The 144,179-nt window shown below is 38.6% G+C and overlaps 1 protein-coding gene across 1 annotated transcript; it reads left to right on the top strand.

The window, feature by feature from the left end:
* The first annotated feature begins 27,993 nt into the window (after positions 1–27,993).
* On the top strand, positions 27,994–143,252 carry PRTG (protogenin). Its single transcript, XM_059372069.1, has 20 exons — positions 27,994–28,197; positions 30,414–30,716; positions 84,518–84,662; positions 85,614–85,747; positions 87,294–87,431; positions 87,685–87,843; positions 88,461–88,620; positions 89,377–89,624; positions 91,798–91,962; positions 95,023–95,328; positions 96,270–96,458; positions 128,068–128,163; positions 128,815–129,001; positions 129,689–129,816; positions 131,166–131,336; positions 136,956–137,138; positions 138,464–138,584; positions 139,861–140,026; positions 142,266–142,370; positions 142,845–143,252. The coding sequence occupies exons 1-20, from the start codon at positions 28,110–28,112 to the stop codon at positions 143,250–143,252; spliced, it is 3,600 nt and encodes a 1,199-aa protein (XP_059228052.1). The 5' UTR covers positions 27,994–28,109.
* Positions 143,253–144,179: the final 927 nt, after the last annotated feature.

Raw genomic sequence — 144,179 nt, 5'->3', positions numbered from 1 at the left:
CTGGAAGCAGAGGCGAGCCTTGAAATCAGATGTATTCCAGACCTGCACAGGTCCCCCTGCCTCCCCCTTGGAAAAACCTTTGCTGGGTCCTGCTGTGCCCTCCAGCTACGATCCTGTTCTCTCTCCCCTTTCCCTGCCAAACTCTCTGAATGAAAAATGGAGCCACTCATCATCCCAGTTCCTCCCCCTCACCCCCTGCACTCCGGCTTCCTCTCACTGCTCTCCAGAAAGCTCTGAAAGCTCGAAGAGGTTACCTGGGAACGACTCACTTCCAAATTCAATGACATTTTCTCCAACTTCATCCTCTCGACCTGCCCCCGGCATTTGATGCTGTTCCTTGCCTCCTCATTCTCCCTCGATTCTGTGATTCTACCCTGTCTGATCTGTTGTTCCTTTGATGGCGTCCACCGTGGCTTTGCCCCACTTCTCTTTCTTCTCTGTGCTGTGCTCTCTCCCAGCGACGTCTCCCGCTTCTCTCGCTGCTTCAGCTACCGTCTCGGTGGAGAAGATATCTAAGGGGATTCAGTGAAAAGAGAACACGATAGAACCCTGGCCGTTCCTCTCCATACCCGCTGGGGGGTCCCAGGGAAGCCATGTAATTACTTCCCTGAGCCTGCCTTCCCTTGTCAGTAAATTAAGGACAGCCACAGGTGCTGCTCAGGGTGCATGCCCTACATACGCCATAAAGCGCTGTGGAAGACTTCGCTCTTGCTATTGTCATTACCTTTATTTTCTGACCTTCTGCTCTCAAAATAGGGCTCCTGTGCTTTTCCTCAAAATTTGGAGCAGGATTTCTGAAATTCTAGTACTATCATCCTATCCTAACGTGCATAAGTTCTGTGAGTTAGTAAAATATATCAATTGACATCCAACTGTGCAGACCCACCATGACAATTTTATGTCCTCTGCTCAATTGAACTCTGGCCGTCTGCCAGTAACCCTCCTGCGAGTTCTCAAGCTCAGTTCCAACAGGGACTGCTGCTAACCTCCTCTCTCTCTCTCTCTCTCTCCCTCCCCAACTTCCCATGTTCTGTTCACCAAAACAGAGAAGAGAGCATTTAAGTCTTGCTGTGAGAGAGACATGGTTCAAATCCCGACTCTGACTCTCAGTAGCTAGATGACCATGAGCAATGCATTTAGCCTCTCAGAGCCTCAGTTATTGGTTGAATTGTACCCCCCGCCCCACCACACACACACACCAAAAACAAACACATTGACTCGGAATACAACCCATAACTCAGAATGCAACCTTCTGTGGAAATAGGATAGTCGCAAATGTAATGATTTAAAATGATGTCACACTAGAGTAGGACGGACCCCTAATCTAATATGATCAGTGTTCTTGTAAAAAGATGGGCCATGTGAAGGCACAGGGAAAACACCACATGAAGAGGAGGGCCGAGACAGGAATGGTGCATCGACCAGCTGGGGACACCAAAGACTGTTAGCACACCACCAGAAGCGAGGGGAAAGGCCTGGAACAGATTCTCCCTCACAGCCTCAGAAGGAACCAAGCCTGCCAACACCTGGATTCAGACTTCTAGCCTCTACGACTGTAGGACAGAAATTTCTATTGTTTCAGACATCCGGTTCACGACATGTTATTGCAGCAGCCGTGGAAAGCTAATTCAGGAAGATACTCACCTGGAAAGAAATAAGATAATGGATCAAATTGTCAGGTGGCTGCTAGCTATGCGTTCAGTCCCACGCCACCCTCCTGGTTCCCACACTGCCTGCCTTTACAGCTAAACTCTATCTTCCCTGTGGTCTAAGAGGGAGAGAGATGGCTTTCCCGTGTTTGAACCGAGGATCACCACCACCACCTGAGCTCTGGCCCTGATGTCTTCCCTACTCTGAAATCCTGCCGGCTGCAAATCTGCTTTTAGAAACTGCCGTGACAGCCAGAGACAAGCCCCACCCCCAAGACCACGCCCCCCATCCTCACCTCCGGTACCCTGACCCCTCCTCTCACCCTCCAGCCTACTGACTCAATTTCTATCACACCCTCCTGTTTCCACCAACATGAAAAGAGAACAATCCTTGGAATTTACAGCCTCCTTCCAACTCTCTCCCTGTTTTCTCTTTCCCAAAAAGCTGATTCTTCAAAAGTATGATCCAAATCAGTGAGTTTAAGGTCCGTTTCTTTGTTATGGACACGTTTGCCCACTCTAGCCTTTACCTCTCCAGTTTCCAAAACACTGTCCTACGGACAATAACATTCAAAAACAAAAACAAAAAAAGTGGTCTTGTATTCATTTTCCAACTTTTGGGAATGGGACAGTAATAGCTCTTCTTCTTAACCAACATTTGGCTCCTCCAGAGGTTAATTTGTTCTTTCCCCTGTCCTGTTCTCTCTTTGGTGAACTTTTCAGACAGGGACTTCTGACTGTGGGGTAGATGCTTCTTGTGATTCTGTAAGGCTCACAAAGACCCCTCTGAGGAGTGGCTCTGGTGATCTTGGCCACAGCTGGTGGATCCAGGGGTATAATTCCGCCCAGGGTCCCTTCCTGGAAGCTTTGGTATCGAGGGGAGAGGGGACGAGCCTGGATGTTGCTGACACTAAGTCACATCTGTGGCAGGACTCTTGAGACATCAACTTCCACCACTCAAGTACCCAGAGTGTCCCTATGTTCTCTTCTTCTCAAACTAGAGTCATCTGATTCTTTCTTAACCCAAAGGAGACCTGACAGGAACTTCCAGATTCTGGGCCCACATTGGAGGAACTTAGAGGTCATCACTCCCATCCACACACATACAAAAAAAGCTGAGTAAACTGAGAATCAATAATTCTTCTTAAATCCGTCACAGAACTGAGGTCACTGGACAAATCCCTCCCCCCAAAGCTGAAGAGGTAGAAGGATACAGACAAACATGACGTACCAGAGTGGAAGGCCAGGAGCAGAAAACTCCATGGGAACCACTAACAGGTTCCCTTTATCTGGCATATTATATCTGGCTTTCAGCAAAATAGGACTACACATTCGCTTTCTTAGGTTAAGGTAGACAGGATTGGCTCAGGATGCTCAACCCCATTAGACACATTCTGGTTTCTACATGCTATCCACCGTTGGGCATTTCTACATTCTTTCATGTGTTCGATAGCTGCCAAGTGCCCACTAACTGAAGATTGCATAGTGGCCTCTGTGAGAAATATGAAACATGGGATCCCTACTTTCATGGGCCTTACAACTTGTTGGGAGCAGATTGACAAAAATAATGCATTATTCATGTTTGGCTATAATTTTATGCTAAAGCAGAGGCACCAAAACCATGCTATGGACAATTAAGTTTGTGGATATTTGAGAAAGCGTTATAAAAGTCATGACATTTGCACTAGGTCTGAGAGGGTTCCAACAGACACAGATGGGGTAGGGTGGTGGCCCTGGGTGCAGTAGGAAATGAGAGTACAGAGGATTTGGGAGCAGAACATGAAGGACAAAGAATGGGAAAGGTCTGAAGGTTCAGCCTCTGGTGCTGTTGGGCCAAACTGGTGATTAAAATTAATCGGACAGATTGGTGTGAGATGACCTGGAAAGAGAAGAGACTGTTAGGGCGATCACCATACCAGATCACGGAAGTACTTAACACCCAAACTAGACAGAGGTAGAAGGAAAGAGGGGAGAGAGATACAAGCTCTGTGGGAGGTAGAAAGGCTGGGATTCATGGACTGAATCTGTGGGCCCTCAGGGGACAAAAGGAGCCAGAGATTCATTTGTTCACCCTACAACCTGCTCACCTGTGGTCACCTGCCACCCTTTGCCATGTCAGAGGGGCCCCCACAATTTCTCAGAGCCCCTGTGACAGGCCTGGGCTGCATCTAGAGAATGAGGTGCCCAATACCATCTTAGGGGAGGCATCCTTGACAGATACTCCCCAGCATCCATCCTACTGCCTGGGGAAGGCAGTGCAAGTGAGTAGCATGAAGCACAGCTGTTAAAAAGGAGAAGAAACTGTGGAAGCTCGAGAAAGGGCTTTTCTGAAGGAACTGTGTGGAAGGTGTGTGGTGGGGAGAAGAGGGGCAATTCAGCCCCTTGGTCTGTGAGAAGGGAACATAGTGGCTGATTTTGGATCTTCCCCTTAGCAACTCCTTTCAGAATACCTCTCTCTCCCCTCCAAGCCCTGGTTTGTCACTCCCACCGTTGACCCACATTGCATTTTTGTCACATCCCTCACTGTTAAATCACAGGTTTTCCAAACTGTAGGTGATCCTGTAGATCATAGGGTCTGATGTCCTTGCTTTAAACATGAAGAAGCTGGAGTCCAGACGTCTTAAGAAGCCATCCCCAGGCTGGGCAACTGGTCATAGGATTGAGCAAGTAACCCAAGAACATACCTTGACCTCTCCAGTTCTCAGTGTCATCATCTGAAAATGGAAATAAAAGCCGTACTTATCTCATAGGTTTATGGCTGGGGCTCAACAAAACTAGGGAGGTAAAGTGCTTGGAACCGTATTTAGAACATACAAGTGTTTGCTCTTGTTTACTGCTCAGATGTCTTTTGTTTTGAATAAATGTATTTTTTTAATTATTAAATTTTTTATTAACATATAATGTATACTTACCCTCAGGGGTGCAGGTCTCTGAAATGCCAGGTTTACACACTTCACACATTCACCATAGCACATACCCTCCCCAATGTCCATAACCCCACCACCCTCTCCATATCCCCCTCCCCCCAGCAACCCTCAGTTTGTTTTGTGAGATTAAGAGTCTCTTATGGTTTGTCTCCCTCCCAATCCCATCTTGTTCCATTTATTCTTTTGCTACCCCCAAACCCCTGATGTTGCATCTCCACTTCCTCATATCAGGGAGATCATATGATAGTTGTCTTTCTCCAATTGACTCATTTCGCTCAGCGTAATACCCTCTAGTTCCACCCACATCATCGCAAATGGCAAGATTTCATTTCTTTTGATGGCTGCATAGTATTCCATTGTATATATACCACTTCTTCTTTATCCATTCATCTGTTGATGGACATCTAGGTTTTTTCCATAGTTTGGCTATTGTAGACATTGCTGCTATAAACATTCGGGTGCACGTGCCCCTTCAGATCACTACATTTGTGTCTTTAGGGTAAATACCCAGTAGTGCAATTGCTGGGTCATAAGGTAACCCTATTTTCAACTTGAATAAACATATTTGAATGTATATGTAATTCCTATGAGTGTATATATAATCCTTCTATTCAGATGAGAAATATTTGCTAAGTTACTACCATGTGCCTAGTTGCTGGGGATAGACTCTGTCCCTGCCCTCAGCCATTCCCAGGTCAGTGGTTGCTGGTGTAAGTGGGTCTGGAGAGACAGCTACAGGAGAACACTGCTGCAGGCATCCGGAAAGCTTTCAAGAGAAGATATTTGATCTTCTTTAAGGATGAGTTTGATCTTCTTTAAGGATGAGTTTGCCAGCTGGGGAAGAGAAGGGGGAGAGCCCCACAGACATTCCAGCCCCAGGGAACAGCCTGGCAAAGGGTGGAGCTGAGAAGCAGCGGTCAAGGAAGGCAGTTGTGGGAAAAGGCTACAGAGGGACCCTGGGGCCACATGGCAAAAGGTTCTTACAAGTAAATTGCAAGCTTCCTGTCTGTCCCTTAGGGGTTATTAGCATAGTGCTTAATTCAAAAAATGACTTGATTGATTTCTCTTTCCCCTGAAGACACACTGAGAAAATGGATTCACTCTGTTTCCTTTACCAACGTTCTATGTTTTTGATTCCCAAATCTACCTTGATGGTTCTCTTCTCTCTACCATGGGCTCTACATTGCCAGATGCCTGTGTGGTTGAAATACCAAAGATTCCCCCATCCCAGTATTTCCTGTCACAACCTCCAATCTTCTGCAGCTAGAGCAGAGGATATCCAGTGCCTTACTAAGTGGAGGGAAAACTTTTGACATTAGAGCAAACTTTCCCACTATTAAGCCAAGGTGAAGTTTTTCTGCTTTGGAAGGAGGCAAGTCCAGTTTGCACTGGAAGAAGACAGTGATAAAAATCATAGCAGGTAGCTCCCTGAAAAAGCACAGATTTTGCCCCGCCCAGCTCTTCCAAATGTGCCTGTGTGTGTGTGTGGGGGGGGGGGGGCAGGGAAAATTGACAACAGAAACCACAGATGGGTGTGGGAAAGCTGAAAGCAGAGGACACTCATTCCCCAGTCCTCTGGTAGACCCAACAGGTAGCATAGCCCAGAATGGATCTGAGCAGTTGGCCCCACAGAACACCAGGGTAGTAGAATCAAGGAACGAAGGTAGAAGGTAGAAGAATCAAGGAACATGACAAAACCAGGATGGTTCTCTTTGAGTCCTCCAGGAATTCTATCCAGTCCCAGGCAAAAGCAGGAGAGACCCCCTAAATTTCTGTTGAATAGAATTTACAGAAATGTAACTTTCCTTTTTTCAAAATACATCTGGGGTTTGGGGTTATCCACAATACCTACATTAAAAATTCAACTACAGTAAACTTTAAATTCACTGTGTGCCACATTTTATTTCAGTAAATGCTTCTTGGGCACCTACTAATTGCAAGGCATCCAGTAGAGTCCAGTGAAGGGAGGCAGACAGGCTAATATGTGCATATTCAAGGGGCAAGCAATATGTTGGGTCCCCAATATTGGGTCCCCCAATAATGGGTCCGTGATTAAAGGAGCAAGACTGATACAAAGCGAAAGTCAAGCAAAGCTTTAACTCGCACCAAGCATCAAGAATCACACTGACTGTCAAACACACCAGTCGGGGCCACCCCTTACTGAGAGGATGACCCCTCTCTGTTTCACAGACTAACTTTTATAGAGCAAAGGCCATGTGGTTGGGCCTGGCCACGCACAGGTGGCCAATGAAATTGTAACACACAGAGAAAGCTGCACAGTCATGCTAGGTGACCAACTGAATTAGTTTACCCTAATAGACATTTGAACCAGCCTATCACCTTGGTCAGAATTGGCACCCAAAATGTGCCCAAAGGGCGGGGCCCATACTCCTTGGTAGCTAGGAGACAGTATGTGCCCCCACTGATTGAATACCTCCATCTGGCCTGACCCACCCTTGTACTTGGACTTTGTTACTTGGGACTGGTTTCCCGGACTTGTTTTTAAGTAAGTTCCCCTGGTGGTGGGGGAGGCAGAGTCAATTTAAGTTTTACAACAAAATGGCAGTTCAACCAGGGTGGGGCTACTCTGGCTGAATAGGCCCTTACAAACATAGGAGTGCCTGGGTGGCTCAGTCTGTTAAGCTTCTGCCTTTGGTTCAAGTCATGATCTCAGGGTTCTGGGATGGAGCCTTGCATCAGGCTCTCTGCCTGCTTCTCCCTCTGCCCCTCACCAACTCATGTGTGGGTGAGCACTCTCTCTCTCTCTCTCTCTCTCTCTCAAATAAATAAATAAATAAAACCATAAAGTACAAGAAACACAGAGGGGCATTCTGACTGACAGGAGGGAATAGTCTTAAGGGGTTGACATTGGCCTGGGCTTAGGGAAATGGGTAGAAAATCAATAGGGAAATGACAGGGAAAGAACTTCTGAGTGTTGAAGAAGTTGGCCAAGCAAAGAGCACAGGCTGGAGGGAAGGGTCCACAGGGGACTAAATGTCCCAAATCCTCATCTCACTCTTGATGCACTGGCACCTCCATTTTCTAAATCCCTAAGGTAATGTTTGATGCTTTCCTCCTCTCTCTTCTCCAGGCCAAACACTTTCAAGTCTCATTTTTCCTATAACAATAGCAATGAATATCATAAAAAAAAAAAAAAGTTAAATGAGTAATAGCAACTACCATTTAGGGATTTAGCCTAATATGAAACTTTTAATCTAAACTATCTTCTTTACCCCTACAATAATTCTAAGAAGTGTTACCCCGTGCAAGAGATGATCTTTTCTTTTCCAATCCCTACCCTAACCCCAATAAGTGACTAAATAACTACTTAGATTCTTTTTCCAAGATGTTCTGTATGATCCAAAGTGTTTTTTGCCATGTACAGATGTTATTTTTTCTTGACAAAAATAATTTTAAATTAAGCTTCCAGAGTGATCTTGCCTTTAAATTTTCTTCTCCATCCAGTGATGATAATTTCTCATTTTTCTTCCTCAAGATGATTTCACACTAATATTTAATAAAGAAGCTACTCACTAATTCTTACCTGTATACCTCTTGACATTTGCTGCCTCCTCTGGGATTTATTTCAAGCCGTTTTCTCTTCCTCTTCCCTGGAATATCTTCCCTGACCTGTGCCCCCACCCGTGAAATCTGTTCATTAAATTATACCCATTCTTCAAGACCAGGCTAAATTAACTACCTCCTACATGAAGCCTTTCGGAAGTCTTCCCATCAGAATGACCCCCTTCCTCCCTTCCAGTCCCATGAGTGTTAACTCCTATAACTCGACAGTGGTTGTATGTGAGTTCTGTATATTTTTTTTCTCTTCCACTGAATGTGGGTGCCCCCTCCAATCTTACATTTCTTCACTGTCTTATGCATCCTCATTGCTCACATTACAGAATTTTACTCATAAATATTTGTTTAATTGAATCAGATGTAAAGGAATCCAAATTTCTCACTCAGGTGCTCAGGGCCTTTCCTTCCCATGTTCTGTTCCTCCAGCATATACGCTAGATTTTTGTGAGGCCATGATCATTAACACAATCATTTCCTCTTCTTCCCCTGGTTATTTTCTCCTAAAATGGAGGCGGAAGGAACTAGATGAGCATCTGGCAGCCAGAACCGCCAGTATGCTTGCCGAAGTCCTCAACAGACAAACACCACGGGGTGTGTGTGTGTAGGGGGGGTGGATAGAGATGGGGGGAGGCTCTGATTTCCAACCTTTGGGTCAGCCTCATCTGGGGGCACCCTGATGCTATAGCCAACTGTGCTTTTAGGGACCTGAGATCACTCTGGCTGAAAGCCTAGAAAATATTCAAGTCAGACCCAGATCCCAGCAGACTTCCCAAAGAAAGATTAAGAGGAAATGAAGAGTTAAAGAAAATTCATGGTGAGGTCTTGCTGATTTCCTTTTCAAATTGATGGAGAGAGGTTAATGAAGAGGAAATATCCTTGAGTCAGTTAAGGTATAGGCGAGCAAATCACTGAATTTCTCTCTTTAGTAGATGTTTGTCCAAATGTGCTTTAAAATGTTCAGAAGGGGAAAAGATAGTATCTCTTTAATAAAAAATCATTGACCAAAGTATTACATAACTAATATACAAGCAAAATGCTCAACACAACCATATGCTGAGCATACACCAAGTGCAAAGTCTTAGGAGTTTAATCTAAAGTTCTTAAGTAGTTTGGGGCTGAAAGCAGAGTTAGTACTTAGGATAGGTGCCCAAAATGTTTTACTTACACACAGTGTGAGGGATAAGAGACATCCCATGTCCATTGGCCACCTTGCCAAACAGAAAGAGGCTTGAAACCCAGCATCTGGTTGTCCATGTGCCCCTAGGCTGGAAAGGTCAGCCAGTGAGTCAGTTTTCAAATCATGCTGGCTTTTAGAAAACAGCCATGCAGGGAGGGGCCAGAAAGAAGAGAAGGAGGGACAGAAAGCTGAAGCCTTTTAAAAGCTCTCCACAAAAGGCAAAGAGTTCTCCTCAACCAATCCTGACCTCTACTGACCTCCTAACCTTGTTACCTAAGGTCAGCTTAACACTTTAGAAATGGTCCTGGCTGGCTCTGTAACCTCTGTCACTCACAACTAACAAATATGTCTTTACAGGGGTCACCTTTTGGCCAGAAACTGGCAGATCCTTTCCTTTCAATTCATATTAACCAAAAGTCTCTTTGGCTTTTATTAAGAAATTCAAGCTGTCTAATTTGAAACAATTTCACTAACACAGGATGCTACAATAATTTTCAGTAAGAAAATTCTCTAAAGAGTCTAGATTAATATACATACAGTTTGGAAAACTGAGTACATTTCACATGGACACTCAAAAAATACACACAGTGTGTGTTTATGAAGGTATACTTTCATGCTGCTATTTAATAAGAGAACACAGGATGGCTGGAAACATAAATTTTAGGGGTTCAAATGAGTCTTGTCTTTGGAGGAATTGTCAACAGTTTGTATAGAGATACTTGGAGAGTAAGAAAAGGAGACCTAAATAAAGCAAACAATCATCCTTAATGATTCTCATCACACAGTCAAATGTTGAAAGACCAGCTTGTTTAGAGGGAGGAGTCTCCATGTCCAAATAGACAATGAAAAAGACTGTAGGTATTCAGCATAGTCATCAAGTTTCAATTTTATTCAAGGCAGGAGAGCAGTCAAAAGAAGTTATGCTTAATCCCCAGTCCTCAGGTTTCTCACATTTACTGTAAAGATATCTTATTACTCAAGAGATTTACTATTCCAAGATTCTCTCCAGTTAGTCTTCAAATTCAAATAAGATCCAAATTCAGCAAGTTTCCCTTATAAGAGTAGAGTTTGGTTCCAAGTTCTGGTCCTCAGACCGTCTTTCCTCAACTAAATTTATTCAACCATACTATGCTGGATGAGGAATTCAGAACCAAAAAAGCATAACCTCTGACTTTGATGAGTTCAAAATGAGGGAAAAGAGAACTGACCTGCAAATAAATTACTAAAATGAAGGACAGTGAGAGTCCAAGGAGTCCAGAAGAAGCCCAGAGGAGTGTGGGGGCAGCAGGGGTATGGTCAGAAAGGATTTCAAATGAACGGTGTGGCTCCAATATGGTCCCAATTAGCCTCACGTTCTGTATTCACATCCTATGTAGTTCTTCTGACATGGTCTCAGAGTTCATCTTTGTGATCTATAGAATATGGAGGAAGTATTGGTGTGTGACTTCTGAAGCTCGCTCATGAAAGACATTGCCATTTCTCCTTGGCTTTCTTGGATCAGTCAGTCTGGAGGAAGTCATTAGTCATAGTTTGAGGATTTGCAAGCAGTAGAAGAGAGCCTCATGTAGGGAGGAACTGAGGCCTTTCACCAAGAACCAACATCAACTTGATGAGCTACCCAGGAAATACATCCACCAAGCCCAGCTGACATCTCAATGGTAACCTCACAAGAGACCCTCAGTTAAGATGCACCTAAACTTCTAATGACTGCAGCAGAATAAGGACCCCCTCTCCAAGATGCCCCGGCCCTGTGACTATGTCATATTACATAGCAAATGGGAATCAAGGTAGCAGATGGAATTAAGGTTCTGACCTTAAAATAGGGATTTTATCCTGGATTACACCTGTAGACCCACTGTAATCACTCATCTTAAATGTGGAAGAGGAAGGCAGGAGAGACCAGAGCGATGCAGTGTGAGAATTTGACGGCTATGCTGGATCGAAAGGTGGAGAAAGGGACATGAGAAAAGGATGGGTTGGCCTCTAGAACCTGGAAAGTGCAAGGAAACAGATTCTCCCCTGGTGTTAGCCCAGGGAGACCAGTTTTAAAATTCATAACTACAGAGGTGGAAGATAATAAATCTGTTATTTCAAGTCACTGTGCTTGTGGTGATGTGTTGCAGCAGCCATAGAAAAGTAACACATTGACAGAAACTGTAAAAAGACAAAACATGTTTACTGTTGTTGTAGGACACTAAGTTGGGGGTAATGTATTGTGCATCAATAGATGCATAGAGAGAGAAATATATATATATATATGTATATATATATATATACACTTTTAGAGAACAATAGAAGTATGATTTTCTTTGATATATATACACTCCACAAATAGGTGTGTAAACTTATTTGGGAGGGCAGGTGGATGTGAAGCTTCTTGGTCATCACAGACATGGAACTGAATACCTTTGCACTGATTCTGATAGTTCATTTGGAGGAAAGATTACATCAGATATCTTTCTGACCCTTTGGAAGCCAAGAAGCCTCTTTATATTCACAGAGAAAAAAAACCTGAACTCTTTTGAAGTATGAAATGTTTAACTGAACATGGAGCTTAGTTGCATATTATATATGCAAATATATTACTATTTACATTTATTGAGCATTTATTTACCACGTACCAGGTGCTCTGCCAAGCTGCTAATAAGTATCATTTCATTTAGTCCTCATAACAACTCCATCATGTAGATACTAATTATCATCCACATATTACAGGTGGCAACACTCAAGTTCAGGGGACTAAGCAACTTGCTTAATATCCTGAAACTAGGTAAATTATGGGAATAATTGAAACCAAGTAATCAGACCTAAGATTAAAGAATTCACTCTTAATCACTACAAGGACCATGGAGATAAAAGTAGAAGTTTGGAAAGAGAACTTCAAGTATATATTTAGTTCTTGTATATATTTAGTTCCAAATTAAGTGTAGTTTAATAGTTGAAATGACTATTTATTTTAGTCTAAGACTTGCGCTTCTGCTGAACTTAAAAAAAAAAAAACCCTATTAGACAAAAAAAAAAAAAAATAGTGAAAGAAACATGGTTTTAACAACATTGTGAATTTTTGTTCTATCTTTGTGAGCATTCACATAACTTAGAAAGCCAGGGAAGCTAGTCAGAGACAGAAGACCAAAGCAAGTGATATATTTCTATCCTTAGACTAGGTGGGAAGCCAAAAGATACTTATTTGGTAAAACAAGTAAAGCGAAAAGATACTTAACTTGGTAAAATCAGAGACGGAGGAAAAGATTTATCATAGAAACCCTCCCTGTTTTCCGGCATCCAAACTGAAGAGTTTGTTGCATACCCCGCTCTCAACAATTGAGCCCTTACTTACCCTTGAAGTTAGACCTGTTTGTCAGCTTTGTATGCAGAGTATAACATTTTGTTTCAGTTTCTACGTCTTCTAATACACTAGCCTGGTTCCTCTCACTTGTCATTAGTTGTTTGTGTTTTTTGTCTTTTTTTTTTTCCTGTGGATTTTCCATTTCTACACTCAGACTATCTCACTCCTTACATTCTTCACCAGAGAGCCTTTTTTCATTAACCTGTTCTTTTATCTAGAACAAAGGAAATGACAAATTGATCCCTAATCAAAGAAAATCACACATTTTGGGGTGTTTGGGTGGCTCAGTTAAGTGTCTGCCTTTAGCTCAGGTCATGATCCCAGGGTCCTGGGATCAAGCCCCACTTTGGGTTCCCTGCTCAGCAGGAAGCCTGTTTCTCCTTCTCCCTCAGCCTCCCGCTCCCCCTGCTTATACTCTCTTTCTCTCATTCAAATAAATAAATAAACTATTTTTTTAAAAATTAAAAAAAAGAAAATCACACTTCTATCAATTTTTTCTTTAAAAGATAGAAAAAGAAAACCACCAAATGAGTTTTTGTTCACTGTTTTCGTGATGTATCTTTTTCCTTTTTTAAGATTTTGTTTATTTATTTGACATCGAGATAGAGAGCACAAGTAGGCAGAGCAGGACAGGCAGACGAGAGGGAGAAACAGGCTCTCCACTGCTGAGAAGGGAGCCTGATCTGGGACTCGATCCCAAGACCTGGGGATCATGACCTGAGCCGAAGGTAGACGCTTAACCGACTGAGCCACCCAGGTGCCCCTGGGATGTATCTTTTAAACATTTTTACAGAATAGCTGATAAAATATTGTATGAGATTAATTTTCTGAAAACACCTAATAAACTATAAAAATTATATTACTGGAAGGCTTTAGTATATAGTATTTGGTTTACTTCCTAGAAAATAACACTGCTTTCGAAATTTGTTTCATATTACAAAAAGTTTAAATTGGGATAAGTTAGGCAAACAACTGAAAACAACTATTCAAAGTACAATTTTCTAATTTTTCTGAAGTCATGATCAGACAAACTTGCAGGCTAATAAAATATAGTAAATTGTTGCTTTCAAAAAAGTTTATAACTTAGAAAGACCCCACTGGTTGTGGGAATGATGAATGAAAAATAACCCATATCAAGGCACATGATGATGAAATTTCAGAGCACCTTTGATAAACAGATAATCCTTAAAACATTCAGAGAGTGGGGGGAAAAGCCCACATTCAAAGAAGAGAAGTCAGAATGTTTCATAGGACTCCTTAATGCAATATGATGCCAGAAGACAGTGGCTGCCTTTAAAGTTTTGAAGGACGATGCTTTTCTTTTTCTGTTTTTAAGATTTTATTTTATATTGAGAGAGAGAGTGGAGGAGGAGGGGCAGAGGAAGAAGAAGAGAGAATTTTTTTTTAAAGACTTTATTTATTTGACAGAGATCACAAGTAGGCAAAAAAGCAAGCAGAGAGAGAGAGGAGGAAGCAGGCTCCCTGCGGGGCAGAGAGTCTGATGCGGGACTCGATCCCAGGACCCGGGGATCATGACCTGAGTCAAAGGTAGAGACTTAACCCACTGAGCCACCCAGGCACCCCAAGAAGAGAGAATCTTAAGCAGGCTCCACACCTAACGCAGAGCCCAACACAGGGCTCAATCTCATAACCCTGAGATGAGGACCAAAGCTGAAATCAAGAGTTGGACGCTTAACTGACTGAGCCACCCTGGCACCCCTTAAAGATTTTATTTTTAAGTAATCTTTATATGCAATATGGGGCTTGAACTCACAACCCCTGGATCAAGAGTCACATGCTCTACTGACTGAGCCAGCTAGACACCTTGGGATGATGATTTTCATTCAAGAATTGTTTCTTGCTGGGCGCCTGGGTGGCTCAGTTGGTTGGGCAACTGCCTTCGGCTCAGGTCACGATCCCGGAGTCCTGGGATCGAGTCCCGCATCAGGCTCCCAGCTCCACGGAAGTCTGCTTCTCCCTCTGACCTTCGCCTCTCATGCTCTCTCTCACAAATAAATAAATAAAATCTTAAAAAAAAAAAAAAAAGGAATTGATTCTTGCTGTACCATCAATCAAGCACAAAGAGTGAAACAAATATTTTGAACTATTCAAGGATTCAAATAACACCTACCAAGTACCCTTTTCTGGAGATCTACTACAGGATATGTTTCCGCAAAATAAAAGAATATGTGAGAAAGAAGATGATGTGGGATCCAGGAAACATGGTTCCATCTCTGATGAGCTGAGAAGGAGAGTCCTAAGACAAAAGCTAGGCAGCAGGCTGCTAGAGTAAGCAGCCCAGACTGGAAGAGGGAGGTGGATGTTCTGGCCAGGAGGGGCAAGGTACACTGACCATTCATTGGCATTATGACTTTTAACTCTGTGCACATGTGTTACTTTAATAGCATTTAAATTAATATTTTAAATTATATCCTGTCTTGAATTGTTCTCTCCCCTACATAAACACATTCCTACCCAGCCAAGTCCCTCCAGCCCAGTGTTCATATTGCTGTTAACAGCCTATTTCACAGAACTTTGCAGCATCCGTTTATATGTCTGTCTCCACAGCTACGATGTGAGCTTTATGAGGGTTGGGGCTGCATCATTTCATCTGATTTTTCTCACCATCCAGCGGAGTGCCTGAGTAGATAGTATGTGTTTGCCTGGTTGAACCGGATACTGCTTAAGATAGCACTGGAAAGAAATTTCTCAAAAAGAGCATTTTGTATTGACATAATAGAGTTTCAAATCAGAGCAAAAGTCTATTTCAAACAACTAGCATTTCAAAAATATCCTCTCGACGTTAGTATTAAACTACCAACAGGCGAATTGTTTATATATCCAAAAGGTACTAATTCGTTCATTTAAATAGATATTGAGGGGCGCCTGGGTGGCTCAGTGGGTTAAGCCGCTGCCTTCGGCTCAGGTCATGATCTCAGAGTCCTGGGATCGAGTCCCGCATCGGGCTCTCTGCTCAGCAGAGAGCCTGCTTCCCTCTCTTTCTCTGCCTGCCTCTCCATCTACTTGTGATTTCTCCCTGTCAAATAAATAAATAAAATCTTAAAAAAAAAAAAAGATATTGAATGTCCACTTTGTGCCAGAAAATCTTCTACTATAAACCAGATAAAGTCTTATAGTGGGAGAAAAGAAATCAATCACCAAAAAAAAAAAAAAAAAAAAAAAAAAACCCCACCAGATGCATAATGCTGGTCTGGGTAAGGGAACAGAGAAGAGCAGGGACAGGGCTGGTGGGACGAAGGCATGCTCTCTTAGATGGGGTGGCCAGCGAGGGCCTCCTCCACATCTCTGTGTCCCCGTTCTTCCTCTGCTGCCCTCCATCTTGTTAGGAAATAGGGCTGCCTTAGAAAACACCTTGTGAGTTTTTAGTCAGGATGACCCTGCACTAAATAAGATTCTTTAATCTTAGAGGTGGAGGAAGAGGAAGAAGAGAGGGCAGCTCCTCCTCCCTCCCTACACTTAAGGTGATTAAACAGAACCTCTATGGGACTCAGGAAAGGATTCCTTGCACCTCAAAAGCAGCACCTGTGAAGGAGCTGCTATGAAGCCTTAAAATTAACACTCCTTCACTAGTGCAAGAACTTTAAACTAAAAACAAGTATGCAGGGCTCTATTCCAACTTGGGTGCTACCATTCACTGAGTAATTCAGTAATGTGAATGGTTTACATGGGAATATGATTGCGTAGCGGCCATCAAACTAAGGGAAACTGTAAGACCCAAGCTCGAAAATGAAAAATTCTCCCAATTCTTAAAACATACATCATTAAGGAGGATTGATTTTTGTCCAGGAGTAAGTCATACCTACCCCTCCCAAAATACAGAGACATACGTTTTCATCTTGGAGAGTGAAGACATACCTAACTCCTCAGTCTTTGTTCACAGTTGTGTTGTCACTAAAAATGCTGCCTAAGAAAGTTGCTTTGTTATAAAATGAGTACTTACTGATAGACAGTATTTTTTTAAGATTTTATTTATTTATTTGTGACACAGTGAGAGAGGGAGAGAGAGAGCATGAGAGGGAGGAGGGTCAGAGGGAGAAGCAGACTCCACACTGAGTGGGGAACCCAGTGCAGGACTCAATCCTGGGACTCCAGGATCATGACCTGAGCCGAAGGCAGTCCCTTAACTGACTGAGCCTCTGGGTGTCCCAGATAGACAGTTATTTAAAAAAAAAAAAGGGGGGGGGCAACTAGTAGCTTATTAAGTCATCAGTCTTAGTTATTTTAATTATCTTAATTAGAATTTGAACTTGCAGAATATAAATAAAAATGCTAGTCAAAGCAAAAGAATTAAAATCTACTGGTATGATGATGTATATCCCTACATTATTTACCTTTTCTTCTCTAATAGCCAAGAGGAAAAAAAAAAAAAAACTACTTTGCAGTGATCCAAAAACCTCTGGAAAACTTAGACAAACTTTAAAAAATTCTATATCTGTAATTATAGTCATTAAAACTCTTCTCCTTTAATCACCTTCACGTAGTATATTATCCTTTGGCAATGAGAGCCATACAATTTGTAAACTAGAGAAATTTGAATGTATGTTTGTTAGCTGGAAACGTGTGACTTAATCAAGGATCTACCGGTTTATGAGCTCCTAGACACAGATGGTGGACCACGTGGGTGTGGCCACCCAGGAGACGGTAAACAGCAATTACGAAACACTAAGTATTACTAAATACTACATAGTATCATTTATGATAGGAATAGAAAAACTAGCACGCTAATAGATAGTGACAGACTTCCCCAGACTTGAAAGTGACAGACTTCAAATTTCCGAAGTGATACAAAATACATTTTCAATGAAATATTTAATTATTCACCAACTTAGGTCCTTCAGGAGTTGGTCAAGAAGATTATTGGTTTAGGGGCACCTGGCTGGCTCAGTCGGTGTAGTGTGCAGTTCTTGGTCTCAGGGTTGTGGGTTCAAGTGCCACACTGGGTATAGAACTTACCTGAAAAAAACAAAATAAAATCTTTAAAAAAATTGTTGGTTCCTAAAACCTGACTCAGTAAATTATAGGCAAGAAATTGCTACTATATCTCTGTGTGTGTGTGTGTGTGTGTGTGTGTGTGTGTGTGTGTGTGATATCAACATTTCCCATGGCAGGGAGTGGAGAGAACTTGGTGCTCCTTGAAGCTCGGGCCTTGGAACCCAGGCCAGGTGAGCTGGAAGTGGGCAGACACGACTCAGAGCTTCTAACTGTGAACTTTCTCTACTTCCCCATCAGCCCCATTGCAGGCATCCCGACCACGCACTCTAGACACCACTCCATTCATCAGGAGACAAACGTAATTGTTCCTCCTTTTGAAAATTTGGGGTCCCCCTGGCCCACTGTGTGCAAAGCACTTTGCTAGGTGCTATGTAAAGGTGTTGAGGCATGGTGCGCTAGTTGAGGACAGTCATAAAAGATTTATGACTGTACTAAATAAAAGCTTAGCATGGGTGTGTCTAGGCATGGAGTGCTGAAGTCCCTTTAGACCCCTGGAGTGCCTCTAATGAAGCATGAAGGTGTTGGGGCCAATATCTAAGTACACAGTGTTCCCTTCCTCGCCACCATTTTCCTTTTTTTCTCACCCCCCAAGCAGAACGTGAGTAAGAACACGCACCTCTCCGGGGGCTGGGAGATCAGCAGCTAGGCAGTTTAGGAGATGCGGAACTTCTAATCTCACAGTCATGCTGTGAATTTATTCCACAGCTTGCACTTCTTTGGCCTAAATGTTTTCCCACCTCTTCTTATTGCTTTTGCTTTATAGATCGTCACTGCACTCTTCTTCAGATCCTCAAATCTCCCATTTCCTATTTTTTTTTTCCCCTTCAGCTGCATCAAGTGGCACTAGAAATAGAACTCTTTTTTTTTTTTTAAGATTTTATTTATTTGACACAAGGAGAGTAGAAGAGAGGGAACACAAGCTGGGGGGTGGGGTTGGGGAGAGAAGGAGAAGCAGCCTTCCCAATGAGCAGGGAGCCTGATGTGGGGTTCGATCCAAGGACCCCAGGATCATGACTGCAGCCCAGGGCAGACGCTGAACAACCGAGCCACCCAAGTGCTCCGAAATAGAACTTTTTAAAATGATAGATTGTTTGTTTGTTTGTTTGTTTATTACAGAGAGAGAGTGTGTGTGTGAGGAGGAGGGAAGGGACAGGGAGAGAGGAGAGACAAACCCAAGCAGACTCCTGGCTGAACGCAGAGCCCAGCAGGGGGCTGGATCTCACGACCCTGAGATTACAACCCAAGCCCAAACCAAGTCAGATGCCTAACTGACTGCACCACCCAGGCACCCCCAGAAATAGAGCCTTTATTTGAAGATAAGCTAAAGAGGACGGAATAATTAAGTTTAGATGCCAGAAGTTCTCTTTAGGCTTCCCATTGCCATGTTTTCATACATGCATTTTGCTTGTTATTTCTTCAATGCTTTGGAGTAGAACTCCTGAAACGAGAATTCAATTGGTCTTAAATCCAGTCTCTTATAGACTTTAGAACAGGATCAAAGACAATGAACCCAATGATATGTTGTTCTTGGTGTGGTTTAAAAAACAAATACACACGAAGCAATAAAGCATGGATCAAACAAGCCCAAACCTGAGTTCTGCATGATCCCTTACTGGTTGTATGACCCTACGCAAATTTCTTAACCTCTCCAAGATTGTGTCCTTCTCTGTAGAATAGGATTAGCTATTGCTTTTGCTAATATTATCATTTTGCCTCCTAAACATTTCACCCTCTTGGTTATTCTCTGCCTGCATGCTAGACTTTGTCTCTTAAAATGTAGTTTTCAGGGACACCTGGGTGGCTCAGTCATTAAGCATCTGCCTTTGGCTCAGGTCATGATCCCAGCATCCTGGGATGGAGTCCTGCAACGGGCTCCCTGTTCAGAGAGGAGCTGCTTCTTCCTCTCCAGCTCCTCCTGCTTGTGTTCCCTCTCTCTGTCTCTGTCTGTCAAATAAATAAATGAAATCTTTTTTTTTTAAGGTACTATTCAGGGGTGCCTGGGTGACTCAGTGGGTTGAAGCCTCTGCCTTTGGCTCAGGTCATGATCCCAGGGTCCTGGGATCGAGCCCTGTATCGGGCTCTCTGCTCAGTAGGGAGCCTGCTTCCTCCTCTTTCTCTGCCTGCCTCTCTGCCTACCTGTGATCTATCAAATAAATAAATAAATATTTATAAATAAATAAATTGGTAGTATTCAGAGATGAATATAATTTGACCAAAGTGGCACATAGTAAATCTAACCCTTCCTCGTCCTGGACAATATGTGTATCTATGAACACAGCACAGGTTTGCATTAGCATGACTGCAACCACACACATTGTTGGCTCAGTTGTGATTGACACCTACAAGTCTTTTTCCAGAAACTGCAGGTAAGTCAGGTTTCCTCATGCCCAACTCTGACTCCTGTCCATCAAATACAATTAAACTGGCCAAAAAATAGAAGTTTGTATTTGTCTCAGTTCAATTCCATTCTGTTTTCTTTTTTTAAATATTTTATTTATTTATTTGACAGATCACAAGTAGGCAGAGAGGCAGGCAGAATTCCATTCTGTTTTAAAAACAAGGGAGCTCTCGTCCATCACACAGCCCAGCTATACCAGTTGTCTGTGGTTTACTGGTCAGTGCCAAAGAGACAAACAGGCGGTAGTCTCAGGTAGACTGTGATAGAAGCATGGAGAGTATGCCAGTAAGAACCAGTGAATAGCGTTATTTCAGAGCATAAAATATAGAAGCTATATTCTATATAGAATATAGAACTCTTGGCTAATAAAAATGATCTTGTTAGAATCTGTTAGTCATTCTGCCTACCTCCGGCTACCACTTCCCCCTCTCTTCAACTTTTCACAGTACACTCAGGGTTCTACGAAGAAGGACTCTGAGTCCAGTAGACTTGGGGGAACACCATGCTTGCTTGTGTTAGGTACCTGCTGTGTGAAACAGATTAAGCTACTTAGCCTCCTGGAGCCTCTGCTCATCGGCAAAATGAGGACAGCAATAAGCCAGCCTATCGAGTTGTGAAGACGGAGATAAAGTTCTGAAGTGCCGGCATAGGGCAGATAGCAAAGAGTGCTCTAGAGGCAGCTGACCCCAGGGAGGCTTTTGGAAAATCATGGCCTGCAGGACAAAGTTCAAGCTCCTTAGCATGGCGTGAGGCCTCTTGGGACATGGTCCCCCTCTCCTCCCTCCACTCTTCACTGTGGTCTGGATCAAGCTATACCGACCTAGCCCTGGTTTCCTGAGTATATCGTGAACTTTCATACTTCAGGGCCCTACCCATACTTGACTCTCCGGAAGTCTAGCCACTATCCAGTCCAGCTAGAAAACTTTGACTCAGCTGCAAAATTCACCTCAGATATCAGCCACTCCGTGATCCATGTGTTAGGAGACCTTTCTTCGTGGTTCTCTAGAATTTCTGCCCAACAGAGAATAGCTTGCAAGAGAGATAGCAACTGCACTTTGTTCTGGTCTGTGTCTTCAAGGATGTTGGTATAGTGAATAGCTGAGGAAGACACAAAGAGTGTCTCTCTCTGGGACAGAGGGAAGCTGTGCTTGCTGCCCGTTATAAGTTTTGGGCAGCTCCTCCTCCTTTTCCTTCCCCCTCCAGCTATCCCCTCCCCCCTCCTCTCCTCCTCCTCCTCCTCCTCCTCCTCCTCCTCCTTCTTTTCTTACTAAAGATTTGGGTTTCTTAAGTTTAGGATTCCTCTCCTGTAACACAATCTACTGTCTCTGTGAGGGACATTCGGCCCTCTTTATATGGCCCTGTGGGATCTGTGTGTGCTTAGGGAACTGATACAAAATTGCCGGTACTTTGGCTACTGCTATTGCCAGGAGCACTAAACACTCCTTCATCTCCGACCCAGGAGTTTTGTGTCTTTAATCAGTATCCACAAAATGGTGGTAGGCTAACTTTGCTCACTTGTAAGCAGGGTAAAATCTAAGACCTTTCATACCCCTTGGTAGCATGCTTCCTCCCTTCCTATCTCATCTCACTGTAGGGGTATACATTTCCTTCCTTCCTTCCTTTCTTTCTTTCTTTCTTTCTTTCTTTCTTCCTTCCTTCCTTCCTTTCTTTCTTTTTAAGATTTTATTTATTTCTCAGAGAGAGAGAAAGAGAGAGAGCGCAAAAGAGCACAAGCAGGGGAAGCAGCAGGCAGAGGGAGAAGTATGCTCCCCACTGAGCAGGGACACTGGGCTTAATCCCAGGACCCCGAGATCATGACCTGAGCCAAAGGCAGATACTTAATGGACTGAGCCACCCAGGCATCCCTACATAATTTTCTTATAATTGTATCTGTAACATCTGTCGATGCCTGGAACACACAGGACTTCGTTGAATGAGTGGATATTGTCAGCCCTCAGCAATTCCTTTAAGACTCGTCCCATTGCTAGTATATTTCCATGGGGATGCCCAGTGCTCTTGGCCCCAGTTCTAAATGTCTTGTGCTCTTTTCTGCCACAAACCCTTGATCACCTCTTCTTTCCTGCCCTGAAATGACCAATTCAGTTCTAATGGCTTATGAGTTACTCCTGGCTCCTGTTTCCTCTTTTCTGTTCTAGTAGCAAATCTTCACCAAAAGAGCCCCTCAGGACCTCTTTTTAGTTTCTACCATCCTAGACAACAATCAGGAATAGAAAAGATTTTTATTCTATCATGCAACTTATTGGTTACGCATTGTTTTACATGCAAATTCAGATAACTGTGTCCTCTGTCTTTTAATTCAAGCCAATGACATAAATGTAGACTAGGTAAGTTCATCTCCAAGGACACGATTTTGTACTACTCTCCCCAAGAAATTTCTCCCAATTGTTTTCTACCTATTTAAACAATATTTCACTACAATAATTTCTTCAGTAAGCAAGTATCTATTCAGTTCCTCTTAATTGCAAGGCCAGGGTCTTTCTCACTTTAAGGAAACAAAAGAGAAATCAGATATGATTTGTGCCCTCAAAATGCTAGTGATAGGGACGCCTGGGTGGCTCAGTTGGTTGGACGACTGCCTTGGGCTCAGGTCATGATCCTGGAGTCCCGGGATCGAGTCCCACATCAGGCTCCCAGCTCCATGGGGAGTCTGCTTCTCCCTCTGACCTCCTCGCTCATGCTCTCTCTCACTATCTCTCTCTCTCAAATAAATAAATAAAATCTTTAAAAAAATAAAAAAAATCTTTAAAAAAAATGCTAGTGATAAAATATGTATGTTATATGCCACAAAAATACTGTAAGGTTTTAAACAAAATAACATCTGTGCTGAGTCTGAAAATACAGATAAAATTTAAAGGGCTCTCAACACAGTGTGGAGATGAGGGTAAAAATAGTTTTCTAGGCTCGGGGAAGAGCTTCTGCAAAGGCTCAAGGTCAGGGCAATTCAAGTACTATCGGGCAATCATCAGAAGGTTCACTTTGGCCTGAGTGTCAGATACATTTAGGAAAAGATTGACTGTAAAGTGGTAATGGGAGATTGGGACTGAGCAGGGGGCCATTAGGATTAAGGCATTTGTTATATAATGAACACTTTGATATTTTACAGGCAATGAGGGGGCAGTGAAAGTTTTTTGATAAGAAGAAAAACTCGATCACAAGAAAGTTAACCTGGTAGTCACTATAGAAATGGATTGGAGCGTGGAAAGATGAGATTTAGGAGAAGTCGATTGAGAGCTGAACAATACCAGTGGCAGGAGGTACTGAGTGGAGAACAGATTTTAAAAGGTATCAGAGAAAGTTGACAACATGGAGCTCTTGAATGGCAGTGGATGCTTCAACAGAGTGTGATTTTGCATAATCCCTTTAACAACCAATCAGTATTTTTCCATAAGAATATCAAGAGATGTGGGTGGTCAGATGTCTTGTTGAAATATCAAGATGTGTTTTGCTTATCCATTATCCTTGACTTACATTGGTACATGTATTCCTAGCAAACACGGGCTTCTGACTTGTCATCAACACTCACTTTCTTATGCGTTTACAACCCCTCATTTTTTTTTTTATTGTAAAAACAACCCACATTATATAAATTTCTTCTTAACAATTTTAAGTGAACAGTATTGTTAACTATATGTATGTTACTTTACAACAGATATCTAGAAATTTTTCATCTTGTATAAATTTCATACTCATTGAAGCATAACTCTGTCTCCTTCTCCCATACCCCCTGGCAACCACCATTCCACTTTCTGTTTCTATGAGTTTGATTACTTTAGATACCTTAGATTAGCAGAATCATACGTTGTCTTTTTGTGATGGGCTTATTTCACTTAGCATAATGTCCTCAAGATTCTTTCATGTTGTGGCATATGACAGGACCTCCTTATTTAGCGCTGAATAATATTATATATATTTATATTTTATATATAGATATTTATTAGATATATATATATTTAGTGCTGAATAATATTAGAGATATATATATATCAAAAGATAAATGGATAAAGTGAGATATATATATAAGATATATATATATGTATATATATATATTTAGCGCTGAATAATATTAGAGATATCTCTTATATATATATCTCACTTTATCCATTTATCTTTTGATGCACATTTAGGTTGGTTCCACATCTTGGCTTCCACATTAACAACACTACTGTGAATAGTGTTGCAATGAACATGGGTATACAAATACTTCCTCAAGATCCTATTTTCAATTCTTCTGATACACATCTGAAAGTAGGATTGCTAGATCATATTATAGTTCTATTTTTAATTTTTTTTGAGGAATCTCAATACCATTTTCCATAGCAGCTGCTATGGAATTTTATAATTCCACAAATAGTTACCACCCTCCTATGAAAAAAAATCCATTTCGGAATGCTTCTGATGGCAAAAATTAAGTTCATGGATGAGCGATTTCTGAAGTCATGAGACAATCATAGCATGTGATCCTTATCTGGGGCCAGGTCTTCTAACCAACATCGTAGGAGCTCAATAAATATTTGTTAAATGAAAAGTTGAACAACTCTAGACTTTTTGTTGTCTTTTCTCAATCTCTTGCTTCACAAACATATACAAATGGCCTAGGATTTCATGGAACCAGATTGATGTTCAGAGATCAAAGAGCTCAAAGATCATTTGATATAGCTCCATAATTTGATGGGTAAATTTATGTGATTTTCCACCCCCCAAACTTGGGACAGGTGACTTGAATATTTATTTAAGGAAACAGCATTCCTTTTTTTTTTTTTTTTTTTTTAACTTACCCTCAGATTTCAGTTCTCAACTATCTGGGCTCTACTCATTTTAGCTTGAAAATAATTGTTCCTGTTTTAGAATGTGAAAGCAAAATAGAAATAGAGCTTAGGTAGTTGTTTATCTCAATGAGCTTGATCTTTTAAGGGGATAACTTCGGGAGATTAAACAACTAGACACTTCCTATCTCTTTCCAGACCAACATAGAAGCTTTTGAAAGAAGTCATCAGAGTCACCATCAATGTAATCACCAAACAAATTAATCAGATTCAACTCTTAAAAACTTAAATATTTAAAAATTAAACCCACTCTGAAAGGACAAAGATTTATCACTATAGGGAATATTTACTTACTATGTAATCATTATAATTATTTACAGAGCTATACACAGGCACTTTCCATGCATTATATCACAGCAGCCTACTGGTATTATATTGATGCCCATTAAAGAGATGAGATCTGAGACAATAAACAATTTGTCTGTGAAATGCTGAAATTTGGACCCTTATCTGTGAGAACGCAAAACACATGATTTTCATCACTGCAGTACTACCTACCAAATGCACGCTACTGTGCTGGAATCTACGGAGCATTTGAGGACTGTGTAACAAGGCCTTAAGTAGTTTATGCAACCTGGCACATGATATAAGACAAGTACTACAGATGAAAGAAAATGTACCTGGCCAAGAAGACATATACTGTGTTAAAGAAGTATGCTATAAATTCTGAAGCCAATAGGAATAGATGATTAAGGAAAAAAAAAAAAAAAAAGGAAAGTAAGAAAGGAAGGAAGAGGGGCTATTGGGTGGTTCAGTCAGTTAAGTGGCCAATTCTTGATTCTGGCTCAGGTTATGATCCCGGAGGGTGGGGAGGATCAAGCCCCATGTTGGGCTCCACGCTCAGTGGGGAGTCTGCTTGAGGATTCTCTCTCCCTCTCCTTAACTCAAATAAATATTTAAGAAAAAAAGAAGTTTAAATTGAAGGCAGAAAGGATTATATAGTAGAAAGGGCAACAAACAAATCAAAACACATGAATTCTGGTTCCCAACTACTACTCACTAATGAGTGACCTTGGATATTCTGCAAGTTCTGCATAATATTGTATAATTACATCATCAGAGTAATTTTATTGACACCTAACATGAGACAGTAAATATATCAGAAAAGTTCCATAGGGCTGTTTAATCTCACTACATTATATATATTATACATACATATATAAATATCACATTTTTATTTCACATTAGAGCAATACTAGGTCCTTCTCCAATGCAACTCAAGGTGCAAAGCCATCCTGTAAGAATCAGAGGCTTCTATGATCAATTAAAATGTTAAAGGAAAGGCAAAGTGGCAATTTAGAAAAAAGTTCTTCCCCTGCTTTTTAGCTTATCCGTCCCCTCCCCCAGCCTTTATTTTTCTGATTTATTCAAGAAAGAGAGTATAAAAGCATCTTATTAGCAATTCTCACGCAGGAAATATGAGCACTTAGGGTCAATTGAAAAGAAACTGGGATAAGGGGGAGTCAAGAGGAAGAAGAATGTCATACAATTAGAGAATTTAGTTTAGCTTGCACACAGTCAAGAATGTCACGTAAATTTGTGTAAATTTATTAGATATTTAAAACATTCTTTATTTCATTTTATTACCTCAACATTTTCCCCTTTCCATGAACCTTTATACTGATGCTTAGAAATCCTTTTAATTCATCTAAATTTTAAGTAAAGTATTGGAGGCACTATAGCCAAGGGTTTTTCTGCTTCACGCGGGTTAAGATTGTTAAACAGGCTGATCCTTATTACAGAAAGCTTCCGGGGAAGGTAGTGCTGCCCTCCGAGCAGATGTTCTAAAACTGTTGACCACCCCCCACACACACACATTTTTCTCATAAGGAGGGTTTTGGGAAAATGCTAAAGGCAGTGTGTTGATGACTCAGTGACAAAAGCTAGATTTCTGTCAGCAGCTTTCATTAAGGTTTGCATTTAGCCTGTGCCCTCATCATGTGCCATAGATTTAGTTTTGGATTAGCAAGTGCTAATCCACATGGAAATGATCTCTAAGATCCACATATGTTTAGCAATCTGATTACATTTTCAAATGTACCTTTTAACTCCTCTCGTTGTCCTTAATTTTAAGAGATGTGAACAAATTAATAACATTTGTGTCTTTCCTGGTCAGTTTAACTCACGTAGTCTAAGAACGCTTAGTTCCCCAAGGCAAGCTCAGAGAATTTAGAAATCTCCTGATCTCCCCTCAACTCTTAGGACAGGGCCCTTTGTGTGCACAGTTCTTAGGAATTCGAGAACTTGACTAACTTGAGCAACAGAATAAAACGTCTCCCCAAAAGGTGATTGTTGATTTCAGGGCACTTTTGGAAGCTGTTTTTAAGCCAGTGCTGCATCTGATGGGGGGGCAGGGAGGGCAAGAGCCGTCCCCAAATGTGGCACTTAGCACCCGGACATGCCTCCAGTCAGGCTGACAAATCTCCGAAGTGGGAATCGTCAGTTTTCCCTCCACAGGGCCTCGGCGTGTGAGGGAAGGAGGGGGATGGGCAGGGGCCATCAGGGGAAAAGTCTCCGGCCTTTCCACGTCTCTCAACACCATCCCTCCCCCACCCCGCCTCCTCCTTCCCCGAATCCTAAACAAGCCGGCGGGAGAGGGGCCCCGGGGGCAGCCTGGGCCGCGAAGCTCGGCCTTTGTGGCTCTGTCCTCGACGGTGGCGGGCAGGCAGAGGGGGCGGGGCCGCGGGCCGAAGACCCTCAGCCGGGGCTTGACCCCCAGGTGCATTGTCCGGCGGGGCCCGCCCCCTCCCCGCGGGGCAGCGCCAGGGCCGCCACGGGGCCCCCTCCTGGCGTCTCCCTCCGCCGGCCGCACCGACCTCGCGGTCCCCAGACCAGGGGCCAGATGTAGAAAGTAGTCCCCAGGCCGGCAGCGGCGGCGCTGTCCACTCCGCCGCCCCCGCCCCCTCCAGCCGCCGCCTCACTCCGCCCCCAGGCCGGACTCTCCGGCCCCCCGCCTCTTGCGAGCGGGTGTCCGTGCGCCGGCCTCGCCGCGACACAGAGACCCGCCGCCGGCCGCGCCGAGCCACGCCACGCCACGCCACGCCACGCCGGAGCCCGAAAGGGAAGCCCAGGCTGCGCGCGTCCAGTAGCGGCGTGGGGAGCGCCCGGAGGAGAGGGCAGGCAGGCGGACAGCGGCTACAGGGCGGCCGGGGAGCATGCCCGCGCAGCCCCGCTGAATGGCGCCTTCTCTGCGACCCCTCGCCCGGCTGCGGCGGCCAGGGATGCTGCTCCGCGCGCTCCTGCTGCTGCTCGGCTCCGGTCCAGGTGGGCGCGCTTTCTTCTGCGTCTGTGGCGTTTGAGCAGGCGCGAGTGGGCTGGGGAGAGAGGAAACCGCAGGGCGGGGGGGATGCTGGGGGGACGGCGAGGTCCGCCGCGGTGCGCTGACCACCGGACCTGCCCCCTCCCTGCTGCCAGTCGGGAGCGGCTGCCGGAGGCGCGGGCGGCCCGCGGGCTCTGCGGGGGCGCGGGCAGAGCGGTGGGCGCCTCTCCCGGCACACGCCCCTCCTCGCTGCGCTCCGTGAGCCGCAGCCTGCAGGGCCGTGGCGCCCGCTGTCCACTCTTCCCCCTTTCTCCTCGCGCCATTGTCCGGGCTCCGGCCGAGTCCTCGCCTCCGCGGCCAGCCTCAGCTCCAGCTCCGCGCCGCCCGCCCGCTCGCTAGCCCGCCGGAGCCGCCGCGGCGCACGTGGCTTTATTTATATTGTTTCCTTAGTGGCAGCCTGGCCACGCAGGGGGCGCCGCGGTTTCCCTCTGCTTCCCCTTTTTGCAGTGGGGGTTTCCCACGCGTTTTAGGCCAGGGGAGAGAATAGGTGAACTCAGCCTTGGGGGCAGCACCCCTAGGGCCCCCATTTCCCCAGATCCGGATCTAGAGAGGAGAAGGACAGGGGAGGGGTGGAACTAGAGACAAGATGGGTTGGAAGGTGCGTGGCTGATTTGTGTTGGGGGGAGGGCGGGGAGTATCGGGAACGGAGGAGGCAGGTATAATCTTATGAATAGGAGCCCTCCTCCCCCGTACCTAGGTATTTTGGGGGCAGGGCCTGAGGTGTGTGCCACTGTGAAGATTTCTCCAAACTCCAGTTTAGCCTTGTGCAAAGTTGAATGAACTAATTTCTCTAGTTTGCATCTGCGCTGGTTTATCCTCAAAGAGATAAAAAAGTATAAAGTGGATGTGATGATTGTGAGGGGCGAGGAGGAAGAGTGTTCAGGAGAATGGGTTATTTTATTTATTTACAGGTTACAAACCCCGGACTTTCATCTTCTCTGGAGGAGTTAGTTTTCTGTTAACATGAGAAAAGGATCAAAGTCAGATGTGACTCGGAAACACAATGGGCGCCTTCCGGAGTGGTCCTCGCAGCGCGGGGCTGTTAGGGTCGCTCTCGTCGCCCTGGGCGTATATTAGAAGTCCGCAGCCCGAGCATGGGAGCATGCCTAGTGTGTGAGTTTTCCGAGGACCTGCCTTGATGAGAAACAGATCAGTCCCGGGAATTTGTAATCATGTATTCAGAACATCATAAGGAAAATGAAATATTCCCAAACTCCTAACACTCCCCAATCAGTATGCCAGACTTTACCTGACCTTTGCGCAGAATGCAGGACGTGACAGGGTATTAAGAGGTCATCAGATGTTTTCTCCAGGCAGGGACCGGGGCGATGGGCATGCTTAGATTAAAACGTTTCCTCTACTCTGATAAAAATGTGTATTGGTTGATTAAGCAATCTTCTATCCTTATTAGACAGTAAGGACCAATTAGTCACACTTTCTTCCAGCAGTTGGTAATTCGAAAGAAAAGAAAGAAAAAATAAAAGTTTTCTAATCTGATCACCCACTGAGTACAATCAGCAAAAGTTACCAGCGTTTCAAACTCTACAGTTTGCCCATTAAATACCCACCTTACTCTGCAGAAACTAAGTAAATGGATCTATTTCAAGGAGAGGAGACAGTCTTTGCTGTAAAAGGACAGATGGAAAAATGCAAACTTGTAATTTGTCACAAAAGATAAACGCACTTCCCAGAGGAGTAGGTGCCAAGGGGTCCAAAACACTTCAAGGGACAAGGAAATAAACTTGCTTGTTCACAGGGTTGGAGTTTTGCTAATGATTTCTTGTAAAATTAGACTTTTACGACTTACTCTGTTCAAGATCTTTTTGACAAGCTTGTAAAAGTAGCAAACAGCTTGTGCTCTTGAGTTTTCCTGATGATTTTGATACTCTAGCAAGGAGCTTGAGAACAGGATTCTTACAAGGGATAGATGATTATGAAATCTTCCCTATGCTTTTAGAGTAGATGTTGTAAAAGGTGATTTTTCTGATTTGCTGAAAAGGTTTGCTGAACTTAGATTGCTTTATTAAGGTGTTTATCAGTTAACTAATATGTTTGTTAAACTTTGTCGTGTTACATCCTGAATATGTTTTACAATTATGTGTTAAGAAATGATTTTATACTTGTAATTCTGGATATGCCTCCCCTCTCTTTTTCCTTATAGGAGTGTGGTGCTTTAATGAACTGTTTTTTATAAAAGAACCACAGGATGTAACTGTCACAAGAAAGGACCCAGTCATTTTAGATTGCCAGGCTCATGGCGAAGTTCCTATTAAGGTCACATGGTTGAAAAATGGAGCAAAAGTGTCTGAAAATAAACGGATCCAGGTTCTGTCTAACGGCTCTTTATACATCAGTGAAGTGGAAGGCAAGCGAGGAGAGCTGTCTGATGAAGGATTTTATCAGTGCTTGGCAATGAACAAATATGGAGCTATTCTTAGTCAAAAAGCGCATCTTACCTTGTCAAGTAAGTGTTTAAATTCTTCATTGTCTGACAGTTTTCATTGCTACATTTTGATGATTTTGTGATTCACTATGTACTAACCCTGAAAGTCACACAAACTTGAAGAGTTTTCCTGGAGACAGTAGCTGATCCTAAGGGCAAGCAAAAGACTGAGAAAGGGGCACCTGGGTGGCTCAGTGGGTTAAAGCCTCTGCCTTTGGCTCAGGTCAAGATCCCAAGGTCCTGGGATTGAGCCCCGTGTTGGGCTCTCTGCTGGGCAGAGAGCCTGCTTCCCTTCCCTCTCTCTCTGCCTGCCTCTCTGCCTACTTGTGATCTCTGTCTGTCAAATAAATAAAATATTTTTTAAAAAGACTGAGGAAAAAATTAATGAGAATGAAAGTCAAGTTAAATTTAGAACACCTAAACCTGTAGAAGTAGCTTTATATAAATTTATAAGTGTTTCACGCTGTGAAAAGAGTTGGGTGCAAAAGTTTTAGCTAACACAACAAAAGTTTTAAAATCTCATCTTTCATAAATTAATAATCAAAATTTAAACACAAGTAGATCTTTCTGCTTTGTAGATGGCCCCTGATTGCTTAATCTTTCTTATAACCCAGCCTTCCATTTCTCAGAGTGCTTTAAGATCACTCATGTTGCTTTTTAATTGTAGAGAGGGCATTGGTCAGTAACTCTCAAGCCTTTGAAGTATTCCTAGTCTTTTTCTGCTGGGAGAGAAAGAGGTTAAGGCCATTTCCATATTATGTCTAATGGATTTAAACCAGATCTGCCCCCTTTATTCCAGTTGTCATAAAGTTTGCTGTCTAATGATTTCCTTTGTATTAACAGCCCCATCAGATCAGCCATTTGTCCAAGTGATCCAGTGCTTGGTGGTTGACCTGATAACTGTTGAGTGTAAAGATGGGCCTAGGACGGATGGGGAACTCCTTGTTCCCACTGAGGCTTTCCCGCGTCTTTGAGGGATCAAACATGTGACACTCCAGATGGCAATAGACAATGTAAACCTTTAAACAGTATCTTAAAAATAGTTTTTTAAAAAAGATTTTTATTTATTTATTTGACAGAGAGATCACAAGTAGGCAGAGAGGCAGGCAGAGAGAGGAGGAAGCAGGCTTCCCACTGAGCAGAGAGCTGGATCCCAGAACCCTGGGATCATGACCTGAGCAGAAGGCAGAGGCTTTAAACCACTGAGCCCCTTAAAAATAGTTTTTACAAGTCTCGTAGCTACATTCTTCTGTTAATCCACAAAAGATAGATTTTGTGCAATACTGACAAATTGATCATTTACAGAATGAACAATAGGAAGAGGGAGCTCATAAGATAAAGACATGATCTTTAAGAAGTAGTTTCTTCACCGTCTACACAACTGAAATTTAGAAAGCTATTGGCAGGGATTTTCTAGATGACTTTATTATAACAGTGTATGGCCATATTTATGTCACCATCATAATAGTAATTTACTTGTGCAGTAATGATTAATTGTAGAAAATAAGTTCCAAGCAAAGATACTTATATACTGAAATATTTCAGAAAGGGAGAAAAGCTTCCAGTTCTAACCTCCCCCACCCCCAAATAACAAAAACCTGAGAAATTTTTTGATAAACTTTTTTGTTTGGCATAAATCACTAGCCAATAATCTTTTTGTTTTTGGTTTTTCTTTGCTGTTTTCAGAATAGTGTGCTGTGGTGTGTGTGTGTGTGTGTAACATAACATTGTTGCGTAGAGTTGTAACTTTTTCACCTTTTCAGCATTGTGGGAAGCTTTTCATACCAGGAACTGTTGTTTGTATTTCTTTGCTGGAGAGGAGCAGAACAGAAAAGTGGAGGAGGGCGGATGGGCCTTGAAAGGATGAAGCATTTATCATGACCACACATTGTTTCCAGGACCTCCTTAGTAGCCTGACAAAATTCTAAGGCACTCAGAAATGCCTTGAAAACACACAGAGCTTTAAAGTCTGTGTAGGATAATAAGTGTTATTAACAGTGAAACAAATGTTAGTGTTGGCTTTTTGAGTATCTTTAGATTTTTCTAACTGTAAAAATTATGGATAATAAATATTAGATGTGAATAGTTTTGAAAGCTCTTGTGGTGAAGTTTTCATGTAATGAGTATCAAAAACTTTCTAGTGAGACTAGAACATTGGTGGCAAATGTCAATTGTATTCAGTTATAGGGACCACACTTTTCATAGGAACTCTGTAGAGATAACTTTGCTAGGAAATTACATTTAGTATTATAGATTTGAAATGAATACATAGTGGTTTTAGATTTTCCTTTAGAAACATGAGACTTCTTAGGGATTCTGAATTTACAAAGTTAGTTTGGGTATTTAAAAAGCAATGTCCGACAGTGATGTAGGCTCAAATGACTTTATCCTAAGTTCAGGGTAAAGATGTTATACATATTAAACAGGAAGAGAATAGGCATTAAGTGGACATTCTGTTTCGCTTAAAAAAAAAAAAAAAAAAAAAGCTTGTTCTCTTTCAGTTATTGATAGCAGCAGGGTGCAAGTATGTTCTTTTTATTTTTCTGATCAAAGATTTGCCAGCAAGCATATCTTTTGATTCAGAAGTGTAAGAGTATAGCATCTGAAAATCTTAAACTTTAATCTGTGCAAGTTTTAGATTTTTAACACGTAGGCAATCAAGTCTTGGTTTCTAAACTTAGGAACTAGAAGCTGAAAGTTGCACTCTAGGCAAGAATTCCATTATTCATGTGTAAATTAGGAATTCACAGGGTTAAAAGGTTAGAAACTGGCCAGGATGAGGTTTACCCTTGTGATAAAGAGCAGATGACCCTCATTCATTGGCCAAAGCTTTCATGTAGCTCTTCTGCAAAGTTAGTTATTGCCATGAATTGTTCTTGAGGAATGCAGAAATTCAAATGTGAACCGGCCTTTCCTTAAGTGTCACTTTGGAGCCTTATCTCCCAAGCACATCAGAGCCCCGCTGCAGGGACAAGGTTCCTCCCCAAAGGCCTGGAGGCTTGGCTTTCCTGTTGTTCATCCAAGCACAAAAGAATTTGTCTAACTTAGTTTTTCTAAGGCATCCCATTTTTAAAGGAAAGTATAGGGTTAAAGTAATATTTAGTTGTGTTTTTTTTTATTGATAGGCATTTTAGCCATTTTACATTTTCATGAAGTTAGTAGAGAAAGGAGAGTATGTGTGAGGCCCTTTTTCTAGTTGTATAGGATAGTAAGAATGGAAGATTAAGCTGTTTCCTATAAATTTCAGCATTTTTAGCTTTTGGGAAATCGAATTTCCACTTTCACGTACATGCTAAGTCTTCACTATGTAAATTATTTAATTTAAATATTTTAGGAGTAAGAAATAATCCCTGGACATTTTGATGTTCCTTGCATTCTTAGCATTAAAGTAAGATAAATTTCATAGGAAAGCACTAGTGTGGTAAAATGGTCTCATATTTCAACAAGTTTAAATTAAGATAAGAGACATTTGAGAGAAGTAGAGGAGGAGGCGGGGTGTGTTCTGTGATGTGTAAGAGACTGGCTGTAAGCTAGTGATTGAACAGGAAGCTAGTTTATTTCCTTTCCATAAAAGGTGGAAATTGAAGTTTTAGGATGGAGGGAAAGAGAACATAAAGCCAGCTTATATTTCTTAGGTATTTCAGGGTGCTTCATTTGGGTGAAAAGTAATTTTTTAAGTGAGCGTTAGCTGGAAGATCATAGTATTGTAACTATGATTTCCACCCCCCCCCCCCCAATTTTGAGGTTAGGTTTTGCATGTGTAAAGTTGGGGCGGGGGTGTGGGGGGTGGGGAGGGGGAGGAGGTAGTCTGTATCTATACCTTTACATAGCAGTAGTAATTCCCTTTAAAAGGATGTAGTTTGTTTTCCCTGAATAAATTTTTATCACTGCAATTTAAATGGAGATGAGACTTCAAGGCTTTTGTTGTTGTTGTAGTTAGATTAATGAAAAACTGTTCTATGAGTGTGGTTTGTATTTTAAAGAGTAAAACAGAAATTATAGTCCAAAATGAGTTAAAATATATTGAGAATATTTAATGACTCATGCTAAAAAAAAAAAAAAAAAAGGTGGGTGGTTGAAAAGAGAAAGATAAGAACTATGAGGCTATTAGCCTAAATTTTGAATTGTATTAGTGACCTAGGACCCAAGATGGGCAAGATTTTGCTACAGTGTCACTTTTTATTGAGATTTGTAGATGCTGTAAAGGGGAACATCTCTTACATCTGTGCCTGTTCACTTCAAGCTGTTAACAGTTACCTGCCCTAACTAAACAGTTGTAACACAAAAGTAAAAGTCGTCTGATTTCAGAAAAATAAGACAGAACTGAGGTATTTAGAGAGACTATAGATAAGGTTCAGATGATGCTTTCTGGGATCACAAAAAATCATCTTCAAAGAGAAGGGGTTATGTATGGTTCAAGAGTACATGTTTAACTTAAAAATTGACCATCTTAAAATTGCTTAAGTCAGGGAAGTAAAAGCACAAAGAGTTCTACAGGCTTATATACAATTATACTTGGTTCTTTAATTCTGTTTTCTTAAAAGGTTTATCAGGTACCTGATAATCTCTGGGTGATGGAACCAGTTTTTCCCACTTTACACTTGATTAGTGAGGAACATTTCTCATCTTCAGAAACCCATAACACTATCTCACTGTTTTTCATAGTTGTTGGATCTTTAATTTTATAACCAAGCAGGATCCACTGAGGGGTAGAATTATAATTTGCTTTAAGATGTATATAAATGTGTTTATTTCTGTTCAGCTCCTTAATGGAATATTGAAAGAGCATTTGGTATGGTCCTCTTTGTCAACTATCTCTGATTATTCTAAAGAAGGGGTCTTGCTTTCAGCACTTGTTTGTGGAGGGATTTGTTGTCACTGCTCCTGAATTTAACAGCTGGGCCTATTGATGGAGTCCAGAGCAATTTAAGAGAATAGCAAAAACAAAAAACAAAAAACAAACAAAAAAAAAACAACCAACCAACCAAACAAAAAAAAAATCCCCAAACCAAAACCAAAACCAAACCAAACCAAAACAAAATCCAAAAACAAAAAACTCCCTTAGCCCCCCACCAAAATACCAAATCTTTTAAGCAGGACTTTAAGTTTGAAGGAGTATTTCAATTAATAAATAAATACATTTGAGGTTACTCTTTGGAAAACCCTAATAGCCCTGACTACAATATTGAGAGAGAATTTTTATCTCTCACAGGCAGATTTGCTCTATAAGGATGGATTACTTTCAGCTTTTAAATTGGCAATGACTATATGAAAAATAATAATGTTTGGCATTTTGTTGATCATACTTGAATTTTTTAAAAAGATTTTATTTATTTTTTTGAGTGAGAGAGAGCATGAGAGGGGAGAAGGTCATAGGGAGAAGCAGACTCCCCATGGAGCTTGAGCCTGATGTGGGACTTGATCCCAGGACTCCGGGATCATGACCTGAGCCGAAGGCAGTGGCTCAACCAATTGAGCCAGCCGGGTGCCCGGATCATACTTGAATTTTTAAGAACAGCTGTGGTTATTGAGATGTTTTAAGAGAAGACCTAAAAATTGTACCCCAAATTTTCACTTACAGTCAGGACTATTTTAATACTTACGTGTGTCCAAACTCTTCAGTAAAGCATTTTTTAAGCTCATCATTTAAATTTGGTAAATAAGAGAGGAAGTAGTTGTAATGATACATTACAGTTGTAATGATACATAGTTGTAATCACTGAAGTAATGTTGGCAGTTGCCTTAACATGGGAATCTGCACAGAGCCAGCTCACAGTCAGCAACTGACAATGGTGATGGGCAAAAAGGGTAAAAATGTACTAAATTACCTTCAGTGTCTGTAGTTCTGAAGCCAAGTGAATCCCTCTAGGGATATGTATTGCAGAGGATGAAGGTGTCATCCTCACAAAGGTCTCTGACACTAATCTGACAAATACTTTCCTGACTTATACATTCCTTTTTTTTTTTCTTTTTTCAACCTCTGGTTCTCAGAGACTGCTTTTGATGCACGTTAAAAGCCAAATTCTTATAGGCTGAATGGAAGGCATGAATTAAAAATGTTTATTTTTTCAGTTTCTGGAGGGTTTGCCCTTTTCTCATGTTTATGTATATGCATTTTTTTTCTTAATAGCTTTAGCATTTGTGGCTAGTTTAATCAAGTGACTGTTGGAGAATGCAATCACTGTTCAGGGTTTATTGTTCAGGTCCTTACTGGGCTTATTTCTTAGGACTGATGGAAAGGAAATTTTCTTTCTCTCTTTCTCTGTCTTTCTCTCTCTCTTTCTAGTAGACTCCATCCCCAGTCTAATGGGAGCTTGAACTCACCATCCTGAGATCAAGACCGGAGCTGAGATCAAGAGTCCAATGCTTAACCAACTGAGCCACCCAAGCGCCTGAGGGAAATTTTCTTTTAACAATTTACTTTATGATGATGAGCACTGGGGGTTATATGCAACTAATGAATCATTGAACACTACATCAAAAACTAATGATGTGCTATATGTTGGCTAAATTAAATTTAAAAATGGAAAAAATTTTACTTAATGAAACAATAGTAAATCAGTGATAGTTTGTTTTTTTATGCTGCTACTTAACATAGACTACTTTTTCTAAATCATATTCTTTGGGAGTAATCCTCCAGAATGGTCTTTTTATTGTTACGGTTTTGTAGTCTTTTTAGTAATACTCAAAATGGGTCTCTTTGACTCCACCAACTTAAAAAAAATGTAGGTTACATTTCTCAGGGTTTCTCAGCCTTGGTGCAATCAACATTTGGGGCTAGATAATTCTTCATTGTGGAAGCTGTCTTACGCAGTCTAGAATTTACATCAGCATCCCTGGCTTCTACATACCAGATCCCAGTCCCATAGCATGCCCTTCCCCAGTTGTGACAACCAAAAATGTGTTTTGGGAGGCAAAATGATACCTGGTTCAAAACTGTTGATGTTTCTGAAAGAGGTAGAAGTCCAAGTCCAAGAAGTCCAAGTGATCATGGGCCAAGAGTTATTTTAACTGTCTCTGTCTTATGCTTAGTAATCTGATTTTTTCATATTCATAGTGCTAAATGTATTGATTGTAGAACTATAACTATTTTTAAGTATTGGGAAGGAAACTTGATTTAAAAAATGCGTCTGGGTCAGTATTTGTCTAATTGGAAATGATTTGCCTCTCCATTCCTTCTTCATACATGTGATACACTGAAACCTACTAAGAGCTCACCATTCTATAGGTCCCTTCATTTTGATCTCAGTATTTTAGATATTTTCTTGAGGATATCTAGTCAAAGAGTGAATGCAAATTTTATTTAACCCTGTTTAGTTAGTTAATTTTATTTTCTGGATGTCATTGACTCCAATGTTGAAAAAGATAGGAGAAATCTCCATGTGTGGTAAGTGGTAAAGAACATCTTTTGTGATGCTCTTCATGGAGACAAGTAAACCTGTATGAGATTAACAGCCCAGAGAATTCCATTTGGTGTGTGGTAGGTGGTTCTTTGGGTGAATGGTTAACAGAAATCTTTTCAGCTAATTCAATGGTACCATGGACTTATTTTGGTCAGAAACAACTTAACTTCCTCTAGATAATGATGTAAATAAAGAAGGTGGTGTCTTGAGAGGGCATCAAGAGGTAAGTGAAGGGAAAAGAATTAGACACTGCAGTATGCTAACTAGCACACAGAAAGTGACAGACAAGTTTATTATGAAATGCTCGTTTTAGATTACTTGGATTACTTAGGAGCAGTGGGCAGGGATTTCAGTCTTCATCTTTTTCAAGGTATCATTCTTTGTGTTTGCTTTCATTTTGGTTAGGTTTTTGAGCTACTGAAAGTTAAAAGATTTTTCCTATAGGTAGTTTGGTCACCTTTTGAGGGCAGTAAGCCACTGGTAGCCCAAGTGGCAGTTGAGATGGATGAAGGAGAAAGCCAGATCTTTTAATGGGTGACTAGCACTGAGCATGGATGGTGGAACATTTGGCACCATGTGTTCTACTCCATAAAAGTGCCTTGAGTAGAAAAAATCAGTTCAAACTAGAAGAGAAAAATTGCACATTTCTTTATTTTGAGGTAAATAGTAGTTGTGTCAAAACAGAAAATTTAGGGCGCCTGGGTGGCTCAGTGGGTTAAGCCGCTGCCTTCGGCTCGGGTCATGATCTCGGGGTCCTGGGATCGAGTCCCGCATCGGGCTCTCTGCTCAGCAGGAGCCTGCTTCCTCCTCTCTCTCGCTCTGCCTGCCTCTCTGCCTACTCGTGGTCTCTCTCTGTCAAATAAATAAATAAAATCTTAAAAAAAAAAAAAAAACAGAAAATTTAGTGTTCTTGTTTTCTTACTATAGTCCTTTCATAAAGAAATTATGAAATATTACCAGGTAACAATATCTGGTAAATATTCTTCCTTGCTGCTTTTTTTCCCCCTTATCGAGTTGCTGGGAGCTACAGTGGAAAAGCAGAATGACGAAAGGCAGGAGAACCACAAATCCATTACTTGTGATTTATATGACTATAGACAAATCACTTAATCATTCTGATTTCTACCTTGTGTTATCTGTAAAAAGGACAAAAAGGAGGGGGAATGGGTGTTGAGCAACACAGTGCCCTTATTTTTGTAATTCTATTATTGTAATTCTACATAAATGGCCAATAAATTATATTTTTTATAAGACTGAATCTAATCACACATTATAAGAGAGCCATTTAAGTCACTGGGAAAAAAATTAAAATGGCTTGACCATTATTTAACTTGGTACTTTTAAGAATTCATACTCCTGCCATGAATCATAGGAGAATCAACTTCGGTGGGGGGAGTCTTAAACTAATACTGATAATTTGAGCTAGTATTATTTTTAAGAGTCAGAAAAATAAGTTACTTTAACTGGCACTGGGCAGTTCATAATTGTTGTGCTCTTTGAAGGTTAACATAGTACATGAGAGGTATAACTTTACAAATGTGTCTAGTTTTGCTAATTAATAGTGTATTCTGATGTTTATTGACTCAGTGTTTAAATGAAATAGTGCCAGTTTCATCTTAACAGTGTTTAGCTAATGTATTAGTATCTTAATAGAAATAGATTATACTGCCTTCATCCACCCACCCACCACAAATTAAAGTTTAATTTTCCCCCCAGCTTTCAAACTTAGTTAGCTTGAGTCCCTCTGATTGGATTTAAAGTAACTCCAATTAAAATATTGACCTCAATGTGAACACATAATAGGAAAAAAATGCTTTGATGTTGGTATTACCATTTTGGTATTTCTTTTTAAAAGAGTGATCACAGCTTTTCTTAAACAATTTTCATAGTTAAATGTATTTACTGTTTTTTTAAAAAATAAAAACAATTCACTTTTAATGTGTTTAAGAAAGTCACATTTCCATGCTCTCTTAATTAATACTTTTAATATTTTAACTGAGGGACCAATCTCAGTAAAGCAGTAAGATTTTAAAATAAAAAATTTTACCAAAAGCATTACTGAAGTTACCCCAGTGATAGAATGATTTCTTCAAAGCCTGTGAGTATCTTTACCTGGATGATTTACTACGTTTTAGAAGTCTGTGATAGATAGTATACAGGCAGAAGAAACTTTGGGAAATGTGTTTAATTTTCAGTCCACCAGATGTCAACTTGGAAGCTATAATATTTGGGAGAGAATTTTATTGCTTAGCAAATGGTACATTGAGAAATTACAAGTTGGTCAATAGAGAAGTGACTGGTTTCTTATAGTAGAATTGACTCTTCTCAGGACAGAAAGAAGCTGACAATCAGAAGTTTTGCCCTGTTAAACAATTTTTGGAAGGGGATAATGTTAAAAAAAAAAAAAAGAAGGAATAAGAGATAAAGAAAAATACATTATTATTTTTCTGCTTATCTGTAAACTTTTTAGACTGTTAAGATACTGGCAAAGAACATTTTGAAGAGAAACCTTTAAAATTTTCTGAAACCCACAGTCAGTAGAGTCCTTGCTCCCTAATTTGACTTGCAGTATCATTTTGGCTCCTTCTAACATGAGTTAAGATAATAACTTGTAGTCTTAGAAATTTCTATTTGTAAATAAGGAATATGAAGCTGAAGGGAGATAACTGCCTTGCCCAAGGGCATAGCTACCAGGTCTGGGATTAGAGCTCAGGTTTGCTGATTCTAGTCATGAATTTGCAATGTTCAAGTAAAGTTTTTCTCCCATGTATTGTGTGGAAATGTGTCTTTCTAAATTCAAAATATCTCATCTAATCCAGAATTCAGGAAAAGAATTGTAGTGGGACTGATCCTGAGATTAAAGACACTTCTTTAATTTCTTAATATTTATTTAAAAAGTATTACTTTATCATTGTGGAACTCACCCTTTACTGTTGTATTTGTGTAAGACTTTGTTGTTGTTGTAGAAAATAGGCAGTTTTGAAACAAAAGCACTAATGTGTTTCTATTTTATCTGTCCTGTAACACTTCATGGAGTTTCTTTTCCTGTGTATGACCTCAATGCAGGGGGAGAGAGCTGTAGCCAGTCCTTTTAGAGGCTGCATTTGTTGATACATCTGTACAAATGGAAGTTTGAGCTCAAGCAGTGATTTTCAAATGTTTCTTTAAATAACCTCCAAGGAATGAGGCTCTTTCTAATCAAAAGGTTGAGGGGCACTTGGGTGGCTCAGTTGGTTAAAATTCTGCCTCTAGCTCAAGTCATGATCCCAGAGCCCTGGGATTGAAGGCGGGGAGAGGGTACATCCGCTCTCCATTCAGTGGGGATTCTGCTGCTTCTCCCTCTGCCATTCCACCTCCTCTGCTCACAGGCTCTCTCTCTCTGCACTCTCTCTCAAATAAATAAAATCTTAAAAAGTTGAGATTTAAATAAATGGTTGACTATGTGTCATTATTATTACTATTCCTTGGAAGGAGGGACATAGTGATATCCTGTGTCTCTTGTGGATATATTTTTTTAAGTAGCAGTTTTATTGAGGTAGAATTCACATATCACAAAGTTCCCCTTTTGAAAGTTTATATTTCTGTGGGTTTTATTCCTTTATCACCATTATGTAATTGCAGAATATATCCACCACCTCAAAAAGAAACCCCACACCGCCCAGTTCTCTCTCCACCTATACCTTGCAACCACTAAGCTGATTACTGTCTCTATAGATTTGCTTATTCTGGACATGACATAAAAATAGAATTCTACAATATGTCGAGTTTTGTGTCTGGCTTCTTTCGCTTAGCATAATTTCAAGTTTCATACATGTTGTAGCATTAATTAGTACCTCATTTTCATGGTTGAATAAGATTCCATTATGTGATAAACCACATTACATTTATCTAATCATCTGTTGATGGATAATTTGATTGTTCCTTTTTATGGCTACTGTGAATAATTTTGCAGTGAACATTGACATTCAAGTTTCTCAGTCCCTGTTTTCACTTCTTTGGGCATATATCTAGGAGTGGAATTGCTAGATCATATGGTAATTCTGCATTTAGCCTTTTGGGGAGCCACCCAACTGTTTTCCATAGTTGCTGCACCCATTTTACATTCCCATTAGCAATGTGCAGGAGATTCAGTTTTTCCGTGCCCACACCAATGCTTATTATTTTCCTTATTAATATACTACCATAAGTGTGAAATGTTACCTCATTGTGGTATTGATTTGCATTTCCCTAATGGCTAATGATCTTTTCATGTCTTTATTGGCCATCTGTATATTTTCTTTGGAGAAATATCTACTGCCCATTTTTTGAAATTAGATCATTGAATTTTTTATTGTTGGTGGGTTGTAGGAGGTTTTTTTTTTAAATATTCTGGATATTCATCTTATCAGTTATATGATCTGCAAATGTTTTCTGCAGTTCTGTATTTTGTCTCTTCACTTTTTGGATAATGTCCTTTGATGCATAAAGTTTTTAATTTTGATTAAATTTGATTTATTTTTTCTTTTGTTACTTGTAGTTTTGTTGTTGGATTTGATAACCCTTCAGCAAATCCAATGGTAGGAGTCTAGCTTTACACTTTTACATATGGTGAACCAGTTGTCCCAGCACCATTCACTGAAGACACTCTTTGTTTGTGATTGAATGGATTTGGCACCCTTGTTGGCATCAGTTAGCCATGGGTATATAGGATTTATTTCTGGACTCTCGATTCTATTCTGTTAGTCTATATCCCTACATTTTAGGTCAGTACCATACTATTTTGATTATTGTAACTTTGCAGTAAGTTTAAAATCAGGAAATGTGAGTATTCCAACTTTGTTCTTTCTTTTGACTTTTTTTTTTTTTTTTGACTATTCATGGCCCCTTGCAATTCCATACATATCTCAGGATTGGCTTTTCCATTTCTGGATAAAAGAATCTTGGAATTTTTATATGGATTGCATTGAATGTGCAGTTACTTTGGGTAATATTGATATCTTAATGATATGAAGTCTTCCAATCCAAAAACAATACATCTTACTGTGTATTTAGGTCTTTGTTTTCTTTCAGCAGTGTTTTGTAGTTTTCAGTCCACAGTTCTTTTTAATAAAATTTACTCTTAGATATTTTATTCTTTAAGATGCTATTGTAAATGAAATAATTTATTGCTGGTGTGTATAAACACAATGGCTTTATGTGTGTTGATCTTGTACCGTGAAATTTGAATCCATTTATTAGCTTTAGTACATTTCTTATAGATTCTTTGGGATTTTCTATGTATAGAGTCATATTATCTGTGAATGATTATTGTTTTACTTCTTTTCCCCCACAATTTGGATGCCTTTTATGTCTTTTTCTTTTCTAATTCCTCTGGCTTGAACTTCTAGTAGAATGTTGAATAGTGTTCATTTCCTGTCCCTAAATTAGAAATATGACTGTTAACACTACAAAGACTGCATAACTGATGGGAAAGTGCTTAGGTGTGGTACATACAGGGTAAACAAGGATTACCTCAAGCAGTTTTGCAGAACTTGTCAAAAGTCTTACAACTCTTACCACGTGAAGAATATCACCTCTCCAGTAAATAAAATGTTTGCATTTTGTACCTGAATTGGGTGGTGGTAGAGTTGTTGTATATGTATTTTTCTAAAAGAGGCTAAGTTTCTAGCGATGTCAGGTTTTCATTGCTTTTTGGTAGGAGTTGTAGAAATAATACTCAACTGTGAAATGGGTTCTTAGTGTAAGTTTCCTTGTGCTCTTGAAAATCTTGGTCATGTTCACCTTTTTTGAGACTATTACCTCACTTGCACTGTGGAGGAATATTTGCTTTACCTGCTACGCAGAATATAATGTAAGAGGAGCCAAACTGAAAAGTAGAATACTCTTCTTAAAAATTATAGGAGAAAAGCTTTTTGTCTTTTCACCATTGAATATGGTGTTAGCTGTGGACTTTTCATAAATGTTATTTATCATATTGAGGAAGTTCCGTTGTATTTCTAGTTCTCTAGGTGTTTTATCATGAAAATGCATTGGCTTTTTAACTGCTTTTTTTCTATCAGTTGTGATGTCATATAGTTTCTTGCCTTGTTCTGTTAATGTTGTATATTAATTTTTTTTCTTTGAATTCCTGGGACAGATCTCATTTGGTAAATACAGTCTTTTTAATGTAATATTAGATCAAGTTTGCTAGTAGTTTGTTGAGATTTTCCATCTATATTGATAAAGATGGTCTGTTGCTTTCTATTTTCTCGGTCTGTAATTTTCTTGTGATATATATCTGCCTTTGGTATTAGAGTTGGGCTTATAGAATGGTTTAGGAGGTTTTCTCTCCTCTTCTGTTTGTTGGGAGAGTTTGAGAAGATTGATGTTAATTCTAATTTAAAAGTTTTGTAGAATTCATCAATGAAGCCATCTGGTCCTGGACTTTTCTTATTTGGAAGGTTTTGATTAGTGATTCAGTCTGTTTACTCATTATAAAGCTATTGTGATTTTTTTTTAAAAGATTTTATTTATTTATTTGACAGAGAGAGAGAGAGCACAAGTAGGCAGAGAGGCAGAGAGAGGGGGAAGCAGGCTCCCTGCTGAGCAGAGAGCCCGATGTGGGGCTCAATCCCAGGACCCTGGGATCATGACCGGAGCTGAAGGCAGAGACTTAACCCACTGAGCCATCCAGGCGCCCCAAGGCTATTGTGATTTTCAATTGCTTTTTGAGTCATTTAGATAATTTGTGTGATTTTAGAATTTGTATATTTCATATAAATTATCCAAATTGTAGGTATACAGTTCATAATATTGTCTTACAATCTTTTTTATTTTTGTAAAGTTGGTAGTAATATCCCCATTTTCATTTCTTTGTTTATGTCTTTTTTTTTTTTTTGGTCAGTCTAGCTTTCTAATTACCAATTTTGTTCATCTTTTCAAAGAACCAGTTTTGGGTTCTGTTGTCTTTGTTGTTTTTCTAGCCTGTTTCATTTATCTTCATTCTAATACTTATTCTTTTTTTTCCTTCTATTAGCTTTCAATTTAGTTTTTACTACTTTTTCTAGTTTTCCAAGATGTAGTAAAGGTTATTGACTTGAGATAGTTTTTCTTATTTAATGTAGGCATTTACTGCTACAGATCTTCTGAGCACTGCTTCCACCAAAACTCTGTAAGTTTTGGTATGTTGCATTGTCATTTTCATTTATCTCAGAGTATTTTTTTTTCTTCTCCCCCTCCTCCTTCTCCGCCTCCTTCTTCCTCTCTTCCTGCTCCCCTCTTCCTTCCTTCTTTGACCCATTAATTCAGTTTGTTGTTTAATTTCCACATGTGTGTGCGTTTTCCACTTTTCCTTCTGTGCTTCTAGCTTCATTCCACCGTACTTGGAGAATATACCTTTTATGCATTTAATCTTTAAAAATGTTTGAGACTTGTTTTGCAGCTGAACATGTGGTCTGTCCTGGAGAATGTTCAATGTGTACTTGAGAATGTGTGTTCTGCTCTTATTGGGTATAATATCTTATATGTGTGTTAAGTCTAGTTAGCATACCGTGTTCTGTTCGAAACAGAAAACCCATATCGTTTTTCTGTATAGATGTTTTCTACCCATGGTTGAATGTTTTCCAACTATTATTATAGAACTCTCTATTTCTCACTTAAATTCTGTCTATATTTACTTCATATATATATTGGGACTCTATTTGGTGAACATATGTTTACAAATGTTATTTGCTCTTGATGAATTGACCCTTTTATTAGTATATAATGTCTTCCTTTGTCTCTTGTAACAGTTTTTGACTTAATGTCACTCTTGTCTGCTACTACTACAGCCACCCAGCTATCTTTTGGTTACCATTTGCATGGAATACCTTATCCAGTGCTTTCACTTCGACCTACTTATGTCATTGGATATAAAGTGAATCTCTTGTAGACAGCATGTTGTTAGATCCCGTTTATCTTAATCCATTCTGCCAGTCTCTGTGTTTTAATGGAGAATTTAATTTATTTACATTTAATATAGTCACTGAGAAAGAAGGATTTCTGACATTTTGCTATTTATTTTCTGAATGTCCTGAATGTTTTTTTTTTTTTTTTGTCTCTCTTTTCTTCCACTACTGCATTCTTTTTGTGTTTAGTTGATTTGGGGTAGTGAACCATAGAGACTCCCTTCTTGTTTCATTTGGTGTTTATTTTTTAGATATTTCTTTGTGGTTACCATAGAGATTACATTTAATATACTGAATTTTAACTATCTAGTTTGAGTTGATGCTGTCTTATTTTCATTCTGCTCCTATGCAGTTCAGTCTCCTTTTATGTTACTATGATACATTACATCTTCATACATGTGTATCCAGTAAGATAGATTTATATTTATATAAGTCTATTTATCTTTTAAACTGAAAAATAAAAAGTGGTTGTGTAGAGGCACTTGGGTGGCTCAGTTGGTTAAGCATCTGCCTTCAGCTCAGGTCATGATCCCAGGTTCCTGGGATCGAGCCCCATGTCCAGCACCCTGCTCAGTGGGGAGCCTGCTTCTCCCTCTTTCTCTGCCCTCACCCCCCACGTGAGCTTTCTCATGCTCTCTCTGTCAAATAAATGATTAAAAACAAAAAAAACAACCCTAGAGGTAAGGACACTTGGGTGGCTCAGTTGGTTAAGTGACTGTCTTCAGCACAGGCCATGATCCTGGAGTCCCAGTATTGAGTCCCACATGGGCTCCCTGCTTCTCCCTCTTACCCCTCTCGTGCTTTCTCTCTCTCTCACACATAAAAAAATAAAATCTTAAAAAAAATTGGAGGCATAAACCAAAAAATAGAATAATATTAACTTTAATATTTGCCAATTTAGATACATTTACTGGAGATCTTTATTTCTTTATATGGCTTTTAATTACTATCTACTGTCCCTTCTTTTCAACCTGAAGGACTCACTTTAACATTCTTGTAGGGCAGATCTAATGGAATAAGCTGCCTTAGCCTTTGTTTATCTGGGAAGTCTTAATTTCTCTCTCATTTTTGAAGGACAGTTTTACTGGATATGGAATTCTTGTTTTACAGTTCTTTATGTCATTTTAAATATGTCATCGCACTGTCTTCTGGCCTCTGGTCTCTGATGAGGAATCAGCTCTTAATCCTGTTGGAGGAATAATAAGTTTGTGATGAGTTTCTTCTTTCTTCCTGTTTTCCTGGGTCTTTTTTTGTTTTACAGCAGTTTGATTATAAATGTTTTTCCTTGTGGATCTCTTTTAATTTATCCTACTTGAAGTTCATTGAACTTCTCTGGTACATGGATTCTCTTCCTTCATCAAATTGGGAAAGTTTTTGGCCATTATTTGTTCAAATACTCTTTGTGCCCATTACTTCTCTCTATTCCTTTTAGAACTCTCGTAATGTATATGTTGGTCTGCTCAGTGGTATTCCATATGTCTCCTGGGTTCTGTTCACCTATCCATCCCTTTTTTGCACATCTGTATGTTATTTTCTCTTGCATTTATTTATTTATCCATTTATTTATTTATTTATTTTTAAGTTTTTACTTAAATTCCAGTAAGTTAACGTACAATTTAGTGACTCAGTGCTTACATATAACACCCGGTGCTTATCACAGTAAGTGCTCTGCTTTTTCCCCCACCACCTATTTAACCCACCCCCCCTACTCACCTCTCCTCTGGTAACCATCAGTTTGTTCTCTATAGTTCAGAGTCGCTTTCTTGGTTTTCCTCTCTCTTTTTTCATGTGTGATCATTTGTTTTTTAAATTACACATATGAATTAAATAATATGGTGCCTGATATTTACTGGCAGGTAATAATAGATAATACCAACTGAGTAGGGGGAGGGACATTATCTATGCACTTTACATGTATTTAGTTTTTTTAATCCTTATAATCTTATGAAACACATACTATTATTTTCATTTTAAAGATTGAGTAACTGAGAAACTAGATTATTCATTGCCTGTGGCTATTATTTCTGTCTTTTCTTCCATGATTTTAAATGTTTTATTATCTTTTAATTTCCTTCAACTGTACCATTATCTCAGGTTCTCGAGGTGTCATCCTCCTTCTTTTCTGTGTCTGGTAATTTTTCCTTATGGCAGATTGTTTCCTTATGTGATTTTTAATTTTTTTATTATGATCTCATCTTTGGTTAAACTTAGTATATACTATATTATGAAAGTGTTTATTTCTCTTTGGTGCTCTAAGGTTTCACTGGTCATGAACCAATTTTGGGGCTAGTTCTTGGCTGCTCTGCATTAGTTGTATACATTTAGATTCTACACAAGTGTGTGATATAGGTCAGGGTTTATATTTGTTATAAGAAACATTTCTTACTGAGAATAAAACCCCCTTATTCCTAATCTGGATGGTGAGTGAGTTTCTCCACTGATCCTTTCTACAAGTGCTTTCAGGTTCAGGTCTCAGTTAACTATGTTGTGATGGAACAAAACCGCTTCTACTTCCAGAAGCCTTTAGAGCCCATAGCCACATCTAGAGCATCATGGCATCAGGCCAAAGTTTACTGCTCTGATCTTGACCTTGAAATTTTGTTAGTCAGTGATGTTGTTTTGAATATGTACAGTGCAGCATTTCTATATATTTTTAGTGGGAGAGATCATCTTTGTTTTTTCTCTACTATTTTGTAGGAATTGAAATAAGGATGGGGTCCTGAAGAATTTCTTTGTACCTTAGACGCTATATGCCTCATCTTTGAGGACTTAGTTCCTAACTTCATGTCTCCGTATAATCCCGGTTCTCTTCATTTTAGTTTTCATCATCCCTCCCAACTGCATTTCTGTCTTTCCTCATTGTCTCATGTTACTAATGTCGCATTGTCTCATGTAATTAACATGTCCCTATGTTAGTTAATGGGATTTTTCAGTGACCTTGTGTGATACTCCCTTCTACTGCTAGAGCACCTAAGATACTTTGCACGTTGTAGACACTAAAATACTTGCTGATTGAGAATTTTGTGTTCAGGTTTATTTCTGACTTAGGACAAACATTTATTTCTTCGATAAATATTTACTGAAACCTACTTTTCTAGGTCCTGAGAATGCCACAGTTTATAAGGAACAGTCTCTGACTTGATTTGTTAGATGGAAAAAGGAATTCATAAATAGGTAATAACTAAAATGGTATGGTTGTGCAATAACAGAGTGTACTCCTAACAGAGTTGCATATGAGGTGTTTTTTTCTCTAACTTTTTATACTGAATTTTCAGATCTACAGACAAGTGGAAGGATAGAATAATGAACACCTGACTACCTTTCACCTAGATTCCTAGCTGTTAATTAACATTTGCTATGTTTACTTCATCTTTCTTTCTAAAAAAGTTGCAGACATCTTGACACTTTACCTCTAAATACTTCTCCATGCATCTCTGAGTTTGGAGTATGGGCTGAAGGGCACTTAAGGACAGGTTCTTATGGAAGTGATGCTTAAGCTAAACTTAAAAGGAAAACTAGGGGTGCCTGGGTGGCTCAGTGGGTTAAGCCACTGCCTTTGGCTCAGGTCATGATCTCAGGGTCCTGGGATCAAGTCCCGCATCAGGCTCTCTGCTCAGCAGGGAGCCTGCTTCCCTATCTCTCTCTCTCTCTGGCTGCCTCTCCCTCTACTTGTGATTTCTCCCTGTCAAATAAATAAATAATTTAAAAAAAGCTTTAATAATAAAAAAAATTTTTAAAAAGGAAAACTAGATTTTAGGTAAACGAGAGGGATGGATAGTCCAATTAAGTTATAGTAGTGAGAAACAACATGGTATATGTGGAATAATAAGCTTTTTGGCGTTGCTAGAGAGTAAATTTCAAGGAAGCGGTGGCCAGATATGCAGTTGGAGACGTAGAAAGGATCCACTCATAGAAAGACATTATATACTGTATACCATGTTAAGGAACCTGGAATTTAATTTGTGAGTGATGAGCTGCAGGGGATTGGATTGGCCAGTTTTTGTTTTAGATTGATCCTACTGGAGACTGGGAGGAAAACAGAAGTCCCGTGAGCAGGGCGAGAGGCAAGGTGGAGGCTGTAACTGCAGCACAGTGAGAGTGTTTAAGGGACTGGACTGGAGCAGTAAGGAGATGCAGGAAGAAGGACTTGAGTTATAATTAGGATTAAAAATTGTCAGTACTTGGTAGATGTAGGGAATAAGGGAGGTGAAAGTAGTTCAGGATGATGTCAGTATTTCTAGTTTGGGTGACTTGGTGAATGGCGGTGCCACCAACTAAAATAGACAGTACAGGAAGAGGAGCCGATACAGGGATCAAGGTTATGAGTTTGGTATGGAAAGTGTTCATTTTAGGTGTCTGTGAGATGCAGAGGTAGAACTGGTTAGCAGGTGGTCCAAAGGACAGTTGGAAGCCAGGAGAGGCATGGCATAAAGATACTGAGTTGAGCATTACCAGTAATTAAGTGAAGTTTTTCTTTTTTTTAAAGATTTTATTGATCTATTCATCTGACAGACTTATATCACAAGTAGGCAGAAAGAGAGAGAGAGGAGGAAGCAGGCTCCCCGCTGAGCAGAGAGCCTGATATGGGGCTCAATCCCAGGTCCCTGAGATCATGACCTGAGCCGAAGGCAGAGGCTTAACCCACTGAGCCCCCCAGTCGCCCCATTAAGTGAAGTTTAAATCATGGGTGATTTTGAGCAGGAGGAGTGCGCAGTGCAAGAACCATGGTCAATCAACAGAGACAAAGGCAGTTGGTCAAGTTGTCAACAGGGTAGCTGGAAGAAACCAGGACAAGAGTACTAAATCACAAATGCCGAAGGAAAGGTTTCAAAGAACTTATTAAGCAACATCAGCTGCGTCAGAGTTTTGATAAAACAAGATTTGAAAAATAGCCTTTGTACTGGGCAATTAATAGGTCATTAAAGTCTTAGAGGATACACAAGCACAATTTTTAGGGACATAGGATTTTGCCTGAAACCTGACAGCAAGATAATTTCTCATTGTTTTAATATTGTCCAACATTATTGTAGACATTAGAAATAATTAGAATAGAAATATATAATTAGAAAATAGAAATTATGGGGCACTTGGATGGCTCAGGTAGTTAAGCATAGGACTCTATCTCTGCTTGGGTTTTGATCTCAGGGTTGTGAGTTCAAGCCCCACACCTAGTGTGGAGCCTACTTAAAAAAAAAAGATGTTAGAAATTACAAATAATACTACTATGCTATGATTTAGGAAAATAATACCATTTTATGTTTTCCTGAAACTTTTATCAATGTCATGGTGATTATCAGAAAATTTAGTTATTTAGTGTAAATGAAATAGCTAAATTGCTATTGTATTTTACCTGAAATAACTGTTACATATGTAACAGTTCTGCCTTGAGGAGTTCTGCCTTGAGGAGCATACTCTTTAAAAATAACAATCCATGAATATATGAAACCATTAGTAAGCATTCATTATTTATTAAACTTCTCTGTGCCATCTATTAATTTCCTTCAAAATATGTACTTCTAAATTTTAGCCTACTGGTTCCTCAGTTTGAGAGGGAAAGCTTGATTTTTAAAGAAACAAACTTTATTTTATCTTCTAATATAAACTTTGCAGATATTGTTAATGTAGTATAACAAATACCACCACCATTTCTCATTAGCCTGTAAATATTTGAAATATTTTATTAAAATCAATTAAAATGAGAAAAACAATCCCCCAACCTTTGTTTTTGGTACTATGATTTTTCTGGGCAATTCAGTTATTTAATTTTAATAAGCAATCCAACTAATATAGTGACTTAAAAGTGTGTATATTTGTAAAACCAGTTACATATGTATGCATGCATAAAATCATTTATGGAAAGTTATCTGATTCTTAAAAGACTTATCATCATAAATGCAGTATCTCCATATTTGAGGTCAAATGAAAATATTGCATTAAAATTTGCATGAATTTTACAAAGTGTTTTTCTTTTAAAAAAAGGGTTCATGTTAACTTTAAAATTCTGGGCATTTTCATATACGATAGTGAAAATTATGATGATTTTAAAAAATATAAAACAAACAACTTTCATCTTAATGAAACAGTAACATAGGTGTCATTAATAAGACAAGGACATTTGGCTCTTCAAACATATTGTGTCCAGCTACATAATAGTTCACTAGATTAAATGAAATTATTGATTTCTGCTTCATTACTGACATACATTTATGAGCAGTTTCTTCGGCATCACAGCACAATGTCAAAGGTCGTAACTTTCTTTCTTTGGAAGAATAAAAAGCTTTTAGATGGCAAATCCCAGAAACCTTCACTGTGGCCTTTTGCTTTTCCCTCTCTTGCATAGAATTACTAGAGAAGCATGGTTGAAAGAAACATCTCATAAATCAGCAGGAGAGAGCCTTTACCCCTATAAGGCTTTGTAAAATCATTAACTACTAGTAGAATTCCACTGCAGGATAATATTGTACTTTACCCAGATTTTGACAGTTTTCAATAGGAAGTGTTCATTATAACATGCCTTCTTGTGTATACTACTGTTTGTGTGATATCATTTATATTTTTAGTTAAAGCATTTTGTTTGAAATAAGTTAGAAAATTGCACCTGTATTAAATATATACATTTTCTACTTTCCTGTGAAAGCCAGGTTTCTAAGCATCAGGATGGACCACTAAAGAGTTAAGGATTTGGATGTTTCTGTCACTTAATTGTGTCATATCCCTATAGCCCTTGTAACAATGACTGGATTTTCCACTTTTCATTAAGGTGTTTTGTTTAAGTTGTTTCATCATGTAGCTAAAGCTACATCTTTTACCATCGCTAGCAGACCACTTTGTATGTGAATATGTTACTGGACATAAATCCCATCTGAGAGTGAAAAACTCTTTTAATTTCGTAATCACAGCTAGAGTTTTAGGGATTATCAAGTTTTACAAATATTCATACACAGAATATGTATTTTTATTACATATATTTCTGTGAAATTATTTTTTCTATGCTGTGTTGAAGTCAGCAATTATAATCCTAAGAATTTTCATAGCTTGTATGTTTTGATTAGGTAGATACAAAAAGAAAACAAGAAAGGAATAGGAGTGATTTTTTTTTCTTCTCCTGGTAGGTTATTTAGAAAAAAAAAATTAAAAACTAGATTATACTGTATTCTTCTTTTTTTAAAGATTTTATTTATTTATTTGACAGAGAGAGATCACAAGTAGATGGAGAGGCAGGCAGAGAGAGAGAGAGAGAAGCAGGCTCCCTGCTGAGCAGAGAGCCCAATGTGGGACTCGATCCCAGGTCCCTGAGACCATGACCTGAGCCTCTTCAGAGTCCAGTCCGTTTTCAGAGTCCTTGCCTCTCACAAAAATAGGGACTAACTACTTGTTTAGTCGCTTGGATGAGAGAGGAAGGGGACGGTTCTGTAGTTGGCAGAGTAATTGTCATTCTTCAGCTCAAGGTTGTTTATTCTGAATGAAAGCTCAGTCTTAGTTAACAACAAACTGGGTTATTATGACCGATAACAAAATTTTATTTGGAGAATCAGCTGATCACCAGTCTAAATTCATTTATAAATTGGTAAATAGTATTTCTCTTCAAGGAAAGTGCTGTACTCTTTGATAGCTTTTGGACGGTATCTGAAAAATGAGATAACACAAACAAGTGTTGAGCATTTTAATAGCCATGCACTTACCGGATAATCTACCTATGCCTTGTCCAACATGTGCCAATTCAAAAGGAAATGAATTATTTACCTAAATGTTTTGCCACAAAGGTTTCCTCTCACTTGGAGTTGGTGTTAATTGATAGACCAAACCAAGAGCGGTTGGATTCCTTTTTGAGTTTTTTGACTGCCTTTATAGCTTAACCATTAGCCCTTTTTAATCTTAAAATCAATATTATTTTCCCCACAGACCTCTAGTTTGGATCCTTAGTACTCAAGGGTTTTTTGGGGATACTATAATTCCAGAGGACCCTGGATGTTTTGATCCCAAATCAAAGACGTTTATCTCTTCTTTTAAGGAAAAAGGGATTAGGAACTTCCTGCTGCTTTTGCAAACACTGAAAGCATCCTTTAGGGCTTGGAGTTGCCCTTAGGTCACTTTTACAAATGCTTCAAATACTCTGAAGGCCCCACGTCGGCTCCTAACTCCTGTGTTCTAGCTTTCAGGGATCTGGGCTGGAATTCCTAATAGTCTAATAGCTTTGTGTATAGAATCAATGAATCAATAAGATTAAAAACATAGTTGGGATTATTTAGAGAAAGTGTTCTTATCCCTGAAGGCAAGTGGAAAATCTCTTGATTAGCCTGAAAATTCAGATTTATTTTCTTACGGTTTTGCCATGGGCATGGCGAAAACATTCATTAGACAGGAAACAAATGTGAAAGCTTTGGCACTGAGGTCTTTGGACTGTCGTGTTTTGTTTCAGTGTATAGTCTGTTGTTGTAGCCTCAATTCAAAGTAGATACATTACTTAATAGTTTCTTTTTAAATGAAATGAATGTCAAGACATGATATTTTATTAAATGTTTTTGGTGTTAACATATTTTACTGTTTGAAGAAATGAGAGATAAATTATTAGATTAAAAGAAAAAATTACAACCCTTACATTCAATATTATTATGAGAGTATCTTATCTGTGTGTTACAAAGTTCTGCTCCTGAGAGGTTAAGGTACTTTGTAAATGTGTGTTTCTCAAAAGGCCCCTGTGGGGTCGCTATTTGAGTTCCTTAAACACAGATTTTTGAGGATTGTTCCTAAATTTTAACTTCTGCAACATCAAAGATGTTTCTATGTATTTTTAAGAAGCTGCTACTCAATTTCAATGCATAAACATTTTAGGTAGAAAAAGAAAAAAATGTGTATTATCTCTTATAGCTGTTTTGTATGTGTTTGTTTTTAAAGTATAAGCAGTTAAATGAGTTGAGTAGTCACAATCCAGACTATATCATGACAGCTGAAACAATTAGCTTAACATTTCAAAGCTTATGTGACACATAAGCAAGGGAAATAGTCTTCATTTAGAAACTTATCCTTACCTAAAGCCGCTCTTCCATTAAACAAAAAAAGATGGGGAGAGTGAGTAAATGCTTTGACATACTCTCTCTGTTCCAAATGCCTAACAATGATAGGTAAAATATAAGAATAGAAAACTTAAAAAGATATCCCGGCTCAAAAACAAGAGAAACATCTATGGAAACCAAAACAGAAGAGAAGTATAGAGGGTTAAGTGGCCTGACATGTTAGGCTTTTACCTAATTCTAGGTCAGGAAGGATTTAAAAATATTTATAAAAAGGCTAACCCATGAAGAAAAAAATAAATTCTATAGATTTTTTAAAATTGAAGACATGAATTTCAAAAAGACAGTATAAATTAGGAATAAAATGACAATAAAATGCAATTGGGGTGCCTGGGTGGCTCAGTGGGTTAAAGCCTCTGCTTTCGGCTCAGGTCATGATCCCAGGGTCCTGGGATCGAGCCCCACATCGGGCTCTCTGCTCAGCAGGAGCCTGTTTCCTCCTCTCTCTCTGTCTGCCTCTCTGCCTACTTGTGATCTCTGTCTGTCAAATAAATAAATAAATCTTTAAAAAAAAATATGTGCAATGAACCTAAATAACAACAATAAGCAGCTAAATACATAAAGAATTTCTACAAATCAATAGAAAGCAAACATCCTAGTAGAAAAGGTTTATTTACAGGAGTCCATTCACAGGAGAGAAAACCTAAGTACCTATTAAACACAGGAAAGTATGCGTAGCTCACTTGTAACCAGGGAAATAAAAACCAAGATACAATTTTATATCCACCAGATCGTCAAAAATATATGAATATATATTGATAAAAATATATATTTCCAAAGGCACCTGGGTGGTGCAGTTAAGCATCTGCCTTCAGCTCTGGTCATGATCTCAGGATCCTGGGATCAAGCTTTGCATCAGATTCCCTGCTCAGTAGAGAGTCTGCTTCCTCCTTCTCCCCCATCCCCTCAGCCCCACTTTTGTGCTCTCTCTCTCTCTCTCTTAAATAAGTAAAACCTAAAAAAAATATATATATATATATGTGTGTGTGTGTGTATGTATACATATATATATATTTATACCACCCACCATATATATATATATATACATACATATATATATTTATACACACACACCATATATATATATATATATATACATACATATATATATTTATACACACACACCCCTTTCCTTATATACCTTTATATATAGGTATATAAGGGCACCTGGGTGGCTCAGTGGGTTAAGCCTCTGCCTTCAGCTCAGTTCATGGTCTCAGGGTCCTGGGATCGAGCCCCGCATTGGGCTCTCTGCTCAGCAGGGAGCCTGCTTCTCCCCCCTCTCTCTGCCTGCCTCTCTGCATACTTGTGATCTCTGTCTGTCAAAAAAATAAATTAAAATCTTTAAAAAAATTTTTTAAAAAAGTATATATATATGTATATGTGTAAAAAAATACACCTTTCGAAATATACCTTATATATCCCAAATGATGGCAAAGAAAGCTGATGGTAATCTAAACTGGTAGAGCTGTTTTAGAACGCACCTTAGCAATATCTAGAAAAATTAAAAATGCATTTGCCCTTTGACACACCAATTTCATTTCTAGGAATATGTCAAAGAAAACTCTTGCCCATGTACATGAGAACATACATGTAAAAAATGCTCCTGAAGTTATTCTTTGTGATAATGGAAAGTTGGGAACTACTTACATGTCCATCAATAAGAGAATGGCCAACAAATTGTGGGGTATTATATACAGTGAAATGAATTCAATTAATTTCATTCAGAATTAAATGATTAAAGTTATATTTGTCAATGTAGATAAATGGGAAAATAAAAACATAGTTGAGCATAAGAATAAATTAAGGATACCTGGGTGGCTCAGTCAGTTAAGGTCTGCCTTTGGCTCAGGTCATGATCTCTAGGTCCTGCTCAGTAGGGAGCCTGCTTCTCCCTCTCCCCCTGTGCACCCCCCCCCACCATTTGTGCTCTCTCTCTCTCTCTCAAATAAATAAAATCTTTAAAAAAGTAAATTACAGAATAGAGTATGATGCCTTTGTATATAGATTGAAAGTATGCAGAGCAGTATATATCTTGTTTGTGAATACATAGATATTTGATGATAGTATAAAATATCCATGGGATTTACAAACACTAAATTCAGGATAGTAGTTACTTCTGGGAAGGGAAAGAATAAGATCATATCAACCAAATCTGTAATGTTTTATAGTCTTAAAAAATCTGAAGCAAATATGGCAAAGTGTTAATATTTGATAAAGCTCGGTGGAATATACAGAAGTGTTTATTGTATTATTCTTCCGTATGTTTGAAATAGTTTGAATAAACAATCTTTAGATGAGTGATTTAAAATACATTTCTCTGGGGCGCCTGGGTGGCTCAGTGGGTTAAAGACTCTGCCTTAGGCTTAGATCAGGATCCTGGGGTCTTGATGACTTGCTCTTTGCTCAGCAGGGAGCCTGCTTCCCCCTCTCTCTCTCTCTGCCTGCCTCTCTGCCTAGTTGTGATCTCTCTCTCTCTGTCAAATATATAAATAAAATATTTAAATAAAATAAAATAGAATGCATTTCTCTATTTTGTCAGAGATAAAGTGATCTATTAGTGGCCTTCTGAAATTAAATTATTGTTGCTACAAATGTTTTTTGTTTGCTTGAGTTATTTAACAGCTTATATTTAAATTTTATCTTAACTGTCTTTTTACAATTTTTCTTACTCCAAGCCTTAACAATAACTTGAATTTGCATTAAATTTTATGATTTAAAAGGCTACTAATAATCTGGAGTAACATCTGCTGTGGTATACGTTGAAAAGTCAAAACCGTATCTGTGTTTGGCACCAAATTGGCTTATTTTGATACAGCATAGCCTTTGAGTTGTCAGTCAGATTGCCACATGGTTAATTCAATTTGGAAGGTAGCACAATTATAATAACCAGATCATGCACCATTATTCTGGTTGTCTGATTGGATGAACAATTAGAAGTTGAAACAGCTGCTTTTCAATTAGCTATTGTAATACCACTACCACCACCCCCCCCCCAGCAAAATGCAAGTCCACCTGAGATTTGTGAATTTGGTTGAGGCATGCAGCAAAACCGCATTCTGGTACAGAAAACAAGCCTCTCTCAGAAGACTAAAGCTATTGTTTGAGACGAGGGTCTTTGTCTGTTTTTGACCAGTGGTCAGTGAACTCTGACCAAGCATTTCATTTTACCATCTTGATCATAGTGTGGGTTGCTACTGATTGATTCATTAACCCTCTAGAGTTCACATTCTTATGTCAAAAACTTATCAGTGTAGGGAGAAAAAGATTCTATGTGAGCTTATTCATTTTATTTAAAAGGCTAGGTTGCAGTCGTGTGATTGACAAGGTTACTTTGAGGCCTGGGAATGCTGTTATTGTTCTCTTTTAATTTGACCCAGTCCAAATCCTATATTCAGAATCATTTGCCCTTTTTACCATTTCATCTCACTGTAGTCTCTCCCTTCTCTGCTGAGAGTTGTCACCTATTTCACTTAATTTTACTTATCACTTACATGTTCATTGAGCAGATGTTTTTCATGTACACACACACAACTGACCCTTGAACAACACCTGAACATTTGACCCCTCCACATTTGAGGCTCTGCATATAACTTTCAAGTCCCCCAAAACTTAATCACTAATAGCAGGAATACAAGCGATCACTTTTTACCACCGAATGCAATTTACTGGAGAGATGATGTGCTCACAGGGAGGAGAATCATAATACATATTTTAAGTGGATACTTGCAACACTTTAACTCACCACAGTAGCAATAGGAGGTGACTGAAATTATTACAGTAGTACAGTACCCACTATAGTTAATTTTATGCAGTTATGATTTAACACTGCATCTATGTTTACATTTCTCTTTACTGCAAATGGTACCATGTGTGACTTATAAATGTTTGCATAAGTTTATATAGATTTTAACTTTTGTAATAGATTTGTATATATTTTCTGGTGGTAAGTGATGAATATACTAGCATCTACATAGATATTATGTATTCATTACACACATTTTTCTTAATTTTTAATCTTTAAAAATTCATTTATTTATTTATTTATTTGACACAGAAAGAGAAATCACAAGTAGGCAGAAATAGGCAGAGAGGCCAGCAGAGAGAGGGGGAAGCAGGCTTCCTGCTGAGCAGGGGGGATTGTGGCAGTCCGAGGGAGAAGCTGGCTCCCTCCTGAGCAAGGAACCCAATGCAGGACTTGATCCCAGGACCCCAGGATCATGACCCGAACCAAAGGCAGACACTCAACTGACTGAGCCACCCAGGCGTCTCCCTTTTTCTTAATTTTTTGAATATTTTTAGGCTACATGGTTTGTGAGTTGCCCCACTGTATATAGAGATATAAATAGCTACTAAAACTATTTTTGTAATATATAGACACCCACACATGTATATATATATATATATATATGAGTAATTACAGTGTAAGAGGAATAAAAAGGTCCAACTATTGGACCTTTCCATTAGCCAGATCAGAGATGGATGTATAAGTTAGGGCAGTAATCATGAAAGCAGAAAAGAAAGTATATCAGTTTAGCTATCACTGCATAACAAACTACTCTTAAACATAGTGACTTAAAACTATAATTATATATTATTGCTTACAAGTTTTTTTTTTAATATTTTTAAAAAGATTTTTATTTATTTATTTGACAGAGAGAGAGAGAGATCACAGGTAGACAGAGCAGCAAGCAGAGAGAGAGAGAGAGAGGGAAGCAGGCTCCCTGCCAAGCATAGAGCCTGATGTGGGGTTTGATCCCAGGACCCTGAGATCATGACCTGAGCTGAAGGCAGTGCCTTAACCCACTGAACCACCCAGGCACCCCTCTTATAAGTCTTTTAAGCTGATCTCATCTGTACTCACTGGTGTGTCTTCAGTTGGCTGGGAGGTCTCCTGGGAGGAGGGGTGCTGGTTGGTCTGGGATGATCTCATCCCACATGAATGCTTGTTGGGTGGAGTGATGGGAGAGATTGGACCAAATGTCCTTCATCATCCAGCAAGCTCTTCTGAGTTTGTTCACATGTCTGTGGCAAGTTCCAAGAGAGTGAGGGCTTCTCAAGGCTCTGGCAGGAGTTAGTGTGCTGTTACTTCTATCCCATTCTATCGGCCAAAGCAAGTCTCAAGTGTACCTCAGATTTGAGAGGTGGGAAGGAGCTGCAAAGTTACATTGGAAAGAGCATGGATATAGAAGAGTGAAGAATTTTAGCTGCTTTTGCAGTCAGTTTACTGCAGATGGGAAGGATATGCAAGAAAGTGGGGAAATGAAGATTTGGTGACTTCTACCCTTGAAGATAACTTGAAGATTTATGGCTTGTGTTTTTGGATGGTGATATCATTAAATTGTATTAGGAAGGTGGGGGTAGCTAGACAGGGAGAAAGTTTTAAGGTGCAGGTAGAGGAAGAAAGGGTAAAGAGTAGGAAAGAATAAGAACGAGTAAAAAGGAAAATGAGTTTAGTCCTGTCATGCCAAACTTTAGCTGTCTTTGGGATATCTAGATGGAGATGTTTAGTCATATTATTGGTAGAATTGAAGATTTTCCAAGAGAAAAATTTAAGTCTAGAAACACAGATATAGCAGTTATGAGCATATTGAGTGCCAGAAGTTGATGGGATTGCTGAAGAAAGAGATTGTGTGCAAAGATAGGAGGACTGAAGACACAGTCATCCTTGCACATTAGGAGAGGGTGAACAAAGAGGAGTCATCAAAGCAGGTCTAGGAAGTAGTCAGTGAGAGAACACAGTGACCTGGGAATCAGAAAGGAAGGAAGTCTCCAAATGAGGAAATTCCACTGTTGGAGATGTTCTGGAATCCGAATCAGCTGAGGATGGATGAGAAACCATTTGGTCCATTGCTATCATCATGATGGGGTTGAAGAATTAGTAGGAAATGTAGTGATGGAGGAGTGAAGTGGAAGGAAAGCCAGTGGGTATAGAAGCTAGCCCAGGAGACCATCTGTGTAGGATAGGAAACAACATGGGTGTCTTTGTAAGCCAGTGGCACCTAGGGATGAGGAAGAATTGGAAGATGGGTTATAAATGAATCAGGATCACAGAGGAGTGGGATGGGACGGACAGAATTCAATCTTTTATAGAGATACTTAATTTAATCCTCCCCACAACTTTGTGAAATAAATTTCTCACCCTTTTATAAATTAAGAAACTAAGACACAGAGACATCAAGTAACTTACAAAGTCACACAGCTATTAATTGGTGGACCTAATTCACTGTTTCTTTCTGAACCCTCACCATAAGATTTGTTTTTGATTTGTTTACTTGTGTTTTTAAAAAACATACCTGCTACAGCACCTTTTAGAGGGGAAGAGGCAAGTCCTTTGAGGGCAGATGTAAAGTTTAACTTTTCTTTCTGTCTCTCAATGTGTCTTAGATAAAATTTGGGGGGTTTAATGTATTTTTAATCGATAATTTTGAATAGATAATCCGTATGTTTAAACTGAGCAGAAATCAACTAAATGCATGGAAATTTCCTAAAATTTCAGAAAATGAAACTTTTAAAAACAGAACTCCAACTCCACATCTTTCAAGTGTAATTATCAGAGAAAGACACAAACTAAGTTTTAATAATTATAGTGGTTTGGAGTTAGAGAATACTTTAGCATAAGGAAAAAAGCTCTACAAATAACAATTAGTTTGCAAGCAGACCTGTTTGACTCATGTAGTAGCTAATAAATTGTACATCTGTAATTAAAAATATTAAAGAGTTGCTATAATCAGTGTAAAATTAAGTAGCTTCCCATTAACACTAGTAAGAAATAATGTTTAACAGTTGAGGATGAAAAAATTGGTGGAGATGTTTATAATTTTGAATAGGGCTTTCTGGAACTTTTAAAGGCTTTTGAGGATACTGATTTCTATTTTTATTTTTGAAGTTACAGAAGTAATACATGCTACCCTAAATAGTGAAGTAGTGGAGAATAAATAAAATGCAGAGTTCTCCTGGATGTGGTTATTGTTAATGGTTATGTAGATTCTTGCAGGACTTTTTTCTGTGTATTTATAAACGTGTTTGTGTCCATACATGCGGAGGTTTTTTTTTTTTCATCAGTCATTTAGAACTTCGTTGAGGTATGATTGTGTGGTAAACTGTGTACATATCACAGTACATGACTTGGTGAATTTGACATATGTATGTACCAATGAAACCATTACTGTGGTGGAGGTGATGAACAGACTCGTCACTCCGAAAGGCTTCCTCGTGCTTTGTGATCCATCTTTCCTCCCCATCCACAGGCAACCATGGATCTGCTTCATGTTTCCACCAATTAGCTTGCTTTTTCTAGAATGTTATGCAAATAGAATCACATAATAGGTACTGTTTTGTTTGTCTACTGTTTTGTTTGTCTGGATTCTTTCATTCAGTGTAAATATTTCGAGATTGATCCATGTTGTGAACTATCAATATATATTGATAATTCACTATTGTTGTTGTTGAGTAGTATGCGATTGTGTGGGCATACCGCTGTTTGTTTGTTCATTCATTCATCACAGGACACCCGGGGCTGTTTTCCAACAGTTTGGAGCTATTGAAGCTGCCAGGTACAGATCTTCGTGAGGACTCTGAGTCCATTTTTCCTGGCTTGATACCTAGGGGTAAAATGGCTGGGTTGTATAGCAGATATACATTTAACTTTTTAAGAAACTGCCAAGCTATTTTCAAAGTGGTTGTTGTAATCCTCTTAGATTTCACTGTATGTTGATATTTAACTTTTTTTTTCACTTAATATACAGATACTTTGTTTTTGTTATTGGCCTCCTTGATACTATTGAATTTGATCACATCCTTGTAACCATAATTACAGTTATAAAGAAATTTAAACCACTGGTAAGTTCTTTTAGACCTTAAGAAAATTGCTAATTCTATAAACTACTCATTTTTCCAGATACTTTTTTAAGAATTTATTTGACAGTGCCAGCAGGGATCAGCTTGAAATAATCCTGGCATATTTACTCATAGACATATTTACTAATTTTTATTTATTTACTAGTAAGTATTAACAGAGTCAGCTGCAATACAACAAACTAAAAGGTATGAGAAGCTATTCTCATAATTGATAATTGTTTAGCAGTGGTTAGTAGACCAGTGGTTTGTTCCTTTGTTTTTTTTTTTTTTTTTTAAGATTTATTTATTTTAGAGAGAGTAAGGTGGTGGGGAGGGAGGGATGGAGGGAGAATCCTCTAGCCTAGTCCCTGCTTAGCATGGAGCCCAATGCAGGGCTCCATCCTGGGTCCCCGAGATCAGGCCCTGAGCTGAAATCAAGAGTGGGCTGCTCCTAACTGATCTGAGCCACCCAGGTGCCCCTGTTCCTTTGCTTTTAAATTTTCTTTCCTTTTAAATTTTCTTTCCTTTTATTTGCACCATTCATTCCTTATCTCTTCCTTCTCTTTGTCTTTTTACTTGTCTTCTTGTCATGTAATATTTTTCCCATTTCTCCCTTTTTCTTTCCCCTCTTTCTCACTAACTGCTTTGCCTCACTTGTCTTTGCCAGCTTACTCCACCTTTCCATGGACATACATACAAACTCCTCCCATCAGCAAGTGTGTATTTGTGGGTAACGAGACTTCCCAGCTCTCTAAAGGGCTGCCCATCACAGAATGGAAGGTGTTGAAAAACACTACCTTTGTGGCCTCCAAGCATCGGTATATGTTCAAAAATCTTTCCAATGACTTGATGCCACTGATAATCGGGGTCTCTTGTTAAGCCCCGCAGAATGTTTACATTAGGCTGTGAATAGCACTCTACACAAGGCTGGGGTATCCAGCTCTACCACTGGTTCTGAATGTAGTTTATTCATATCAAAGTCATGATCCTTTTGGGATATCAATCTTGGGTCAGGTGGCTGTGGGGACTAACAGAAGCAGAAGTATCATAACTTCAGGATCACTATAAAAGATGCATTGCATGTTCGAACACACATACCTACATTTTTGCTGCTGTTACCAGTTTTATTATCTTTTTTTTTTTTTTTTAACAGGGTCATGTTTCTTTAAGTACAAAATCCTTTCAGTGACATTCATTATATGCCATCAAAGAAAAAGTCAGGCTGTTTGGCTCTCTCTGTTGTCAATAACAGGCATTAAAAAGCAGATTTTACCAGTTAACTTTCTTCTTGATTGATTGTGACACTTGACAGCAGCTGAGGTAAGAGCTGCATGTCTCATTCAGCCTATTCCTGTAAACCATGTGCTCTTTTGATTTGGCTTGTTGAATAGAACATAGCGGATTTTTGTATGGCTGTGGTCCAGAATTCTGTGCTTTTATTCCTCTGAGCTAAAGGTCGCATATAAATTAGCAAAAAATTTCTAGGAGGATATATGCTTTGCTCATTTAAAGGATTATTTATGAGCAGCCAATATAACCTCTATCTCCCCTACCTAAGTAGTTCAAAGGCATTTAATGGGTAAATGAAGAGTGAGCTGTTTATGCAGCAGCTTAGAGTTTATGAAACAGTTCAGGGAGCACGATTGCATAAATTTGATTCAAATCACTAGTTGGGTATGATTAGACATACTTTTGTCCTATAGAAGGTACATTCTTGGTGTTTCAGATAACCTTGTATGTTACTCCTCTCAGCAGGAGCTTCTGTATCGATAAGGAAGACTTTTTTTTCTTAATTTCAGCTTTGTTGAGGAATAATTGACATACAAAATTATAAGATATTTAAAGTGTACATCATGGCGATTTAATATATGTGTATGTTATAAAAGGATTCCCCTCTTAGTTAATTAACATATCTACTACCTCACATACTTATTTTTGTTTGTATGTATGAAAACATTTAAGTTCTATTCTCTTAGTAAATTTCAATAATTTATAATAATTTATATTATTATTTTATTATTATTATATAATTTATAATAATTTGACTCAGTTTTATCAACTTACATTAGATCCTCAGACCTCATTAATCCTGTAGCTGAAAGTTTGTACCCACCACCGGGTCCTGACAGCCATGGAAACAGAGTAGAAAAGTAGGAGGTACTTCTATGAAAGTATGAAACAATCATTCTCAAATAGAAGAATCCAGTAGCAAGTAAACCATTAAAAAAAAAAACCCTCACATTTGCTTTGTACCTGCTCATAATCAGTCTTGCACATGGCTTTCAAATCTGACCATGTATATCTTTTGCTTCCGGTATTTTAGTAGCTTGTCATTCTCTTCAGAATGCAACCTTAAATGGTTACAACTGTACTTCTCAAATTTTAAAGTGCATGTAAGTCACCCGGGCATCTGTAAAAAAATGCTGATTGAACGTGGTGAGCTCCACGGTGGAGGCTGATGGATTTCAGATCAAACAAATTAGAGGGCTCCTCTAAGGACTAACCACACTTAGAGTAGCAAGGCATTGGAGCATAATAAGTTGGCAAGCCTCTTCGTCATCTGGTCAGCAGCCTTTGCCATCCTGTCTCCATGTCTCTGCCATCCTGTCTCCATGTCTCCCCCTCACCTCACCCCTTGGTTCTTCTGTACACCTCTCGTTTGGATTACATGGGATTTCGGTTCTCTGAATGTGTCTCTGCCTATGCTCTACCTTCTCCCTGAACCACTCATCATATTCCCTTGCTGCTTACTCATCCTTCAGCCTTCAACCACACAGGTCCCCTCTCCTGCAAAGCCTTCCCTGACCGCAAAGCATCCTGTGGGATTTGCTTTTCAGGAGAGATGTAACGTACTTGGATTTTGAGTGTTTTTAAAAGAATGGATGGATGTATTTGGAGTAGCCAAAAGGATCCATATTGGAGAGTGATGTAGAATGTTGGATAAATAATTGTACAATTAAATTGATGTTGGTCAAAAATAGGTAGAAAGATGAAGGAAAAAAAACTGTTGACCGAAGATCCTAAAGCCCTCATTGATGACTTTGGGAATAATGAGTATTTAATCAAGTGAAAGATTGGAGAAATATGTTTTTGTTGCTGCTTCCAGGAATTTTTAAAAGAAAAAAACTGGGAGAGAGCGAAACTGTGCTTTGTGTGTGAATATATGTTTCCCACTAGGAGAGTAAATTCACCAGGTGGGAAAAGGAATACTGCTGTAAAGTTCTGGGGAGCAGGGAGAGGGGACTCCTTACTTCCCTAAGGCTGCAGCTTTTGAGCGTAATTTAAAAGATAGTAACACCATATTGACTCCTGGCTCTACTATTTACTAATTCTATGACCTGAACAAGTGGCCTAACCTCTCAGAACATACTTCCCTACCTGTAAGTGAGGGTAATATTGCTTACTTGTTAAGGTTTATAGCAGTATTAAATGAGATAATATATAGAACACATGTTGTAAGTTAATTCTCTCTTCTCCCCTTTAGGGCTACGGGACCAAGCCTAATAAAAATGTGAGCTACAGTATTATTGAAAGACCTCATTATGTTGTAGACAGGCAGCTTAGAACTCTAGGTCCACATTATGAATTCACTTTAACAGGTTTATCTGATATGTGTGTATGTGTGTACTTTTTTTCTGTTATCAATGAAATAGGCTTTGTCTTTAATAGCTATTAGAAGATGAAAGACCTACCCGGACATTTTATAGTGATTGATTCCCAGTTTATAAATTGTATGTCATATATAGAATGTTTAGTTGGTGTGATAAATTGTGATTACATAAAATTTAATGAATTGTACTGCATAACAGGCGTTGACTGAATATCCACTAAGTGTGAGGTGATTAAGAGGAAGAGAAAGGAAAACCAGGCCAATCATAATCTTAGAAAACGATATATCAAACAGCTGCAGAAAAGAATACTGAAAGTTTTATTAAAAAATGACAAGGTACTAAAACTCTGGAATTGAGTTTGAGGAGATAATCATTTGGGAGAAGCAAAAACAATCCTAGTAGAATCATTTCTGCTGTAGTTTTGACAGATTATGTATTTTTTCTCATTATAAATTTCTACTTGGATGAAGTTGCTAAGTGACATGAGTTCTGTTACAAAACCTCACTCTGCTTAATGCTTTCTTGATCCTTCTGGTTCTCTGACTGATGCAAAGTGTAAAATTGCAAGGAATGTTCTTCCTGCACAGTTGAGCTATTAAGCAGAACTAATTCTTTACGGAATGACAACAAGGCCTACGAAAGGCATCTCTTGGATTAGGCAATATAAGGCGAACACTTGGCAAACGGCTGAAGGGCAAGTGGCCTTGGTGAAGACAAAGCAACGGCGCTTTTTCTCTTCTCCTTGAATTCATAGGAGCCACACAAGTTGAACAGCTTTGAAGCTGGATAATGTGGCTTACTAGACATGTTTTTTCTGTACTGTTTCCTGCTTGTTTTTGCCAGCAAAGGGGCCAAGAATAATCACTTGATAAACGCATTAGCATGTTCCACACACTTCTGTGACCACACGCGATTGCTGGGAAGACAGATAATTTGAGAAGAAGAAAATCCCAGTTGGGGACATCTTTTAAAGTAAGATCAGATTTTACTCCCAACTAACAGGATTCTGTCTAGATTATGAGAGTACCATATGGAGACTGATTATTTAAAAAAGACTTTTACCTCCAGATTAAGTAGTTGGGAAAGGTGAAAGGCAAAGTGAGTAGTGCCGTATTTTAATTGTGTAAGTTCTAAAAAGCAAGACCAGGAATATTAGTAGTAATTTTATGGTGGTTAAAACATATTGGTCACCTGGGTGGCTTTTGGTTAAGTGGCTGCCTTCAGCTTGGGTCATGAATTTGGGGTCCTGGGACTGAGCCCTGTGTTGGGCTCCCTGCTCAGCAGGGAGCCTGCTTCTCCCTGTCCTGCTGTGTTCTCTCCCTCTGTCTCTCAAATAAAAATAAATAAAATCTTTTACATTGAAAACCGTTTTTATTTCAGTGGATATTTTTCCTATTGGCAGCCAGCTCCTATTTATTTTGCTTGGTGTGTGATTTTCCTTGTTCTTAATTTCTTCCTTAAATTTCTACCAGAACAGACTCTTTCTCTTGGAGCATCACATTTCTGCATCTGCTTCTGGTATTCTTATGATCCGGTCCTGAGAAGCCACCCCCGTTGCCTGTCACTCTCCAGTTGGTGCTGATCTCTTGAGGATGGACACCATGAGTCCAGCAGAACACAGGCCAAAGGATAGCTAGAGAGGACTGTACTTCAGTGATAGCTGAAATGTCAGGAGAAGTAGCTGTGGCTTCAGCATTGCAACCCTCATTCATGGGACTCTTTCCATCTCTGTTTTAGGAGAGCAGAAGTATGGCTGTGGCACAAGTGTGTGTGCAGCACAGTGCACTTCTGTCTAAGCATTCAGTGGTGCAGTTTAATCCTGAAGGAGCGCTTGGATGTTCAGTGGTCTTCGTCAGACATGAATTCCAAAACCCTGTCACCACTCTAGAAAATGTTTCACATGTGAGGTTCTTTGGCTCAAGCCAGTTGGTTTTAGGACCCAATTTCTAAATAATTTCAAGCCTGGTCTGATGGGATCTGTGTCAGGCTGAATATTATGTGACTTCCCAAGACAGGCTCAATGTCAGGGGGCCTGGGAACTGACATCTGGAGTGAATGCCGGGTCAGTGTCCTGCGAAAGGTCCCCACCAGAAATGCAGCCCTGCAGGGTGCAGCTGGCATCAGGAGCCCGGGACTGTGCTGGGCTCCTCAGGAAGGGCTCATTTTTTCAGGTGCATGCTTGCGTGTGTGTGTGTGTGTGTTCACATATGTGTGTGTGATGCCTTACTGACTCCCTAATCTTCTACTCTCCCAGCAAAGGTGTGACAGTTTTCCCCTCATTTCCATAGGAAGGGGAATAGGAGAGCTCTAGGTTTCTTATCTCCTTCTGTTCCTTAGGAGCATAGATCCATTCCTATTTATTAGGATAAATATTTGTTTACACTTTTCATTATGGCATACTAAAGATAATGTAAACTTAGTTTCAGCCTCATGTGGTCCTTCAGAGTGTGTTGCCCACATTCTACTGTGTATACCTTCCAGATGATGGAGATGGTGAGGGAACTGAGTGTACCTTCGGTATATCTTACTCATTTGTGTATCAGCTATCTGTCGAGTGCTCTTTTCATCTCTGTGCTCTGCCAAGAATACAAAGATGAAAAGACACAGGCCTTGTCCCGTGAGTAGGGGCACAAAGTTGAGCTGATAAAACAATGGAACAAGCAGCATACTCCCAAGATCTTGGGAGTATAAAAGAATTCTGCACTTGGGAAAATCAAGTGTGACCTCACAGAACAAGTAAAGACAGTCTGCAGGAGTTGGCTTGTAAAATTTATGTGTGTTACCATCTTGCTTAATTTATAATTCTTTATTAAGCATAACTAGAAAATTAAAAGCCTTTCTGTTTTCTAAAGAACATAGCCTTCTTTGAAATTTATTTTTTAATTTACATACTTAAAAAATGTAAAGCTGATGGGGCACCACGGTGGCTCAGTCAGTTAAGTGTCTGATTTGATCCGGGCTCAGGTCATGATCTTGGGGACCTGCCTCTGGCTCCATGCTGTGCTCAACAAGGATTCTGCTTGAGGATTCTCTCCCTGCCCTTCTGCTCCTTCCCCCCACTCACACGCTCTCTTGCTCGCTCTCTCTCAAATAGATAAATAAAAATCTCCTTTTAATGACAGTAAAGTTTACTTTATTGGGTCCATAGTTTTGTGACTTTTGACATATGCAAAGGCGTGGAACCATCACCACAATCAGGATAGAGAAGAATTTCATCGCTCCAAAGCATTCTTTCACTGCCCATGTAGTCCTACTCCTCTTCCCCTAACCCCTGCAGCCACATTATCTTGCATTTTCCAGAATGTCATATAAATGATGTGGGCTCTTGGGTTTTGCTTTCTTCATGTAGCCTAATGATTGTGTTAATTGCTTGTTCCTTTTTATTGCTGAGTAATATTCCCTTGTATAGATTTACTGTGGTTTATCCATTTACTGGTTGAAGGATGTTTAGGTGTTTAGGTAGCTTACAGTTTGGGGCTGTTATAAATAAAGCTTCTGCAATCTTTCTTGTGTAGGCTTTTGTGTGAACGTAAGTTTTCATTTCTGTTGAGTACTCTACTTAAAAAGGAGAATGCTCTAAGTGCCTGTGATAAGTGTTTAACTTTAAGAAGCTTCCAACTTATTTTCCAAAGTGACTTCGAATTTGCATTCGCACGAGCAGTGTATGAGGGTGCCCGCTATTCCACACCCTCAACAGCACTTGGTGTTGTCAGTGTTTTTTATGTGAGCCATTCTTTTAGGTGTGTAGTGGTATCTCCTTGTGGTTTTAATTTGCACTTCCTTATGACTATAACTAATGAGGTTGATCATCTTTTTAGTTGCTGTTCTACATTTTCCTTAGTAAAGTATCTGTTTGTATCTTTTGTTCCCTTTTAACTGGATATTTCCTAATTACTGAATTTTGAGAGTTCTTTATATATTCTGGATACAAATACTTTGTTGGATATGTGATTTACAAATTTTCTGTCCCAGTTTATGGCTTGTCTTTTCCTTCTTTTAACAGTGGCTGTTTATTTATTATTTTTTTTTAAATCAGGAGCAGAAGTTTTTCTGTTTTGTTTGATGGAGTCTAGTTGATAAATTTTTTCTTTTCACGGATTGCATTTCTGGTGTCGTATCTAAGAACACTTCACCTGACCCAAGGTCACAGAGATTTTTTTATATTTCCCTCTAAAAGTTTTATACTTTAAGGTTTCACGTTGAAGTCTGTGACCCATTTTGAGTTAATTTTTATGTATTTACATGAGAGAGAGAGCGAGAAGGAGCGAGGAAGGGAGGTGGGCATAGGGAAAGGGGAAAGGGAGAGACTCTTCAAGCAGACTCCCCACTGAGCCCACACCTGACACTAGGCTCAATCTTAGGATCCATGAGATTGTGACCTGAATCAAAACCAAGAGTCAGATGCTTAACCAGCTGAGCCACCTAGGCACCCCTTGAGTTCATTTTTATGGAAGGTGTAAAGTGTAAGTCAAGATTTGGGGGTTCAGTTGCTTAAGCACTATTTGTTGAAAAGACCATCCTTTCTCTCTTGAATTGCTCTTGCAACTTTGTAAAAAATGAATTGTTTTGGTGTATTTCTGTGGTCTTCTGTTCCTTTGATCTATGAGTCTGTCCTTTTGCCAATACCATTGTTCCTTGATTATTGTAGGTTTATCATAATTCTTGAAATTCTGTCTTTAGATCAAGCAGTGCAAATGCTCCAATTTTGTTCCTCCTTTTCAAAATCATTTTGGCTATTCTAGTTCTTTTGCCTTTCCACTGACATTTTATCATAGGGTGTAGCTTTTTATTCTATATGTAAGAACAGGTGTGGCCTGGGAAATTGTCTGTCTTTAGTCTTCTGTGACTTCTTTCTTCCATATATTTTGTACCCAAACTTCTTTCTGCTGGCTACTTAATATATTTATGCCACTTTGAGGCTTAAGAGTTCCCTGCTGCAGACTTGACAACACCCTTGAAAATTCAGTTCTTTTTGGGAACTGGAAATGCCTCAGCCTCAGTAAGTTTGCCATTGAAAATTATGGATAACTTGGAACATATCATTGAACATTGAGATCATCCATGTTGGATCTTTTTTTAAGGCTACAGTGGCTATAGCTGGTCCAGTAATCTCTATTAGCTCCATGAATCTTGTGTTTTCAAGTTCAAGGATGGATCAGGGCATACTGCACTGTGCCTCTTGGAAAGTTCTTTGGGGGTGGAAGGAATGTCAGTGATGGTTGAGAAAAACACCACCATTTTTCTTTTTTAAAAATTAGCATTATTGATATATAGTTCACATGCTATTCAATTCACCAACTTAAAGTATATAATGAAAAGAATACTTGGTATATTCACTTGGGGCACCTATCACCAGTCTAATTTTTGGACATGTTCATACTCCCTAAGAGAAAGCTGGGTAGCCATAAGTAACCATGCCTGTGGTCCCCCCATCCTTCCCACACCCAACCCTAAGCAACTGGGTCCATTCTTTGCAGCTCAGCACTTAGGCTGGGGATCAGAGTCGAAGAATGAATGGAGAAGGGCACTACCATTCTGTGTATGAGGACACTGAGAACCAGGGAGAGCTTACTTTTGACAGGTCCTACAGCTCATTCATGACAGAGCTTGGAAAGAATACAGGTCCCTGACCTCAGTCCAGTCCTGTTTCTCGATTTGCATTGCTTTCTGCCCCATAGCTAAGGTCCATTCATACCCCAGCTCAGGAGCCCATTCATGCCTGTAATCTTATTCCCTCCTCAGAAGAACCTGTGAAGTAGAGGGCACTACCTCAAGGGAGAATCTGATCTATGTGTGTTAAAGGCAGTGAGTGAGTGAGCCGAGACCATACCTTAGAGCTCCTGACTCCGGGATCTCTTCTTTGTACCACAGCGACCTCTGTGTCAGGGATTTAGCTTCCAAGAGCACAACATACGCTGCTGGAATAAGTGTCGTGGAAGGCACCTTTGAGACCATGAAGGTCATTCAACCTTCCACCCAATTTGGAAATCTTTTACCATATTCTTTAGGGTGAGAAACAAGCAGCAACTTTTACATTGATTTTTATTACTCATAAATATTTATTACACATTTTTAGTAGTTACCTACATATGCATTCATTTATTTAATCAACCAATAAATAAAATTCTCTGCCTCAGTCTTGCTTGTCTCCTAAAACAATTATCTTTGGCTGCCACTAAAAATGTTTTTTGAGTTCTCATTGAGCTGTTTTTAAGTTTTACAGAGAGGTAAAATGTCTTTGCTTAAGTTTTTGCTTTTTTCATAGTCCTGTGGACTCACATCTTTTGCTCCAGTCTGTGTGCATCAGCATTGGCCCATGCCACTCTATTAAGCCCAGCATTGTTGTCAAGTGCTAGCTCTTTGATGCCTGCAAAAAAGAACTTTGGTTGGCCTGCTCGTATTTTATTAGGAATAAAAGAAATCATGAGAGTGAATTCCACCTCTCCAGTTGAGTGATCATAAGACTGTTGTCAAAATAATTTTGTATCTTTTTTTTTTTCACTTAGCATGACACAAACGTTTTCCTGTGTGATAACATAGTCATTTTAAGGTCTCTGAGTTCCATTAATTGAGGATTGAATAGTGTCCATAGGCATTTTATTGTTACTGTTATACGTTAACCTTTTTTGGTACTGTACTGCCAATAGCAGTGTGATACGAGAATGTTTGTTATCTTGCACTGTTGGAAAATTTGCCCCTTCCGGTCATACTGGTTCCACCTCCCAAACATCTCTATTCTGTCCCCATGTTCCCTTCCCCAGTCATTCCTCCAGTCCAGAGCATAGTTACTATTACAGAATGTCTTCCAGAGAAAAAGGAATATGGAAATTTGAGAAGAAAGAGTGAGAGAGAGGGACAGAGGTAGGAGAGAAGGAAGAAATTGAGGAGCAAGGAGATTGTGTTAGTGGCTGGACAACAGAAAGTCAATGATTATAATTTTTTCTCTAAGATGAAAATTGACGGCCAAGTGTCAGGTAAATACAAATATGCCAGGCATCTCTACAGGGACACACTAGGCATTATGTTATGAGTAAACAGTGATAAAAACAAGTCTTGAGTGGTAAAAAGTTTAAAAAAAAAGTGTCTGTGGGAGAGGTGAGTTTTTGTCTATTCCAATTTAGTTCAGTGTCCATGTTCAGAACCCTAGAGGAGTCAGCAGCCTCTTCTTTCTTCTGTTGAGTATTTCCCCCAAGGAGGGTTATGGTTTCTTTCTTCAGGTGTTTTCTGGTCAGGTGCACTGGATGAACTATATTTGCTGTGCCCCATTTTACCTGGTACTATAGTAACCCCAAATGGTGGGCCTCCCTGTGTTCTCTGCCCCTGCTTCTCTCACTGGTAGTCTCCTTAAAGCTTTCAGAAGTTTCAGCCGGCAGCCCGCATGCATCTCCCCCTCCCCTCCCTTTCTCCTTTATGTACCTATATTTATGGGTCCTCATGGTTGCCTAGTCTTGAGAATCAGGCAGCCATGCATTCTGACACAGTCCTCCCCAGTTTAGGTCAGTTTGTTTTGAACCAAATCCATGAGCACTATCTGCATTATGACTTCTTCTCTTAAGATACATTTCATTCCCGGGGCCATCCGTGTGGCTCAGGCAGTTGAGTGTCTGACTCTTGATTTCAGCTCAGGTCATGATCTTAGGGTCATGGGATTGAGCTCTGCGATCAATCTGCTTGAGATTCTGTCCCTCTCTACCTGCCCCTTCCCCTACTCATGAGCATTCTCACGCACACGCTCTCTCTCTCTCTCTCAAATAATAAATCTTTAAAAAAAAGGTGGGGGGATAAATTTCATCCCCAAGGAGGTTCCTGATCCCTGCATACAAATACAGTTGACCCATGAACAACATGGATTTGAACTGTGTGGGTCCACTTATACATGGATTTTTCAGTAAATATAGTATAATATTGTAAATGCGTTTTCTCTTGGTTTTCTTAACATTTTTTCTTCTAGCTTTGTTGTAAGAACACAGTATATAATATATGTGTAACATAGAAAAAAATGTGTTAATCAACTGTTTATGTTATCTGTAGGGCTTCTTCCAGTCAACAGTTGGCTACTAGTAAAGTTTTTGGAAAGTGGAAGTTTTTGAGTGCACTGGGAGGTGGAGGGAGGGGTCAGTGAGCCTAAATCTTCCACGTTGTTCAGGGGTGGACTGTACACCTGCGGCTCTTGTCTCCATCCCCACCCTGTCCCATGGCACTCCACCCTGCCCCAGTAGAAGGAAAGAATTAGGTGGCTGGAGTAATTCCAGAAGAATGACAGTGACAGAAAAGAGATATACTGATAAATTGGCTTGGCTTGAGTTCTATACTACTTTTTAGGATGGGAATATTTAAGTATGTTTATAGTCAGAGAGGAAGAGACTAGTAATGAGGGAGTGATGCAAGAGAATGGGAATAATAAATGGAATAGGGGCCCAGTGATGGTCATCAGGGAAGGGATTGAGAGTACCAGGAGAGAGCTAACCTGGGTACTGATTGGAATCGTTACTTCTTCCTCAGAACTGGGAGCGAAGGGAGAGAAGCAAGATGAAGAGGGAGAGATTCTTAGGTGGTAAGGAAGAAAATTTATCTCCAATACAATAATAGGGAGAACTGAAAATCATTTACTGCCTTTAATGTTATGGCCACTGTGCTAAGTGCTCTGCATGCATTTACCTTCTCTAATTTTAAGAACCCTATTTTTCATAACCACGTTTTTAAAAGAAGATTTTATTTATTTGTAAGAAAGGGAGGGAGTGCACAAGCAGGCAGAACAGCAGGCAAAGGGAGAAGCAGGCTCCCTGCTGAGCAAGGAGCCCAGTGGGGGTCTTGATCCCAGGACACTGGGATCAGGACCTGAGCCTAAGGCAGACGCTTAACAGATTGAGTCACCCAGGCGTCCTTACATAACCACATTTTTAAAAAGATTTTATTTTTTAAAGTAATCTTTATACCCAACAGCTCAAATTTAGCAATCCCCAGATCACTCTACCAACTGAGCAAGCCGGGCACCCCTACATAACCACCCGTGTTTAAGAAGAGTAATTTGCTCAGGGTTAACTGTAGGGAGTGCTCTAGCCAAAATTACCATAATCTTCTCAGAGAGATAAGAGTCACAGTTTTCTGTTGCAGATAGGAGGGAGGTGGTAACGTGGTTCATTTGAAGTTCACTCTCAAGAAATCTCTGTTGAGTACCTTTTGTATGCAGGGCACTGTTCTGGCCCTTGACAACACATGGACATATAAGACATGTTGTCTGAACTCAAGGAATTTATAATCTAGGATTCAAGTAGTTAGGAACCTGAATAAATTGGAAAGTTAGAGAATTCCTAAAACCAGTTATTAAGAAGAGTACTGTTGAACAGCAGTGAGTGGCCCGCTGACAGAAGGGGACTTGAAGAGCTTTGTGTCACTCTTTCCAGTTAGAGAACTTGAGTGTGGGGAGAACCATGTCTGGCATTTGGCAGGACAGGGTTGATAAAATAGCAAAGAAACAGAGAATTCTCAGGTGTTATTAAAGGTGTCTTTTAACATGGATACAGTAGAACTATACTGGAAAATAATCTAGTCTGGAAATCTTACATGTGGAATCTATTTCTGAAAGTCCCTGCATTCCAGCCTTGTTAAAAAGTGTCTAGACTTTATTTTGTTTATATTTATTTTGACACATATGGGTAAACGAATGGTTACCTGATCAGGTTTTTACCTCAGTAGGTAAAGCAGCAGTTACCCTGATGCTTTAAGTGATGGATTGGGTCTCTGGGTTTACTTGCTCTTCATTTGCAGGTCAGTCTTCAAGTTTGAAGACTCAAAGTGAATTGGAGGCGATGAGGTAAGAAGTCACAGCTCCGTTTGGATCAGTAGGGTCTGGGATAGACAAAAGCATGATTTGAAAGATCAGTGTCATAAAAATCAACTTTAATGTATAAACACTCCATGATGGACTTTGAAATTGTACCCATGGGAGAGTCTGAGATAGAAATCTCCCTGTGTTCTTGATGAGCTTACAGGTTGCCTCAGGCTACTGATAGGTGCCTTAGACCCCTGGAAACAGCACAGAGACACTGGAACGTGACTACTGGCCATGCGCCCCTGCCATTTAGGACTCCCCACGGAGGGGGTGTGGCAGTTGCAACTGGTGCCATCCTCGACCATCTCAGGCCCCTCAGAACTCTGGCTGATCTACAGCCTTAAGGACACTGGTGTAATCCCTGCATCAAGATTCTGACCCACTGAAGAGTATTCTGTTGAGTGAAAGAATATTTTAAATTAGATTTACAAAAGAAAATGATGTTTTTCTTAAACTAGGGAATAGTCTGTGAACTTATTAATTTATTTTTTTACTCTGTCCTCTGTGAACTTACTTTAAAGTTATTGCATGGCTTTACCATTTCATACTGTGGTTCCATAATTTTTAGTTGGTTTTAAAATCAAAATGTTTTAAGTATTTTTTTTTTAATTCATTGCAACCTTTTGGAAGCCTGAATGGCATCATTTAATATGATAGTCCTGCATTTCCAGTGTAGAAATGTAGATATATTGCTTTCTGATCAAATAAAGGTTTGGAGAACATTTTCCTCTTAGCGTCTTTGATCCTTTTTTTTTTTCTGACTATAAATCATAGAAGCAAATGATTAAGTAGACAGGTGGAGAGGAGGAAGTCACAAATAAAATAGGCACTTACATTTATTGTGTTTGCAGGGTTGTTTTTGAGGATGGCACATGTTTCTTGAGACCTTGTTTCTTACCTATTTTATAGAGCTCTGGCCTCTTAACAGCACTGCTTTAATGACTTCTTGTGGGGTTCTTGGTTTATGTTAGCACTGGCTGTGGAGGGAAAAAAGAGGTCAGGTTTCACAAGAAGGCCGTAGACTTGTAAAATCATACCTAACTGGTAGAAACAAAGTCCATGTCAAGGAGAAAGCCAAGATTTGCATAAGAACATAAGATGTTTTGCCATTTAATGTCCCCCTTAAAAAAATCAAAATTATTCCTGAAACCAATATTGCACTGTATGTTAACTAAAATGTAAGTAAAAATTTTTAAAAATACGATAAAAAAAAGGTGAGAAAAAAATCAATATAGAAAAACACTTGTTAGAAAGCAAAGTTTAAGACTATCATGATAGAGATATGCATATTTACATATTCTCAAGTTTCTAAGTTTTCCTGTAAAAGTTTATACAATTTGTTGAAAAGTAGCTATTATTCAGATGTTCTTTTTATTGCAATTGCCAGATTGAGGGCCCTTGTTGGGTTGAGAATCAAGCATCCATAGCTCATAGGTGATGTCTGCCCAAAGAATGAAGTTCAAAGTACTAAAAAGAGGGCAGATAAAATTAAAGTGAGGGATTTTCTCAGATAGGGGAATAATAGCAGAAAATTTAAGCAGGCAAAACTTTCCATTCCATGCCCCATATAAGTAATAAAATTTATTTTAAAAATATTACTTTTTCTTAGTTACATGTATTGTAGGAAAAATGTAAATTAAAATAAATTATCATATATAATTCTTCCACTAGAGATCTGAACTTAATTACCTATCTTCTTGTAGTCTATTCCCTATTACTTCATTATTGAAGTAGGGGATTTTATCCTCTACAAAAAATTGACCTGTACACATGAAAAATAGGAAAATTATTTGTTTCTCTCCATTTTATGTTTCTTTACATAAAGTCTACAGTGTCTAGCTCAGTAGAAAAGAAGAATTTTAAATCTTAAAATACCCCTGACTTTGTTAGGGCTTTAAAGTTTATTTTTATTGCGTGATGGTCACTAACATCCTTTGTTTGCCTTTCTGTAAGTCATCATTCTGAAAGTAAAAGCAGTGTATTCACAGCAGGACATCCTGTTACTGTTACCACCTCCAGCACCACAACCAAGGTTACTAGGTGCCCAGCAGTGCCCGAGCACACACTCATGTTGTTCTGTGTGTATATGTGTACATACATGTATATGTGTGTGTCATTTAGTATTCTTACAATAACCTTGTAAAGTATCATCCCCATTTTACTGAGGGATGCTGAGGCTTGTGGTTGAGTAACTTCACAAGGGCATGTAGCATGAGTCTAAAGCTGTGATTTTAACCCAGAGCCATAGATTTTAATATCTGCATTCTTTCTTTTAAAAAAAAAAAAGATTTTATTTATTGATTTGAGAGAGAGAGAGAGAGAAAAAGCATGCACAAGTGGGCGGGGTAGGTAGAGGGAGAGGGAGAAGCAGACTCCCCGATGAGCAGGGAGTTTAACCCTGGGCTCAATCCTAGGACCCCGGGACTCCAACCTGAGCTGAAGGCAAACTCTTAGACAACAGAGCCACCCGGGCATCCCTAATATCCGCGCTCTTAACTGCAAGGATGTACTGCTTTACTGCCCTCCTCTGTCTGCCTAAATTATGTCCTGTAGTTTATTTAGATTTTATTCCTGATTTTCTTTAAACCAGCTAAGGCTAAGGTTTTGCCTTAGCTCTCTACTTCAGTTTTCTATTGCCTTAACTTCCATCATCAAGAAAAGAGCATAAGTTAAATTGGAAGAACAGTGAACACTTTGTTTCCTGAGCTCATTCCAACAGAGCTTCAGAAATAATAAATTCTTTTCTCTGCTAATTTTACATGTTATACATTGCTATTTTTGTAGGTTGCTGTTCTAAAAACTCATGGATGTCTTTCTTCAAATCTTTTTAAAGATTTATTTATTTATTTGACATACAGAAATCACAAGGAGGCAGAGAGGCAGGCAGAGAGAGAAGAGGAAGCAGGCTCCCTGCTGAGCAGAGAGCCCGATGTGGGACTCGATCCCAGGACCCTGAGATCATGACCCGAGCCAAAGGCAGAGGCTTTAACCCACTGAGCCACCCAGGCGCCCCTCTTTCTTCAGATCTTAATGACAGCCTGACATCTTGACCACCTGAACCAGTTAAAAAATCAGGATGGATAAGTATTTGAGGTTTATATTATTAAGCCCTGGTCTTTTATTTTATAAATTTTATAGCTTCCCAGTCTTCCTTAATATGTTGGGTTTCTTCTCATTCTGAGGAAATGAGAGTCTGTAATGGTGATTCGTCAGTGCATCTGAGCTCTTATTTTGTGTTCCCTGTATAGGTACTATACTGTACTCCAACCTTCCAGGCACATAGCCCAGAAACCTCAACTGTTGGATCCTTCCCTCACTTTCCCTTGAATACCTTATGACCAAATCATGGTGTTCTGTGTATATCATCTCTTATATGTGCTCTCTCTTCCATTCCATAATCTCCTGCATCATTCAGGCCCACAGCCCATCTCTTGTCTACTGTTCTGATAGCCTCTTAAATGGTCTCCCTACGTCTAATGGTTCTCCAAGTATTTGGCTTTCTGATGTTCAAATGTATGTGAACTTAGAACTAGGAGAGTAAGAATGTAGGAATAGCTAGCAATTCCCACTAGGTAAATTGTTTTTCAAATAGAGTTTAAACTTTTTAAAGATTTTGTTTATTTATTTATTTCAAGGGGAAGAGGGGCAAAATGGAAGAGGGAATCTGAAGCAGACTCCATGCTAAGTGTGGAATCCAACATGGGGCTCAGTCCCACGACCCAAGATCATGACTGAGCCGACATCAAGAGTCAGACGCTCAACTGAGCCACCCACACACCCTTCAAATAGATTTTTTTTAAAATATATTTGATTTCTAAAGAAATATTAGACCGAGGTAGTAGACTCAATTTGCATGCACTCCTGTCTCTTATCTTTCATGGGTTCCTAGAGATAGAGGTTCTCCTGCTTGTGACGGGAGCCTTCGCTTGAGAATATTATCCTAGTATGCAGGGGTTTAAAGGTGTTACTGTGTTTTGGAAATTTATGATTTTAACACATATTCTTTTCCAACTCGAAAGTCAATGCATATTAACTTAGAGCAGTAGAATTGCTTGGATGTAGAACCAGTAATTTTCATCTTCAGTAGGAAGGTTGGGGATCTCACGAGAGGATTTGCATTGGGTGTCCAGAGACTGCTCCCTAGCTGCAAAACCTTGAGAAAGGTGCTTAATTTCCTTATGCTTCAGTTTCTTCAACTGAAGTGTGGGGTAATAATGTCTGTGGGGTTTAAATAAATTATATAATGTGTTTAAAGCACTGCCTGCCAATAAAATATGTTGGACTATTGTTATTTCTATCATTATTATAACCTCTGTTATGTGCTTTCATAATGCTTGGTGTTTTTCCCTGAAAGCATTTATCACAGTTGGAAGTTGTATGCTGGCATAGTAATTTAGGTGCATGCCTTTCTGTATCATTAGACGAAGATCCTTGAGGGTGGTGCCTCTGTTAGTTTTGTTCATTATTGGATCCTTGACACCTAGAATATCCTAGACACTGAATGAATGTTCGTTGAATGAACGAATGAACTTAGAAGAGATTACTGTAGCCTAAAGTATTTCTAAAATAGGTGTAATTAACATCCTTTTCTGGACTGGGGAGATAGTTCATCTGGCCCATTAGTGATGAATAATTACATGACTCAAAGCCTGCCAGCATGGGTAAACTACAAACTAAATGAATAGTGTGATTATACAGATAATGGGATTGATACTGTGTGACTTGTGGAAATCAGATGCTTTATGTCACAGTTATAATGTGTATCTCTAATTGCAGAGATATTCAGTGTTTTTTAAATATAACTACATGAGAGTGACTTTTTAAATACTGCTGCATGCTTACCATATAAGCAGTTTGGTTTGGAGTAATTGATGTCAAACTACTTTTCCTTTGTGCAGAAAGGAGCCAATAAATCTGTTTATTGAGAATGTACTCATCCAAAAAGAATTAAAAATATGTAGTTGGCATAAAGAAAGCTATTTGTTCCTTTTGATGTAGCAAGGATATATACATTCACTTTTTCTGAAAATTCGGCTAGGCAATTTAAAGACTTAGAAGGGGGGTTTTGTTGCTATCATACAGTGTTTTTGACATTTAAAATTGGAATCACATTTTTTGTGAGATTATTCCTTTTTTGTTTTTTAGCAGTAATGGGTTGACCTATGGAAGCCTTTGAATTAGTAGATGGAAGCTGCTTGTGAGCCCAGCACATCCATATCACATACTTGTATACATTTAGAGGATGTTTTTGAAGCAGGGAAGAGGAACAGTGGGAGTAAGAAGACCAGATAAGGGACTTTCATCGTGGTTTCAGTGAGAGATGTTAGGAGAGGAACACAGGAGTGGATCTGACATGTGTTCAGGAGTTAATATCAGTGGGAACAAGTGAATGAGAGTGTAGAAGAAGGAATTAATAGTATCTAGCTCAGGTGAGTATCTGGATAGTTGTGTGATAAACTTAAGTAGAGACCCAGACTTGGAGGAAATAAGAGGGTTTCATTTTGGACTTGATGAGTTCGAACTACCTTTTATAAATTCCAGGTGAAGGTGTCCAGTAGCAATTAGAGCCATGAGTATGAAACCCTGGGGATGGTGATCTAAGCTGGAGATGTATTTTGGGGAATCAGCTGCAAGAAGTAGATGTCACTGAAAACTGAATGTGGATGGAATCCCCCAAAGAGAATCTGGGGAGAGAAAAGAGCAGGGAATCCCTGGAAGGAAAGGCAGAGGAGGAGGAGGGAGCACCCTGGAAAAGGGAGACTGGAAGGAGGAATCAGAGAAATAGATAAGACAGTGTGGAAGAAATAGGAGTGTGCAATGTCATTGACACTGTTTCAATAAAATAATAGGGGAAGAAGGCAGAGGAGATGTTCAAGATAAAATGTCAGAGAGGAAGAAGGGGAGGGGACTAACATCAGTGACTCTTTTTAGAAAAGTTTTAATGCCATGGGGAAGAGAGAGGGTGGATAGCCGCTTAGAGGGTTACATGCCATAAAGAGATGTCTGGAGTTTTGTTCTTTTTGTGTTTTGAGATTTGGGAAAATTTAATCACTCTCATAGTTGGAAGGAAGGATCCAGGAAAAGAATTTGAATATGCAGGCGAGAAAGAGAGAGAAGCAGATACATCAGGTTCCCAGAGGTGAGGGAGAAGAATGGGGTTGGCCCTGAGGTGGAGGAGTTACAGACACAAGGATGGCAACTTATTTTTATTGTGGAATCATGAATGCCTCATTTTTCTTTCGTCTCAGAGGTACTCATGAGAGTTCCAAAGGGTATTGTGCTTGGTCTTCTTTAGGAAAAATCATTTTCCCAGCAGGTTGAATTTTCAAAAGGGATCAGAGAGTGAGAAATGTTAAATATAAAGGTGTTTGGGGGATTTAAAAGATTCCCCCCCCCCCAAGAAATCATGGACAAGGTGAATATGGGATCAATAAGAGAAATTAATGCTTCATCATCAGGCATATCTCCTTCTGCATTAAGTCTGTTACAAAATCATCCATCACATGATACACTGGAGAAATAAGAGTGAAAAAGGCAGATGACAGTGATCATGAAAATGGTTTTGACTTTGTTATCCACTGACAAAAGTGGTGTGAGAACCACTGTTCTTGAGGAAGCAGAAATTTTTGGTTACATACACCCATAAGGTATTACTCTACCCCCATCTGCTTTTTGGAAGTAGATGTTCCTGAGTATTTTCACCATTATTATCCACTGGCTTTGTCTTATACTCTAAAGTCTTGTGATCCATTTACAGATCAATAAAAGTAAGGCTAAGGCAGAATATGTAGTCTTCTGTCTCTTTTTACCCTTCTCAGTCTAATGAAGTGTTAAGTCATGTAGACCTTATGCCCTCTGCTTTTCTTCATGACTTCGCACTTTGTTGATAAACTGTAAGCACACACACGCATATGTATGTATGTATGTATGTATGTATGTATATTGAACTGGTCTCTGCAGAGCGGGGGAGTAAGACCACCATTGGGGCCCTTTATATCCTGAAAAACAGTAGAGGGAAAGAAAACCACAGCGTTCTCTGGAGTCTGGACTCTATCAAAATGGAAAAGCGTGGACACTGATGTCTGGCTCCTGGAGGCCTGCCTAGAATGAGAAAGAAGAATTATCTCTAGAAATATCAACACTTGGAGATTTATCTCCACTTAAGAAATACATGAGACTAAAAATAGTCTCTTGAGTCTCTCTACCTTTAATTCGTCAGGCACACACACACCATTTGTCTTCATTCTCTCCTTTCTCATTCGGCTTCATCAATACCAGGATCATCTGATTCCAAACACAGAGTGACGTGTCTGTGTCCAGTGAGAACCGAGTCTTTGTTTCCATTGAGATATCTGTAGAATCTCACCATTCTCACCGCCACCACCGGGGTCTGTCATTCCTGTTTAAACAACCTATTGGTCTTTTGACTTGAGGCTCTCCTTTTTCCACTCCATCCTGCATATCCATGCCTGGCTGATTTCGCCCAAACACAGCTATTATCAGAACTACTATTGTCTTTGCTTAAACATTTTCAGTGATGTCTTAATTTGTGTCATGGTACAGATCTGTTCTATCTCTAGTCTCCTTCCCCTTTCACATGATCCCTTAATCTGAAATATTCTGCAATAGTTAGTTCTTGCTATTTCCTTACAGTCCTGTAAACAGAGGCTACACATTTCTTCTGTGCTTGCTTCCCTGTCACCTGGAATGTCTTTTTCCCCCCTTCCATCCCAACCCAACTGAATCTTCAAATCCAATCTCTGTAAATGGTTTTTACCTGTCTAATTTGTCTTTCTTGATTTCCCTTTTCTCTGAAATATAGTAGTATGTGAAGTTCATACCACACAAAAACGGTATGTGATTACATATCATTAATTGTTTATTTTGTTTCAGTTGTATTAATTTTTTTTTCAAATGGGTTATAAGTTTCTTGAGAACTTATTTAGAATTTCATCCTGGTAAAGACCAGATTCCCTGAGTGAGGCCACGGTCAGTTGTTTTTCCAAAATCATTGTCTAAACTATCTTTGTGCTGGTTAAGCTGGGTCAGTCTTTTGTCTGGGCAGGAGTTCAAGTCTGATATCTAGCATAATGTTATTTCCAAGTATAGTACAGTGTAATAGTACCTGTACTTATTCTAAATTTGTAAACTTTATCTTATAGCGATTTCTACATTTGAAGTTCAGCCGATTTCTACTGAGGTCCAAGAAGGTGGAGTTGCTAGATTTGCATGCAAGATTTCCTCAAACCCTCCTGCAGTCATCACATGGGAATTAAATCGGACAACTCTGCCTGTAACTATGGACAGGTAAATGCAGCTTTTTGTCATTGGAGATGATGCAGGAGTAATGAAGGTGTCGTGAGATTTACAGGGGTAAAACCATTATGGAGCTTATTTTCATTTACAGTAGTGATTACCAACCTCTTTAAGACATTTCAAACTTAAGGTAACAATTAGATCATCAGTCTTTGGTACATAGGGAATAATTTCCGAGTTTTGGTTTAGATCATAATTCAAATAACCTACCTTACTGCTTTGTTACTTTCCTCAAACAACTTTTCCAGTCATAGGACTACCTGAGCACCTGCTTTGCCGCCCAAGGATTTAGGAAACCAAATTAGACCTCCACTGTGGCTATAGCACTCCTACTTTGGGGGTCTCCCATATGCCCTGGTAGTTGCCCATTCTGTCTCCACCTCCCATTTCTGGTCTCCTCTGGCCCCACCACACACGCCCCCAGTGATCTGCAGGTCGAGGTTTAAGGATCAAGAACTTCATAGCAACTTCATAAAGTCTGATTTCTGTCCTCATGAATAGCAGTATTCCAAAGTAGGTAAAAATAATTTGCTAAAATGGTAGGATGCTGAGATGGAAAATGTTATTCAAAAAAGCTTTTTTTTTAAAGTAGATTCAGGTATATCTTGGAGAATACATCTATTTTAATAGGCAAGACATCAGAATTTGAAAAAAATCATACTAAGCTCTAGACCACCAGTTATATAAGCTATAATGTCAAATGTAACTTGTATAAAATCAGACTGGTAGATTTCACAAATCACATACTGCGTAGTTATGCATGTTTCAGAGAGCTGTAGTAACCCAAATGAGAACAGTTGCATCAAGCTAATATTTTAAATGGTCTTTAAAGTATTGCATTGTCTGGCACTTTAAAAAAGGTTGAATGTATTAATCATAGAATACATGTTAAAATATAAAATCTCACTTCAAAGAATTTAATCCCCTTTCTTCTTGTAACAGGATAACTGCCTTACCAACAGGAGTACTGCAGATCTATGATGTTGGCCAAAAGGATGCTGGAAATTATCGTTGTGCTGCTGCTACTGTAGCCCACAGACGTAAAAGTATGGAAGCCTCTCTGACAGTGATTCCAGGTACCATGTGGAAGAGACTTCAGCTTTTATTGGCCCAACTATTTTTCTTTTGTGGCTGTAATAGTATGCCATAAAGTAGTACTGTAATTTCACTTAGATTATTGTTATCTAGTTGGAAATGGTCGCTTTTATCCTTATTGGGCACCTCTCCTTTCACAGGCCAGCTTGTTTTAAGTTACGTCAACATCTTTAAGAAAGAATGAATATTTGTTTTGTAAAAATATAAAATGTGAAAAGAGAAAAACAATTATCCATTTCCACCAAAACTATCCATTGTCAATAAAGATGTATTTCTAGTTTGGTATTTTTTTGCTTGTTGTTTTAAGAAAAATTATAATTTGTGTTTATAAAAATGATACATGGTTATTATAAAGATTATATAATATCTAATGTCTATATATTATATGTAATATATAAATATAGACATAATATATATAATGTAGGCATATTATATGTCTATAAAAGTATAGAAAGAAAAACCTTTACATTAAACAATGTAAAAATATACAGATAGAAGTTTAAAAATATCTCCACCTCCAATACCCAGAAATTATCATTGTTAACTTTAAGTGAACATAATTTCTATATTTTGCCATATGTGAATATAGTTAGAAGGGAAACTAGCCAAAGAGATGAAGATGCAGAAAAAAATATGTGTCTTATTAAAATGGAATTACATATGTATATATATACTAGTTTTTATTTTTAAATAATGTAAATTTACTTGAATATAGTGGAAGAAAATCTGGACTGAAGACATTGTTGAACTTCATAAGAATGTTTGTTTTTCACAAGTTTCCTAAAAGATCCTTGGAGATTAAAAAAATCTCTTTGGAAAAAAATCTCTTGGAGATTAAAAATTGTATTTTTAACACTATGTTTTAACATCAGGTAGTATCTGTTAGCTTTCTGGTATGAAAGATTAAAGACAAAAGCACTCCAACACTTCTTCTCCCCACTGTCACATAAATTCTTAACAAGATTAGTGAAAGGATTAAATGAATGTTTGAGCCTCAATTAAAAGTGAATGATACGGAAACAACTAAATGTCCGTCAACTGAAAAATGGATAAATAAAATGTGTTCTATCCATGTAATTAAAGTCTTTTCTGTTATTATTACTCAGTAAAAAATGAAATACTGGTACACATTGTAACACAGATGAATCTTGAAAACATTTGCTAAGTGAAAAGAAGCCAGTTACAAAAAAGACCATAAAATATATAGTCCCGTTCTTACGAAATGTCTAGAACAGGCAAATCTAGAGAGACGGAAAGATTAGTGGTTGCCAGGCTGGGGAGAGGAGATTGCTAATAGGTGTGGTGTTTCTTTATTTTTGGAGTTCTAAAATTGATTGTGGTAATAATTACTCAACTCTGAAAATACTAAAAAATCATTAAAATATCACCAAAATGGTGACTTATTATGTGAGTTATATCTCCCTAAAATTATTTCCTAAGTGAATAACTTAAGGATATTTTAACTTGTTTCACTTATTATATCTTATTTGTAATTTGTTCTCATGTTGTGCCTTTTCCTCCTCAAAGCTAAGGAGTCTAATTCCTTCTACACACCAACCATTATGGCAGGCCCACAGAACATAACAACGTCTCTCCATCAGACGGTTGTTTTGGAATGCGTGGCCACAGGAAATCCCAAACCAATCATTTCTTGGAGCCGCCTTGGTAAGTTTTCTCAGGGAAAGAAGTCTTTAAACTTTCTTCATTCTAAAGAAACTGATAAAATGTTTATTTTATTTGCAAAACACATGTTTGTCATTTAAGTAGCTTTTAACTTAATGGCATTTCAGTGTGTAGAGAAAAGGATTTTGTGTAGCAAATTTTATGCTTTTTTATGGTATGATTGGATAGTGATCTTTTGACATAATTTTAGATCTTATGTTACATTATTTTCACTGAAGTATTCTCTTGGAAATAGATCACAAGTCCATCGATGTCTTCAATACTCGGGTACTTGGAAACGGTAATCTCATGATATCTGATGTCAAGCTGCAACACGCTGGAGTATATGTTTGTCGGGCCACAACCCCAGGCACGCGCAACTTTACGGTTGCCATGGCAACCTTAACTGTCTTAGGTATGTTCTATTTCATTCTGCATTCAGGAGAATCTTGTATTTTAACATTTATTGTTTTATCTCATTCATTGCTTACTTATGCCTTTCTTGAGTTTTGTAGTGTTGATATGAAAGTTGATATGAAGTACTGTAATCCAACAATGAATTTTAGGAGAAAATTAAAGCCCTGGGTTAAAACATAATTATCATGCCTCCTGTTTGCCTGCATACCATTATGTTCCTTCTTATTTAAGCATCCCTTTTATGTCTTTGTTTACCCACCAGCAAATCCACATATCCATTTACCAATCTAAAATTTTATTCTGTTGGTTGTGGGTACTCACAAGTGGCTGTATATTATTGGGCTTAGTTAAGGTGGACTATAGTGGATATATTTTTAGCGTGTTGACACAGAGGTTCTCAATAGGAAAAACCTTGGGAGAGTGAACATCTAAATGAGCAATGCTGAGAAAAGGCATCTGGATAGATATATGTAGAGCATAGATAAGAGGCTCCGACTGTTAAATATTTTCAAGGATGGAACTTGAGTCATTTGCCAGACTCTTCCTTGACTGTTTGTATGATTCCTGTTTTGGGGACATGGAAATTTTTTCCTTTTCTTGTTTCTTTAAAAATAGCTCCACCTTCATTTGTTGAATGGCCAGAAAGTTTAACAAGGCCTCGAGCTGGCACTGCTCGATTTGTATGTCAAGCAGAAGGAATCCCCTCACCCAAAATGTCATGGTTGAAAAACGGGAGGAAGATACATTCAAATGGGAGAATTAAAATGTACAACAGGTAGGCTATGCTATTGTGCTACTCTTTTAGAGAACATATAATGGCTTTCATAATTGTTATGTGAACTGGTTGTAATACCAAATATCAAAATTATCTTGGTATTTTAAACTAATATAAAAGAGAAGTTAAGATTATAACATCAGCACGCCCTAGATTCTTCTGTGTTTTATATGGATCATGGAAGTGATAGATTATAATGAAATAAATGATGGACAGTCCCCTAGACTTGGGTACTCATCCTGATAAGCAAATAGCTAAGTTACTAGCAAGCATATTATGCCTTTGCAGTCTCAGTTCCTTCTTCCTTTATGGATAAAAAGAGAAACATTAAGCTCAAACTTAATGATTTTAAGAACTCCTTTTTATTAGTATAAATATGAATCTTCTTGTAACATTGCCAGATGTTTAACAAAACTTTAAAATTTTTGTTTATCTGAATTTATGTAATGTTGCAAAGTTACATAAATTAGATGCTATTACAAAGTAATATACTTTCTTATAAAAGCCAAATTTTAAAAAAGAGGTTAGTCACTCACCTAAAGCAAACAGCATTTGGCTATCACTATTTCTTAATTAAACTCAGAAAATAAGAGTAATTTTAAGCAACTCAGATTTTTCAGTAGGGTTGACTACACAGTTTTTTGTTCTTAGTATAAACTTTTGCCACTTAAAATGAGAGTGAATTTAACAATAGTTTATATATATTTTTACATCATTCTTAGCATTTTTCATAGAAGTATTTTTTTCTTTTTTCAGTAAATTGGTAATTAACCAGATTATTCCTGAAGACGATGCTATTTATCAGTGCATGGCTGAGAACAGCCAAGGATCTATTTTATCTAGAGCCAGACTGACCGTAGTAATGTCAGAAGACAGACCCAGCGCTCCATACAATGTGCATGCTGAAACCATGTCCAGTTCAGCGATCCTTTTGGCTTGGGAGAGGCCACTTTATAATTCAGACAAAGTCATTGCTTACTCTGTGCACTACATGAAAGCAGAAGGTAAGCAATTTGAGGAGTATTTATCTTCAACTGCTACTTCTTGTCAGTAATTTCAGTATGAGTGACATCTTACAGAATCCAGAAAAAATTTTTTTTCTGAATGTCAGTTCTATAGTATTTATCTCTTTTAGTAAAATAATCTATCACCCACATATCAGTTTTTGCTAAATGTTCTTATTATTGTATACCTGGTATATATATGTATAGTTTAAGATTTTTATGTTTAGAAATAAGTACTATCTCTGCCTGCTGAAAATGACAGTGGTGGAGTGATAAATTTCATTCCAGCCAAGATATAAATTCTTTAGCAATTAAAGTATGCAGTTACATAGGAACACTGGTGTAACTGGTTCAGAAAATAATATGGGAAAAAAAAAAGAAAAGAATATGGTAAATTATGGTCACTATAACATGTTATTTTTAAGGGGGGGAAGTACACATTATCAGATCTCCATAAGTTGATTTTATATGTTTTGAATGCTTCCTGAAACCATTTAGAACCTTAAATATTGAACAGGACTGTCTTTATTGATATGTCATTTCTTATATAAAACTAGAAAATCAGATCTGCCTTAAAATTTTTATTCAGAACTATTAATTCTATTTTTTGCCCTAGTATTTTCTTTTGGAAAAAAAAAAAATTGGAAAAGGAAAGCTACTTAGAAATCCTAGAGCTTTCTCTAGTGATCTCTCGTAGAAACCACAGAATTTACAAGTTTTAATTGTGCACACAGTCCAGATTTTATGCAGTAGACATTAAAACAAACCTCAGCACCCCAAAATGATGGTATGATAAAGTTGTTCATAGAAACAGGTGGTTTGTTGTTGTTTGTTTTTTGTACTTTGAAGTAGTATTTTGAAAAGGAATATTTTGAATTTAAATCAGGAGTTGTGTTAGCAAGAAGAATGAAAGTCTAACTGAGCCTGTTGGAGTATGTTAATTCCCTTCTTAGTGATTTAGGAAGGTAAAAGGAATGCTGGTTTTGGTGGAGACCACTCTTGTTCGCTATTATGGTTGTTTCATTAGAGCCTCCACATGTGGCTCAGTGGTCTATTCAAGGACAGAACAAGGCTTTTTAATTCGAACTCAAGGACCTTGTTTGGTAGGTCAGAAATCGTACTATGCAGTTCCTAATTAACGAGCCATTAGCCAGTCTGTTGTGAAATGGCTGTAATCTTGTCTAATTAAAATGCTATCAAGTTAATTCAGAAATGTGGGAAAACTTAATAGTGGAATTTGCCTTCTGTTTTGTTTATAAATCCAGTGTGGGGGAGAAGGGCCTTCGTCTTAGAGCATTTTGATGAAGTTGACGTGCATTTACCGTGAATTGTTCTCAAAGCACAGGAGCTGCCTTTGCACTTTACAGATTTGCGCCATAGGAATTAAATCCCACAAAGACAAATTCTTTTCTGTACCTTGCCATGCATATTTTATAAAGAATTGCTGAGAATTTTTTTTCCCCTCTTTGGGGGGGAAAAAAAGTTCGTTGTGGAACAAAGTGTTTTGAAGCACATTCCGTGCCTCCCAGTTCTTTTGCTTTCAGTATAAATAAAAAGAACAACTTGTGTCAGTCAAATTTAATAGAATCTCTAGGGCCAAAATGAGATCTTTTGCAGGACGACTTTTGGTTTGGTTTGTTTTTATAAAGCGTAGAGCCATTACATTCCCTACTGTCTCTGCATTTACGTATAAAAGAAAAAGGAAGGCATGAGTTAAATCAAGTAAAACTTAACACCTTTTGCAGGACAACTGTTGGTTTGGTTTGTAAAGTGCAGAGCCATTACATTCCCTACTGTCTCTCCATTTATATATAAAAGAAAAAAAAAGGCATGAGTTTAAGCAAGTAAAACTTAACACTGTTACAAACTACAGAGTTCTGCAACTTTAAGCTCGCTCTTCTGTGTTACTTCTGTACATTGTCTCTGCTATGGGTTTTGACTGGATTTTAAAACAAATACAGAAGAGATTAATTATTTTCAGTTTCATTTATTAGGGAAGAGTTCAAACTAATTTGTAGCAAGACATAGTTACTTTTAGAAATCACTTTTATTTTCTAAGGGTCAAAAAAGTTAGCAGAGATTGGATCAGAGAATCAGTGTTTCACAGTAAGGGAAATTGGTCACTTTATTGTTTGAATATTCCTAATTTTTAAACGCTGATACTTTAATCTAGGTTTAAATAATGAAGAGTATCAAGTAGTCATCGGAAATGACACAACTCATTATATTATTGATGACTTAGAACCTGCTAGCAATTATACTTTCTACATTGTGGCATATATGCCAATGGGAGCCAGCCAGATGTCTGACCATGTGACCCAGAATACTTTAGAGGATGGTAAGAAAACAGTCTGTGTCATTTAAGTATGAACATCAATATGTTTAATCCATTTCAATGAATAAATGTGTTTTAAATTAGAGAAAATATCTTCTTTTTGGTTAAAAAAAATAATAAAAACAGGTGTGGTTACCAGCAGGGTAGTTTGCCATTTCAAATTTGACCCTCATTTTTTGACAGTAATGTGATATAGGTAAAGAGTTTTTATAACTGATAATCTGTAACATAAATTTTAATAAAATTCTTGTATTATTGTTTTTCTTCAAGTTTCTTAGTTTAAATTGTAAGGATGACCTTTTAAAAAATATTTTTTTGACATTGCAGATTTTTTTTAAGCAAGTGGAACAAAATGTAAAATTTTCTAAGCATGAGTAAATATGAGTGAATATATATAATGAAGAGAGGTCAGAGGTCTTAGACTTCTGAAACTGGGAGTTTTTGAAATTTAGTAAACTGTTGATTAAAAAATATTCTTAAAAAATCAGCAGTCTATTTTTAGGTATAATATATCTATTCTGCTTAAGGAGGAAAGTAATACAGTTCAGTAACAGACTCTGGGTTGGAAGTTGAGTGCTTTTGAGAAGCAGGCCTCCATATATTCTTATAATGGTAGGAGATCCCATTCCTTAGGAAAGTCCTGAGACTGATTCTCCGCCTGATTCTCTCTCTCCAGGAGCTCTCCAGAAGGCCCATTTTTATACCCTTCACTGGGAAAAGGGAATGATTTAACATACGCTTAATTATACTGCTTTCCTCTACAGGTATTTTCCATCCTCACAGAGTGGTCCACTTTTAGTTTTGAAAATATTTTTTTAAGATTTTTTAAAAAAATTAGAACGAGAGAGAGAGAGCACGAGTGGAGGGGGGGCAGAGGGAGAGAGAGAAGCAGACTCCTTGCTCAGTGAGGAGTCAGGGGGTTTGATCCCAGGACCTTGGGATCATGACCTGAACCGAATGCAGACACTTAACCGACTGAGCCACCCAGGTGGCCTTCAAAACATTTTTGGGTAGATAATTTTCATATCACTTTCTTTGTTCATTTGGTCCCAGATCTCTTACTAATATCTCTATTATGCCCCTTACTTAGATGCTTTTAAATTCAGAGTTTGATGAAATGAAAAAAAATTACTAATCTGGATGCTCAGCTCCAAATTCAGTTTTCATTAAAGAGTCTGTTCTGTTTTAGGGGTGCCTGGGTGGCTCAGTAGTTAAGTGTCTGCTGTTGGCTCAGATCATCATCCCAGAGTCCTGGGATCGAGTCCCACATGGGGCTCCCTGCTCAGCAGGAAGCCAGCTTCTCTCTCTCCCTTTGCCATTCTCCCTGCTTGTGTGCGTGCTCTCTCTCTCTCTCTCTCAAATAAATAAATAAAATCTTAAAGAAAAAAAAGTTTGTTCCATTTTAGAGTGAATCACAGTCTCTATGACCTCTCGAGTTCTCATCACATTTAACTTCTGACATGTGTATCTAAGGTGAAACACGGGCTGGGGAGGTGTGCTCTTTTGGGGCTTCTGGGGGTTTCTTGGTATATGAGGTGTATTCCTCCCTATATCCTTGAAGAAGAGGAGTCTGACCATGGCAAGCCACTTGTTAAAGCCTGCCAATTCCAGTTAAGTTATAAACTCAAGATTTTTTTCTTTTAAACCTTTTCTTACTTTGTAACTGTTTTACTTATTGAAGTTTCATTGTCTTTTCTGAATAACACAGACTTCTAACCCTGCTTTTCCCGTTTCTGCACCAGTTTCTCCTCAGTTCCTAACCCCATACTTCTCAGATGAAGGTGTGTGGGTGTCTCAGGAGCATAGCAGCCTGCAGTAAATACAAGTAACAGTTCTCTCCATTATGTCGTGTAATCCCTACATAACGCGGGATAGAAGAACTTTGGTTATAGAAGACATAGTAAAGTACAGGGAGTAAGAATGTGGGCTTTTTCAATCTAACTATGCTCCTTCACCAACAACCTGTATGACCTTGGGCAAGTGAATTGACCTCTTTGTACCTCAGTTTCCTGAACTATAGAGTAGAAATGATCATGGTACTGCCTTTGGTTTTTGTGAGAATTCATGAGTTCATACACATCAAGGACTGAGAAAGGCTTAATAAACAGACTTTCCCTTTTCTACCTATTAATTCATTCGCACATGAGTTCATACACATCAACGACTCAGGAATGCTTAATAAATTGATTTTCTCTTTTCCACCTGTTAGTTCATTCACGCAACAAATATTCATTGAGTACCTGCTATCTGTTATTCATTATTTAGTAGTTGAACAAAAGAGACAAAAACTGTCCCTGATTTGATGGACTTTACTTTCTAGTGGGAGAGGGGGCAGAGGAACAATAAACAAGATAAACAGTCCATTACGTATTTATGTCCTATGTGGGATATTGATAATTATCTAGGAGCAGGAGAAAAAAGCAGGGAAAGGGAGTATGAAATGTGGGGAGGATTTGAGACTTGAGACAGGGTCACCCAAGAAGGGCTTACTAAGTAGATGACATTTGAATGAAAACCTGAAGGAAGTGAAGGTAGCGAGGCAGATGACTGGGGGAGGTGCCGGCTCAGCAGAGGAAATGGACATTGCTAACGGCTGGAGAGCAGTAGGAGATTAGGGCACAGAATTCATGAGGAGCCAACCCTGTAAGTACATAGGGCTTTGTTTGAAGCCACGGGAGGACTGGAGCTTTTACTTTTTTTTTTTTTTTTTTTGGGAAAGATTTTATTTTTTTATTTATTTATCACAGAGAAAGCAATGGGGAGCAGTAGGCAGAGGGAGAGGGAGAAACAGGTTCCCTGCCCAGCAGGGAGCCCTATGCCAGGCTTTTACTTTCAGTGACACTTTGCTTTCTTTGGTTCTCTATGCTTGATCCTTCCTAATTATTTTTCCTTCATTTTTTCTGGTTTGTGATCTCCTCACCTGAAAACCTCTGCTAAGGCTGATAGTATCTCCCCTTTATTATGTTGTGTGATGCTCTTAAGAGAATTCAGTAAATACTGGTGTGCTGATTGACAGTTTTGACTCTAAATATTCATAAGCATCCTGTTTTGTTGCATGACTAGTTCCGCTGAGGCCTCCTGAAATCAGTTTGACGAGTCGAAGTCCCACTGATATCCTCATCTCCTGGCTGCCGATTCCGGCCAAGTACCGACGGGGTCAGGTAGTCCTCTACCGCCTGTCCTTCCGCCTGAGTACTGAGAATTCCATCCAAGTTCTGGAGCTCCCGGGGACCACACACGAGTACCTTTTGGAGGGCCTGAAACCGGACAGTGTCTACCTGGTGCGGATTACTGCTGCCACCAGGGTGGGGCTGGGAGAGTCGTCTGTGTGGACCTCACATAGGACACCCAAAGCTACAAGTGTGAAAGGTAAATCCCAAAATGCTATTGAGGAAGAGTACTTTTACTTTTTTGAAACTTCTGTGAAATCAAAGTTATGTTTAAATGGTATTTTATGAAAGAAAATATTCCGTAGATCATGGACTTCAGTGAAAGTAACTTTCAACTTTTTGTTGCATAGTCCCTTTTGACATAGAGATCAATAGTGTGTAAAACCTTTGGTTACGCTGTCAGTGAGCTCAGCAAATTCTTCATAGGTGGCTGAGTCCAGATCAAACTGAATTACCAAAAGTTGTATATTAATAGAGACCTAATTAATATTATTACCATATATTTTTTTAAATCATCCATTTATTTATTTATTTATTTATTTATTTATTTAATGATTTTATTTATTTGAGAGAGAGAGAGAGAGCAAGCATGAGAGGAGAGAGGTCAGCAGGAGAAGCAGACTCCCTGCTGAGAAGGGAGTCTGATGTGGGACTTGATCCCAAGACTCCAGGATCATGACCTGAGCCGAAGGCATTCGCTTAACCAACTGAGCCACCCAGGTGCCCCTAAATCATCCATTTAATAGAAAGACCATAGACTAGGAAGTCCTAGACCCTCTTCTTTTAATAATGTGAAATGTAACATGACTGGGGTTTTTGTTGTTCATTGATTAATAATAATGCCTGTTCTACACAGAGGATTAATGAATGGTCAAAATTAGGAAGTCCTCATTGTCTCTTTAAAAAAAAAATTCAAGTATAGATGGTATTGTGTTCCTATTTATATACCTTAGGGGTTTTTTAAAGGTAGTATTTTATATTTTTAATTCTGTCTCAAAGTTTAATATCATTGTGGAATTTTGAAAATTAAAGTATGATTGCTTGGAATCGCACTTTTTTTGCAGCTGTTCATTTAAAACTGGGTGTATTTGTATGAGTTGTAGATTTTTTAATGCATACATTTCCGGTGGATTTTTCTAGCCCCTAAGTCTCCAGAGTTACATTTGGAGCCTCTGAACTGCACCGCCATTTCTGTGAAGTGGCAGCAAGATGCGGAGGACACAGCAACCATTCAGGGCTACAAGCTGTACTACAAAGAAGAAGGGCAGCAGGAAAATGGACCCATATTCTTAGATACCAGTGACCTTCTCTACACTCTCAGTGGTTTAGGTGAGTGAGCCCATCCTGGGCTTTCGTTTTTTTTTCTTCCTCTCTGAACAGCTGGGAAAGAGTTTTTGGATATAAGGCAGAAGAACTGACTTACTGGTAAAAAGGGAATTGCCCTTATCAAATCACTGTGTATGTCCTACTGCTGGAGTCCAGGCTGGCCTTTGACTCACCATCATGAGCAAACTTTCCAGTGGTCAGATAACCATGTTATCTTTCCCCTACTTCTGGGCATCCACTTTTCTTTCTGCAGTTCACTTCTGGTAGAATGAGAACTGATCAAATATGGTGAGTATATGGTGTACATAAAATAGTAGTATCACAAAAAGAGCAGAAAGTAGGCAACGATTAACTTAGAAATTGCCTGAGAGTGCTAATATATAAATTATATATATATAAAATACATATTTAAATTATGTATAAAATAATGCTCTTACAAATGACCCATGCCGCTGTACATATTTATTTTTATAGCTGTGACACAGAAACACTAGAGAAAACACATTCAGCCTTGTGTTTGGGTTTATCACAATTGTGAAAGACACCATTTTATTCTCTATTCGTCTTATCATTGCTGAGTGAAGAATTTCATCATGTGACCATGTTTAATGGAAAGTAAGGAAACTTATGTCTACAATAAGTACCTGGGTATAAACAGATAGATACTTAAGGTTTAAATGCATACTCTGTTAGTTCTTAGTTATTTGTTAAAGCAGCAACTTTACTTAGGATTCCCAACTAAATTGCTGCTGAATTGTTACAGCACCTTCTGCACCTAGTGGAATCTTACAGTGCTCTCCGGCTTTCCCCCTCGCAGACTACCCTTTGGAGTGCAGAAAGGGAAGAGGTGGGAGGACCCCACTAGGGAGAGCTCCATTTGCTTCTTTCAGGCCTGTGAAAACAGCAGGAGTCCTGAGACCCTGCCGGTGAAAAGCAGCGGTGGGAGTCTGTTTTTAGAGGCAGGGACATGCAACCCCATCCTCCAGTTCTTTACTGTAGTTTTCCAGATGGCATTTTGCTTCTAATCTTATTGTCTTGGATGTTAATTTAATCTGCATTTGCCTAAATAAATTTCACTATTGATCCCTGTCACACAGTTTTATAAATGATGAGGAGAAGTTACATATGTTCCAGGCTGACCTTCCTTAAAACCAAGGACTCAGAGGTGATGTTAGCCCAGCCTGTCACCAGAGTCAGGAGCACATATTCCTAGCTGAGGTTTCTCAGTATGCTCTTACTTTCTATGTTCATATCCTTTATTCAAAAGAGTTGCACTAAGTTATCAAGTAAGAAACAGGATTTGGAAAAAAAAAAAAAAGAAACAGGATTTGGGACAATAGAAAAATCATACATCAAACTCAGTATTTCCAATTCCTTCACTGTTAAGGAAAAAAAAATAAGTAGAAGATACAAAAAGTAAGTTCATGGAGCAATCTTCTTGAACACACATAGGTAGCTTGTTTTAAACAAATGAATAATGTATTGGGAAGAACAGAGTAATGCTCTGCTTGTGAAAAGTTTGTAGAAACATCTTATTAAAACTTTGTCAAGGGGCGCCTGTGTCGCTCAGTGGGTTAAAGCCTCTGCCTTTGGCTCAGGTCATGATCGGACCCTAGGATCCCGAGCCTTGCATCAGGTTCTCTGCTCAGTGGGGAGCCTACTCTCTGCCTACTTGTGCTCTTTGTCAAATAAATCTTTAGAAAAAACACCAAACACTTTGTCAATTAAAACAATGTTTTGGGGTGTGCCTGGGTGGCTCAGTCGATTGGGCATCTGCCTTTGGCCTGGGTAATGATCCCACAGTCCTGGGATGGAGTCCAACATAGGGCTCCTTACTCAGCGGGGAGCCTTCTTCTCCCTCTTCCTCTGCTGCTGCCCCTGCTGTGCTCTCTCCTTCTTTCTGTCAAATAAATAAATGGAATCTTAAAAACAAAACAGTGCTTTAAAATTTAAACATTTTCTATAGGTGCATATAAATATAGAGAAGACCCATTGATCTTTGTTGAAATTTTTTATAATCTCTAGCTAATAGCTTTTAGTACTACGGACTTTACTTTCCTCCTGTGTTTTAAAAATAAATCACATCTGTTATAGCCTGTGTTTTTATGTTATAAAATCCATTGTGTATCCATGTGTTTTGGGTAACCCAGCTTAAAATCACTGTGTAATGCATACACTGGGAAATTATTTTGTTATAGTCAGTATGCCTCTCTGTTAAAATAACTCCATGTTTCCTGACTGTGGAATTAGACTGAGCAGTTGGGGTAATTGCAGTGCAGGGTAACAGGGGACTCCATCTCAGCCTTGGGACTTTCTTTGGATAGTGGATTCCACACCTCTGGAGGTCCCAAGCCAGGGCTGCAATGGGTTGACCAGCAGAGATGCAGTTGTATAGATCTAAGTATTATATGGCTGTTGACTAGCTCACCTTTAAAATGCTTTTTAATCTTGAGAGCTGTAGGGTCTGTAGAGTCTTCTTTTTTGGAAAGACACTGTTGAGGCCTAGCCAAGCTTACACTAAGTTGAATGTGTGTAACCCACTGAGCAGGCAAGTGTTAAGAGCTCTCACTCCTTCCCTTCTTACTTTCAGCTATTGGGAGGGCAGTATGTTCTGTTAACTGGACAACTGACCATCTGTGACCATTTTTAGCAAGAGCATCTGGCGGTAGCTGCCTGTTTAACAGAGAGTGATGTGTGCAGAGGGCAGTAGGTTAAGGGAACCCTATCTGTGTCTTGCATGGTGAATACTTTCTTTCACAGAGCTTTTGTACATTAAAGATGCTCTAACTAGAACTAGATTCACTAAGTAGGCTTGGAAATGTAATTTAAATGCTTCTCTTTGCTAATTCAGTGTCAATTTGAGTAGCAAACTGATGTCTCAAAATTTCATTTTCATACTAATCCCTTCTCTGATGCCCTAATACACTTCCTTTTGTTACTTCTGCTAATTAAGTTTTCAACTAAAAAGTATGTTATTGGGACACATTGTCCTTGGTAACATACAGTTCTTTGTTTCCAAAAAAAAAGAAATGAATTTGTGTATTTCAATTCATTTAACAAGAATTAACAAATTATTTTTCTAAATAAGACGTTGTGGTACTAAATGAACAGATTTAACAGATGTGACCTCTGCTCAAAACAAGAAAAATTAAAACAAAAGACACTAACTTGATTTACTTTCTTCCCGAAGTTCTGATTGTACTTAGTAATTAAAGTTGTTTGACAGCATTTTACACTAAACCCTCAATGCTCAGTTCAGAGATGTAGAATGTTTTGTTTTTAAAATGGCTGAAAAGATTATTTTGTCCTTATTAGTGTAATAGAAATAATGGTAGAGCAGTAGAGGTATTTTGATGTTGCTGGTTGTTCTAGTTTAATGATTTTTAAATACACAGTTTGCTTTTAATTAGAAATGGTTTGGTGGTTGGGAAAAAAGCATTTGGCTTGTGATTAAATGTTTATGTGATTTGTTCTAAATTGTGGTTTTTTTGAGGTTTTCTTTAAGATTTGCATCTTTGTTGTGATGATTTTCATTCAGTTTTTCCTCCCTTTAACACTTCTCATGTTTACCTTTTTAAGTGGAATTTTAAAACATTCATTAAGCTTATCACACAATAAATAGAAGCAAAATTAATAGCATACTTGTATTCCCTAATAACAGATTGAAATAATTTGGGGTTTTTTAAAAAAGATTTTTATTTATCTATTTATTTGACAGAAATCACAAGTAGTCAGAGAGAGAGGAGGAAGCAGGCTCCCTGTTGAGCAGAGAGCCTGACATGGGGCTCGATCCCAGGACCCTGGGATCATGACCTGAGCCGAAGGCAGAGGCTTTAACCCATTGAGCCACCCAGGTGCCCCAATAATTTGGTTTTTTTGTCTGTTTATTTCAGAAATTGGCTTCAAATTCTGAAGTTAGTTTCTAATTGCAAAGAGAACTATTTTCATAAGCTGTCAGAAACCTCTTAATTTTTCAGTATTTATATAAAAAGGGGAAAGGGGAGATTATTTAGATGGTCCTGTTGTTAGTTTAGCGTTTGGGACACTGATAATCTTTAGCTTCTATTTTGCCAAAGAATGTGTACTATTAACACTTCACAGCAAGCTTGATTAGTGACCATGAGATTCAGTAGCAATTACAAAGATCCAAAATATTTAAAGTCAGTAATGTTCCTGGATTCCTTGTACACCTTCAAAACTTACCGATCTTTTTTTGAGAAATCCAAAATGGAATTCCCCTAACTGGGGGGAATAGGAGGCCAAAAAAAACCCCAAAAACAAAAACAAAAAAACCAATTCCTGAGTGACAAGTAGTTTTAGAGTCCCTTAGCCAGTTTGTATGGAAACATGGTAAAATTAAGTCGGATTTCTGGGTGTTATCCTTTACCATAACCAGAATAGGATTCGGTTGATCTGAGGAAAGAAAATCAAGAGGTACTACTGGTGAGCCAAACTCATGTAGCTGGAGGAAGTTGTAATCTTTCCTTTAGTCAAGAGAGGACAAGATTTTGTGGCATAAAAGAGACTGCTTTTATCAGAGAGGGTTCATTGTGAACCTCACTATAATAGTGATTTTGTTTTGAAAAGAACTAGAATCACTCAGTTTACGAAATATGGAAGTCACGTTTTAAGGCAGGCCAAAGTCTTTTCAGAGACTCTGTTCCCTCTTTCCTCTCACACAAGGAAGCCTTAGAGAACATTCAGAAAAATCTTTGGCAACATGCTACAGGTGAAAATCCTTGTATTGTGGCTGTTTTTCAATTTTCTTACTGCACCCCTTAAGATAGAGTAAAAAACTACACCATATTTTATAAACAAATCTTCCCAATTGTGTATAGTTTCCAGTATATCTTAGCATACTGACTTTTAGCCTAAAAATTCCTTTCAAATAATTTGGTGGCTTGATTTCAACTACTATCTCAAATATCACTATAGATGCCAGGATTCTAAAGTAACATATAATCAACGTAGGCATCATGAAGCACTCTGCCCAGATTAGTGTTGACTTCACAAAGTAGCATTGGTTTCTGTGAGATCAGTTTGCATTTGTTTGTTAACAGATCATTTTTAGGGATTGGTGTAGAAATTCCTGGACATTATTGCTGTCATTTACCACAGGCAAGATCACTGGGGACATACCTCACATTTTTTGCCTCTCTTCAGTTCTTCCTATGCTTTATAACTGTTAAATTCCACTTTTAGTAGAAATAGTTCCTCTGAACAGTGTCTGATTGCACTCTCCCTTTCCTTCCTTTAAAAGAATTACAAAATAAATTCATTTAACTCACGTGAATAATTTTGGAAACCACTTACTCTGTAGACCAGAAAACTGACTGACAATGTGGGAGTACAAATTATAACAAAGGAAACATTGTAAAAATACTGTATTTTACTTATTTCTCTATTACTTATATTTTAAGTTACCCTTTCTTGTGTTTAATCTATTATCTAGCCAAAATGTGTTGAAAATTCAATGCAGATTTTAAGAAATATTCAACTATTTTTTCTTAATTTACTAGGAGATCAAAAACTTTTAAATATTTCTACAGTATCTGAACATAGCACATATAAGAGCTATTTAGCTCAAACTTTAGAATCTTAATACTTGAAAAATTTAAAAACCAGTACCTCAAAAGAATGTACCTCAAAAGTACCTCAAAAAGATGCTCAAAAGAAACAGAGCATCCATTTCTTTAAAAATCCTGTTACTAAAAAAAAAAAAAAAATACTGTTATATTATGACAGTAACAAAGGAAGGGACAGATTTTCATTTGACAGTTTGCAGCTACCTCCATTTAAAGACAAAATATTTATAGACTTGTGAAACTGTATGAACTATACAAAGCTTACGGTGCTGTCATCTGGTGATCTTTCCTTAAATTCTCTCTCTTGAATGAAAGGTTATCTGCCATTCTAAAATATTTCTGATACTCCTTGGACGAAATTGGAGATATGTCTCTTTCCATTTGGAAAAATCTTCCCCAGCTTTTAAGTTTCAACCCTCTGGGAATCGTCTTGTGATCTCAGATGGTGTCAGTCATTCCCATGGTACATCATTTATAATGCCCTATTATAGGAGGCACTTGGCACCGATAGCTAAAAGAAAAATAGCTGTGAAGTAAATTTCATGTCTGTTGCCTGACATTAGCTCTGTAACTTATTAGCAAATTAAATCCTGGTTATTTGCCTAATCTTTTTAGGTAGTGATAATAATAATAGTAATAGCTATTTTAAAATATTAGGAAGTTTAAATGAAATAATGTATATAAAAGTTAACATGGTTCCTAGAAAACTGCACTGTAAGTCCTCAACAAATGTTAGCTGTTGTAATTGTTTTTAAAATTGTTCTCCTTCTAGGATGGAGTCTGGAAATCTATATTTAAAATTTTTTTTCATGTGATTTACTGTGATCAGTAGATTTGGAAACCAGTGCTCCTTGAACTTTAGTATCTACACCCAGGGTCTTGTTAAAAATGAAGATACTAATTTAATAGGTTTGAGTGGGGCCTAATAATCTTTGCATTCCTACCCACTTGGAGAAGCAACATCTATACCAGGGGTAGGCAGACTTTTTCTGCAGTGGAATGGATAGTAAATATTTTAAGCTTTGTGGGTGTTATAGACTGAATATTCATGTCCTCATGAAAGTCATATGTTGAGGCCCTAATCCCTAATGTGACTGGATATGGAAAGATGGCTTTGGAGTACGGGATAACTGTTAAGTGAGGTCATAAGGGTGGGGCCCTAATGTGATAGACAGGTGCCCTTATAGGAAGAGGAGGAGACAACAGAGCTCTCTCTACCATGTGTGCAGGATCTCAGTGAGAAGCTGGTTGTCCACAAGTCAGGAAGAGAGCTCTCCTCAGAAACTGAACACTTCCACGACCTGATCTTGGACTTCCCAGTCTCCAGAAGCAAGAAATTAACTTCTGTGGCTTAAGCCATCCGGTCTATGGTATTTTTGCTATGGCAGCCCCAGCAGACTTATACAGTGGGCTGTAAGAGATACCACAAGTGTTCCGTCCTGCCACTGTAACACAAAGGCAGCCAGAGGAAAATGCATGGATGTGGTTATGTTCCAATAAAACTTTATCTGTGGACACTGAAATTTGAGTTTCATATATTTTTGACATGTCACAAAATACTATTATTTAAAATTATTTTCTGATCACTTCAAAATGTAAAAACTGTTTTTAGCTAGCAGGCTGACCCAGAGGCAGGGGACCATATTACTATATGTTGGCAATTCCAGGTGTAGACTCTAGTTATAGTCTTTGTTTTGAAGTCTATTTTGGGGGCGCCTTGGTGGCTCAGTTGGTTAAGCATCTCCCGTTGATGCGGGTCATGATCCCATGGTCTTGGGGTTGGGCTCCCTGCTCAGTGGGGGCCTGCTTCTCCCTCTCCCTCTGCAGCTCCCCCTTGTGCGTGTGTGCTCTCTGTCAATAAATACAGTCTCTAAAAGAAATAAAGTCTATTTTGTCTGATATAAGTATTGCTACTCCAGCTTTCTTTTGACTTCCATTTGCATCGTAGGTGTTTCTCTACCCCCTCACTTTCAGTCTGCAGGTATCTTTAGGTAGTGTTTTTTGTCTTTTGCCAGGTGTAGACTCTAGTGTTGTTGCTCTTGAAAATGTGGTCCCAGGAACAGCAGCAAAATCTAGAAGTTTTGGGTTTCCCTTGTCCCCTCTCCTGCCAGAGCTTCTGAATCAGAATCTCTGTTTTAACAGGATTATTTCGTGATTGTATGTACACTGAAGCTTGGGAAACACTAGTCTGGATGACTTGGTATATATTTTTCTAAATAGTGAATATTCTTTATAAAGTTAATAGATTTTTAGGGTTAGTTTGTTGCTTTTGTTGGAAATCTTTCAGAATTTGTTTTTGTGCTTTCTGAGCTCCTATATAGCTGACTCTCCTGATTGTCAGGCCAATTATAGTTTTTAATTATTGTAGCCTTCCCCTAAGTCTACTTTCACTGCACTTTTTATTGCATACTTTGTTTCAAGTCTATCTCCCCATACTCCTCAGCTTTCACAGGGAAAGAAACATGGCCTTTCATGGGTATCATCCTTTAATCGATGCATTTTTTTTCCCCCAGACATCCAGGAAGTGGATGAATCCCAGGCTCTCAGGTATAATCTTCCAGTTGAGGCCCTTCCTCCCTGTGTTTTGTCTGTCACTCAGTGCTCATTGACAAAGTCCTTCTTTCATTCTTAGATACTTACAGAGCTTACTGTATGGCAGTCCCTAGTTTAGGGACTGCCATATATATTTAATGTAAACATGGTTATAGCATTTGTGTCTAGGAGGAAGACCAACAAATAAGCAACTAAAATACCAGGCGACGAACTCTTTGACAACATTCTGCAGGTGCTTCTGACCTATTTCAGGGCTGGAATGGGGGTGGGCTTCCAGGAAGAAGTAACATTTAGGTTGAGATTTAAGGGTGGGTAGGATTAGTCAGGCAAAGAGGCAGGGGCAAGTACAGGTTAGGTGGGACCTAAGAAAATAATGTGTAATAACATAAAAATAATGTAAAAGTATATTAAATAATGTAAAAGTATATTATCGATATGGGGCCTTGGACTTACCCTGCAGGTAGAGGCTCCATTAAAAGTGAAGGGTTCTGAAAATTAAAAAGTTCTCACAACTTTGTGGTAAATCTGCTTTGAGAAGAGGGTGTAGCAGAAGCCAGGAGATACTCAGGGACTGGTGAAATTCACGTGGGACGTCCAGGAGGTGTGGAGACCAGGCTCTGGAGTAGATGAAGCGTTGCTGTCTGACAACAGTGTGCGGCAGGCACCTGGGAGACTGCCTGAGGGAATTTGGGCTTTTATCTTAAGGGCAGCATGAAACTGAATCATTTTAAGCAAGCTAGTGACCCAATTAGATTTGTTTAGAAGTATCTTTCTGTTGTAGCGTGTAAAATATAATGTGGAGAAGTAAGACACGTAGCAGCTCAGAACTGCCTACTGCCTGAAAGAGGTTTTTGTGAGTTTTCTTTTTCACTTTCTTTCTGATTCAGAGATAAGCCTATATTCCATGTTTGCTATGGTCCTGTTGCACGTGGCAATTTTTGTGCACACAAATAAAGATTTCTTCAGAGAACAGCATATTCTGCTGCTTTTAATCAATTTATACTTGACTTTTGGGAACTACAGTCACTGTGTAACATATCTATATATACATATACGCCTCCACCAAAACAGTAAATTTGGAAATTTCTTTGTGCTGACCCTCTTCAGAAATCAAAGTGTTAAGGTAATATTGTTCCCATATCTAAAAATACAAACCCTACTGTTTTATAAAGGGAAAGATTGTTGGATCTTTGGTTTATGGTTGTCTTAAAGTCAGCTCCATAACTGTGTTAAAGTGTTTTAATTCTTCCTCCCTTTTCTTGAGTCAGCTCTCAAGACGCATGTAGTCACAAATCTAATGGTGTATTCTGTGCCCCCTGAGAATGCCTAATTACTCTTGATTTGGTACATTTCGTTTTAGGCAACTGTGATTGCCAAGTTAATTAAATTTCATGTTTTTAAATGAACAAGGAAGTAAAGGAAATATAGCTATGGATTCCATAAACATAAACCTGTAATATAAATTGTTCTTCGAAGCCACAGCGTAAATCCAGGAGCATTTATAAGTCACTCAAAAGAAGAATATTTTGAACTCACTCAGCTGCTACCATTGAGCTTGAGGATAGGCTTTTAGAGCTACAATACTGTTTACAAAGCCCTGGTTAATACTGTGTGAATACAGTGAGTACAGTGTCTTATGGAACTCAATAGATTTCAGATAAAGAGACTTCTATGCTTTCTTGGTGGTTCTTTTGCGCCCCTCCTAGAAGGCTTGTGACACAGAAGCTCAGTGGCCTTGCAAATCAGGAGATGAACTCAAGTTAAAAGTTACTGATAATGGGCTGCAGTTACCATTAAACTAATATAAATTAATTACCAGTAAATCAGTCACAAAATTGAAATCATCCTCACAACATACAGCTTTGGCTTGTGTGATTGATTTCTTCTGCTAACACCTTCTGAAGACCTTGCCTAGAAGATAGTGCTAAATAAAAAATGCAAAATTTCTAATTTTAGGATTACACAATATATATTTTTCTTAGAACTTAATGTAAATCTACTTGGTTTAATAACATGAGATTGCTATCTATACCAATGTTATTGCCATTTCTTGTTTCATAAAATTTTCATATTAAAGTTTACCTAGCCTAATTATGGATGTTAAGTTTATTTTCTATTATTGTTAAAATTTAAAAATTAGTATATATTGATTGAAAGCACATACTGTGTCCCAGGTTCTGTATTGGGGACAAGGAATATGGACATGAGATGGCATGTCCGCTTCCTGAGTATTTAAGCTCAGCATGAAGGACCTATTAGTCCCCATAGGAGAATGTCCTAATAGACAATATTGAGATAGAACACAAAGGATAAATGACTTATTTATGACTCACACATGACTGCATGTGTGAGAACGGTTTACCTAGGAGAGAATGGAGGAAAGTCACTCTAATAATAGGAAGTTATAAGGTACAAAATAGAAGATCGAAGAGGTGGCCTGAGTGGTATATAATGGGTCACATGCGTAGGAGTTTAGAAGTTGTAGGAGTTTGAAGCTGTAGAGTTAAATAGAGCCATGTCTTAAAAGCCCTGTGGACGTTAATAATTGATTTGGTGTTTGTCCTGCAATACAGTAATGAGGGGCCATCAAAAGTTTTTTTTTTTTTTTTTTAAAGATTTTATTTCTTTATTTGACAGAGAGAGAGATCACAAGTAGGCAGAGAGGCAGGCAGAGAGAGAGGGGGAAGCAGGCTCCCTGCTGAGCAGAAAGCCCGATGCAGGGCTCAATCCCAGGACCCTGAGATCATGACCTGAGCCGAAGGCAGAGGCTTTACCCACTGAGCCACCCAGGCGCCCCAAAAGTTTTTAACTGAGAGTATAACATGGTTTGTTTTAGAAAGATAAAGTAATGACAAGGTCTAGGATAGGTTTAGAAAATGCATTGAGTATGGGCCAGGGAGGGAGTTACTGAAGACAGGAAATCAAGATGATGGGTGTTGAAGTAATCTAAGAGGATGAGGGTGTGAGCTAAGATGGTAATTTATTGGAGAGAAGGAAGATACAAAGTTGTTTGGGACTCACAACAGTCATGGGGCGCTTGGGTGCTTCAGTCGCTTAAGCATCCAACTCTGAATCTCAGCTTAATCAGGACTTCACTGATTACATGTGGCCTGATGGGAGGCCTTCAGATATAAGTATCGGGGTCACACCTAAGGGATCTATGAAAAGATGCTCAACATCATTAGCCATTAGAGAAATGCAAATTTAAAATTTTAAACTGCAGTAGGCTACCACTACATGCCTATCAGAATGACTAAAAATTTTTATTTATTTTTTTTAAAGATTTTATTTATTTGGGGGCGCCTGGGTGGCTCAGTGGGTTAAAGTCTCTGCCTTCTGCTCTGGTCATGATCCGCGGGTCCTGAGATTGAGCCCCACATCGGGCTCTCTGCTCGGCAGGGAGCCTGCTTCCTCCCCTCTCTGCCTGCCTCTCTGCCTGCTTGTGATCTCTGTCAAATAAATAAATAAAATCTTTAAGAAAAAAAAAAAGATTTTATTTATTTGTTAGAGACAGAGAGAGAGAGAGATCACAGGCAGAAGGGAACGGGAGAGGGAGAAGCATACTTCCTGCCAAGCAGGGAGCTCCATGTTGGACTAGATTCCAGGAATCATGACCTGAGCCAAAGGCAGACACTTAACTGATGGAGCCACCCAGATGCCCGAACTGAAAAATTTTAAATGCCAAGATGACCAATAGCAAGTGCTGCCATGGATGCAGAACACTGGGAAATCCCATGCATTACCGTAGGAATGCAAAATGGTCCAGCCACTCTGAAAAACAGTTCAATGCTTTTGTTGTTTTTAAACTTAAACACGCCTGTACCATATGACCCAGCAGTCACATCCTAGGTATTTACTCTAGAAAAATGAAAACTTATGTCCACACAAGAACCTATAACACAAATGCATGGCTCTGTTCCACCCCAAATACTGGAAGCCATGAATGTCCTTCCGTGGGAGAATGGATGAACAACCTGCAGTATATTTGAATGGTGGAAACACTCTCAGCAATGAAGAGCGATGGACTGTTTGCTGTTTGCAACAATTTGTAAGCGGATCTCAGTGGCATTATATGGAGTGAAAGAGGCTAGTCTCAAAGGTTATATTCTGTATCATTTCCCTGATATGACATTCTTGGAAAGTCAGAACTAGATTAGTGACTGCCGAGGATTAGGGGTGGGGGCTTAAACTTTATTACAAAGGGAAGCACAGAGGGGTTTCTTGCTGTGATGGAATTCTGTATCCTGATTGTGGTGGTAGTGGACAAATCTGTACATGTTAAATAAAACTGTATACCAAAAAGGTCCACTTAAGTGTATCTAAATTTAGAAAGTAAAATAGAATACTGGGTTTTGAGCTAAATTGCCAGGATTTGTTCTTTTTTTTTTTTTTTTTTTTTTTAATTAGCCTATAATGTATTATTTGCTTCAGGGGTATAGGTCTGTGATTCATTAGTCTTACACATTTCACAGCACTCACCGTAGCACATACCCTCCCCAATGCCCATCACCCAGCCATCTCTCTCACCCCCCTCCCTCCAGCAGCCCTCAGTTTGTTCATGAGATTAAGAGTCTCTTATGGTTTGTCTCCCTCTCTGGTTTTATCTTGTTTCATTTTTTCCTCTCTTTCCCTATGATCCTCTGCCTTGTTTCTCAAATTCCTCATATCAGTGAGATCATATGATAATTGTCTTTATCTGATTGACCTATTTTGATTAGCATAAGACCTTCTAGTCCCATCCACGCTGTTGCAAATGACAAGATTTCAATTTTGATGGCTGCATAATATTCCACTGTATATACATGTACACATCTTCTTTATCCATTCATCTGTTGACAGACATCTAGGCTGTTTCCATAATTTGCCTATTGTGGACATTGCTGCTATAAACATTAGGGTGCCTGTGCCCCTTCGGATCCCTACATTTCTATCTATGGGGTAAATGTCCAGTAGTGCAATTGCTGCGTTGTAGGGTAGCTCTATTTTCAACTTTCTGAGGAACCTCCATGCTGTTTTCCAGAGTGGCTGCAACAACTTACATTCCCAAATGGCCAGGATTTGAATTCTAGCTCTCTACCCACTAGTGTCAAGTCACTCTATCATTATGATCCTCACCTTGCTGTAAATGTCTAAGATGTTGAGGATGATGATGATGATGATGATGATGATTTAAGTAGGCTCCACACCAGCTTGGGGCCCAATGCAGGGCCTAAACTCATGATGCTGAGATCAAGACCTGATCTGAGATCAAGAGCCAGACTCTTAACCCCCTGAGCCCACCCAGGCTCCTCCGGGTTTTTGAGAATTAAATGTGCTAGTGCGTGTGGAACCCTCAGCACACTGTATGGTACAAAGTAAGTGCTTGGGAACTAGTTACTCTATATAAATATGATTACAGAGAAGAAGAAGTTGGAATGATTCCCAAGAGCTTGGAGTGGACGGCACTTTAATTGGAGTAAGACTTTCAGGAACAAAATCAGGTTTGGAGAAGTGGCAGATACTGAGTTGAGTTTTGATCACGTTGGGTTGAAAAGATCGGTGTCCTAGGGGAGATGTCTGTAACATCTTAATATATTTAGCGTTCAGAAGATCCAAAATGGTGAGTCTGTGTACAGCTGGGAGTTAAGTCTTCATACTGAGGCAGCCCTTCTCCGAGAGACTTGGCATCTCTCTGGCTTAGCTGCCTTGAAAGAAACTGATGAAAAACTTGAGCAGGAGAAACCTCTGTCAGCATAACTGTAAAACAAAGGACATTAGGTCATTTTCAGGGAAGTGAGACACATCCAACAAATCCCACTGAAATTCCTCTTACTCTGTGAAACTTTGAACAGTCTCATTTTCTGTGTTAATCACTGTCAGTCCAGTCTTTTTTTTTTTTTTTTTTTTTTAATTATCTTCCTAGACCTCAGGAAACTGAAATTCTTTCTATGATTTCCATATAGATAAGGTCATACATAATCTCATTTTGGTGCAATTCTGAACATTTATCAGTTTCTTTTCTGGCCACACAAATACAGAGGAATTCTAAATAAGGAAGCAAAGAAGATCCAGTGAATCATTACTGCTATGTTACAGGAGAAATACAGTTGGCAAATTCCAAACCAAATCTTGTAACAAATTACAGAAGCTGTTTTACACTGCAATAGCAATACTATCATAATTTGCATTTTTGCCTCTGAACTTCAGAGGATTGTAAACAGCATTAAAATGACAATGTCTCCTGAAAGAATAAATACCTTATATTCTTCTGCTGTATATTGTACTGCATCAGTTGTATTAATGGCATCCTATGGGATGTTATACCTAATAATTCTGTTTCTCTTTTTAAGGAAAATCATTTGGAGAGACAGAAGGAAGGGAGAAATAAATGCTTGTATTTTGTTACATTATTTTTTACCATCTTAAAAAAAAATGAGCTTCAACTTTCCATATCAAACACCAAAAAATAATTTAGAAAAGAATTTTGATGGTTTTTCCTGGGCTTTTATATTCTTAGTCTTGAATAGTCATCACCTTTGAAAATGCTCTAAAACATGGAAAGCTCTGTGAGAAACATTTGTCTTGTTATTAAATGCAGTGTAATTTGTGAACAAAAACGATGCACAGCTACCACTTTTTTTTTCTTTTTTTAAAGATAAAGCCAATTTGTTTTTTTTCCCCCAGGAACGAAATGGATGCCTTTGCCTAAATGGTCATCACTTTTGGAGGCTTGAAGTTGTTTTACGGCTTTCGCAGCTGTGGGACAAGTTTTCTAGCAGACAATGGGTGGGGAGGGGAGTTCAGTTGCATCTGGTTTCTCTTTGTAGAATGCCTGAAAAGTTGATATTTAGTGGTTTCTTGAGAAGGCAGTTTATCTGTAGAAGAAGAACGTTTTTAGTACCTAAATTAGTTTGCTCTGATTGATACGCATTCGTTTTGTTCTCCTGCTTAAAAAAAAAAGAAGGAAGGAAAAGAAAAGAGGAAAGAAAATCATCTACCCTAAAACTACATAGCACAGATAACCCTCTGACCTATGGCGTTGGGTAAAGATTTAGAGTACTTGTGGAGCTTCATTCACATGCCTGACTGAAAAGAGCCTTAAATAAAGTATAAGGCCCCTGTGGAGATGGAGAAAATAAGCAGGATAAGGAAGTTACATTATTTCAAGTACCAGTGTGTTGCTTTATTTTTACTAGTCCCTAAAGTGAAATACCAATTGGGATGTGTTTCCAGTTTTGAGTCTGATGTCACTTAAGTTTGGGGTTTAATGTTAGAATAGTTTGAGTCAGGGATGCTCTGGGCAGATCATCCTTCTCTGTCTCTTTTGCCACCAGCAAATATCCCTACCTGCTGACCCCCTCAAATTAAATTTCATTTGAAATATTTTTCCTTTAAGGAAAGCAAACAACAGAAGACTTAAAAAAATAAAAAAGTACTATCAAAATATGGGCGAGGATGAGAATTACCAGTTGTGTAGCTCTTCATATGTTAAGAAGTTAAGTTTTTCTTCAGCTATAAAAAATAAAAAGTATTATTCCCATTGTTTGTCTCCAGAAAAAGTGTTTTGATTGGTTCCAAATGACACTTCAAATTAAGATATTTGGAGAAACTTTAATCATTTATATCTGATGACGCTGACATCTGTTTCATGGCTTTTAACTAAAAGGCTTATATTGAACATTTAACTTAATGTATCTTTCTTCTAAAATATCCCGTTGTCCTCTATAGCACTTTGTATTTATATTTTGAAGCTTATTTATTAAACTAATTTTATGGTTTTATTTCCTAATTCTTTTCTAGATGTGCTAATAAACTCCCATTAAAATGGTGACAAATAAAAGCAGTATTTCCTTGGTCTTAGGAAGATACTCAGAGCCATCGATCAGCTCTTGATTGTTTTATAGACCAGAGCTTTCAAATGGTACTTTTTGAATGATGGAAAAACTTCAGTAAGCTTTTCATTCTCCTCTTTTTAAAAATCTGTAAACATGGCAAAAGGACATGAATTACGAACAGTTTTCCTTATAGAAGGAAAAACTCATGGAGAAAATTAAATCAATACTGTCCATTAATCATACTGCTTGTCAGCCCTCAGACTACTCTGGAAGTTTCTGGTGAATGTAAAGAGTCTTTAGATGTGTGAGGTCCTTAAAGATCTAAGTAAGTTAAAGGAGAGTAGGTTTTTTTAAAATACCACCATTAGCACATGAAAGAAACTTCAGGGTGGATAGAAAAAAAATAGTTGTAAAGTAGTAATTATACTTGTGGGTTTTGTTTTGTATTTGCTTTAAGCCTGTTCTTTAAAAAAAAAAAAAATAGTTCATGCAAATAAAAATTTTAGTTTTGCACTAATTATGTACTCCATGGGATAGAAAGGGAGCTGCAAGATAGGCCATTACTAGAGGAAAATATTTTATACCTTAGCCTTTAAAAATATTTGTGCGTGTTTATTTTGTAATGTGATAGTATATCGGGGCAGCCATATGTGTATATGCTATAAATAAAAGCTTATATGTTATGAGTATACACGGTAGAAGAATATTTTACTAAAGGGAGGTAAAATAAAGTTTTAGAGACCGTTGTCCTAAAATTTTGAAACAGGTATTTCTACGTAACTACCCAGTTATGAAGCCGTAATATCTGGAAGAGAAAATAGACATTCATAAAATCACCAGAAACTGTAATTACAAACCTTAGTAGGCCCTGTGATGGTGAAGCAGAGGGAGTTATAAAGACCGTGTTACAAGGGACAGAAGAGCTTGAGGGTGGAGGTCAGGGTAGACTTCCCTGAGGAGCTGATATTGTATTGTTATCTGAAGGATACCAGGTTAACTAAGTGAAAAACCCTGATGGTATAATGAAAGAGTTAAAGAAAGCATGGCATAAACATAGTTATAGACTAATCATCAGAACAGGCTAAATCCTGGAGTAGCTTACTATTAAAACAATCTGATTAATCAATTGATTAGGGTAAACTAGTGTGATAACATAATCCTGAAGACTTTATTGGGATTTTTACACGTTTTTTTACTCTGTTTTCAAACAGGTGAAACCTTGAAGGACTTTGTATAACATCCCAGAAAATGTAGGCTGCCCTATGTAGGTGGAGGCCTCTTGTATCAGCTGAGATAGCTGACTCCATTGACTCTTCTCTTGATTTATTACAAAAACTAGAGCTGTTCCTTCAGCCGAAGTCAAAATGGCATCTTGCCATTCTCAGCCTGCCAGGATGTTAACAATAACTTAAGAAACCCGTAGAGACAGTAGGCAGCACATTTTGCCTGATTACCATAGTGTGTCCATCTTCCTTGGTAGATTGTGTAACGTAAATACATCTAACAAGTCATTATTTCAGATGTGCATATCTCCTGCTTCCTTTTCCTAGAAAGATTGGGAGGAGTGACTCAGTATGGAAACACAAAATTCAACAACAACAACAAAAAACAAATAGGTGATAGGAGTCTCAGTGTTTGTAAGGGTTTGGGATTAAACAACTACTACTAATAGTAGGAATGTAAATTGATAACACAGCTTTTCTAGGTGTCACTGGGTAACACCACAAGGGGGGGGCTGTAATATACATACTGCTTTCTTTACACAGCAATTCTGTTAGTAGACACCTGTCATGAGAAAATACTAAAGAACACACACATTTAAGATTTATTTTATTTTTATTTTAGAGAGAACAAAAAAGAGAGAGAGAGTGAGCAAGCAAGCAGGGGGAAAGGGAGAGAAGCAGACTCCCCGCCTAGGGCAGAGTCCTGAATGGGGTTCAATCTCACGACCCTGACATTGTCACCTGAGCTAAAACCAAGAGTTGGCCGCTTAACCAACTGAGCCACACACGCATTTAACCATCAAGATGTTCACTGTAATGTACAGGATCATTTATAATTGTGAAAAGCTGGAAGAAACCTAAATATTCAATTACAGAGCTTTAGTTAACCTCTATGTGGTACATCCATACAATTTGAATAAATGTGGACATTGAAAGGAATGTTTTAGAAGACTATTTAGTACCATGAGTGGTTATTCACAGCATATTGAATGAAAAAGGCAGTCTATAAAATACAAAAAAATATTCAGTATGTGTATGTGAGTAGAAAAGGGAATTAAAAAAAAAACACCTCATGTTAAAAGTGCTTGTATCTGGGTGCTGGTATTAGGACATTTTATTTTTATTTCCTCTTTTTGCTTGTCTGAGTTTTATAAACTTTCTATAACAAACATTTGATCCTAATGAGAAAAAAGCATTTTTTAAAATTTTGAATGTATCTAGATGAAGAAATCGGAGGAAAGATAAATAAAAGTTGGAAAATCGGTGAAACCAGGATATTGGCTTCTTTAATCACATGCTGTAGGGTTTGTACAGTTGCTAGAAATGCCTGTGAGCTTTCTTGCAACCAAAGCAAACCACAAATTCTGCTAGCTATGGGGCACAGGGTATTTTAATTACTAGAAAAAATTATACTAATTAAGTTCCAAAATACAGTACCTCCAGAAAAACTCTCTATGTTCAAATTGTTGAAGATTTTTTTATGAATTTATGTACTGAACACCATACTAATACTTGACAATGACTTAGTGTATTAGAGAAGATTCCTGTAGTTTCTAGGATCATTTGACAAGTTATAGGCTTTTGGGTGATCTACAGATATTAGTGGAGGAAACAATTAAAATAATTTTTTTGAACTTTCACCTTTCTCCATCTGGATGGCCAATTAGGATTGTTTTTGGTATGTTTCCCTTTCTTTTCTTTTCTTTTTCTTTTTTCTTTTTTGTTTCCCTTTCTTGAATACATTCCCATTCTTTTCATAAAATGACCTTTTGTCTCAGAAGAAAATCATGACAGATGGACCTTAACTCTGACCCAAAAAACTATAGAGACTACATTTTAAACCTCTGAAAACGTCAAAAAGTAAGGAGACACTCTGATTTTGCTAATGCACATTTCTGTTCTGAGGAATTACAAGGATTGTTTTTATCGTATTCTCTTTCCTGTGTTGACTCAGTGGCATATTTGTGTGGCTCTGGTTCTTTGTACATTTTATTCCCATGCTGTGTGCGTATTAAAAATTGGCATTCCAGTGTGACTCATTGAGAATTTTTTAGAAAAGAAATCTGTATTTGTATTACTTATGCAAAAAATACCAGATAGTTCTAGAAATCTTTCAAGAATCCTAAAAATATGTTGGTGCTTTTTTTTTATTGTCCTCAGTGTCAGGGAAAAGTTCATTTATATGGATAAATGTAGATAAATAGGTAAGATTGGGCAGTGAGAAAATTAGGCCTTTCTGAGGTTAGGAAGGCTTTCAAAACCATAATATCCCCCTTCCACAAGCACTGTAACAAATTCAAAGTTCAAAACAAATTCACTTGCAAAAAATAGGGGTTTTAAGGTTTATTTCCCTGAAGAAAAGAATCTATCTTACAGCCATAATTTAACTGATAGAGTAGACTTACCAAAAAAAGAAAGTGTTTAATCTGAATCTAATAACGAGGAAACAAACAGATACAGCCAAATTGTGAGTTGGTCTACAAAACATCTGCACTGGATTCTTTGAAGGTGTCATTGTTGTGAAAGATAGGAAGAGGAAAGGGAGCAGTTCTCCGCGAAGGAGATAGGACAGGCAGTGTGCGATCTTCCACTGGGCCGGGAGGGAGGGAGCAGCTACAAAGGACATTTTGGAAGTAATTTGGGAGACTTAGAAATGAGTTATATATTGGATAAAATTGCATTTTTGCTCAATTTGTTGAATGTGATCATGGTATTATGGTTGTATAGGAGAGACTGTCCTTGTTCTCAGGGGAAGCATGTCCACATATTTAGGTGTGACGTGATGATTCAACAAAATAAAAGTGTGTGTGTGTGTGTTTGTACACTTGCACATGCACACACAAATAAGAGAACAAGTAATAAAGCAGATCATCAAAATGCTTAAAAGAAATTTAAAGTTAAAAAAATGCCTTGCTTTGTTTTTAAGCTTTAATCAGTATCTCCAAATTAGGATTGGTTTTACAGTGACTACACACATGGTTAAAACAATAGCATTTCTGAAGTAACGGATATTGAACACAAGAAACCTGAGATCTTCTATGTTTTATTTATCAGAAAATGCCTTTTGATTTGATTCTTCATGCTCAAATTGTTTGAGATTCTCTATTATACGTGTTGAAAACCATCTTAAGATATACTGAATACTTTCCAGGACCCCAATGATTTTCACTGTCTTTGAATACCTGACAGATTTAAGGTTTATATAGAATTGCAGTAGGCTGTTGATAGCCAGTTAACATGGTAATGACCTGTCCCTGCTAGTACCACAGAGCTCCCAACATTCCCTTATCGGCTAACATTAAAATCGATTTCAGAGTGATACATTGGGAAAGTTTAAATAAGTTGTTGTAACATAGTGTTTCTCGTGAATTCTAAAGGAGGCATAAATAAATAACAGGACCGTGTTTATCTCTGTGATTGAGGACGCTGATATTTCACTGGCTCGAGTTTCCCACTTGAGAAGAAATTTAAGATTGGTTTCAAGCTGTCTACCTGCATCTTTCCCATCTTGTAAGCACGCTTTTAACTGCCGAGGGCTGAGATTGGGAGGAATGGTTATCAAACCACAGATGTTTTTGCAATGAAACTGTGCACCTCCGACCAAGTCGCTGTGGTTCAGGAGATGATAGATGGTATTTCCATGTTGCCTTACAAAAGGGTCAAAATGGCATGGCCAGCCCATGACAGTGAGACAGAGAAATGTTAGTCCTGAAAGGAAATTTATTTCATGGCTTCGGGGGAAGTTTGGTTGTCGTGAATAGGCTCTCTCTGTCAGTCTATAAAAATATTGTTTGTAAGGCAGTGATGTATGTGGGACAGACAGTGTAAGTGTGTTGGCAGACAGAGCAGCTACTTAAACAAATGCTAACCCAAGTACCTTATCGTAAGTCAAGTCCTGGATGTTTTTAGGGTAAGGATTGTTTGTGATAGAAATATCAATATAATTAAAGTAACTTATTCTGCATATCCCCCCCATTCTAATTTTTTAATCTTACAATTCTGAATTTTTATAATCAGTCATTATTCCATTATATTCACTTTTAAGTAATTCAGGAACATGAATGTGGACCAGCTTTATTAGTACTGTTCACATACAGCTCTTATAAATTTGGAGACAGTTAAGCCACTGCCTTTTTCTCTTCCCTACCCCATAGGAGATAACAGCCACCGGCATAAATCCATTAACTGATTATGTGGTAGAGAGACTCAGTGGCTGTGCTCTCTCAATTTGCAAAATTGGACCAGTGAGGTATCTTTTTTTCCACAGAGATTCACAAACAGAAAGGAGTATCATAAGAAAAGAACATAAAAGATTAAAAATGGTGTTTGTGAGAGGTTTGGTTTTGCAGGGTTTGGATGTAAATGGGATTCATTTGAGGCAGTGTTCAAGTAGAACTCTTCAACACCAAATATTTCTTATCCAGACAACCTCAAGTAATGCATTTGTCAAAAATGAAGAATACTTTTTACAAGAAGTCTTGAAAGCCTGATAGATGTATAAAAATGAAATCACATGTTCAAAAAATAACATGACCAAAATATTAGTGAACACAGTATGATTGAAAAAGCCATTTGCTTCTGGATTTTGCAAAAGCAATCTGAGTTTTGTGTGTGTGTGTGTGGGGGGGTGTTGTTAAAAATAGGGATTATGAGTAGGGTTTGCTTATTTTGGTAGGAAACTGATTCTCAAATGTCACATGCAAAGAACTTTCTTTTAAATTATCCTAAACTCCGTAGGAGAAGGGATGTTTTCGCTGGGAGTGAGAGTTATTTGTCTTAAGGCTCTTCAGGGGTGCTGAACAAAAGGCACTGAGTCATTTCAGGTTTAGACAAATACTCTACCACCAGCTTCCATAGAAACTTGTTACACAGAACACAGGGAAATTTAGGGAGTGAGGGATTGCCCCCTCCCATCTACTGTTGTGTCTACTGTACACTCAGATATTCTGTATTATTACAACAGGTTTATAACATTTTGGCATAGTGATCATTAACAAAAATCCTTTAAATTTATAATGGATATGAAAGATGTTTATCCTTCACAATCCTATATGGAAATGCAGTTTATAAACAGAAGAAAGAAACTTTAATCTGCACTTTAAGTAAAATTTACATTCTTTTAGGCAAAAACCTATTTTTAAGTCAGTATACTCACACGTTTGGGTCAGGCATTGTTTTAACCATCATGAATTAACCTTTTCCATTCTAATGTACGTCTGATGATAGAAGACAAAGAAATCACTGGAAAGAAGCCTGCTTCTCTAATCTCTCTCATTGGGGTTTCTCTCTCAGAGAAGAGAAAACTACAGTCTAACGACGTTTGGATAACATTGTTTGCATGTGATTTGTGTTTTTGTTACTGTGCTTAAACACCCTCTTTAAACGCAGAGTATTTCACTCTGCTTGCCTTTCCCACCCATCCCCCTTAGCATTTTTCCTGCTCCTCCGCGGCTGGACCAGACTTGACCTGGCCCCAGATCCTGTGTCAGAGGCCATGACCCAGGTGTCGGAGCAGTCATGCTGTTGGCCTCTTCTCTGAATAATTATATGGGGTGGGGGGTATTGTGTTGGAGGGACAGGCTTGGGGGCAGTGCAGTCACCCCGGCTAGCCAGACCAAGGGGCTCTCTAGTCAGACCACAGGGGAACAAAGGCCCTGAAAAGGCTCGCACAAAACCGTGTAACACAAAAGATTAAATTAAAAGTGGACATTGGGCCAGATACTCAGTTTCATCCTTCAGAATCTCACCTTTCTCACTGATTCTGAGTACTTCCTAATTTAACATTTCCAAACTTTACATGTGGTGATATTATAGCAGCAAACTTTCAGATTGTTACTTACCTCTGTATAGTCTAATTAGTTTGACTTCTTGAATGCTTTATAGCCATCTTAATGGCTTTGTGGTTAACATTAGCAAAGCTTCCTACAGTGGTGTTTTAAGCGAATAATTTAAAGCAGTACATAGTGATTTTTAAAGTAAGGCTTTGTGTTTTCTTAAGACATTTTACTAAACATGTTCCATGTCTAAATCAAACCAAGTGGCAGGAACTGTCCCAAAGTAGATATAATTGCTTTATGTTTCTTTTGGTCCTTGGAAGACTTTCCCCCCACCACCTGAGAAGTTTTCCTTAGAAGGATATGGCATAAGACTCATTAAGTCTTATTTAGATTTGGATTTTAGAAATGATGTCAGAGGAGGCTTTATAGATGTAAGGTAAAAGTTTTCTCATGGTCCTGACCTCAGGTGTTTTCTTAGTTTTATCTACCTTGACCTGTCCACTCCAGCCCTGCTCTTTTCAAGGGTTCTGGAGTGTCACCAACACAGCAGCTAAAGGAAACAAAGGACTGGTTTTCATGACCCCAATAATATCTCTTTTTTTGTTGGTCCATAGCTAAATACTTTGTAATTAATAGTTTTCTATTATGCATTTTCCAGGAAACCAAACTTCTAGAAGTATTAGTATTACAACAAGGAATCCATAAAGTTTGAGTCGATGTCTGTCAGTTTTGCCATCTGAGTTCTAATTCTTTACTATCTTATTATTACGAAAACCATTCACAATAGAACAGGTAGAAATATAGGAAGCAAAATAACCACAAATTCTACCTTTTAGACCTAAATACTACTGTTAACACTTTGGTACACATCAGAAAATAATGCATTTCTACTTTCATTCTCCTTTATCACTCTATTACCAGTGTTACCACATCCTTGCTGCTTGAATCCATGTTTTCTGCTACCCCCAACACCCCACCCTTTCCTGATGAGTTTATTCTGTTAAAAGACCTAGATACCAGATGTCACTTTTATCCTCCGTGACGTCCCTGTAGCCCTGGACATCGTCTTCTCATGGCTCCCGTGATCCCTTCCCGGTTTTCCTCATGACTCCTTAACACCACTTCCCATCTCACACCCAGGTCTCTAGTCCCTGCTGGTACCCTGTCCTCTGTGTACTGGACTGCTGACTGTGGATCTCTGTCCTCACTGCCAGCTCAGCCCACACTTTCTCACCCATGGTCAGCTCCCCTTGACTTACTCCCGCATCTCTGATGCCATGTGTCATTGGCTCTGCATCTCCTCTTCCATTTCTGTTGGTTCACCCAGGCTGGACACTTGGAGCTGTCTGACGGATGAGTACCTTCTCTCAACAATTCCATTTACTAAAGCCATCTTTTGTGTCTATATAACAAAATCCATGCTGGCTCGCCTGGTTCTTAAACCTGAGATCTACCCACAGCCTAACTTTTCTACGTGACCTTCACTCATGCACTTACCCATCTCTTCCCTGTTACTCATCCCTGATCTACATGTTCCTGTCCTCAAGCCTTCCCTTACACTCTTCTTTGGCCTTAATCTCTTATGTTCACATGCACTACTTCCATGAAGTAGTAGAAGTACTTCCTCCTTCATGCAGTAAAAAACTACCAGTAACTTTTCCTTCTTTTGAATTCCGTTAGTCTTAACACATCTCTTCACAGTAGTTATTCCTGTCTTGCACGATATTTACTTGTACTTTGTCTTAGGTTCCCTGATATACTGTTACCTAAACAAATTTGAAGACAACCGATAGACTTCAACTTGCTAATCCTAAAGACGAGGAAACTGACTTCCAGGGGACTGCATTTGCAGCCACAGAGCTACTAAACCCAAGATTCAAATCCAAATCCCCTAATGGTCAAAGCAGCCCTCTCCTCTGTATTTACTTACTTAGCACTGGAAAGCACCTACTTGGTGTGCATTTCTAAAAGCAAGTTACAAATATAAATCCATCAAGTCCTCATTTTATAGATAAGGAAACTCAATTTTTAAACCAAAGTAGTCTGGTTCCAGAGTCTATCCTTTAGTCACCATGCCAGCCTGCCCTTCTGCCTGAGAGGGAGCAGGGAGCAGGGGTCATGTGATGCTGCTAGTAATTATTTCATTACTAAAGGTATTCTTATCGGTATATTATTGTTACAGAGTGGCACTCTCGGAGATACTTTGTGTGGATTAATTCATTTCCTCTTCCTAACACCCTTGAGAGGTAGATTGTTATCATCATCATTACCCATCTTACAGGCGGTTTTAACAAAGGTATGGAGGGTGAAAATAACTTCTGCAGGTTGCGCAGTAATGACCCAGCTGGATCAGAATCCAGGAAGCCTGGGGCATCTGAGACATTCGCTGTTGTGCTAGACTGTCTCGTAGCTTCCAAGTAGTGCTGAGTCATTAGGAAAGTTGTCTTTTGTTTGTCTCAGCCTTCTTCTCTGTAGAGGTCAGTTGACAAGAGCAATGATATAGCTCACAGGGTTTTTTAAACTCCATGGGAAATATTTATATATATGACAAATACGGATTCAAAGCACCCTTCTTCTTTTCACTGCTTTGCATTTCATGCAGTCCTTCTTTTGACGAAATTTAAGCAATTGCCATATGTCATGGTAGCTCCCACCTTCAGTAGATGAAGTGGGGCCATCTCTTGGTACAGGCACACAGATGCCATCTAGTGGTAGAGAGGAGAAGTGCAAGTTACTGGGATGAAACCCTGGAAGACCTGGGTTTTCTGCTGTTTTGTGGTCTTTGGGAACATGTTGCAAAGAAAATTAGGTATATTATACCAAAGCTTTTGTAGGTTATTTAGGATGTATAAAGATACAGTTAATTCACTATTGTTGTTAAATCAGGTACTTTTAGAAAGGAATTTAGGTCCTTGATTAAGACCTTTGCATTGTAGAGAATCTGATTTTATTGAACTTTTTTCTTGTTCTCATTGCAGTCATTGAGAGTAATAAACACTGAATTGTTAAAACTGGATGTAATTAACAATGAATGAATTTGTTGTCTCCATCTGCTTGCTCTTGCTAATGCTAGCTCTCAAACTTCCATATTTCCATTTCATGAAACAATCTACTGTTCTTCCATTAGGGAAGAAATCTGTTATGTTGTTTTCTAAAACTTTCATATCATCAGCGAGTTTGTTAGACGATGAGACATTATTGAATGAACATGGAAGACGTGGGCGAAGGTGGATTTGAAGCTGAGAGGATTATACACCATGTGACATGGTTGCCAAAACAGCAAGCTTTCTTAGTGGCTATAAAATACAGAGCACAGCTCCTTCAAGCATGAATACAAGGCAGACACACACTTGGGAGCCTTTGCCTGCTCCACAAACCAAGGAACATTAATGAGGACAGAGAGCAGTTAGAGCTCAGCTTTAGTATTTGCCAACAGCTCACTTACTGACATTCTGAATTCCAGACCTTGGTTGCATGAATGAACATCCTTGATGGGTTTTTTTGCCATGATTCCAAATTTAAGTGTATGGTATTTTTGGTAGTACCCTTTCTGTTCTCCTGAGCAACTTTGCTCATTATAATAACAACAATAATAATATTATATCTCTACTAATTATAGGAACTATACAAATTCCTTAATAGCCATGCTTTCATTTAATACTCTTAAAATCCCTGTCAGGGATTATTTGTCTATTTTCCAAATGAAAGTAAGCCAGGCTTAGAAAACTAAAAAAAATATACTCTCAAGGCTATACATTTAGTAAATAGTATTTACAGAATATTCATTTATCAGTCTGTACTCTGGTAGATTGAAATTAAAAGCACAAGTTATGGCTTTCTTTTTTAAAAATTTTATTTCATTTTTTAAAAAAAATTTAAGTCATGTCTGCACTCAGCATGGGGCTCCAACTCACAATCCCGAGATCAAGAGTCATACGCTCTTTCAGCTGAGCCATCCAGGCTCCCCAACAGTAATGGCTTTCTAACTGCTGAGTCTTCATATAGTATCTGACTTTTGGTAGGCATTTGGTAAATGTTATTGGATACCTGTATACTCTTTCTTGGCTAGTCAGACTTCTAGTTTTGATTTCTCCTCATGTGAAACAAAGTCAAGTGGGAAAGTTCGTGATGAGAATGAATCAGAAAGGAAAGAAGGTGAAGCAAATCCTAGAGCGGAGGAGAAAAGAAGAAGGAGTGCTACCATAGCAGTGTTTGAGGAAGGAGAGCTTCATTTTTTGGGCAAAGGTTGAGTCCATAATAAAGGTACAGGTTAATTTGGTTGGGACCACAGTTATGGTAACCTCAGCTGACACTCACTAGAGTTTGTGTTCAATTAATTTGAGCATATTTCCTGGCCTTCCATCTTTATATATTGCTAAATCTTTAAGTTTAACCATCAAGGCAAATACTACCTAGTGGAGCCGTCACTCCTGAGACCTTTAAGAATTAGCCCCAATGAGCGATTTTTATGCTCCATGTGTTGAGTTTGGAAGGAAATGGGACCAACCCTCTCCCCTCTTTTTATTTCTCCTTTTATCCTCACTGGGTTTTGGGAAGTCCTGAACAATTCTTTGTGGCTGCTTTTACTGACTCTGCTGTTTTCCCCATAAACCGCATTGCCTAAGTCTGCTGAGTCTCATGTAACCAAGCACCACAGACGTGGCAGTCCTTGACTCAAGAAGGGCTGTTAGCAGGCCTTGGAAACTATATGTACAGGGTCCCTGTAGCATTTCACAGTATTGAGGCTGAGTCTCTGCTTTGTCCTTTATGCACTGGAGGGTTTTCTCAGAACTCTAGAGTTTTAGGACTTGTGCTCTTATGCTGAGGTACATTATCTGTGCATTTAACTATATTGAATATGTTGGTCCTAAACTCTGATTTCTTACTCTGTATCTTTAATTTTGTTAATTGTATAGCTTTTTTTTCTTTCTTAGCTGATTACTCTTGCCGTCTGATAGTGCTCCTTTTAACATTAGCCCAGGGCTCTGGTCCCCTGGGTCCAAGACATCACATCTCTAACAAATTGGTGCATGAACATGAGTCTTATTGCTCTGAGGACTCGATTAACCAACCAAAATAATGTCACTAGATTTTGAGGCTGGAGTCCTATTTCTCGGAGCCTGAAAGGAGTACATGGTAAATGCTCATGTCCCACTGCTGCTCAGCTTGGCCCCCAACCTGGCACTTCAGTTTTGTTACACGAGATTCTTTGAAGAGCATAGTCGATCACGTGAACGTTAAATGGGCTTTCCTCTCCTTTATTTTTTTCCCACTAAAATGGTTTTAAAAATTATCCTGACCCTTGTTGTACTTCTTGTGTATGGATAGAACGGAATCTCATGCACCTGATATACTTGATTTGCCAGCCTCTGATGGTTTGCCTTTTCCTGACCTCATAGAAACGTGCAGGCAAAGGAGCCCAGCCTGGGAGGTCGTTGCTCCGGCGACTTGGATGATTTCCAGATGGGCACCAGAAAAACTGGGCTGTTACCATGCTGAGTAGGTTGTACAGGGGCTAAGCGTGCTTTCCTCTCATTGTCTCAGGACACAGACGTTGCTTCTCGTCAACCAGAAAAGGTTGATTTGGGGTTTAAAATTTAAGCAGCTCATTTTTCAAAGATGACGGGAAAATGAAGAATCAATTTTAGGACTAAAAATAAATAACCGTTCCAGAGAAATATTCATGAAGTGTTAATTGATTATTTGCACAGTGGAAAAAAAGATTAATCTTTCCACCCATACTCATAACCTCATCAAAATCTGCTTTCGGTGAGAGTGGCTATATCTGTGTCTGGCTCTCTGACGATGCGAGCTACTTGGGACAAACTCTGTCTCATCCCTCGTCTTCTGTATTTCCTAATTCCTGGTGCAACACCCCACACTCGGTAGGCTTTCCTAAAGATAAGTTTCTGATTGAGTAGAGACAGAAGAAAGAAATACATTTGAAGAACTCAACGACAGAGAGCCAAATGAATTCCATTTGTACCCATTCAGAGGGAGTATTTGTAAGACAGCACTCAGGATTCAGCTGCCTCATGAGTTCAGCAATATGTTAAGAGGGAAGAAAGATGAACACGTTCAAATTAGGTTGCTGTTAATCTGAACAGAAGTCCTTGAATCTTAGAATTTCAGTGCTTACTGTTGGAAATCATCTGAGTAATGAAGTCCAAATGTATTTCTGTGTTTGTTTTCTGTAGTTATTTTACAAAACGTTTAAAAATATTTGTTTTAGAATTCATTATAAAGAGACAAAGTTACCTACTATAACAAAAGCACATGTGATAGAAATATCAGCAAGTCCTTGGTTTAGTTTTGTGTAGCACTAGACATGCTACTTAACACTGTGGTACCACCGTTTATAGAATGGGAAGAACATTGATAGAATTTTGTGTTACTCATATATCATTTCCTATAGTATAATTGAATATTAGCCTTCCTACTTCCTATCTAAAAAGTATAGAAATGTCCTAAGTTGTATAAATTTTTTTTGTTCTTGTGATTTTAATTTTGTTAAAATGAATAGAAATTCGTTAAAACAAATAAAAAATTTGTATTTTAGGACATTCTTTTAACCCATTTTAATATTAAATAATAGAATATATCAGTTTTTAAAATACGGAGACTCTCAAAATTATTTTGGAAACTTTAACAGACTTCATATTTTATTTTTGAATTTTTAAAGCAATTTCTACATCCAATGTGCAGCTTGAACTCACAACCTCGAGATCAAGAGTTGCATGTTTCCCCAACTAAACCAGCCAGACGCAGCCCTATTTTTGGATTTTTAAATGTTTAAATTCACTCTAGAATTATTTTTATCCATTTATTCTAAGTTTTTGCACATTGGATATATCTTTCAAGGATTTTTTTCCCTTATGAAGTATTAGATCTATTTACACATTTATTATTATTTAGAGAAATGTAATACAGAAATATATTAAAGTTAGAAATATACCATATAGTCCAGCAGCCCCACTTCTGGTTATGTATCAAAAGGTAATGAAACCAGTATCTTGAAGAGATAACTGCACCCATGTTCATTGCAGCATTATTTGTAATAGTCAAGATATAAAACCACCTAAATGTCTGCTGCTGGGTGAATTGACAAAGAAAATATGGCCTATACACACGATGGAATATTATTCAGCCTTTAATAAGGAAGGCAATTCAGCGTTTGCACAACGTGAATGAGCCTAGACAATGTTATGCTAAGTGAAATAAGCCAGATACAGAAAGACAGTTACTGCATGATTTCAATAATGTATGGGATCCCAAATAGTTGAACCCAGAGAAGCAGAGAGTAGAACAGTGGTTGCCAGGGCCTTCAGGGATGGAGGATATGAGGAAGTATTGCTCATGGGTACAAGGTTATACTTAGGCAAGATAAATAAGTCCTGGAGATCTGATGGACAGCATGGTGATGATACTCATCGATACTGTATTATAAACTTGAGCTTTACCGAGATCTTGTTTTTAAGTACATACCCACCCAAAAATGGTTACTGTGTGAGATGATAGGATATGTTTGTTAGCTTGATTGTAGAGATCACCTCACAATGCACGCATGTGTCAAACATCATCTCATATACCTTAAATATATACCTTAAATATATGTTCATCAACTATACCTCAGCAAAGCTGGGGGGAAAACACATTATTTCTCAGTAGTATTTATTTTTGTCCCAAGCAAGTACTCAATAATTAAATGTTATCATAGTTATATTTAAATGTATTTATATCATTACACTTCTCAAAATATGTCCTAAAACATGTCATTTAAAATTTATAACTAGGGGTGCCTGCGTGGCTCAGTGGGTTAAGCGTCTGCCTTCAGTTCAGGTCATGATCCCAGGGTCCTGGCATAGAGCACCTCATCCGGCTCCCTGCTCAGCGGGGAGCCTGCTTCTCCCTCTCCCCCTGTCTGCTATTCCACCCACTTGTGCTCAATCTCTCTGTGTCAAATAAATAAAATATTTTCAAAAAATAAAATAAAATGTGTAACTTTATTTCCTCAAAAAACTGAAAAATTTTTGTATATATCCAAGGGCCTTTGGGTTTCCTATTTTGACAGTTAATGAGCACCAGTAGAGGGAGCTCCAGCTCCTCTTTCTTGGTGAATTTAGCTGTTGGCCTGAAAATGGGTTAATGGAAAGGGTACACATAGAAATAAACTTCAGTAACACATGGTTGTGAAACTTTTTAAAGTTACTAAAGGATGACAATCATAATTATCTTTACCTTTGAGGGGGAGAATAAGCTCACTTTGATTTCCCTTCTTAAGGTAGCTAAACCTCCGATAACTAAACAAAAAATTTCTGTATAGTGAAACGTCTTAGAAGTGACCCCTTAGGCAATCTCCAAGGCTTTTAGGATCAAGAATCTATCTCTGGTCAGTTGAGGAGGAGGACAGAGAGTATTGGTGTTAATGTTATTGTTTGAAGAAAGGTTAAGTAAAATTGTAAGTAACTGGTAGTTACAGTAGCAATGTCACACGAAGGTGCATTGCTGAGTCACTATGTAGGCTAGGAAAAGGAAAAATATCTCATTTTATTTTAAACTGTTATGTATCCAGAAGATTTTTAAACCAAACTCTGCAAAGGCTCTGGAGGGCTGATATCTAGAGGCCTGGACCAAATTATTACCTGTCAGTTTCTTTATAGACCCCAGAAGAAAGTACCACGTGAGGCTTCTGGCTTACAACAACATAGAAGATGGCTATCAGGCAGATCAGACAGTCAGCACTCCAGGATGCGTGTGTAAGTAAGGGTTATGGTAGCACATTTCACTCTGTATGGCGCACAGGCCTTGTTCTTCATTTCCTTCTGTAAATTTAAGTTTCATTACTTCTTGGAATCCTTGGTGCTTTTCTATCTTCCATGGCACCTACCATAGTTATTTTGAACAAGTACATGCTCAGAATAAATATTTAAGTGAGGTGTATTTAATTATAAGAACCTATTTTACTTTTGCAAACAAAAGACCTTCAGAAATTTAACTGGGAAAAATAACCCTGAATACCTATCTGCTCTAATCTTGAGGCTATTTATTTCCTTCCAATTACTATTCAGTTTTACTGGTGCTAAGACCTGTTTGGTTTTATTGCTACTGAAGAGGGTGTCAGTTTAGTTTTAAGTCCATTGCTGGCCTTCTGAATGTCTTGGGCTAGTAGTCTGTCTTCTTGGTGCTTCTCTTTTATAATCTAAGTATTAATATTTGATTCCTTACCTGATGTATGGAAGAATTGCTCAGAATTGAATGATATACATCTCTAAATGTATCCCTGAAAACTCTTTAATGAAAAAAAGGACCTCAAGTCAACTAGTAGGGTGGGGAATTGTGATTTTATCATTTTACCACTTTCTATAGTAATATGCGGTGCAGTAAATTAACATTGTCTTTTTCAATAGCTGTTCGTGATCGCATGGTTCCCCCTCCACCGCCACCCCACCATCTCTATGCGAAGGCTAACACCTCATCTTCCATCTTCCTGCACTGGAGGAGGCCTGCGTTCACCACTGCACAAATAATCAACTACACCATCCGCTGTAACCCTGTTGGCCTGCAGAATGCTTCTTTGGTTCTATACCTTCAAACGTATGTAGCTTCTGTTAATAGTGGTTTTCTTTGCTCTTTTGCCTACTCGCACTTGTTTCTTACCCTCTTGGGCCAGCATGACATTTAGCTATGAAAACCTGTTTCTGGACTTACCTTACTTATAAAATGGCTGGGAGTTTTGCATCTTTGCCATATTCAGTTCTGAAAACTACATCTGACTTTCAGTTTCTATAAATTAATATTATTATTTTTTTTTTGGTTCCTCAGCCTCATGCAACAAGATTAGGCAAGAAGGTATTATTACTTCCAACTGGTTAAACTTAGCATGTTTAAAGGAAAAAAAATAAAAGACCACTTTCATGCTGGTATAAAAAAATAAAGCTTATTCTGGTTTTTTGGATATAGTTGGAAAAATGCCCATCATTATGGTTTAAAAGAATGATACGACTTTCAGTATTTTAGAGGAAATCCCTTTGTATTGGGATATTTCCAAACTGCTATTCTAAACTATTTCATAGTTTCTGAGAGGCAATTTGTAGGCTAATTTCTATAGGATAATACCAAATATTATATTTTAATAGAGGAAATTTTTTTAGTCTAAAAAATTGTTTTTAAAGAAAATGAGGTAATAATAACAGGATACTTCCCTGAGTTGACTGGAAATACTGATAATCTCTTAGAAACAATGTACTACCGGCATTACCAACTTTGATACTCACTTTATAGATCAGAAACTCACATGTTGGTTCAAGGTCTAGAACCAAACACCAAATATGAATTTGCTGTACGACTGCATGTGGACCAGCTTTCCAGCCCCTGGAGCCCCGTTGTCTACCATTCAACACTTCCAGAAGGTACAGGCATTTATCTAAATGTTTAAAAAATAGATATGTCCTTTAAGAACACCTGGTGGCTCAGTCGGTTGAGCATCTCCCTTTGGCTCAGGGCCCTGAGATTGAATCCTGTGTCAGGCTCTCTGCTCAGCAGGGTGTCTGCTTCTTTCTCTCCCTCTGTCTCTCTACCTGCTCATTCTCAATCTCTCAAATAAATAAATAAAATCTTAAAAAAAAAAATAGAAATGTCACTTTAAAGAAGGTACTACCTAGTTACTACCCAGATTGGCATGTATGCATTTGTTTTGTTTTTTAACTTTTGAAATGTATTTTCTTTTATTATAGTAAATGTTTATTCCTCTCACTTTATATATTACATAAGCCAGTAGGCTTAAATCTAATGTCTCTTTGGGGAACCACTACATTTTCTAAAATCAGGTGTGCTGTTCAAGACTGTACCCATGTAATTTAAAATGGAAGTAAATGAATAGTGTATTTAATGATGTTGGGAGCCCATTAAAAGTAATGTGTGTGATGGCTTGAGGCTATGCAGTGTGGTGGTTGGGATATCTGATCAAGCACCCTTTCTGGAGCTTCTCTGTGCTACTCACTAAGGTATTTCATGTCTGTGGACCTGCATTTCTTTTCTCTAGAATGAGGGTGAAGAAGTAGATGATCTATGTAAGGACCCTCACAGCTCTAGTCTGATTATGCTGAGAGAGAACAAAGGAAAGACACTGACTTCAACAAGCATAGGGCCTCTTGGCTATGTTCTTTACACTTTTAGCTCCTACTAAATATGTGGTCAACTAAAATCCCAAGACTTGACTGCTTTCGCAGGTATAAAGACTTAGTCTAAGGTCTCTCCTGTGAACTCACTGATTCACAACTTTTTGGAGAATAACTAAATGTTTTGGTCTCAGAAGTATTTTCTTCAGTGGCTTCCTAGATCAAGTGAAATATATATTCTGTATGTTTTAGTAAGAAATGTAGTTTAGATTCAATACCTAATGGTGGTGTTGCTTGTGGAATTGTAAACCTTTCTAGTTATCAGGTGGGCAAAACAATTATCAAAAGCTCTCGGAATTCCTACACAATTTGACTTAGTAATTCTCCATTTAGGAATCTACCATATCCCCCCCTCTATTTTTATGTTTTAAACATTATAAAAATGAAATTAGCTCTCAGAAAAAGAAGAAAAAATAGTGTTTTACCATTAATGATCTGTAAAGGCTGTGATTCTGAGATGTTTTGATAGTGGTTTCTAGTTTTTTACTCTTTTCCCTGAGTTTCCAGCCTATTAGCTAGGTATTTGAGTGTTTATCACCATTTAATCCTAGTAACACAGTATTTCCTTCATGTGTGCGCAGCACCGGCAGGCCCACCCGTTGGAGTAAAAGTGACATTGATAGAAGATGACACTGCTCTGGTTTCTTGGAAACCACCTGATGGCCCAGAGACCGTGGTGACACGCTACACCATCTTGTACGCTTCCAGGAAGGCCTGGATTGCAGGAGAGTGGCAGGTCCTACACCGAGAAGGTAAATATGAGCATAAAGGATCCAAGAGGATGAACAGTAAGATTACTGATGATAAGGAAACAAACAGAAAGAAGGATCTAGAGTTTGTTTTGAATTTAGGAAGTAACAAATTATAAAGGATTTGGGTTTTATTAGCAAAGCATTGGGAAACCATCACCATATTTTGAGCATGAGCATATGATTCACATTCCAGGAAGATCACTCTTGACTGTTGTGACTAGAATGGGTTTGGTGCAGGAGGGTTGGGTCAGAATAATGTAGAATCTAAGAAGTGACTGTAGTGGCCCAAAACTATAGGCCTGGATTAGGATATGGAGGATTGAGATGGAAGGAAGAGGATGGTCAGATGATAGTAGCTTAAGTAGAGAAAGAAAGCAAGCAAGGAAAGAAGAATTGTTATAGACGACTACTAGATTTCCAGTGGTTGTGTGTCTTGCAGTGGAGTAGCAAATGCTGGATGAAGATCTGGTTTAAGGAAGCATACGTTTGCACTAAAATGGTCCACATACAAATAAATTGGCCCACATGAATATCAGGGTCCCACTTAAGTACTTACTTTAAACATGCATGCTGGGAAAAGAACAGTTTGCTAAGCAATTAAAAGCTTTAGAAGGATTTCAAGACGGTAATTTTTTGGCCACCTGCATATTCTAAACACTTTTACAACACTAGACATTTGTACCTACATTTCACCTTTTAAAAGGAATGTTTACCTAATTAGGATGAACTTTAAAGATATGAATATAATATAAAACTTTCTATGCAGTTGTAAAACACATAGTGACTTTTGTTGGAATTTTAATAGTCCTATATTCATGTTTTTTATTATGCAGAATCTCTACCAAGTAATACTTTCTTAGTCCCTGAACAGACTTGAAAGTGATAAGTACTTGCCAGCAATACAATTTTATATTTGTATCAGTTACCTATTGTTACCTAACAAACCACTTTAAAAATTAGCCATGGTATTTTCTCACAGTGTTGTGAGTCAGCAATTTGGACTGGGATCAGCTGGACACTTCTCTTAGTCTCTCCTGAGGTCACTCATGAGACTGAAATCATCTCATGGTTTCAACAGAGTGTGAGTAGTTCAAAAACAGCAAGAGTGAGTTCCAATGCCAGGAGGAGAGGGAGAGGTTGCACATACAAAGCTTTGCAAGCCTCTGCTTGTATCACTTTGCTGATGTCCCACTGGGCAAAGCAAATCAGGTAGGGAAACCCAGAGTTAGTGTGGGAGAGGATTGCCCAGGGGTGTGGATAGATGGAGGCATGATTTATTTGCAACTATAAGTCTTACAGACTACCACAATATTCTTAAAATGTACAATTCACTTTTAGTTAATTCCAAAATGATTTATTGACACCTTTGACCCCGACTAACCTGATTTATCACGTGAGTGCTTCTTCCCTTTAGCTCTTCATTTGTACCTGCCTAAAAAGAAACAGTATTTTGTTTTGTCCTTTTAATGCATTCATTTGTCAGTTTCAGACAAGGCTCAGAAAACAACATTTTTCCTCCTTGGTGACCCAGTAGTGAAATGGATTGTAATTGCAGGTTTTTACACTCCTATAAGAATTGCATGAAAGGGGGAAAAATCCATTTTTGTTATTATCTTACTTTTGTGATTTTAAGAAAAATTCTTAGCAAAAAACTATACCATCTTGTACATGTCCTTTTTTATGGCTAATGCTAGTACTTCATAGAGGACAAAGTGAACGATATAGGTAAAAATAGTTGAGGTGTTTTTTTGGGGTTTTTTTTTGAGAATAAAAAACATAAAGGATTTGAGTCACCCACTTTTATTTTTATTTTTAAGATTTTATGTCTGAGTAGTCTCTACACTCAGTGTGGAGCTTGAACTCACAACCCCAAAATCAAACCCCAAAGGAGCCAGACAGGTGCCCCTTGAGTCACTCACTTTTAAACCAAAAGCAAAAAAATACATCATGGCATTTAAAGAAAAAAATAAAATGTAAAATGGTCTTTAATGTCTAATTATGGCAACTTTTGGAAAAGGTAAAAGTGTAGAAAAAGATGAGGAAAGAAGAAGGGGGAGAATATCAGTATTTCTTTCCTATGGATCTACTAATCTTCTATACAGGTTTTGCTTATACATATTTATGTGTATAATTAATTTACATATTTATTGACAAATGGAATAAGGGAAAGCATTTTTAAAATGTTCCTGATGACCAGATGGTATCTGTGGCTAAAAGCATGCATGGTTAAAATGGTTGAGCAGTGATGTGACATGAAATTATACTTGTATGTAATTTGAAGTGAATCAGAAATTAAGTCTTTACCTTCCTTATATGTAGTAAATTAGCACAAACTAGCCAATTATTTTAAAATCTAAAAGGCACTATATACAATCTTGCCCTATATACTGCAGCAATTCCTGAATTCTAGTCCTCATAGCATGAGTTTCCCACAGTTGTAAAGACGCTCCTTCTTAACAACAACAACAAAAAAGTTAGCCTAAATAAATATGCCATTTCCTCCTATTAGAGATGTACATTGGACATTAAAGTTCTTCAGTAAAGGAATTTAACTCAACATTAGCCAAGTAAATCAGAATACCAATAGTAAGGAACATACTCATTAAATGAATGATTGAGTGATTACTGTGTGCCAGGCTTTTTTCTAGGCATTGGCAATACCACAGTGAACAAAACAATGTTCCTTCCCCATTGATGCTTGTATCACCAGTAATATACAAACATGTAGATATTCAGGTTGTGTTATAAGTGATATTAAGAAAGCTGGGGGGTGGGGTGGGGAGAGACAGAGTGATGGAGGTAGTAAGGTTAAGCCCTCTTGGAAGAAATGTCATCTAAATAGAGCCATGTGAATATTGGAGGATGTGCAGAGGCCCTGAAACAAAAGTATGCTTGCACGTTAGAGGAGCAACAAGAAGGCCAGGGAGGCTAGAGTGAGGGGAAGTACAAGCAGTAGGAAATCAGTGGGGAGGAAACCAAGAGCAGAGTTTTTAGACCACAGATTTTATTCTAAGAGAGATGAAAGACACTGGAGACTTTGGATCAGATTTACATTTTAAAAGGATTACTTTATCAACCACCCAAAAACTGATTATAAGTTGGTAAGTGTAGAAGTTGAGAGACCACTGAATATACAGGTGTCCACGTGAGAGTTAGTGGGCATTTGGACAAGGGTGATAACAAGGAAGGTAAAAGAAGCTAGTAGAACACAGTTTGAAAGAATGGCCTACAAGGTTTGCTGCAGATTGATGAGAAGTGTAAGGGGGAAAAAAAGCTGAATTGACGGGGGAAATCAAAGGTTTAGTTTTTAACATGTTAAATTTGAGATATGTCCTAGATATCCAAGTGGAGAGGTTGATTAAGCAGTGGGAGTGTTAAGTTCATGGGAGAGGTATGGAAAGGTATTCTAGTGGTATAACTAAGTGGATGATTTTTAAGACTTTGGAACTGGAAAACAATCACTTCCAGAATGTAGACAGAAATAAGTTCTAAGATCGCATTCTGGAGCACTTCTCCAACCTCAGAATCTTAACCCCGTGCTTTTTTATCCTCAATGAACACTCCTTTGGTGATAGATAGCTCATATTTTAATATAAGTTCAGTTGGCATTTCCTGAGAATTATCTTGTCCAAGCATTATGCCAGCCACCTTAAGCTGTTCAAATGTGAAAAAAATTTCTGTCCTTCAGAAGAGGAAGAAGGGAGAGTCAGAGGTGAAGAGGAAGACTCACTTTCATTGAGTATATATACTTATGTCGGAGACTTGCCAATGGTAGTTTATTTAATCCTTTATAAAAACTATTTGAGGTGGGAATTATTGCCCCCATGAGGAAATTAAAGTTCAGTAATGTGCCCCAAGTCACAAATTACTTTGTTGGTAGCATGCCAGCATTTGATCAGCATTGATCCAACACTGAGGCTATTGTTCTGTCTGGTTTCTGAAACTCCTAAAATAAGCTGAAGATTCAGACACATATGAAAGGCAGGGGGCTGGCATCAACACAGTAAGTGAGATTGAGATAGCATGCTGAGTGAATAGAAGGACAGGCAGATCACTTTAGTATTTGGGAACTGCTTTGAGTGAAATGCTTTTTTTTTTTTCCTCATAGAGGAGCCAAAGTGTTAGTTTCCCTTTTTTTGTGTGAAAGAAGACTGTGGAAGGAAGGGGAGCACTTGCACACATCCACACAGCTCATCTGCTTATAGAACTTAAGAAATTCTTTGAGGCACCTTAGCTGGCTCATCAGTTAGGTTTCTGTCTTTGGCTCAGGTCATGATCTTGGACTTCTGGGATGGAGCCCTGCATCGCCAGCCTCTCTGCTCAGTAGGGAGCCTGCTTCTCCCTCTCACTCCCTCTCAAATAAATAAATAAGATCTTTTCAAAATGAAAAGACTTTCAGTTTCAGGTAGGGACTAGTTTTTGCCAAGCATTTTTAAAAATTAAATGTGAAGTATTCTATGCTAAAATGGAAACTCAGTTTATTTATGTAACTCTTGTGAGGAAATTGAAATGTTCATCCTTCACATCACAATACATCTTTGATTTTAATTCACCTGTCTGAGAACATGGTAACTGTACAAACATTCTTCGTGATTCTAAGTAAGGGTCAGTTTGTTTATTTAACAGCTGTGCATTCAAGTAGCTCACACTCTATTCAGGCCAAGCTGAAACCAGAGAACATGAAAACAAGCCATGTTCAGCCCTCACATAGCTGCTTGGTTGAGTTGCCTTACACCATGTGACCTCCCAGGTGGCCTCTGAATCATGACCTGAGCTTTGAGATTACCCCACATTTCACTGCATAGTGAAATATACGCTAGCAAGTGTAAGAGAATAGTCCAGTCTGACCTGGAAGGGGACTGCTACAAGCTATCGTAAGTTCTTCAAAGCTATTGCAAGGATGCTCTGAGTTGGGGAAAAAGTGAGATGATGTCACCTGAGGGAAGCTAGGCTCTCTGTGAATATCGACTCATGAATGCAGTCCGTGCCAAAATAACTTTGTGGTTGAATTCTGTTACACCTGCGTTCTTAACATTAGAGTTCATTCTTAGGGTGGGAGTCTCTTTTGTAAGAAAAGTACTTCAGGGCTGTGGCAGAACCAAGAGCAGAAAGACCGCTCAAGGAATAGCAGTACGCACATAGGAATCCTTCTTAGCCATCATGCCAACAGAGAAAATGCCTTTGATACCAAATATCATATATAAATTCTGGTGACGGTGACTTTGGAGAGAAGTAGATTCTGGGCAGATTACTGGTGGTAGTTTTAGTAGTTAATCAGAGGTCCAGATCTTCAACACTCTGAGATTCCAATATAACATTGGCCTTTTCCTTTTTATTTATTTTCAAGAAATTTTAGATAATGATGGACCAGCAAGAAATATATTCATACTTCCAAAAATAATTGTGTTGTTTCTAATTTAAGAACAAGATCATTGGCCACACTGATTACCATAAGTAGTTAAAACATTTCTTTTTTTTTTTTTTTTTTTTGCAGCTGCCATGAACATGGTATTCCTTTTATAATCAGAAGAATATTTATTAAATAAAGGGTCATGATGGTGTGTTTGAGAGAATGAATAAAGATAAGTTTTACTTAACTAGTAATTGATCTATTTATAGGGGCAATAACCATGGCTCTGTTAGAAAACCTGGTGGCAGGAAACGTGTACATTGTCAAGATATCTGCATCTAATGAGGTGGGAGAAGGACCCTTTTCAAATTCTGTGGAGCTGGCAGTCCTTCCAAAGGAAACCTCTGAATCTAATCAGAGGCCCAAGCGTTTGGATTCAGCTGATGCCAAAGGTCTGTATGCCGTCCTCATTGCTCTTTCTTAGATCAGTGTTCCTTCCGCTCTCCTGCACTGTACTGCTTCTCTCCCCACGGCAGCGGCATCCCTGCACTTGGTTTCTTGAATTGTCGCTGGCGGTGCTGTCCGGATGCTGTGGGGCTACAGGCCGTTCCTGGCACTTTACAGGGGAAATAGACTTACCTCCGAATCAGCTCCGTTTCAGACCACTGTGTCCCAGTTACTCCTTGTCCCAGACAGACGAGCCACGGGGTCCAAAAACTGACGGCAGGAGGCTTCCAGGGAGGTTCCATGAAATAAACAGCTGTGCTGGTTGTGGTGTTTAAGCAGAGAGCATGGTTTTCATTAAGAGTTGTTACCACAGAAAAACAGCCTTTCCGGAGAGAAAGTTCTCTGTCCAAAGAGCAGTTGGAAGTAGTGTCTTTAAAGAGCCACCCTCACTCCAGGGCAACTGTCCTGGCCCGAAGGAAGCCAGGACCCCCCCTGTGGTACAGATCAAGACCCCTTCCTTTCCTTCTCTTCAGGGGGAGTTCCCTGGGAGCTTTAAATGGAGGAAATGCCAGCTGAACTCAACAGGATTAAGGGCTTATAGCTCCTCAGATGAGAGTCATTCAGTGCCTGTGTGTGTGTGTGTGTGTGTGTGTGTAGGGGGTGTTGAGAGAAGAGAGAAACAGGGAGGGAGAAAGAAAGAGAAAGGCAAGGCAGACAGGTTTAAGCATTGCAGTGAGATAACGGGGGCAGCTCCCTTATCATGGCAAAGGAGAGCAAGTCATAGTCACTTCTCAAATACCTGCTGCTCAGAGTGTCTAGGGACGAGCAGCATGAGTGTTACCCAAGAGCTTGTTAGATGTACAAAATCATGGGCTCCACCCCAGACATAGTGAATCCGGATCTGTATTTTAACAGACCCTCTAGTGGTCGTGTGCACATTAAAGTTAGAGGAGCACTGCTATGTAAATGCAGAAAACACAGGAAACTCATCTTTAATATGCAGATCTGCTTTTAAGGTAGCAGGACATGAAAGCTGCCCTTTGGTTCAAGGAAACCAAAGCATTAAAAGTTATTAACTGATGTTCATGTTTTGATACAATAATATGGTATTTAGAACTCATATTTGGAATCTTCAATATGGGAATATAACTGATCTTTGAGATCACTGATAAAAAGAGTAATATGTGTCTTTTCTGCTTAGACACAGATACAGTAAAAAATTCTCCCAGGAGAGGTAGAAAAATTATAGAAAAGCAAACAGCTATCTTTGACTTAAATGGGATCGTTTATTTTTGTGATTGATACTGAGTTAATGTGTTTCTGTTTCTAGTTTATTCAGGCTACTACCATCTGGACCAAAAATCAATGACTGGCATTGCTGTAGGCGTTGGCATAGCCTTGACCTGCATCCTCATCTGTGTTCTCATCCTGATATACCGAAGTAAAGCCAGGTGTGTTTCCATTGCTAGCCATGCTGAGGTGGTTAAAAAAACATTTAAATTACAGTAACTATGAGAAGCAAATTGAAATCAAGTGCTTTCTAGAATAACTGGGATTTTCCATTTTAAAATAATGTTACTTGAGTTCTTAATTGCTATAGAGATGTGCTCACTTTTCTATTTGAAAAAATTACTGTGCCAATAAAATGTTCTTAAATGAGGCCCTAGTTTCTTCATTTCCTTTTTATTTTGAGAAGTACAAAGTATATCCTTTGGTTTCTTTTTTAAAATGGCACACTTAGTCGGATGCTTATGCTGATTGAGGAGATTTCTTACTGTCTGGAATATTTTCATATCTAAGCAGTCTTCCGTTGAGAGCTCCTCCCTTATTTCCATAGGACATATGTTTGGGATTCTCCAGACATGGGGTTAAAATAAATGTAATAACTAGGGATTTGTCCTCTGGAAACTCTGTTAAGCGGTCTCCTTTGTAGTTTGACTTCAGCTAAATTCTCAGCATTCAGTAAGTTTGTCTAATTCTGACCTTTTATATTTTGGCTCTTGCTTTCATTTATTTTAAGGTTGTTTACTGTATTTAATACAAGGTCAGAAACACACTATTTTCAGATAATCCTTATCACTAGACTCCCTGCATTAGTATTGACTATCGAGATTTATTCTTTCTGTATGGTACTTGTGTATAAAAACATACTCAGGAAACATACTCTATTAAAGAATTCTAACATCTTTTTATATATTTAACAGCTTAGTTTTGCTGTACAGGTTTCTCACTTGAAGAATATTTTTATAAAATCTTTCTGTACAAATAAAATATTTACGTACATTGTTTTAGTGTTGTTTAAATCTTCCAGAAGTACTACTGTAAATTTGCCATCATTAACTGGCAAGTGAGTTGTTATGTTAGTGTGACATTCAGGCAGACTTGAGAGAGAACCCGTAAATCTTAAAATTATAATTTCTGTGTAACTGTGAAGTAAATAACAGCAATAATTAATAGTACTTTGTAAATATTAAGGTTTTTAGTAAGTGTAAAAAATAATTTTCTGTAAGCAAATATTGGGGCTAAAAGAAAGACGTGTCCTCAAATCATAAAAGTTTGCGGGAGTGAGTTTGAGGTAAAAATCTAATACTCAGTTTCTAAAGGTATTTGGGAAATAAGCATTGAAGAACTTCACTGTTTGCAAAGTCGTGATTATAGGCCAAATTTGGTACATTTGTCCAGATCTCCTGTAAAATTGGAAGATTTCCTTTGCTTGCAATATTTCAGGAAGTCATCTGCTTCCAAGACAGCACAGAATGGAACTCAGCAGTTATCTCGCACCAGTACCTCTCTAGCCGGTGGAAATGAAGCTGGAAAGAACCTGGGGGGAGTTGTAGAACATGAAGAATCCTTAATACCAATGATAATGCCAAACAGCTTCATTGATGCAAAGGTACTCTGAGCTGAGATACTGATCTGCTGTGTAATCCTTCCCTCCGTTCCCTTCCCATCTCACAGCTTGGTATGTGAGATTTGCTTACTAAAAAATTGTATGTTGAACATATTACATCCATATTCTACTTGAGGGAATACAAAACAGTTTCACCCAGATCCTTCCTTACATAATATATATGGGGAGATAAAGATAGGGATGGATAAAAGATAAAGAAATAAAAGATTAAAGAGATAGAGGGGGAAAAAAATGAAAAAACAACATAAATGCAATTAGATGGGATTATGTAGAGCTAACATGTTTTAGATAAGAACAGAGGGTCATTAGTCTATATTTACTACAATTTGGATTGCCCTGTATTTACTCAGTGGGCAATTTTTTTATTAATCCATTTTCATACTTCATTTGATTTTTTTTAACTGCCATGGACATTAGAACATTCCAGGTATAAACTATGTTTTTAAAAATTAGACTATCTAAATAGATGTTTCAAGATCCTTCCTATTATGGCCTGAGGAAGTTGGATACAAGAAAGATGTGTCATTGGATGATGTTACTTCATGTCCTACTATATGTAATAATAGTACAGAGATAAGCATTAGGGACACCAAATGAAAATTATTTTTGGTCACATTGCAACATTAGATAGTGTGCATTATTATAATAGCTCTTGCAGCCAATGTGGTGTAAACGAGGTATCCACAAACTGTAGCCCATCCCAGGCCAGCCCATAGCCTGTTTTTATATGAGCTAAGAATGTTTCTCACCTTTTTTTTTTTTTAAAGATTTTATTTATTTATTTGACAGAGATCACAAGTAGGCAGAGAGGCAGGCAGAGAGAGAGAGAGAGAGAGGAGGAAGCAGGCTCACCTTTGAGCAGAGAGCTCGATGCAGGGCTCGATCCCAGGACCCTGGGATCATGACCTGAACTGGAGGCAGAGGCCTTAACCCACTGAGCCACCCAGGGGCCCCCTGTTTCTCACCTTTTTTAAAGGGTACTTTGAAGGACAAAAATAAAAGAGAAAATGAGATATAGGCCATATGAGGCCCGCAAAATCTAAAATATTTACTATCTAGCCCTTTACAGAGGAAGCTTAACAAATCCTGGTCTAAATCCTTCCTCTCCAACCCTTCCCTAAAATTTAGAATAACAGAAATACAACAAAATTTCAGGAAGTTTTGGTACTAAATTTTTTTAAAGAATTTATTTGTCCAAGAGAGCTAGCTCAAGCTGGGGAACAGTAGGCAGAGGGAGAAGAGGCTCTCCCCACTGAGCAAGGAGTATGATGGAAGGCTCAATCCCAGGACTCTGGGATTATGACCTGAGTTGAAGACAGATGCTTAACCGACTGAGCCACCCAGTTGCCCCTGCTATTAAATTTAATATAGTTATATTTAACAAATGCAAGCTACTCAAATCTAGTACAGTGTAATATACTATATATATTATGAGTAAGTAATAATGACTTCATTTCGTTGCTCCTGTTGTCTTTATTGTTTGCAACTTGATTTAGCTTTTATTTTCTGAAACCAGTGTAAGCCATTCCACTTATTTCCAGTTAATCTAGAACACTGGAACCTAAAACTTCCAAATAAGCATAAAAAGTACTAAAGCACATTGGGGTTCTCTTTTTACTACCTTGGAACTACCTTGGGCATGAGAAAGGATTCGGAGAAGCAGCATGGGGAGGACATGAGGAGAAAAGAGAGAGAATCTTAAGTGAAAAGAGGCCTTTTTGGAGTGGGGATCTGTATAAAGCAGATAAATCAGGTCTCTCTGTGTCCTTGGCTTAGCCCAAGAGCTGATCTTCCATTTATTGCCATTTTGTTGAGCACATGCAGGACCACGGTTTTTTCTTCCCAACCGCTTCCCAAAACTTCCCGTTTTTCAGATATGTGGAAAGACTGAAAGAGTGATGTAATGAATGCACAAATAATTGTCAATGCCTTGTCATACATATTCCTATGTATTTTTGTTTGCTGTAACATTTGGAAATAGTTTTTGGAATTATTACACTTCATCCCAAATACTTCAGCATATATATCTCTGAAGATTAAATCTATTACATCTTTTTGATCACTGACAAACACCCTGAATTTGTGGGGGTACTGCTTGTGTAAAAGAAGAAATAGTGATGTGTCCCTGACGGTTTTTTATTTTAACATTTAAAAATTTTGTATACTACGTATAATAAACTGAAATCTGTAGTATTTCTATTTTCTCCTTTTATTTCTCCAGGGAGGAACTGACCTGATAATTAATAGCTATGGTCCTATAATTAAAAACAACTCTAAGAAAAAATGGCTATTTTTCCAAGATTCCAAGAAGATAAAAGTTGACCAGGTAACCCAACTTAATGAGAAAAATTTTTGGCAGCTCATGGTATCATGAAATGATAATTAAAAAGTGTAAATGAAGGCCTTAATTTTCATGTTCTGTCTGGATATGATTTTATTAATTTGGGGCATAACTCTGTGGAAAGCCATGATGCGTGATCACTGAAGTGGTAGTTGGAAAGTAATCAGAGCTGTGGTTTTCAGCAGGGAATGGGTGGCAGTGGAGGAAGGAATATGGCAGGAGTAAGCTTCAAAAAATCACTGAAGAAGCCTTTGGACACTTCACTTGCCCCAGTAATTCTGATGGGTTACCACTCGGGGAGGGAACTACTGACCTAGATCATCTCTTCCTGATGATGACCTTTCACCCATGTCCTTGAACAGATGACTATCTCAGAATCTATAGGGTATGTAAAACCATATCTATTATTTTTCCCAGAGCACCCTGCCATCACTAACAGTGGTTTATGTTTTTGCCTAGCCTCAAAGAAGATTTACTCAAGCAGTGTGCTTTTACCAGCCAGGCACCACTGTGTTGATCAGTGATGAAGACTCCCCCAGCTCCCCAGGTCAGACCACCAGCTTCCCAAGGCCCTTTGGTGGTGTTGCCGCTGATACGGAGCACTCCGCAAACAGCGAAGGCAGCCACGAGACTGGGGATTCTGGAAGGTTCTCCCATGAGTCCAATGATGAGATCCACCTGTCCTCAGTTATCAGCACCACGCCCCTGACCTCCAGTTCCTTCACCGGCAGTGATTCAGGTGGGGATGGCTCTGTGAAGAAGTGTGAAGACCCAGCCATGCCCCCGGATGCCGAGCAGACGACTTCTTCGGGTCTGCAGCCGCCGTCTGCCATGCTGCGCTTTGACAAAAATGATTTTCCAATCTAGACAGCCATGTTCAGGTATTCTCACCTCTAAGTCTGTTCGAAGGACAAGGAACAGGGAGCCAAAGCCTTTTGTGAAAATCTTGATGTCTTATTGGGTATTTCAGCTTTTTTTTTTTTTTTAATGTGTTTTCATTTTTTATGTTTAAACAATGTATTTTGAATGTTTTGTTGTCAGCAATGTGAAAAGACAGTCTAGATACTTGACTGGATTATAAAATATGTCACTGGAGCAAAGGGAAGACTTTTGAAAACCCCTTTGCTGACTATCTACCTCAGTTTGCCAGATGGCAAACTCCGAAGACAACTTTGTTACCTCGTGTGTTGTGATAGTTGATCTCCGCTCATAACCAATGATACTTCCTAGTAGCATTTTGTTTTCATTGCTGTATGTGTAGTGTGTGTGATCAAAGGAGTCATATAGGTATATGAGTAAGAATGTTTATCTGAAGCTCTGATTTTTTTTTAAAGAAAACTATGACATCTGCATGGTTTGGAGAATGTCATACCTCTGCTATGAGGACTGTCGAACCACTGAGAAGAGAAAAAGTGGGACTGCTGATTTTAACGAATGACCAAAACAAAGAGTGTCTCTTTTGAGAACAGAACTCTTCAGTAGCATATAGGGAATACTCTGGCTTCAAGGGCCTTTCTGTTTTGGGCATTAGAGTCTAGAGTGCTTTACCTGCTGTACCCCAAACCTCAGCTGCCTAGAGCCGTGCCTTTTCTACCTTCCCCTTTGCCTGATGGTCGGCCAAAGCCTGCACTGTCTAGTTTGCAAAGCATCCTCACCATTTCCAATGTTAGTTGCAAAACTCCATTTTTAAAGAGAATTGGTTAGAGTTTTGTTTTTTAATCCCACCTTGACTTTAAAAAAAAAAGGGTAAAGAAATTTCATTAAATATTAAGAATAAAGATAAAAGATAAATGC

The sequence above is a fragment of the Mustela nigripes genome, chromosome 13 (genome assembly GCF_022355385.1).
Source record: "Mustela nigripes isolate SB6536 chromosome 13, MUSNIG.SB6536, whole genome shotgun sequence".
Classification (NCBI taxonomy): Eukaryota; Metazoa; Chordata; class Mammalia; order Carnivora; family Mustelidae; genus Mustela; species Mustela nigripes.
The sequence above is the reverse complement of the archived record's forward strand: the minus strand, read 5'-3'. Positions and strand labels throughout refer to the sequence as shown.

Excerpts from the sequence above, each read along its gene's own strand:
- PRTG (XM_059372069.1), top strand. The coding sequence starts at position 28,110 with ATGGCGCCTTCTCTGCGACCCCTCGCCCGGCTGCGGCGGCCAGGGATG. Across the intron at positions 138,585-139,860 it reads ATATACCGAAGTAAAGCCAG|GAAGTCATCTGCTTCCAAGA; the intron begins GTGTGTTTCCAT and ends GCAATATTTCAG. Across the intron at positions 140,027-142,265 it reads ACAGCTTCATTGATGCAAAG|GGAGGAACTGACCTGATAAT; the intron begins GTACTCTGAGCT and ends TTATTTCTCCAG.